The sequence below is a fragment of the Pleurodeles waltl genome, unplaced genomic scaffold (assembly GCF_031143425.1).
Source record: "Pleurodeles waltl isolate 20211129_DDA unplaced genomic scaffold, aPleWal1.hap1.20221129 scaffold_58, whole genome shotgun sequence".
Classification (NCBI taxonomy): domain Eukaryota; kingdom Metazoa; phylum Chordata; class Amphibia; order Caudata; family Salamandridae; genus Pleurodeles; species Pleurodeles waltl.
This window is the reverse complement of record NW_027150290.1, coordinates 2,448,636-2,592,814: the sequence shown is the minus strand read 5'-3', so window position 1 is coordinate 2,592,814 and position 144,179 is coordinate 2,448,636.

Below are 144,179 nucleotides of genomic sequence, written 5' to 3'. Positions count from 1 at the left end.
GTACGAGTTTGCTCGTGTGTGTCCACAGATGAGTCTGTATTCTTGCTAATGTACTTAAGTTCTTGCCAAATTTGATGCATTTCTAGGATTATTGTGTGTGTTTTTGCTTATGGCGGTATAGAACTGATAATCAACTAAAGGCCTTCATACATTCAGTGCACTTGTATTGCTTTTCCCCAGTGTGTATTCTCCAATGCATCCTTAGGTTTGAGGAGTCACTAAAACTACTTCCACTTTCACTGCAGTGGTAAGGTTATTCCTGTGTGTGTGCGCTGATGTCTTTGTACGATTGATGACGGACTAAAGCTCTTCACACGTTCACTGCACTTGAATGGTTTCTCCCCTGTGTGTGTTCACTCATGAATCCTTAATGCCGAAGGGCCACAAAAACTACTTCCACAGTCACTGCAATGGTAAGGTTAGCCTTTGTAGGATTGATGACTAACTAAAGCTCTTCACACATTCACTGCAATCATATGGTTTCTCCCCTGTGTATGTTCTCTGATGTATTCGTAGGTTTGATAACCTACTGAAGCTCTTTCCACACTCACTGCAATGGTATGGTTTTTCCCCGGTGTGCGTTCGCTGATGTTGCTGTAGGGTTGATAAGTGGCTAAATCTCTTTACACATTCACTGCAATGGTATGGTTTTTCCCCTGTGTGTGTTCGCTGATGTTTTCGTAGGTGTGATAAATGACTAAAGCTCTTCACACATTCACTGCCGTGGTAAGGATTTTCCCCTGTGTGTTCGCTGATGTATTTGGAGGTGTGATGACCGACTAAAGCTCTTTTCACATTCACTGCAATGGAATGGTTTCTCCCCTGTGTGTGTTCACTGATGATTCCTTAATGCTGAAGAGTATCTAAAACTACTCCCACATTTGCTGCAATGGAATGGTTTTTCCCCGTTGTGGGTTTGTTGGTGACATTTTAAGTTAGATATCCAACTAAAGCTCTTCGTACATTCAGTGCAATTGAATTGTTTTTCTCTGGTGTGCATTTGCTGAGGATGCTGTAGCTCTGGTAACAAACTACGGCTCTTGCTTCAGGTGTCTGATACTTCTCTCTTTGGGTTGGTGTCTCTGAGTCGGGTATATATTGTTCTACATCCCATAACTGTGCTTCCTGAATGGCCAACATGGCTGACGAAGCGCTTGTGTTATTCCACATAACCTGTATGCTGTGTGGTATTTTGCAGGTTTGCTTTGTGATTTAGCAATAAAGTACAACGGTCACCAAATACCTGTCACACTCAAAATGTGTGACAGAAATTTGGTACCCACTGACAATTGAGTCTTTAGACTGGATAATGATTTTTCACAGTTACAGGTAAAGATTCATCCTCCTTCTGGCTGGTGCCTACTGTGACACTGTTGTACTGTAGATAGCAAAACCCTCTTTCCTTTACCCTTCAGTTGTCTGGCTCCACTGCATTGTGCTTTTCTCTGGTTCCTGTGGTTTGGCCAGAAAAGGTTTACAATTCACCCAGAGCACGGAACGATGGTCTGTTTAATTTTAGAAAGCAGAGCCCTGTTGTAAACACATCATACCAATCCCATGATCGAAGCTGGCATTGGACACCTGTTTACACAGGAGGCCGTTTGTCAATGTTATTGCCTTAATGTTCTAGAGGTAATTTCTTATTCTCGTGGTGGCGACGTGCACAGCTTAGACTCGTACATTCACTGAAATGATCTTGACTGCTTCATCCAGGATCTGTCAGTTTATGTTCAGGTTCGCCTGTCTCTGACTGCACTGATGTTTTCCTGAATAATGAAGCTCAATTTTTCATTGTTTTTGCAGATTTCAAGTAGTATTTTCAATATCCATAATCATTTCATGTATTCAAGGCTTATTTTCTCTTGGATGTAAAGAGATGTAAAATTACTGAAAGCAAACACAATGGAATGTGACTACACAATGTTTAACTGGTTGTGAAAAACATCTCTTCGTTACCGTATCTGAACCTTAGCAAGGGATATTTCACCATACACAGATGTCCTGTTGATAACATCACATCTTATTTACATCAGAAAAGGAGGTGATTTACCAGTGTTCACAGAGTAATTTAGTTAAGGAAAGGGTGCTCACGGAGTACCCAGGTGCTACAGATACACCTTTAGGTAGATGCATTTGGTTAAATCCCATCCCATTTTGGGTCCAGCCATATGCAAATCAGTCTTGAAACTGCCATGGGAACAGTCCAGCCTGAACTGCCAGGTCAGGTCCTCTCTGGAGCGGAAAACAAACTAGGGTGGCATGGTGAGCAAAGAAACAATGGCTTTAACCCAGATCTGTGACGTGGGGGTGAATGTTTGACAACACAGCTGCTTATATATTTAAAGTTAAGCTCTCATAGAGCAATGGAAGAATTCTCTTTTACAAGTTGTACATGACAACAGCTCAAGCAGGTCGTACCCAGTATGCCAGTGCAGCGGCTCCATAGATTCACTTTGCTAGGATTTTAGCCGTGCTTATACAGGCTTAAAGGAACAGTGTAAAGATGAGGACACACGTAATCTTGTATTTCTTAAGTTTATTTTCTCAAGCTGGTCTACGCATCCTTTCTCAACCGTCTCCCACATCAGAATGCCTCAACCTCCAACCCCCAGGTTCCATCTCCTACATTCTACATTCCACCCCTCAACCTTCCACTATACTTAAACATACAACACACTTTCCCTCCTTAAACAAAACTAACAAAAGAAATATAAACATTAAAATACATATAACAACAGAATACAGAAAATGTATTGTAAATCAAAACATAATGTAAACACCATACTTTTTTTCCTAAACAAAGTCTTTGAGCTTTGCAGGCTGTCGTCTCGTCCTGACATAGGACTTTACACGTGACGCAACAGAATTATAATTCACAGGATGATAATTCACAACAGAATGATCATCCATAGTAACATTAACATTACTGTCACCCAACTCCATATTAGCCTCTCCTTCACAAGAACCATTCTCCATGACTTCCTGTTGTTCACAACTTGCCCCTTTTTTTATACAAACACCAGATTGCATCCCACTTCCAAACGTCACTAACGGATCAGTTCCACAATTTCCGTCATGATACTCAAAATTACCAGCACATTTTGCCAATCTGCTCACATTCCACACTTTACCATCCTGTGTAACAACACTTTTTTTGAACACTTTTACAACCTTCAAAGCCTTGCCAAACTTAGATGCACCTTTCCTCACAAAACCTGGCTCACGCACCTTTACCCAATCACCAACCGAAAAACTAGGTTCCCTCACCTTCCACTTGTCATCATATCTCTTCTTAAACTTCTCTTGTTTCCCCCTCACCCTTTCTCTAACTTCCTCCACTGAGATATCCTCCCAGTCCTTACTCAGTTTCTTCTTAAACCACCACGGACACAATTTAGACACAGGATGTCTTCCTTTCAGTAATTTGAATGGACTCACTTCCGTGGTACTTTGCGGGGTAATGCGATAATACCACAACTTCTCCCTTAATTTCTCTTTCCACATTCCCCCGAATCCTCTTGCCCAGCAAATACTATCCTTAAGAACTCGATTGAATCTCTCTACTTGACCATTCCCTTGAGGATCATACAGAGGTGTAGTAACATGTTTGATATTACTATATTTAAAAAAACTTTGCATTTCACCAGAAGTCAGTTGGACGCCATTATCCGAAATCAACACCTCCGGATATCCTTCCCTAGCAAATACCTCCTTGAAAAACTCAATAATAGCTGCAGATGTCGCCTGAGCAACCAACTTCACCTCTGGCCATTTGGAAAAATAGTCAATTAACACCAAAGCATAACGTGTATCTGTTGGAAGAGAAAAAAATGGGCCATAAACATCAAAACCTAACTTCTGCCACGGACAATTCGGCCAGGGAATAGGTTCAAGGGGAGCAGGTACTGTTCTCAGCATTTTCTCCGCATTTACACACACACAACACTCCCTCACAACCCGATCTGCCATTTTGTCTAAACCAGGCCACCAAAAACAAGTGCGTATCAATCTTTTCATAGAAGACATTCCAGGATGACCACGATGTGCCAGTTTCAAAATCACATCTCGCATACCCTTGGGTGGAATGCACTTCCCATTCTTAAACAACAACCCACTCTCTATATGCAATTCATCCCTAACTTTACCATATGGTTCTAACTCAGCAGCTATACAATTCCTTCCTGGCCAACCGTCCCTCACACATCTCTTAACCTCTTGGAAAACTAAATCCTCCTCATCACACTTCATCCACTCATCTTCATGTATACTACCAAACTCGGCAGACATGTATCCAGACACAGAAGATACTACATCCCTTTCCACAATACTCACACCTTTCCCTTCATCCTGTGGAAGACGCGACAGACAATCCGCTACAGCATTACTTCTACCCGGCACACACTCCATTTTAAAACAATACTCTTGCAACCTGGAAACAAGTCTGGCAATACGGGCAGTGGCATTCCAACCTCCACCAGGAGATAAAATACCTACTAAAGGCTTATAATCTGTCTGCAGAATGAAATTGGACCCCCAAATAAAGTCCCGAAAGTGCTCCACAACCCAAATGCATGCTAGCAATTCCTTCTCAATTACTGCATACCTTCTTTCTGCATCCGTCAATGTGCGAGAAGCAAACGTAACATTCCATTTGTCTCTCCCACATCTCTGAGATAAAACCCCACCAATCTCATACATGCTTGCATCAACAGTAACTATGCATTGTGCCCCCACACAAAAAGGTCTCAAAGTAGGCGCTTGTATTATCTCTTTCTTAATCCTCTCAAATGCATTACTCTGTTTTTCTGTCCATACATATTGGACTCCTTTTCGCGTAAGCTCCCTCAAAGGCTCCATTTTTGTAGCAAAATTCTCAATAAATTTGCTATAATACTCACACAAGCCAGTGAATGATAATAATTTTTCACGAACATCAGGAGCAGGAGCATTTACTATTGCTTCCACTAGGGATCGTTTTGGTACAACACCTTCTCCCGAAATTGTATGACCTAGGTACTCAACAGATTTCAAGAAGAATTTGCACTTCTTCTCCCTTAAAGTCAAACCATTCACACTCAACACTTTACAAACATTTTCTACATGCAGTTTGTGTTCAACTTCATCTTTTGAGTAAATTAAAACATCATCCTGAAAACACTTCACATATTTGTCCATGTCTTTAAACAAATGAAACATCGCTCTCTGGAAGACTGACGCTGCTGACGCCAATCCAAACGGCATCCTCTTAAATTGGTATAACCCTTGTGGAGTGATAAACGCCGTGAGATGTCTAGAATCCTCCGTTAATTCAATTTGGTGATACGCTGATCTCAAATCCAATGTGGAAAAAATATTTGCCCCCTCCAACATACTAATGACCTCATTTATCTTGGGTAAAGGATGGCAATTCACAATGATGTTAACATTTACAGCTCTTAGATCCACACACAGTCTCAAAGAATTGTCAGATTTTCGTGCTAAAACGATCGGAGAAACCCACTCAGAGGATTCAATCTCTTCTATCACACCCTCATTCACCATTTCTGACAAGATCTTCTTTAATTCTTCTCTGACACTAATGGGAACATTCCTAAGTTTCTGAATTACAGGTTTGGCATTAGCCTTGACTTTAATTCTGTGGCTGTAGTTGATCAATTTGCCCAATTTCCTAGTGAAAACTTGTGGAAACTTAGAAGTAATCCACTCTGTTGCCTCCCTGGACTCTATCACTAATACAGGTTCACTACACCGGGGATTCAAAATTACACCCAATTTTCCTTGGTCTCTCCATCCTAGGACATTAACCCCCTTAACTGCAACATACAATTTAATATTGGCACGTCTCTCTTTAAAAGTGATTCCAGTTTCAACAAAACCAGTCACATCAATAGTCCTCCCTTCAAAACTTTCAGCAATAATATCTGGTTCCTTCAAATCGGTCAAATCCCAAATTCCCTCAAAGACTTGCTTAAAATAATCTTGTGTAACAATTGTCCAAGGTGACCCGAGTCTGCCATTAACTCCAGCCTCCTCCCAGCGATTTGTACCTCACATCTAGGTCGTTTTATCTGTTCGCACCATATTTCATCCCCATGCTTGAGTGACAACACCATGCCCTTTTGCTCATTATCACCCTTCAGCCAATCATGACCATCTTTACCACTGCTAACACACGCCATCTTCCCTTTGTCTACATAGTTACTTTTCTTGAAATCTTTACATACCGAGCAAAATGTCCCAACCTTCCACATTTCATACATTCTTTTCCAACTGCTGGACATTGGGGCGACAATGCAAGATGGTTCACACTACCACAACGGAAACAGGATAGTTTCTCCACCCTATCTTGTCTCACCCATTTCTTACCCACACCAGTATTCTTGAAACCAGGATTACCACTCGAATTACTACCCATCATTGCACCCACCACCTCAGATTCTATATTATTAACTTTATCGACATCCTGTACAGATCTCATCCACTTCTCAGATTGCTCTAGAGCTTTCGCAGTAGAGACTACATCTTGCAATTTAGGATCCCCCATAACCCACAAATGTTCTTGGATCTTCCTGCTTTTCACATTTGATCCTGAATCATCTCATCAGTCACATCACCAAAATTGCAATGTAAAGATAATCCTCGTAGTGCTGTTAAAAACTCATCAAATGTCTCATCAGAATGCTGTGCCCTGGTATAAAACTTGAATCTATTTAATGCCAGACTTGCAGTAGGTTTGAATCTCTTCTCCAATCTCATTAGCGCTTCCTTGAAAACGTCCACTTCTCCCTCCGTATGATCTGGTAACAGTACTGGTGGTAAAGTTCTGAAAACCATCTGCCCCTCAGAGCCTAAACAATGTAATAAAATATTTTTCTTCCTATCTTGTGACATTTCGTCATCATCAATAGCTTTCATATAAGTCAAAAACTCTTCCTTCCACCTAGTCCAATGCAATGGTGGTTCTCCCTTGTTCTGTAAAAACTTTCCAGGAGGTTAAAACTGCATCTTTTCTCCCTTTTCCTTTTAATAAGTATATTTATATATAAAAAGAGGGGAGAAAAAATGAAAAAAATAAATAAATAAAAAGAAATTTATGTAAGTGACTTTAGTTGTTCATAAAGTTAATGAATATTTGTCACAAAGTTGTTCCTTTTCCACATTTTTCCTTTAAAGTCCTTCTTTAGTGACAATAATTGAAGAAACCATCCGATAGTCCTCTGTTTATGTCTAGAAGACAAAGTCCCGGCTCCGCCCAGAACAATATGCAGAGAACAGCACAGATGGCAGGAACAGCAAGAAACAGGTGTACTCCAACACAGGGCTGCGCAAACAAGTAAGGTATATTGCTAATTTAATCCTCAACACAGCAGTCTTCCACTTAAATTCAATCCGGTACGATGCGAAGATTCGCTACTGCGCGTAGAGCACAGTATGTACAACACGCTCTAGGATCCAGAAAAGGCTGTCGCGGGGCGCGTTGTTTAAATTAGGCCGCGCGACCAATAACCATTCTAAGGAGGGTGATATCAAATAGTGAAAAGGCGCTCCAATTTTCCTATCTAGAGAATTAAGTAAAATTAAGTTACGGTGCTCTGCACTGGGGTCTCACCCCCTAAACACCCCTACAGGGTTAAACTCCTTAACCAATGTTGCATAGAATGTGAAGGCACACGTAAAAGCAATCAAAGATTCAATCAAAAAGTCACAGTCACTTTATAGAGTATCTCATCAATACATATTTCAAAATCAAAATAATGGCTTAGAATATAGTATTTAGAATTCTTTATACAGTAAAGTTCTGGTCTTGTCTCCAATTGAAATCAGCTATCCAAATTTAATGTTCATCCGATGTTTGTTCCAGCTTTTTAGTTCATAGTCCTAGACGTTTTTCAATCCATCATAATTCCAAATGTATAAGTTCCACGAAATTGTTCAAATAATATGATATCAAAGTTCACTAAGAGTTCCTCTTTTGCTTGTTTCTATGTCAATCTCTCTTACTTGTTCTTATGTCCGTCAACACGTGTTTCATCCGGGGAGTACCCCTGGACTTCCTCAGGACCTCCCAAAGTATTATACTCAAGTGCAAAATGACCTAAATCAAACTCCTTTTTGTAACATTTCCATGTATAATCTAATGTCTGTATCTCACCACGATATAGCCGTATCTGTATCTGCACTTCCTTGGGCTTCAAGACGCGAGTACGCCGTCCCGTCTTTATTCGTTATGGTATCGTTATGGTTATGGCCGCGCGAGCAAACCCACAACGGCAGTTCAAACGGGCAGGCAAAGGCAGCGAAGAAGGAGGAACAGAAAGCACAAAAATAAAATAAAAAGCCCACCTTCACTGCCGTGCCTCCATATCGCGCACCCGTTCAATTCATGTGTTTCCTTCTGTTGAAATTGCGTGAAGTACTACTCCTTCACCTCCTCCGTAGTGTGCGCCTGGAGCATATCCTGTCAAACCTTTAAAAGTCCACTACTTCTTTCATTGAATCTTCCTTTTCCTCGTTGCCAAAATGTAAAGATGAGGACACACGTAATCTTGTATTTCTTAAGTTTATTTTCTCAAGCTCGTCTACGCATCCTTTCTCAACCGTCTCCCACATCAGAATGCCTCAACCTCCAACCCCCAGGTTCCATCTCCCCACATTCTACATTCCACCCCTCAACCTTCCACTATACTTAAACATACAACAAACAGCTTTCCATATTATGAAAAAAAAAAGCTTAAAATGCTGTTAGTTTGAGACATAGTTAAACCAACATTCTGGATATGATGTTTGCAGGAACGTTTAGAGAAAACTCCAACTCTTAAATAACCGTAACTTTATAACTGTTCATCCTCCCCTTGTGCTCGTAGTTTTGTAAGAAACTCCTTGCATTGGGCTTCTACATACCACACCCATCACAGGTACTGTTGTTACAGATGTAACACGATCTAACACCTAGCAGAAAAAGTATCACTACATAATAACCTTAAAAGAATGAAAAAAATATAAAAATACTTTAGAATCTGACAAATCTATATTTAAGTCAGTCTTGTGACAGAATGATTCAAGTACTCTACATTCGGTGGCATTTATATGGGTTATTGAAAATAGGAGAACCAGGACACAGCCATATTTTTAGTTTTCCTAAATAAATCTGGTATTGATTGGGTAAAATGGATGAATTAAATTACCAAAACAGGAGTGAATCTCTGATCTCAACATTACTGGCAGCACCTCTCTCTCCATCATCACGGAAGGAGAGCTGTTACCATCTCAATCAAAGACCCTCTTTTCATTCCTGAAGACAAGCAACGAGCCGCCCTTCTGAGAGCGCTCGCGCTATCGAGGCTCGACCCCTCCAATGCCACGGATTCTGCACTAGGTTAAAATGCATTCAGTGAACGCACTTCCACTACCAGGTGGTGGTGATGATGGACAGCAGCAGGGACTCAGCACTTTGTTAAAATGAATCCAGTGAATGCACTTCCACTACCAGGTGGTGGTGATGATGGTCAGGTGCAGGGACTCAGCACTTTGTTAAAATGAATCCAGTGAATGCACTTCCACTACCAGGTGGTGGTGATGATGGACAGCAGCAGGGACTCAGCACTTTGTTAAAATGAATCCAGTGAATGCACTTCCACTACCAGGTGGTGGCGATGATGGTCAGCAGCAGGGACTCAGCACTTTGTTAAAATGAATCCAGTGAATGCACTTCCACTACTAGGTGGTGGCGATGATGGTCAGGTGCAGGGACACAGCACTTTGTTAAAATGAATCCAGTGAATGCACTTCCACTACTAAGTGGTGGCGATGATGGACAGTAGCAGGGACTCAGCACTTTGTTAAAATGAATCCAGTGAATGCACTTCCACTACTAGGTGGTGGCGATGATGGTCAGCAGCAGGGACTCAGCACTTTGTTAAAATGAATCCAGTGAATGCACTTCCACTACTAGGTGGTGGCGATGATGGTCAGCAGCAGGGACTCAGCACTTTGTTAAAATGAATCCAGTGAATGCACTTCCACTACTAGGTGGTGGCAATGATGTACAGCAGCAGGGACTCAGCACTTTGTTAAAATGAATCCAGTGAATGCACTTCCACTACTAGGTGGTGGCAATGATGGTCAGCAGCAGGGACTCAGCACTTTGTGAAAACAAACTCAGTGAAAGGCTTCAGTTTCTGCCATCTCTGGCTACTGAAGATGTGTCCTTTCCTTTCTTCTGACATACATGTTTTATTAATGAGCTCCTTCCTCTACGAAAGCCTAGACTATGAGAACACTGTATATATAGCGGCTCCAGCAACACAAAAGCACATTTTAGATCATCAGAATGCTGTGGTCGATATTATTTGTGGTCTGAGAAGTCACAACGGGATCATAAAGCTTCACTATTCACTTGCGAGGCAGCACATGCTTCTAGGTCCTTGCCTTCTCCAGCAGAGTTTATAAAATGAGGGTTCTTTTTTGCTTGTAAACACAAACCTCAATATCATTTGTGTTCCTTCTCTTCTGAAGCCAGATTTCGTTTCCAGTGCCAAGGTTCCAGAAATGTATAGCAGGCAGTCGACAGTTCAGGATTCTACCTTCTAAGAGCTGGAATTCTTTACTGCTGAAGATTCAATCTTTACTTAACTGTCAAGTTTTCAGAAACCTAATGTGAACTAACATTTTCTACACCTTTTTCTCCTACCAATAATTTTGCCATCATGTACTGATTCTATCTTTTCACTGGTTAGGATTTAGTTGAATGATCTGTAAATTAAAAACTCATAAAATATATTTACATACAATTAATCTAACTGAATCACTTACATAATCAGTGGTGAGACAGCAAATCCCACAACAATCCAGCTTGATGTTGGATGCTTCTGAGGAAGTGCCACTTTGGTGAGTGCATGTACAGATGCATGTGATGATGGAATTGAGCATCACTTCTCCCGTATCAGTGCTTGGAGGGGTAACTGTTGTGCACTGCAAGCATTAACCCAGAATTACAGGTCACATTTTCCTGCTGTCACTTCTCATGCTTTTGGAAACTGGTCTCTGGCCGCTGTCACTGAATCATCAGTGCTGCACAAAATGACCAAATACCACAATCAGCTGTGAATATTCTCCAGTGTGAAATTGTTAAACTTGTTCTTCTTGCAGAGTAACTGTCTCAAAGTCAGGTGTATTTTTGGTGACAACCATAACAGGCTTCCTGCTTCAGCCAGAGTGTTGAGTTTATGGGCTTTATCACTGTCCCCAAAGTTATCAGAAAATACCCTTTTGCATCGTAGATTCTTTACTGATAATCATAAGCACATAAGAACTAGATTAATTTCCCACTGTGTGCACAGATCCCAGAAAATCTTTTTATATGTTACTTCCATGGAATAAAACTTCATCTGAAGAAATTCTTTTGTCCATGAGTCTTATACAGATATCTTTGGGATGGAGACCACCAGAGACTCCATTTGTCCTGAATGTTCTGATAAATCTTTTTAATCCATATTCATAAAACATCTTTGTTCCTCTGCACGTTTGCAGCAAAGCATGTTTTTTAAAACAAAACATGCAGGTAAAATGCAGTCTCTTTGGCCAACATTAACCACAGATAGCAAAGCTGAAAAAACAAGCCTGTCTCTTTAAGAGCCTTGGAGGCGCCCCTTCCCACAATACACTCTACTGGCAGCTGCCTTTCTGACACGTTCGTTTTTCCGGCTTATGAGAGTAGGATCCAAAGCACATCTCCGAGTCTATTTTGCCTTTCAAACCAGATATTTTCCTGTCAGGAATTCAATTTTCTAAGATTCAATCAACGTCTTTTATCACCTATTGATTTGTGAACTGATTTTTCTGAGATTCTGACTTGTTTCCCAGTCATAATGACTTCTCTTTTCTCAAAGTGGCCTTCATGTGGAAGGCAGAAGGCTGTAACTAATGCACTTAAATGTGTGTAGTTTGCTTGCCTCTCATTCTGTCCCAGAATGTGATATCTGTAAAAAGATGTCAAAAAGAAAACCAAAGGACAGAGAAGGAATAAGACTGAGAGGCATGTTACAAGATATGAGGATTGAGGAAGACAGAAAGAAAAGAATGAACTAGACAGATCAGCTCCACAATCTGCATAACATTCTCAAAAGGCACAGAGGTCGGTCACCATAGATCGATGTCAAGATCACCAACAGAGACATCAATCCCATCAGGACCGACCTGTTTGCCGCCCAGACACTGACCATATTCAATATTTAGACGACAACACCATACACCGCCGTTGATGTCAAGAGCGTAAAGATCACCCTTGGTTCAAAGTCAGACATCAGCTAAGTTACCGTCAACATCAGAAAGAACACTGTTGACATCGAAGTGTCATCACCCACCGTCGATGAGACCAATGTCAATGTTGAAAGACCACCACTCACCATCTACAGGATCACTTTCAACATAGAAGAGCTGAAAATTGTCCACCTAATGCTCTCAAGTGTCTAAGGTCTGAGCCATATCACCATCAATGGTACAATCTATATATTCTTCAGCTTCTCAAGTAACAATCTCTTCACCTGTAGGAGGCACTCCACAATACGAAAGAGATATAGGGAAGAAACAACATCTGTCTGTCTGTCTGTCCTGGATGCAGACACACTGTCTCTGGACCCAGCACCCTTGCCGTACAGCTCAATCACCCCAATAATACCATTTGAGGATCCAATACAATCTCGTCATAGACCTTTGGGCTTATCACCTACAAGAAATATGCCAAAGGCCACTTTAATGACACTGATACGCAAGTGGAAACCACCTTCTCCACAAACACCTAAAAGTACATCTCCAAGAGCCTCCCCTTCAAAAAGTTCAAGATCTCACACCTGGTCCAGATCGCCATGTACATATCTGATTTGTCTTAATACACTCGTACATCACCAGCTCAATCGCCTTCCAGTGTGTCACCAATAGATGACATTATTACCTTCCATGAGGTACAGGCCAAAGAGCAGCTAAGTTTAACATACGCCGCAAGGAACCTCAGTCATCGATATCTGTAATTTTGGAAACATTACAATCTAGAGCAGTACCCTACCCTCTCTTACAATTAGTGTCAGGACTTTTAGAAACACCAGAGGACAAGTTCTCACTCAACTCCACGCTTACTGAAGAAATACAAACCACGGCAAAAAGATCCAGAAAAACTAAAAATAGTCCCAAAGCCTGATTCAGTCATTGTCAGAGCTGTGAGACAAAAACATCCTTCATAGCCTGAATCAACTGCTGCTCCTGAGAGGGAAAGCAAGAGAATTGGTATCACTAGGAAAAAAAATGTGAGGATCAGCATCAACACATTGGAAAAACGCAAGTGTCACAACACTTCTTGGGAAAAACCTTAGAGAGATGATTAGGTGATTTGTAATTAGTGCTGCAACATACTGTAGAGCCCTGAATCCAGAGGTGCAACTCAAGTTCCCTAACCTCCCCTTTTCAATAGCCAACATAGGGACAAAAAGATCCTTTGTGTGAAACATGAAGTGGAAACTCTAAAATCTGTCGGGCTGAAAGAACACAAAACGTTCTGTAAACAGTACAGTCCAAAATAACATTGGTTTTTCCAGCAGAGAGTGCAACATCAAAAATGGCCTTAGCAACAAAAACAAGGACACATACAGCAATACCAACGTCGGTATCAAAAGAAGAAACCACCACCTCCCAGAAACTCACATTCTAGAGGGAGAAGCTCATCTGGAAATTACCAATGATCCTCTAACACCGCCACCGATAGTCCACACTCCTACTCAATTTTCTACTCCTAAAGCAACAATACCATACTCTATGGACCAAATAAATCAGTCACAATAGACCCACTACATCAACGAAACAAAGGAGTTTACTTCAGATGTTTTCTAGTCCTCAAAAATGTCCAAACAACCCAACATCATCCAGTATTAGATCTGTATTTTCTCAACAAATACATTAAAAAAGAAAACATTCAGAATGTTGCACTTCACCAATTTTGTCCACATCACAAAAGAAACCACTGGTCTGTTCTATAGACCTTGAAGATGTGTATAGTCACATTCCCACAGCAAAACACGATTGGAAATACCTGTTATTCCCCATAGGAAAAATACATATCAGTGTGTCGTCTTGGCTCTTAAGACTAAACTCTGTCCCAAGAACATTCTCAAAATGCATGACAGTCGTTGCAGCCCATCTCAGAAAAAGCAAGATTTATGTTTACCCATACATAGACGATAGGCTTTTCTCTCCAAAACACACAGCTCGTGATTTTCAATTCACAGTAAATCTCCTGCAAAAACTAGGCCTACGTATTAACCCAGAATAATTAGCTCCAAAACCAGTCTAAAGTCTAACTTAATTGGGAGTGAGGAAAGACCGAAGTAAAAAGAAAAAATTTACCCTTTGGAAGAAAAAAAATCACATCTGTTTAAAGGAATGGTTGGAGCTTGAGAAAAAAATGCTCCATATCAATCATTCACAATTGAATTTTGTTCTTCTAACCCTAAAAGCTTTCCTACCTTTTCTAAAATCAGACACAACCATGATTCAGACAGACAACCCCACTGGCATGAATTACATGAACAAGCAAGAAAAAACAAGATAAAGGCAGGCTCATGCAATGTAGCGTTGGGATCTAACCAGAGAGATCCCTCTATCAGCAAATCACATTCCAGGAAATCAGAACCTATAAGCGGATTTCCTCAGTCCACACCAGGAAAATCACAAATGGGACCTAGACAATGAAGTAATAAGAAACATCTTTTGAAATTAGGGATCACAATCGTTATATTTGATCGCCATAGCAAAATGTACTATGTTCACCAGAACACAGTGGGCAATGCCCTTTTGATCAATCGGTCAACAGCATTTGTTTATGCATTTCCTTTAATCCCACTCATCCCAACAGTGATTGTGAAACTTAGCAAATCGAATATCAAGATGATTCTAATTGCACCAGTTTGGCTGAGCCAATGGTGGTTCCTGGACCTCCCAGACATATCACTAGGATGGCACAATAGACTCTACTGCAGACCAGACCTGCTGACCAGACTCCAAGGGCAAGTCCAACAGTCAAAACTCCAATCCTTGAATTTGGCCGTCTGGCTCCTGAGGCCAGACCATATGGATACCTTAACCCACCTCAGGTTTGTATGGACATACTGAAGTATGTGAAATGCCCATTCACAAGATCTCATTATGCTCTAAAATGGAAAAGAGTTTGGGTACGGTGCCACACTAAAGGACATAACCCCATTTCATGTCAAGACAAAGTTTTGATTCCTTATCCACTTCATTGACCGAAAGCCAATTTACAAATCTCTTCCATAAAAGTGCATCCTTCTACTATAACTGCATACCGAAAATCACCACAACAAACTTCAACAAACTTCAGTCTTTAAATTACCTGTCATAAACCTTTTTCTAGGCACTTAAAAAAGTGTTCCCTCCTAGTAAAATTGCATCTCCAACTTGGGAACTAAATCTGGTACTGTCAGAATTAATGGCTCCTACTTTTGAACATATTCATAGAGCTACTTTGTAGCATCTTTAATGGAAAACTGCCTTTGAATTGCTGTTATTTCAGCTAGAAGAGTCAGTGAGTTCCATGCTTTATCTTCAATAAAACATTCATTGCATTTCAATTGAATAAGGTGGTTTTAAGAACTCTCCCTTTATTCCTGACCAAAGTTGTCTCAGAATTTCACATCAATCAGACCATTATTTTACCAACCTTCTTTCCCAACCCCTGTACTCCAGCAGAGAGGGCTCTTCATTAGATATCAGAAGGGGCCAAGGACATCAGAAATACAAATCAACTCTTTCTGGTCATATAAGACAAGAAATGGATACTTCTAAACAATCTATATCTTGTCGTATGCATATAATTATGCTACCAACATTCCAACAAACCAACTATTGCCAGGCAAACCAAAAGCTCATTAATGAATAGAACAAGCATTTGCAAAGTCAATAAGATTCACCTATGGAAAATCTATTGGCTTTGTCAATGTTTTTTTACATGTCTCACAGCAGTTGAGCTGCTGTGCAACAAGGCTTAAAATTAAAAAAAGCACTGTGAAGCAGCCAGCATTGTCCATGTCACAGCGCTTTTCTTAGCTTTAAGCGATATTGCACAGCAGCTCAAATGTTCTGCAATATGTAAAAAAAACATTGACAAAGTCATTAGAAATTGCATTGGCGAAACGTATTGTCCTGGTTTTCGAGTTTCTTCCTACAATGTGTAGAGAATTTAACAATTCCAGGGAGAAGACACTGTTGGAAATGTCCATCTTTTGCAAGGCATCCCTGGGATTTTTTCTGAACCCATTTTGGAGGCCTTAGGATTTTACTCCTTGTAACTAGTGATAAAGTGCTTATGCTCTTCCTTACAAACATGGTAAAATTGGTATATACCTAATTAGCAAATTTAAATTACTTATAAGTTCCTAGTAAATGGTACTACATATCCCCAGGGCTTGTAAATGAAATACTACTAGTGGGCAGGAGCACTCATTGTGACATTCTCTAAAGTAGGCCAATAAACCTGTCCCTGGCCCAACCCGACCATTTCAACCTGGCAAAATAAAGTTTCATAGGGCAGGGAGCATGATATGTAAAAAGTAGGACATGGGTACTTATGGCTTCCATGTCTTGGCAGCGAAACACCCCCAAAGTCGTTTTCCGCTGTGGCAAGGCTCGCCTTACCTATATTAACATCGGGTTACATTATTACATTTAATAAGTGATAACTTCAGTTTGAGAACAGCTAGAGAAATACTTCTTCCACTCATTTGAATTGTAATTTAAAATCTTCCTTAATAGTAAAATGATATTTCAACTTACTATTTTGAAAGTGGCACGTTTAGCAAGTTTTTACATTAGATGGGATTTGATTGTGTTCAGACTCATGGGGGAAGGATCAAGTATCAAAAGTGGAAAAGAAACAATAGCCCCACTGGCCACAGAATAAAGTCTGCTGGCCTCTGTGAGTCATGACCTCGCCCAACTGTTGTCCTGCACATCATGGACCCTTGGCTAGAGCCAGAGTGTACTTCTAACTGCTCAACTGAAGGTTTCACTGAATGCAGCGCACAATGCCACAGCTCCTCACAGAACTGACCACCCAGCTCCTGGTCAGCAGATTTATCGGATCTGACGCAGAGACTTGCATCGCAGAACCCTGCAGCTCCCAATCTTCAGCTCCACCGGGGCAGACGCAGAGCTTCACATAGCAGCACTATGCCACTCCCGATCGGCGCTTCACCAGACCCGGTGCGGGGTGATGCAATCTCACCTGACTGCACCACACAACCCTTTAACGGTTGCTTCAACAGGTCCAACACAGCGTCTTCGCACCAAAGGCACTAATTAAACCTGGTCCATGATCCGCCCGTGCTTCACTGCGGTCACCCTGAACTGGTGAGGGTGTCCTGTTCCTGTGCAATCAGATACCCATAATTGGTGCTTCGCGCCGTTTGATGCTATTTTTACTAAAACTGTAAAAACATAAAACCGATTCTACTGATTGGATTTTTGTTGTCATGGTGCCAGTTTATTTATTGAAATATCTTCTATTTTTCTAATTGGTTTGGGACTCTTATTCTTTTTGTGTTGTGTTTCACTTTATTACTTATAGAGTGGTACTTGAATACTTTACACGTTGCACATACGTTAAGCCTGACTGCTTAACCAGAGGGTTAATTTCAAGTTTATTTAGTGACATTTGTAGTTCACCCTGACAAGGACTGTGATTAATATTCGAACAGGGTTCTCACTCCCTTCAACCAATAATCCAGTTTCATACAGACACTTTTATAATCCTACAAATATCTCTTCTTTTCTTCACTCAGACTAGTCAGGGTTTCCATCATCTGCTTTTTATCATCTGGTATTTGAATGTTCCACATATTTGTAATTGTATATTTTTCTGTAATTCCTTCATCTCACAGTAACTGCACTTTTTTGCACCTGTGTGTGTCCACAGATGGGTTAGTATTGTTGTAATACTTACATTACTGCCAAATGTGCTGCATTTCTATAATTATTTCTGTTTGTTTAGTGATGGTGTGTGTTAGCTGCTGTGTTTGTAGGTTGGAGAATTGCACTACATTTGAATGTTTTTTTTCCTGTGTGTGATCGCTGATGTGTTTTTAACGGCTGGTAACTGACTAAAGCTCTTCACACATTCACTGCAGCTAAATGGTTTTTTCCCCTGTGTGTGTTCGCTGATGTGTTTGTAGGTTTGAGAACTGACTAAAGCGCTTCACACATTCACTACAATGATACGGTTTTTCCCCTGTGTGTGTTCTTTGATGGTTCCTTAATGTTGAGGAAAGACTAAAACTACTTGTGCATTCACTGCAATGGTATGGACTTTCGCCTGTGTGTTTGCGTTGATGTTGTTTTACGTTTGATAAAGAACTAAAGCTCAGAGCCCACATGGAAATGATAGACACAAACAAACCACACTACGAATTACGAAGCACCAAAGAATGGGTGGGAATAAAGCAGGCAAGATTATACCTTACAAATCTAGGGTGAAGGAGACTAGAGGACTCAAAATAACAGCTGGGTCGGGCATCTCAAATGCGTTCAGGAGCTATCATATGCTGTATACAGCTGAGGCCAAGCCCCTGGAACTTATACGCAACTGTCGAGCATCAACCAATTTAACATCACTCATTGTGTCACATGCAGAAGAGCCTGACTGCTCTATACAAACAGCGGAAGTCATAGCAAGTATAGCCAAGCTCCAAATAAATAAATAATGCACCAGGCTCGGATGGCTCCTCCATACGGTTATACAGAACACTTTATTGCCCTACAGCCCCAATGTTATGGTTCAGTTTCTTGAAAATTGCACTTCAAAGCAATTAACACAATAACAGCATTATTTACCCAAGGATTATCCCCGCTTGACAGACGCAGTCTCATGTTCTCCTGTCAGATGCTCTGCCTTCATGTATCATTCCTTAGGTCTAGATTCTATTCACACTGTGACTATCTGTACGTCTCCACGAGATCTGGGGCATGTAAATGCTCTCAGTTCTTTATTGCAATACCAGGCCCCGGGTTATCACAAACTATGATCATTGCTATGTCGTGAATTATTATTATTAACAGGGTTTTGTAGAGCACTTGGCTACCCAAGTCGGGCAATCCAGCACTAACAGAATTGGTCAGGAAATACACTGTTTAACTGAAGAGATACGTTTTCAGCTGCTTCCTACAACTTGATAAGTTTCCATTTCTCCTAAGATGAATGGAAAGGGAAGTTCCAAAGTTTGGACACCAAGGGGCTTATTTACAAGCCCTGTATGCCGCTGGTACATCACTTTTGGTGACGCACCAGCGGCACATAGCGCAGACCCATATCTACAAGGCCACACAAAGCCACTTTGCGTGGCTTCTCATTGCCTTGTAGATATTGTGTAAGGCATTGCAGCACAAGTTGCTGCGTTGCCTAACACTGTGTAAGGGAGGTGTACCATGGGTGGTGCCGTGGGTGTTCAGTGCACAGATACCCCTAGGGGTGACAGTGCAGCCCAATACAAAAAGGGAATTGATTGATTGATGACCCATGGGTATTGACGCATTCTGAAATTTACAAGAATCTAAACCTGGGAATGCATCAAAACTGTACTTCCCAGTGCGCAGCAGGCGCAACAAGGAGAAATAACTCTTATTTTAATTTTAATTATCCACGTTGTTTCCTCTTTTCAAGTGTACTGCACAGGGCTCTAAAAATCTACTTGACCACTCGCTATGGCGAGTCATATTTGATCAGGTCGAGCTATTTTTAGGATTTACTCGCCCCTTCTGACAAGTTGACAAAGAACAAGTGTTCTGTTCCGTCGGACAGTAGAGGTGCAATAAAATAAGCTTTTAAATCATGTTCTTGCATGTCACATCTGCTCTGTGTTCACAGACAGAGGTCAAGAGTCAGTTTGTCTTGCAATTAATTTTCTTTCTGACTGCAGAGTAGCAGGATTTTGTAAGGTGAACTGTCTGACCTGCTGTTTAGAGTGTGAAATAGCAGGCTACAGGGTGTCTGACCTGCTGTTTAGAGTGTGAAATAACAGGCTACAGGGTGCCAGGTTTTTCTTAACACACAACGTTTAAATGACTAAGACAACTGTACAAACATTTCAAAAAATATATCATTAGTTGTGAAAGGAATTTTTTTTTGTATTTCTGCATGATGAAAAAATATTGTAATAGGATTAAAACAAATCAGAATACATAAGTGTTGATGTGCAAGGGATATATTTTCTGAAACCCAATTTTCACAGATTGTTAATACAGTATATAGTTTTATCAGTAAATCTGCAAGTTAGTGGAAAGGTTTTTGGACATTTCTTGGTAATTCACTATGTGTAGATCAGTCAGTCAGTTTTTGTAGAGCGCAACTACTCACCTGTGAGGGGTTCAAAACACTAGATGACAGTATGCTACCACATCATGGTTTAGTAATATATTTTTTTAAAGTGAGTGTTTAAACAAACTGAGAAACACTCCTGCCTAGATGGTAATGCTATAAGTAAACTAAAAGCAAATCATGGATCATGTGTCCCCTATATGTGGGCTAGATTCTTGTGAAATATGAAGCAAACTCTTTAGTCTACTTAATCAAACAAAAGAGGTTTTTCTGTACTGCAGGAATGCTGAGCTCACATATTTGAAGGTGCAACCATATGTGAGAATGAAGATAAAGGCAACTCTGTAAACTATTTGCCCAGGATCACACAATTTGAGACCTGTTTATAGGTCAAGTACATTACAGTTACATCAAGTAGATTATTCAATTTACTCGACCTGCTGGTCTAGTAACATTTTTATGATTTTTCGAGGCCTGCTGCGCTGGTGCTAGGCAGCAATTTGTGCACCAGCACAGGGGAAAAGGGCAAAACTGCACTGTATCTTGTAAATATGGTGCATTTCTGTCAATGGCAATCTCCTGAATGTGGAGGGCAATATATTCACAAACATACTAGCCCAGGAGAAAAACTTGATTGAATTTGGCCGAACCTTGGTTAGATGGGTCTTTAACAGCTACACCAATCCACAAACAGTACTGAGCATACATGGAGCAATGCCACCACTAAACATACTCCGGGGCGTAAAGCAGGGCGGCCCCCTCTCTACTATCATTTTCACACCGTATGTAGAGCCGAAGGCAGACAGAGTGAGGTGCCACACTCACTATACAGGAATAAAATTTATCAGGAATAACCACAAATGTGCCCCATACGCGGACAACATCTTGGTGTTTTGAGCCACCTAACAAAAGAAATGAACCGCTTAGGCAAAGTATGAGGCTTTAGCCTTAATAGTCAACAAGCACTGGCAAAGCTAACATGTCTTTCTATGCAAGATCCATTGACTTTGTCAACATCTTTGAGCTATGTTGTACAGCAGACAGCTGCCGCACAGCACACCTAAAAGTAAGGAAAAAGTGGGTGGGGGTGGGAAGGTGCCAGGAGGTGAAGGGGGGAAACTACGCAATGCAGGGAGTGGGCAGGGGGACGGGGCAAGCAACACAACCCGGGAGCAGGAGGAACAAGGCAAACAACAACAAACAGACGCACAACGGGTCAAGCAAAAGCAACAGGCCAAACATCAACAACAGGGCGCGCAACAACAATGCAGAAGATAGGGTGAGAGGACTGGGCAAGCAGTACAAAGTGGGGGGACAGGCCAAGCAACAAAACACGGAAGGGGAGCAGGGGGCAGGTCAAACAACAGGGCAAGCAACAATCATGGGCAAGCAACAATGATGGAGCAACCAATAACAATGGGGCACGCAACAATTATGGGGCAAGCAGCCACCAAGGTAAGCAACACAATGAAGGAGGAGGGCAGGGGCAAACAACAATAACAGGGCAGGCCACAACGATGCAGCAAGCATCAATGCAGATGGGGCCCGGGCAAGCAACATAACGCTGAAGGTGAAGTGAGAGGACAGGATAGGCAACAACGCAGGAGGATCAGGGTGAACAATGAAAGTGATGGAAGGCAAATGTTTTGCCTTCATCCCACCTAGTTTTCTGAATTTGTTTTTATTGGCCTTAGGTCTCTGTGCAATTTACTATGGCTAACCAGTTCCAAACTGCTTGTGCAGTTTTGGGGATTGTACCAAAATAGCACATCTTATTTACTTATAAGTCCCAATTAAAGTGGTGCTATATGTACTCAGAGCCTGTAAATTAAATTGTACTAGTGGGTCTGTAGCACTTGTTATGCCACTCACTAAAGTAGCCCTTTAAAACATCTCTCAGGCCTACCATTGCAACTCTGAGAGATGATTTAAAGGGCTGCCAATTCAACTTGGCAAAATAACCCCTTTTCCAAGCTTAAAGTGCATTTTATATAACATCACCCCTAGGATATGGCCTAAACAGCCCATATGGCAGGTTCATTGTATTTCAGAATTTGGCATGTATGTTTAAATTTTACATGTCCAGGTAGTGGAAAACTCACAACTTTGTTTTTCACTCTTCTGAGCTTTCTTCTCCCGTAGGATAATACAGGGTTACCTTATTACATTTAATAAGTGGTACTTTTGCTTGTGAGTGGGTAGAAATGTTATCTTTGGTGTCTAAGAAGCTGTAATTTAAAATCCTCTTTAATGGCAAAGTTAGATTTTAAGTTACCATTCTGAAAATGACACGCTTAGAAACTAATTTCCATGTTCTAACCATTTGGTGTCTGCCGCTTGTTTCCTGGGTGACATGATAGCTGGCAGTTGGCTTTTGTGTGTTCCTCCCAGACGGCTACACAGTAGAGGGACTAGGAGTTGGCATGATGGGCCACCTTGAGCAGGATGGGGGAGCTGAGCAGAGTGTATTTCCCTGTAAGCATACCAGCTTACAGGGAGGAGGAGACACCGCCGGTGTGAAGACAACAGTGTGAGGTGTCTGCGGTTCCACATTTCCTGGCTTTCAGAAGACCATGCAAAGGTCCGCAGGTGCAAGCTGTGAGTCACTCTCACCTGGGGCTGCTTTCTCGACAGCGTCTGGGCTCCTGGCGGCTGCTCCTCGCTCCTCCTGCTCCAAAATAGCAATCACCCACCCAAGGGTCAGCAGCTGCCTTTCAAACCTGCTCCAGAGCTGGTCCACTTCAGGTTTTCATTCTCCTTTCCATTTCTATCACAGCTGCTTTTTCCTTGGTTTCTTCCTGACTTTCTCGATCCAGTATATTTTATATACATGAAAAGGTTTCAGGTCTTCATAAGATTGAGTCAGTGTTCCAGACTCTCCAAATAATTAATATTCAGGAGAGTATATTCCCAGGATCAGAGTATTATGAAATTACTTGCAGAGCAGAGAAAAACATCAGGGACAGAAATCATGGCAAGTGAGATGTATCCTGGAAAAGGCACCATCTTGGGAAGGGGTATGTATAAGGCTAGTTGCAACTATATCTTCAGAGAGAAGGCGGTCTTTGAACATGCATCTCACAGATGCACACACCTTGACATCCTTCTTCCTATGCAACCTTCCATGTCCCGACTGCTGCCTCTCAAACAAGGTGCTCTGCGCAACCCGCAGAACACCACTCCACGTAACCAGGGTCTGGACCACATGGGGACAGACACCTTCCTGCGCACTGAGCATAAAGACCAGAGCTGCTGCCTCACCCTGCAGTGACTGACAGCTTCCTGCGCACTGAGCATGAAGACCAGAGAGCTGCTGCCTCACCCTGCAGTGAGTGACACCTTCCTGCGCACTGAGCATGAAAACCAGAGAGCTGCTGCCTCACCCTGCAGTGAGTGACACCTTCCTGCGCACTGCCTTCCTGCGCGCTGAGCATGAAGACCAGAGAGCTGCTGCCTCACCCTGCAGTGAGTGACACCTTCCTGCGCACTGAGCATGAAAACCAGAGAGCTGCTGCCTCACCCTGCAGTGAGTGACAGCTTCCTGCACACTGAGAATGAAGACCAGAGAGCTGCTGCCTGACCCTGCAGAGAGTGACACATTCCTGAGCACTGAGCATGAAGACCAAAGCGCTGCTGCCTGACCCTGCAGTGAATGACACCTTCCTGCGCACTGAACATGAGGACCAGAGAGCTGCTGCCTCGCCCTGCAGTGAGTGACAGCTTCCTGCGCACTGAGCATGAAGACCAGAGAGCTGCTGCCTCACCCTGCAGTGAGTGACACCTTCCTGCACACTGTGCATGAAGACCAGAGAGCTGCTGCCTTGCCCCGCAGTAGCACATTCCTGCGCACTTAGCATGAAGACCAGAGAGCTGCTGCCTGACCCTGCAGTGAGTAACACATTCCTGCGCACTGAGCATGAACACCAGAGAGCTGCTGCCTCACCCTGCAGTGATTGACACCTTCCTGCGCGCTGAGCATGAAGACCAGAGAGCTGCTGCCTGACCCTTCAGTGAGTGACACCTTCCTGCGCACTGAGCATGAAGACCAGAGAGCTGCTGCCTGACCCTGCAGTGAGTGACACCTTCCTGCGCACTGAGCATGAAGACCAGAGCTGCTGCCTCACCCTGCAGTGAGTGACACCTTCCTACGCACTGAGCATGAAGACCAGAGAGCTGCTGCCTCACCCTGCAGTGAGTGACACCTTCCTGCGCACTGAGCATGAAGACCAGAGCTTCTGCCTCACCCTGCAGTGTGGAACACCTTCCTGCGCGCTGAGCATGAAGACCAGTGAGCTGCTGCCTCACCCTGCAGTGAGTGGCACCTTCCTGCGCACTGAGCATGAAGACCAGAGAGCTGCTACCTCACCCTGCAGTGAGTGACACATTCCTGCGCACTGAGCATGAAGACCAGAGAGCTGCTGCCTCACGCTGCAGTGAGTGACACCTTTCTGCGCACTGACCATGAAGACCAGAGAGCTGCTACCTCACCCTGCAGTGAGTGACACCTTCCTGCGCACTGAGCATGAAGACCAGAGAGCTGCTGCCTGACCCTGCAGTGAGTAACACCTTCCTGCACACTGAGCATGAAGACCACAGCTGCTGCCTCGCCCTGCAGTGAGTGACACCTTCCTGCGCACTGAGCATGAAGACCAGAGAGCTGCTGCCTGACCCTGCAGTGAGTGACACCTTCCTGCGCACTGAGCATGAAGACCAGAGAGCTGCTGCCTCAACCTGCAGTGAGTGTACAAGCCAGGTGCGAGCTGCCGTCTCACCACTGCACACTGCTGCCTCTGGTAACAAGTCACACACATGTGACAATGCTCTGAGCAGATGAAGCCTCAGGACTGTCCTGCCGGAAGGGACCTTTGGCGCTCCCGTCCTGTCCATTGTGGTCTGCTTAGGATTTCTGTCTGAACGTGTTCGTGGGACGTGAAAGCAGCGAGAAATGCACACGTCAGGTAGATTAGGTTTTCCAGACTCCGTACTACGTTGGTGAGTTTGTCCGTTCAATGAGGCCCATCAACTGCATACCGCCGGCTTCAGCTACTTGGAGAATATAACATACCAGCACCGATGGCTGCGCCGGCTCAGCACCCGGAGAACAGGACGCAGCCAGCCCATGAGTGAGCCGGACCCGCACACATTGTTACAGCCTCTCATCTACTATCTGCCCATCCTCTGACCAATCACCCTCCTAGACGAGACCCTCATAACAAGCAACCTGGCAAGACTCAGAGAAGACCACTGCTCATCTCTGCCCCCCTTCCTCTCCAGACCCCTCTTCCATCCACCTCTGCCAAGGTGCTCATCTGCCTCAGGAATGGGGGCGCATCGACGTCTGGAGCCGGCATTACCTACTAGGATTCTCTTTCATAACCTCAGCGTTTGCTGAGATGGACAAAAATGCCACATTGATGGAATATGTGAGGTTATAAGTAGTGCACTAGCAGGTGCAGTGTAGAGTTCATTAAACCATGACTCGCACATTTCAGTGGCTTTGAGGTTTTTAAACACTAGTTCTTGTCACAGTTCAGCACCTAGGACATTACTTTACCCGTTGGTCCTTTTTAGTGAATGTCTCAGTTTTATTTTTACGTAAGTTAGGCTCTTCCTACCATTTCCAACTATAGGCCCACTCAAAAATGATAAAGTTCACCAAAAAGGTTTGATAATATTCTGTATGTAGCATGTGTGACGCTCTTCCGGCGGGTTGACTTATGTAAAGTATGGCCTGTGGCCAGACCTTGCGCTCACTCCTCTGCAAGCCTCCAACCTGGGGGCCCAACCCGTCCCCAAGTTAAAAAAAAAGGTGTGCGTGCCCCCCCCCTCAACACAGAGGCACCCAGGGAAAAGAAAAATGTCTGTCTCCTATCGGTACCCAGGATGGGGAATCAGCAGGGCCACAGGAGTCATGGGGCACTCCCTAGGGTCCCCAACACCTACTAATGGTGAGGGGGCACCGGATGGGCACCTGCGGTACAATGATGGGGGGATGCCTGTATAAGTGCTGGCTGGAGAGTCAGTAGAGAGTGTGGGGCTTTGGGGCGCTCTCCACGGCCTCAAAGTTAAAATAAAGTGTGTGTGTCTTGGGTGGGACCGTGGCACCTCCCCCTCGAAAAAAATATTATAATTTAGGAGCAGGAGGCACCATTTTATTATTCACTACCCCAGGCAAGAAGCACACCATAATGCCCGGCAACAGCTATTGCTGGACCCTGGCAGTGCCCCATGAAGCATTGTTTGTAATGTCCTGGAGGGCTGCAGGACACAAGCAGCCCTCCTCCCCCCCCAAACTCCAGTAACATTAAGAAAAACACACAGCAAGTCTCTTGGGTCATTGAATGCACGACCCCCAGGACAGCATGCCATATTTTTAAAGGACACTAACTTGAAACTGCGTGGTCCTCAGCTGGAGTGTGGGGACCCCTTGTGGTTAGTTCTATGCCTAAACTTTGTGGCCTGAAAAATGTTTAAAAAAGGCTTAAAGACACATTCATGTTTTTTTAAATACTTTATTGAATACTCTTTGACAATCACTAAACACTGCAATGGTTGGATTTATAAAATATCCATTTCATTATAGTGACTGGTATCTTATTGAGAAAGCCAATAGGCCTGCCGCTTTATATTTTTTTGGTGTGCTGACCCTTTGACAAAGCCCGTATGTCTGCCCGACTTAAAATGACACTTTTTGTTAGTTCTGTGGCACAGTCAGCTGTGTGTGGCCGAGGATTCGGCGCCCTTGGTGCACCCCGGGGGTGAGGCCAGGGTCTGGCTAACGGTGATCGACATCTTACTCTGTAAAAATACAAAGTTGATATTTACTGCAAAACAAATAGACGTTATAGTTAGGAATTGTAATAATATCTTACTGTGCTCTGCTTTACATTAAAAAAACTATTAGAAATAATTCACTGTAAAAACCCAAGGGTTAAAGGGACATTATAGTTTAGGAAAAATTGTCAGTTAAGACATACTGCTTTATACTAAGAAAGCCACTGAAATCCACGACTTCCGTTAGCACAATTAACAATAACTTGTGCCCTAAAGGAACTGTAATCCGCCCCTTTGCCATGTTCTATGACATCATTGATAACATCACTGCAACATATGAAACGGCATCATTGACAACAATTCTGTGCCTGGCAGGGGCGCGAATCCTATAACATCCTTTTAAAAAAAATATGTTATTGCATTTTTTAAGTTGTAACAGATAAACAATTTAGGAAACAGCGGTAGAACATTTGTGCCATCAGAGGTCTTACACACTGTTGACAATAAATAATCACTTGACATCGTCGTGAGGGTTGAACGTGTTTGGGTCCAACCCAGTCGATCAAGTGTCCCAATCAGACCCTCTTCTTGAGTTGCATCTTGCGTGTCTAGGTCATAATATTCCGCCCAGGTGCCCCATATTTTCTTCATTTGCGTGTGCAGCTTCTAATCTTATATATGACCCTCTCCGCTGTCATATAAAGGTCCATGACCCTTTTCCATTCCAGCAGTGTCGGTGTCTCCGGGGCAATCCAATGCTTCGCTAAGAGGCATATTTAGACTCTGTTTGCACCGAATTAGCGTCATTTTTTTTACTCTAATTCGGTGCAAAACTAACTCCATATTTATACTTTGGTGCTAGACCCGTCTAGCACCAAGGCCCTGATTTATACTTTTTTTGCGCCGCATTAACGTCATTTTTTGACGCAAAAGTGGTGCAAACTTACGAAATATTGGCACTTATTTATACTTTTTGCTGCAAAACTGCACTAACTCAGTTTTGCACCAAAAAGTTTAGCACCGGCTTGCACCATTTCTGTGCACCAGCCGGGCACCATATTTATGGAATGGTGCAAGCCGGTGCATAGGGTAGGCTAGAGTAAAAAAGAAATGACTTTAGTCGGGTGGGGCTGGCAGTATAGAAGAAGAGGGTTTAGCACCAAAAAATGACTTTAGGCAGGTTTGAGTAAAACAAGTGACTCTAACCAGATTAGCGTCATTTTATGGTGCTAACCCTACCATGCCACATGACTCCTGCCTTAGAAAAGGCAGGAGTCACGCCCACCACCCCAATGGCCAGCACAGAGGACAAGGGTCCCCTGGGCATGGCCATTGCACCCTGTGCCATGTATGGGGGCCCATTTCAAGGCCCCATATGGCACTTTCAAAAATAAAATGCAATCTTACCTGTACTTTCCTGGGATGGGTCCCCCATCCTCCGCAGTCCCTCTGGTGTGGGTTGGGGTCCACCATGGAAATAGGCCCACAGGTCCCCTAACGCCTGCCCTGACACAGGCTTTAAAAAATGGGACAAAGCTTTCTTTTTGACCCCTCCTCCCTCCCTTGCACCATTTTTACATGGGAGTCTAAATATGGAGTTAAGGCCATACAGTCATTTTTTTGCACTGGAACGCCTACCTTGCATCTCATTAATGCAAGGTAGGTTTCCACTTCCAAAAAATGACTAACTCCATAAATTTGGCACTAAATGGGTCTAGCACCAAAGTATAAATATGGAGTTAGTTTTGCAGCGAATTAGAGTAAAAAAAAAGTGATGCTAATTCAGTGCAGAGTATAAATATGCCCCTTAGCATCAAAAAATGACGCTAATCTGGTTAGATTCATTTATTTTGACTCTAACCTGACTAACGTCCTTTTTTTTACGCTAGCCTACCCTTTGCACTGTCTTGCTCCCAAGTGAGGAAAAGAGTGGAGGAAGAGAGGCACCGTAGTCTCCCCTCCCACAGTCAATGGTACCAAACTCAACGCTAACTACCACCGGTGCAACACCCAACACTTTCAGAGGGCCCAGAGAAGACCCAAATACTCAATGTAAGGCAAGCAGGCACCTTCAAGTCAAATGGAAGCTACACTACGAGCTACCCTACTTGGTGCACAACCTGTACAGTCTGAGCAGTCTGAGACAGGCAACGCAAGGATCAAAAAGAGAGTCGGGCCTAATAGAAGTCCCTCTAAGAGCTCGGCCGTAAGAAGACCTGCCAACTATATTCAAAAGTTAAATGACCCTGGGACTGCCTTAGCCCCAGACCCATCTCCATAAGCATACTTTATGAAAGCACCTACATCAGACAGGGAACGCACCATGGGAACCCAGAAGAATCAACAAATATCAATTATATCGGATGAAGAGGCCAACCTAGTAGTACTAACCCAGGATCTACTCCTGGAACAAAATGTCCACGTCATGGCACAGCCTGAACCGCTGGGGACCTCTTTCAGCTAATGCAGCAAGCAAGGTCCACGCTGCAGCACGGCAGCTGTTTCCATGGTGACCTGTTCAACGCACACAGGCTCTACTCATCACTGCGCCTCATCCCTTCTTTCAAACCACTGCAATGGAAGGCTGTAGGCACAGTAGGGGCGCAGGTCTACTCTGAAGCAACAGATGAAGTGTCACTGGGGGGTGTCTGTACCCACTTGTTCAAACAACACATCCAGGGATCAGAGGTTAGTGGCGGTGTCTCTTCGTGGCACTGGGTGTGCTCCAGGTGTGGAAGGGCACCAATGGGCTTGCATTTGACGCACTAGCTGAGCCCATACAATGCACGGCCACGCTGCAGCCTCCATTCGGTAGGTCATGGGAGAAGGGAGAGGCTCAGGGAGGCAGTGGGCGTCGTGAAAATGGGCAACAATGGGGGAAAAAAGGAATGAACGGAGAAAGAAAGGAGGGAAAAGGGGGAGAAAGTACTCAGAAAAACAGTGGAAAGGAGGGGGAAGTGAAAACAAGGCAGAAACAATGAGAAAGCACTCAGAAAAACATTGATAACAAATCAGCTAGCAGGAGAAAGGACTCAGAAAAACGGGGGGCGAAAGCAGTGAAAATGAGACAGAAAGCAGGAGAAAACACTCAGAGCAAACAGGTGGAAAAGGAGCGAGAAAGAAGTGAAAACAAGGCAGAAAGCAGGAGGAAGCACAAAGAAAAAACTGTGGGAGAGGAGGAGAAGGCAGTGAGAACGAGGCAGCAAACAGGAGGGAGCAGTGCGGCAGCAGGACAGAGCTGGCCTCGGAACTGCTAATTTTCCACAAATAACTGTGATATCTCTGCAGTCACTCAGCCCCAGTACCCTTCCTACCGCAAAAGAAATGTGCACACTCTCATGAAGAGTGTAATGGAACAAAATAGACACCTCGCACTTGGCAGAATGGAAAAGCAACTGGCAGTCAGAAAACACCAATCGTTCTGGTGCGGACATATTCTCACACTGGCCATCGATAGCAGCAGCATTGTATCAACTGCTTCAAAGAAGATCAACCAGCTCGCATCCGGCTCTCAAGGAAAAGGAGTGCTGCATGCGACAACCCTAAAGGTGAAAGAGAGCAAAAGAACTTTGAGATAGGCCACTCGCTTCTACAAAGGAATTGGGACTGAGGAGCTTCGCCATAAAAGCGTAATAGCCAGAAAATTACACAACGGTGTGCATGGCAGTATAAAAAAACAGGAAGACTTGCAATGAGCACGTTTACAGCCTCCTAAAACAATGGCAGAAATCCATCAGCAGTCGTGCTGGCGGTTTCACCGCTGGCACCGCCTGCCAAAAGGACGCCGCCCGCCGTATTCCAAGCAATAATTCGCGCGGCGGTGTCCTGCCGGCAGTGGAAGTGCCATGACCAATCTCCTCCCACATGACCCCCTCAACGGACGAGGTAAGTGATCGGCTGACAGGGGAGGAGGGTGGGGGTGTTGTGTGTGTGCATGTGTAAGTGCATGTATGTTTGTGCGTGTGTGAGGGGGATGCGTGAATGTAGGCGTGAGTGCGTGTGTAAGTGGGTGTGCGTGCATGTAGGTGTGGAGGGGGATGTGTATGCGAGGTGAAAGGGGAGTGTATGTGATGTGAAGAGGGAGTGTATGCGATGTGAAGGGGGTGCGTGTGTATGCAGGAAGGCGGGGTGAGGAAAGTGAGTAGGGGAAGGTGGGGTGCACGGAGTGAGTACTGGAAGCGGGGGGGTGTGCCCTGGAACGGGAGGGGATTCAGCGAGGGTGCGTGTGCTGGCGACAGGAAAGGATTTTCCTGTCTCTGGCAGCGTTTCCGCCAGGGTTTTTTGTGGCGGTGTGACCGCTGTGAAAACACTGGCGGACCGCCACCTTGTAATACCGCTAGCAGTGTTACCATGACCCCCGGCTGCTCACCTCTGGCCCGGTGGTCGGACCGCTCTGGCAGTACCGAAGGCATTGTGGCAGTTTGGCAGGAGCCAAACCGCCACACTCGTAATATGGCGGTCTCCACCACCAGGCCCGCGGTGGTAAGACCACCACCACGAGTGTGGCAGTCCGAAGACCGCCATATTCATAGTGAGGGCCTATGTCTACAATTAGCACTAAGCACTGCAGTGTCTGTGCACCCTTGCTGCTTGTTTGTAAGATCCATATACACAGTTAATGGCTCCACTACTGGCAACTTTGACTTTGTCATCCCTTTCAGATGCTCAAAACTGTTATGAGCACATGCTCCGTCTGGCAGGCTCCTTTGTCATTTTCGTCCTTGCCTGCCACTCTTGACACACTAGCACCTCTGAGTGCCCTGCCAGCACATTGCACTTCAGTGTTGTTCTGCTTATTGCTGACAGCTGGAAGGGCTTCTCAGCACAAATTCGGTTTAACGGTCTGGGATCAGGCTGAATAGACACATTTTTTCTTTTATTCCTCATTGTTCTTTTAGAGCCCCTCCAAACTGTCAAATAACACTGCATAGCATTCTACTGTTCTAATGGCCAACGAATGTTGTGTTATCTGTACTCTCACATATCATGACTTTTGTAACAATTTTAACTAATTATAACAAATAAGGTATTACTTACGTCTGGCCGGTCTTGATGGTTATCAGCCTGAGAGGGAAGTTGTGCAGCATCTCAATGGGCATGCACATCAGAAATGTGAGTACAGTGTTCAAAGCCCATTGAGGCATGACTAATGGCCTCACATCTGGAACAGAACCTCCTACATGACTTCTCCCAATTTGGGTTCCGCAGCAACCACAGCACTGAGGCAGCCCTTGCAGCTATATTTGAGATCCGAGCCCTACTCGCCGGAGGAGAGACTGCGGCTCTGATTGTCCTAGACCTCTCGGCTGCCTTTGATTTGGTCTCTCACCACACACTCATCACAAGGCTACACAACATAGGCATCAAAGGAGTCACTCTCATATGGATCCCTCTCCGAAGCCACCACCAACACCAAGACCAAGTTCCACAACTGTATGAGATGTCACCAGCTGGATGAAGGACAACTGCCCAAAGTTCAATATGGAAAAGACAAAGGTACTGATTTTCTGAAACAAATGCTCCCTATAGGACACATCTTTGTGGACCTCAAAACTCAAACCTACTCCTACCCCCACATTAAGAAACTAGCTCCATTCTGGACAAGCTAACCACAACAACTCAGGTCAACTCAGTCTCCTCCTTCTGCTTCTTCTTCCTCCTCATGCTTTGTACAATATTCAAATGGCCACCACAAAGGTCAAGACACACCATCACCCAGGCTCTCATCTCCAGCCAATTGGACTACGGCAACACTCTTAATGCAAGGATCGCAGCTCACCTCCTGTGACAACAGACCTTACAGAACACTGCAGCCAGAGTATTCCTGGATCTGCATAAAAGAACCCACATCACTCATTACCAACGGCTCCCTGTACACAAAAGATACCAGTTCAAGCTCCTGATCCACACATATATTGCCCCATAGAACTCGGACAAGCCTATTTGAGCCACCAGCTGAACGTCCATGAGCCTACCTGACACTTCCACTCTGCTTACCCTTCTCTGGCCCTCACCACCAGCATCCAATGTAGCAGATGCAGAGGTCCCTCCTTCTCCTACCTAGCAGTGAAGACATGGAACAAGCTACCCTTTTATCTCCAGATCTCACCATCTCTACCAGAAAGTCCCTGAAGACCTGACTTTCTGGCTAATCAACTGGATCCTGCCAGTGCCCACATACCCTCATGGGTGATAAGAAGCACTCTGCAAGTCTGCTGATTGATTGAGGAGGACACGTGTTGCATACCTTTTATGAACCAAGCCGCAATGGGTGACTTAAACACAAAAGGTTGGTCTGCCAACTGCAAGAATGCAGAAGTGGCTGAGAGGTAACCGTAACTGTGCTGGGAGAGGAGCCCTGGTGGGCCAAAGAAAGAACAAAAAGTAGAACCTGGGAGAGAGGTGCAGACAGAGTGTCAATATGTCTGGATGATCACCACGCTATAAACTTATCCCACTGAAAGGTGTATACAGTTTTAGTGGAGGGACAACTGGCTGCCAGAATAACATCACAAGCTTCAGGAGGAAGATCGAAAGCTGTCAACTGTTGCCATTCAATCTCCACACATGAAGGTGGAGGGTGCACAGGTTTGGGTGCAGGATACTTCTCTGGTGCTGCAACAGAAGATCCTCCCAAAAAGTCAGCCTGTCTGGAGGACAGATGTTCATGCTCAAAAGTTCGGGATACCAGACTCTCCGTGCCCAGGTCTTTTAGTAATCTTGGATGACACCCACAAAATATTTTACCAATGATTGATTGGTTTCCTCCCTCAGTTCAGCTAGAAGCTCCTTCACTGCTTTGGGTTTGCCAGGCACTTGAATAGTAAAAGTTATTCCCTAGTCCATTGTCTTAGATCTGTAACGGCACAACATATCACTTTAGCAGTAAACTTTAGAGCACCAGTAACACAAACCTTATGGCGAGGGGTGCCCTCAACATAGGAGGAGACTATGGCGGTCATTCTGACCCTGGCGGTCAAAGACCGCCAGGGCGGAGGACCGCGGGAGCACCGCCGACAGGCCGGCGGTGCTCCAATGGGGATTCCGACCGCGGCGGTAAAGCCGCGGTCGGACCGGCACCACTGGCGGGCTCCCGCCAGTGTACCGCCGCCCCATTGAATCCTCCAAGGCGGCGCAGCTTGCTGCGCCGCCGAGGGGATTCCGACCCCCCCTACCGCCATCCAGATCCCGGCGGTCCGACCGCCGGGATCCGGATGGCGGTAGGGGGGGTCGCGGGGCCCCTGGGGGCCCCTGCAGTGCCCATGCCACTGGCATGGGCATTGCAGGGGCCCCCGTAAGAGGGCCCCTAAATGTATTTCACTGTCTGCTGCGCAGACAGTGAAATACGCGACGGGTGCAACTGCACCCGTCGCACAGCTTCCACTCCGCCGGCTCGATTCCGAGCCGGCTTCATCGTGGAAGCCTCTTTCCCGCTGGGCTGGCGGGCGGTCTGAAGGCGACCGCCCGCCAGCCCAGCGGGAAAGTCAGAATTACCGCCGCGGTCTTTTGACTGCGGAACGGTAACCTGACGGCGGGACTTTGGCGGGCGGCCTCCGCCGCCCGCCAAGGTCAGAATGAGGGCCTATATGTGTCACTCATGTCTACACTTCAGTCCTGTAGACCCAAACACAGAAAATGTTTGTACATACAGAGCGCTGCTTTACCTACTAATTATGAATCTTATTGCAACTTAGAACTCCTGTTGGGCTATCAAGGGCACCAAGCATGGTTTTGTGGACAACTACTTCATGTATTTCAGAAAATCAGAATGGCAACCTAAAGGAAATAAAGGGGCTTTGTGGTTTACTGTTCACCTAGTTCTCTATTGTTATTTTAGCATGTTGCCTCGATCTGTGCTGCCAGAAGGTCTTTAGAACCTATAGCTCGGACCATATTGTAACCAGGCTGTAGCTTGGTATCTTAGCCCTTGGCTGGAGGTTAGTATCTTAGCTTCTTCCCTTACTCGGGATCTGTTTCCACCTAGGTTTCAGTGTGATAATTGCAACCTAAGCAGATACATACCAAGATCAGCCCTATGTCTATGGTATTCTGTGTGCGCACCCAGTTCAAGTTTGCCATCTTAAAACTACATTGTTTCTAAGAAGCATGTGCTCTTCCCCCGTTATTTGTTTCTTTTGTTTCACTCATGGGGCTGCTTCCTTATGACTCATTCCAGTGGCCACATTTTACATGTTTTTTTCGGTTACTATTACATCCTTTTTCTTTGACTTCGCTGTGTCGTAGTTTGACTCTTGCTCTAGTCAAGACTGTTGATTTAAGGTCGACAGCACTTTTTTGTTTGTAGGCGACTATGCCTATCCTACAACAAGTCACAACTGTCGTCCCAACCCTCCCAGCTCACAAGCATTACCTCACCAAACACATGACAGTAAAAGGTGATTTGCACCAACCTTTACGATTGGACTCAATAAGACGACATCTCAGGGAGGTTGTGGTTAAACGGAGATTAGCGTTTTCTGACATGAGCAATAAGTCTCATTCACACACAGGCAATGAAGGAGATGCAGTGAAGTTTACAATAGGTTTTATTTTAAAAAAACTGCGAACTGCTATAGAGTGCATGAGCTGCAATAATTAGGATAATGAACAATGCAAGGAACAGAATGGTAAAAACGAGAGTCATGAACACAAAATCCCCACCATCTTGCAATTACATGAAGTATGAATAGTTGTGAAATAGGCCTAGTACTCTAGCATGGAAAACCTAACCCCTAACCTAGAAGAGAGCTAGGTATGATAAACCTAAACTGCCACTGCCATGTCCATGGAAAGCGCCCCCAACCCTCGTTACCTTGGAATGAGGTTTCTAGATCAGACTCCGTGAGGACATGAAGGCTGGGTCTGCATCAAAGCAACGTGTAGCATAGATAGCGTTGATGGCATCGGTAGGAATCCCTCTGATGGCCTTGTCTGTGTGAGATGTATGTATACAGATCTGGTGGGACCCCTGACGCAGGTGTGTTCTCAAACAACAGATAAGAAGGAATACTTGGATGGCAATTCTATAAACAATTCCTTGAAAAGCACATTCTGGTGACTGTCGCACATAAGTAGGAAAGTACCTAATGTGAATACCTACGTAACTTCTTCTGACACTGATAAGGACGTCTTTACGAAGTAGCACTGATAATGTGTAATATAAACATCGTCCTAACTATAAACATGGCAGCCATGTTTGAAGAAATAATTAAATAAAGGTGCTAAAACAGAGCAGCCCATGTAGGTTAAAAGTCACTAGGTGATGGGGCACAGACCTGCAAGCCTAAAGGCTAAACTGAACTCCTGATTCCTGATAAAAACTAATAGGATCCACTACAGCTTCAGATCCAGGTCTTGCTACAAGCAACAGCACCCTCCCCACACATGCCCAGCTGTGGGTGTTGAGTTGGACACTGGTGTCTGCGTGACTCCAGAGCAGCCTCACACAAGGCCTAATACCGGGTATCTGTAGGTTCCATGCTTCAAGGCCACAGATGAATGTGGCTGGATATTTTTTGTGGGGTGGCAGAGGGGGAATGGGAGAGGAGACAACCTTCACCAGTATGCTTCATGACTCCATACACTAGTACAGTTGCTTAAACCTAAAGGTTTGAAGGAAAGCCTTGTGCACTCACTGATGGCATAGGGCCCAGAGTAATCAGTCTATATTAATCCAAACAATAAGCTCAGTGAATACAAAAGTCCAAGCGACGAATGTGCGTCCAAAACAATTACTCTATTAAACTCCATAAGTTGTCTTCGGAAACATCAATGGTGCAAACTGCACTTGTAACACTTGGACTACTCTAAAAACACAGTGAAGGTACTATCTACACACTTGATTGCCTCACATCGGAGGGACTGCACAGTCGCTACTCTGAGAAAGTGAGAACCTCAGGCCTGATGGATCCTTAGATGCTGTAGATGGCCTAATTTCATTTATACATTCTTAGATAACGTAAAAGATCAGCTTTCTTTTTTTAAATGATGCTGTTTGGCAGTGCTTTGGAAAGGCTTCTGTCTTTTATGTGTTACTTGATGTTGCTGAGGAGCCGCCTTTTTTTTAAAACCTTTTTTCATACCCCGTGCAGCAACATAGCGTTTTCCTGTGTGTATTCTCTGATGTCCTAAAAGTCGTTCTTTACAATCAAAGCTCTTGCGACACTCACTGCAGTGAAAAGGCCTTCTGTGTGTGATTTGATGGTGTGCAAGGGTTCTCTTACGATTAAACCTCTTTGCACACACACTGCATTGATAAGGCTTCTCTCCTGGGTGTGCACTTTGATGCCCTGCAAGGCGTTCCTTGCGGTCAAAGCCCTTGCCACACACAGGGCAGTGATAAGGCTTCACCCTTGTGTGTATAGTGTGATGGCATACAAGGCTTTCCTTATAAGCAAACCTCATAAAACACAGACTGCACTGATAAGGCTTCTCTCCTGTATGTGTTCTGTGATGTCTCTGAAGATTTCCCTTCTGAGTAAAGCTTTTCTCACAGATATTGCAGTGAAAGGGCCTCACTCCTTTGTGAGTTATTTCATGGTGTATAAGAGTTGCCTCGTCAGCAGACCTGGTTTCCTGCTCAGGGTAGGAACACTGTCTTAGTCCTGTGTGTGTTTTTTCGTGCAGTAAAAGATGCGTCTTTCCAGTAAATGTCTTCGTACACTCAGCACACGGATACCCTCCTAGGCTGCTCTGTTTTCTTTTGGGCCCTAGAAGTGCATCATTGTTAGAACTCTCACTCTTGTGTGACCTTTGGTGTTTCTTTTCATTCATTCTGTGAGCAAAATTCTTCCTTCCAGCAGAAGCGTGCTGTATCTCTTTACCATTCAGACTTTCTCTCTGAGGCTGCGGAGTGAAAACAACACTGAAAGTTAACACGGGAAATATTTCTTGAAACAAATACACTGCTTTAATACGTGAAAGGTGGACTAATATCTAGGAAAGAAGGGGAAACCTACTACCTGTAACCAATCGTTTGCTGCTTGTCGTACTGCAGATCACATGTGGTGCACTATCCTGCCGTCACATTCTGGGCTCTGAAAAAACATGTTTAGTTCAAACATTGAGTTTCGATTTGGAGGACGACCCGTGATCCTGTAGTTGAAATGCAGAATGCTTCAGCACGCAGACTCCAACTTAAATTATTGTATGTTTTCTCTGTAAACAGACATCTGTTTACATGTGCAATATAGAAAATAAACTGCTTCGTGAAAATGAGTAACCTATATACTTTCCACCCACACAGCAAGTAGTTGGCGCATGTGACCATACAACATTACAAGTAATATTTTCCATTTGCACCATGGTGTGCAACAACTTAGAAAAATCTTTACATTTGGGGAGGAGGGAAAAAGAGGTATTTGTGTGACTAACGGTTTCAGAATAATTAGGCACATTTGGGTTTCTTTCCTTGCATAGATGCCCACCCAGAATTACTTTATGAGTGAATGCACAGAACCTCATGTTGCTGCTTTACAACTATCTACTATAGGTATGTTGCTTAGTAAATCCATTTGGCACCTTTTCTGCCCGTGGAACGAGCCTGTGGTTTCTTTTGGGGGTCTCTGCGCGAGTGTCAAACCTAGTGCCACGGTGAGCAAAAAGTGATGGATTAATTGCTTGAGTTAATCTCAGCCCTTGGTAATTACTTGGGGGGACATCCCAGTCCTTCGTTACTTTCGCACACCATACCACCTCAGTTTGAACCAAGCTATATGCAAATCGGTCCAGACCTTGCTCCAATGGGAACAGTCCTGCCAGAACTGTCAAGCCAGGTCTTCCCTGGACCGAACACAGGCAATCCAGGGCTGTTTTCACCCTTTTTAAGGGCTCATCGGCTGGGTATAGCTTGGTTCCAGTGACACAGTGTACACCTTACCCACATCTGAGCACACTTTTCCCACTTAGTGTGACATATTAAAGTTTACATAAAGTGATGAATGGAATGCTTGAATTAATCTCTTTGGTAATTAGTCGTTATTTTACACACCACGCCACCACCATCACATTCTGAATGCATTAAAATCTCAACTGGGAGCCAGAGTCCTCTAGGTGGCAATAACCCTCCTCAACCCTTCCACGAACGTTTTAACTAGAGTTTTGTCAAATGTACTCAAACATAAGTGTAGGCTGGGCCAGCTTCTTTATGTATATGTGCATATGATTTCTATGGTGCAAGCCTATCCTAAATGCTGCAGAGAACTGTACAGGGACAAGCACAGAGTTTGTTTAAAGAGGTGAGTCCTCAACTCTGTCCTAAACTGGACCAGCCCTGGGACGGTCCTGATGGATATGAGGATTTTGTTCCTGATCATTGGTCCATAGATGGAAAAGGCCTGCTAACATGTTGTTTTCTTTGTTACACTTTTACGTCTGCAGTCTATTGGAGTTCTCCGACGCATTTATTGTGTTTGAAAATAAGAGCTGGTCTTCAGGGAATGAGAATGATGAACCAGTGATTAACTTCATAAAAGGGATGACAGATAGACTGACAAAACATGAGGAAAAGGGAAAGGCTAAAAAAAGCCATTTGTAACCAGAAAAGCAAGAGTACAGACAGGGAAGAGTCTGAACCTTTGCAACACAATACGATGAATTAAGGAGAGAGGTAAAAAATGACACTGACACAAAGACAACAGGAGCTTCTGGCAGTGGAGTCCAGCTCAGAAGGTCACTCGGACTCAGGAGATTCTGCTGGTATTCCCCTAGAAGAAGAAACCCTAACTGCAACTTTCATTAGCCGAGTACAGGTACTCAGACTGGGGTGGACAGTGGAAAGTCATAAAAGAGGGAAGACACAACAAAAGTGGCACCAACAGAGGAAGAGAAGAAGGAGCAGCTGGAAGACAAAAAGAAAACTCGTCTCACAGGAAGATAAAGGTGATGAGCAAGTCGAGGCATGACCATAGGTGGGAATAAACTCTATTATCAATCTGACAATGGATGAACAGTATCTCCTGAACCTTGGCTTATATTCCTGCCCCAGTAGGCACTTTGATTACAGTCCATGTAGAATTGACCTATTTCTGTTTCTACGAGACCTAAAGCTGGTTAAGGCACATCAAATCAGGCCTAAGCCAATGAACAGGAGACTAGCGGAGCCCAAAACAGTAATGTATTCAAGTGACACTGATACTTTAAAACATCATTGGGGCAGGATAATGGAAATATATGTGCAACAGAAGAGTGGGAAGCCATGCTAGAACGGGGGGTACAGATAGATCAGGGGATCCTATGTGGCTTCAAAAGGAAACCCACATATAACTCCTCACTGCCTCTTGACAACCTGGATATCTTTAACACATTACGCAATGACAACAGCATTATTATAAAGTCCTCCGATAAGGTGGGATGTGGGATAAAATCTCTTGCCAAGCACTGTATAAGGATGGAGTAGAAAATTCTGACTTATTGTGTTTTGCACTGTTGCAACTCAACAGTTACAACAAACAATAATTTGATCATTATCTAGGATGTGATTTCACGAAATATATGTAAATAACACACGTAAGGTTTAAGCGCATGCAAACACTTGTTTTGGAATAGAACAATATCTCAAAATGAATATACACTGATGTTTAGACTTTTGCCTGCACAACAATATTTTCATATTTAAAAGTACGTATTACAGGCAATCCTCAGGAACAGCAATGGCACCTGCTTTCCCCAACTGTGCACGTTTATTCAAGGGCTGACGAGAGAAGCAGGTGGTCTGGACATCACAAAATAATGTGGGAAGAACGTAGGAAATAGCTGAAAACTTCATCCAGAGACTGACTAAACATGATCTGAACCTAACATTCACTCATGAGATCACACAGACCAAAGCCAGCATCAGGGACTACCTATCCCAGGATCCTAAGCGCTGCCCCAGATGACTAAGACAAGAAGAGCCTGAGCTATAAACAGCGCTTTCCACTGTCCTGCAGCGTTGGAGGCACCCGGACGAAACCTGGGACAAGGACAGGCCGTCCACGCCCGTCAGAGCCCAGTGGAGGCTGGGCTGAGCCACCCCTCTAACATTCACTGTCTTTTTATTACCGACTCCACCGTTTGCCTTTGTTGCTCACAATTAACTCCAGATACAACTGGGCAGTTCCGTAGTCTCTATGTGTTTTCAGCACTAGCTGGTGTCAAGGGAAACCCTAAACAACCTCCTGCACCTTGTGACCGAAAACAACAGTGCAGGGGTTCCAGTATTCTAACAGTTTTGGACTTCTGCTGTTGACGCAATAACCAACGAAATCATCTCAGTAGAAGAAGGTCTAGGCGCATCTGCTGCCATACATAACAATCGCATCACTGGCTGTAGGCCTTCACCTGCAGGGGGTGTTCCTTCCACAGGTGAGGTCTCCAGTTCACCCACAGCGGGCAATGTACATTTGGTTGAGGCCACCAGCCACCTGCAGAGAATTCTGTTCTACCATCACCACCCCTCAGCCTCTTCGGAAAAGAATGAAAGTTGCAAAAGTCGGGGCACCATAGCAATGTTGTGGTGTCACCGGATTTTGTGAGTGACATGCATGTAAATCACTTTAATGAACTGCAAAAGGCACTACAATCCAATTTTCCAGCTTGTAATGATTGGCTGGCTAAGGGAAAGTTTGCTTTGTCGATCGTGCTGAGACATTACCACCTACTCAGTCGCCTGCGTTAGGGGTTCTGTCGTCTGGTATTATTTCAACAGTACGGTCCCGGGACTTAACATCATCAGAAACAGGTGATCAGCATACCATCCCAGCTCATCTAGTTGATTAGCTCCAGTCAGAGGTTTCCCACAGTTAAAATAAAACAAAGTTATTCATTGGTTAGAGGGGCAGTTAAGAAAAAAAAATCTACATTTGTATACTTCTATTTTTATGGCACAAAAGGTAAGCTGGTTAGGCAGGCTCCCTAAAATATGGACAGGGCTGTATTGTTGTGAACTTTAATAATCCTAGTATTGCTGGCCATTTGTTGATGGAGCGCTCACATCTGTGTATGACCCATGCCACCAAGCAGTCACTACCTTTGTGTTATTTTTATAGACCAATAATTAAATCCTCTGCTCCTAAAATGCACCATCAAATACCCTTACTTACTCATGCTGGAGCTGCAGTTAGAGACCTTACTCAAGGCGTTTCTACCCAAAATAGGTTTGGCCCTTTGAGTTGGCTCAATGACAATGAATTACTTTCCCGTGGCACGCCCTCTGACGACAGCGTCACCACAGTGACAGGATTCTGGAAGCGTTTGCTTAAGGTCAACCGGTTATTCTAAATTGGAATAAGGCTGGGGTATCCCAAAATGCTAATAATGCTGGGTGGGTCTCTTTGCTGAGGAAGCACAAAGTGTTTTTCTTACATCAAACTTGGGTGGCATCGAGCTGTTTGTTACTGGAGGGTTACAAGGGTTTTGTAGTCCAGGTGACAGGTTTTGGCTCGGGTAGAGCTAAAAAGGGTCTCTTAGTTTTTATTCTCTATGTCCGACCTCCGATGCTAAGCAAATGGATACTAGTTCCCTGAATTTGCATGCTGTTTGCTTCTCATTTCGGAATTATGGAAATATCTTGCTTGTTAGTTTTATTAACGCAAACCAGTCCCTATCCCAGAAGACAATGCACTCATGCTAAGAGATTTGTTGGATAAGCATTACTGTTCTTAGGGCATTGTTTCCACAGTGCTTCTGGGTGATTTTAACACTCACCAATGTGAGCCTGGTCCCATTCAGGATGCTTGCAAGTGGTCTCCTCTCCCCAGTTGTTCACCCAGTTGCTCTCTCTGCCGATGGTGAACTTTTAAAATCTATTTTTAGCAACTTCAACCTGGTCTTGCTTGAAGATCCTATCTCATTCATGAGTCTTTCTCTGAGTGGACCCACCTTCTTCAGGAGAGGCTATTTTTCTGTAATTTATTTTATTTTTGTTTCCTTGGGATTGGCTCCTTCTTTATTGAACTTTGAGGTGTTTTGGGACTCTTGAAGCGACCATAATCCCTTAATGCTACTTTCGCCTGGGCAAATAATTCTGCACCCTTCAATCATGATTTGTGCGGGCCAGTTTCTATTAAAGATCAGGGATGGGGAATTAGCTGGGACAAAGTTACTCCCAGTCAACTCTATCAAGGATTTTTCTACTTGCTTTTACGAAGACCAGAAGATTTCAACCTCTATTACTACCATCTGCAATGAGGCAAAATCCATCATTATGACCAGTAGGACTAGTCTTCTAACTCCTAGATTGTAGGAAAGTACCATCTTGCCTGGCATGTTAACCCCATATTTCACTGTATGTATGTTGTTTTAGTCCATGTGTCACTGGGACCCGGCCAGGCAAGGCCCCAGTTCTCATAAGTATGTGCCCTGTATGTGTTCCCTGTGTGATGCCTGTCTCACTGAGGCTCTGCTAACCAGAACCTCAGTGGTTATGCTCTCTTTGCTTTCCAAATTTGTCACTAACAGGCTAGTGACTAAATTTACCAATTCACATTGGCATACAGGTACACCCATATAATTCCCTTGTATATGGCACTGAGGTACCCAGGGTATTGGGGTTCCAGGAGATCCCTATGGGCTGCAGCATTTCTTTTGCCACCCATAGGGAGCTTAGACAATTCTTACACAGGCCTGCCACTGCAGCCTGAGTGAAATAACGTCCAAGTTATTTCACAGCCATTTTTCACTGCACATCAGTCACTTATAAGTCACCTATATGTCTAACCCTCACTTGGTGAAGGTTAGGTGCCACGTTACTTAGTGTGTGGGCACGCTGGCACTAGCCAAGGTGCCCTCACATCGTTCAGGGCAAATTCCCCGAACTTTGAGAGTGCAGGGACACCATTACATGCGTGCACTATACATAGGTCACTACCTATGTATAGCGTCACAATGGTAACTCCGAACATGGCCATGTAACATGTCTAAGATCACAGAATTGTCACCCCAATACCAATCTGGTATTGGGGAGACAATTCTATGATCCCCCGGGTCTCTAGCACAGAACCCGGGTACAGCCAAACTGCCTTTCCGGGGTTTCCACTGCAGCTGCTGCTGTTGCCAACCCCTCAGACAGGATTCTGCCCTCCTGGGGTCTGGGCAGCCTCGGCCCAGGAAGGCAAAACAAAGAATTTCCTCAGAGAGGGTGTTACACCCTCTCCCTTTGGAAATAGGTGTGAAGGGCTGGGGAGGAGTAGCCATCCCCAGCCTCTGGAAATGCTTTGATGGGCACAGATGGTGCCCATCTCTGCAAAAGCCAGTCTACATCGTTTCAGGGATCCCCCAGCCCTGCTCTGGCGCGAAACTGGACAAAGGAAAGGGGAGTGACCACTCCCCTCACCAGTACCTCCCAGGGGAGGTGCCCAGAGCTCCTCCAGTGTGTCCCAGACCTCTGCCATCTTGGATTCAGAGGTGTTGGGGAAACACTGGACTACTCTGAGTGGCCAGTGCCAGCAGGTGATGTCAGAGACCCCCTCTGATAGGCTCTTACCTCTCTTGGTAGCTATTCCTCCTTTCTTGGTAGCCAAACCTCCTTTTCTGGCTATTTAGGGTCTCTCCTCTGGGGTATTCTTCAGATAACGAATGCAAGAGCTCACCAGAGTTCCTCTGCACTTCCCTCTTTGACTTCTGCCAAGGATCGACCGCTGACTGCTCCAGGATGCCTGCAAAACCGCAACAAAGTAGCAATACGACTACCAGCAACATTGTAGCGCCTAATCCTGCCGGCTTTCTTGAATGCTTCCTGGTGGTGCATGCCCTGAGGGCTGTCTGCCTTCACCCTGCACTGGAAATCCCAAAGAAATCTCCCGTGGGTTGACAGAGTCTTCCCCCTGCTAACGCAGCCACCAAACTTCTGCATCACCAGCCTCTGGGTCCCCTCTCATCTCGACGAGCGTGGTTCCTGGAACACAGGAGCTAGATGCAACTGACCCCCACAGTCCAGTGATCCTTCAGTCCAAGTTTGGTGGAGGTAAGTCCTTGCCACCCCAAGCTAGACTGCAAACCTGTGTACTGCATGATTTGCAGCTGCTCCGGCTTCTGTGCACTTCTCCAAGGATACCTTTGTGCACAGCCTAGCCTGGGTCCCCAGCACTCTGTCCTGAAGTGCTCAACCCTCCGAGTTGGACTCTGTCGTTGTGGGACCCTCCTTTGTTTCTCTGAGTCGACCGCTGTCCTCAGATCTTCCAAGTGCCTGCTCCGGTACTTATGCAGGTGCTGCCTGCTTCTGTGGGGGCTCTGAGTTGCTGAGCGCCTCCTCTGTCTCCCCCTCCAAGGGGCGACATCCTGGTCCTTCCTGATCCCCAGCAGCACCCAAAAACCTCTACTGCGACCCTTGCAGCTAGCAAGGCTTGTTTGCGGTATTTCTGCGTGGAAACACTTCTGCAACATCCAGCATGCCGTGGGACATCTTCCATCCAAAGGAGAAGTTCCTAGCCCTTTTTGTTGTTGCAGAATCTTTGGCTGCTTCCACCCGGAGGCTGCCTCTTTGCACCTTCATCCGGGGTTTCCTGGGCTCCTGCCCCCCCCTGGACATTATCGCGACTCTTGGACTTGGTCCCCTTGCCTTGCAGGTCCTCAGGTCCAGGAATCCTTCTTCAGTGCTTTGCTGGTGTTTGTGGTTCTTGCAGAATCCCCCTATCACGACTACTGTGTCCTTTTGGGGTAGTAGGGGAACAGTATTCCTACTTTTCAGGGTCTTGGGGTGGGGTATCTTGGACACCCGGACTGTTTTCTTACAGTCCCAGTGACCCTCTGTAGTGAATCCTAGTTTATTTTTTCAGGGTAACAGGAGTTAGCTTAGCCATAGGCTTGTAAACTCGTGCCCCGGTCACACAGTGACTTTTAACCTACTTAGCTTGCTCCATTTAATTATTTATTTCTATTAAGATGGCGGCCTTGTTTATAGTTAGGCCACTTATTATGAGTTCCATTATCAGTGTCCCTGCGCCAAGGCGTCAAGATCAAGTACGAAAGACAAACATACAGTAGGCATTCACACTTAGGGATTTTCCCTTTCTATACTTTCGAGGGAATTGTTGATATTAATTGCCGTCCCAAGCATGCATGTTATCTATTGTTATGAATAACACTTAAGTCAAGGGACCTTGTAGATCTGTATAAATACAACACACTTTTAAACAGATAATCAGAGGGATTCCGACCAGAGGGCATCACCACCATCGCCGATACTGATGTTGCAGTCATCTTGACGCTGACCCAATCTTCGTGTCCCTGCGGAGACTGAGATAGAGACCTCATTCCAAGGTAACGAGGGTTGGGGGCTCCTCTCATGGACACGGCTTTGGCAGATTAGGTTTAACGAACCCAGCTCTCCTTTTCTAGATAGGAGGTTAGACTTACTATAATCAGGGTATTAGGGCTTATTCCATTTTTATACATATACATATATTTCTTTCATACATTGCATAATGGTGGGGGTCTTTATAACCATGACTCTCCTCTTTACAATGTTACTGCTTGGTATATTCATTATCCTAATCATTGCAGTTCATGCAACTTATCGCAAATTGCAGTTATGTTGAATACAAACTGTTTTAACTTCACTGCATCTGTGTTTTTGCCTTTGTTTGTATGAGACATACTAAACCTGTGAGAAAAGGGTAATTCCCGTTTAACCACGACAACCCTGAGAGATCTTATTTGAGTCCATGCGTAAGCGACTGCTACAAATCACCTTTTACTATTGTGTTTCTGGTGAGGTACTGCTAGTAAACCGATAAGGTTTGGACAACAGTTACAACTAGTTGTAGGAAGAGACTTAGGGGGTCATTCTGACCCTGGCGGCCGGTGGCCGCCAGGGCCACCGACCACGGGAGCACCGCCAACAGGCTGGCGGTGCTCCAACGAGCATTCTGACCGCGGCGGTTCAGCCGCGGTCAGAAGCGGAAAGTCAGCGGTCTCCCGCCGACTTTCCGCTGCTCGTTTGAATCCTCCATGGCTGCGGAGCGCGCTCCGCAGCCATGAGGATTCTGACCCCCCCTACCGCCATCCTGTTCATGGCGGGAAAGCCGCCATGAACAGGATGGCGGTAGGGGGGGTCGCGGGGCCCCTGGGGGCCCCTGCCGTGCCCATGCCAATGGCATGGGCACGGCAGGGGCCCCCGTAAGAGGGCCGCGCAAGGTATTTCAGTGTCTGCCTTGCAGACACTGAAATACGCGACGGGTGCTACTGCACCCGTCGCACCTTCCCACTCCGCCGGCTCGATTACGAGCCGGCATCCTCGTGGGAAGGGAGTTTTTCCCTGGGCTGGCGGGCGGTCTTTTGGAGACCGCCCGCCAGCCCAGGGAAAAACTCATAATACCCTCCGCGGTCTTCTGACCGCGGAGCGGTATTATGGGGGCGGAATTCTGGCGGGCGGCGGACCTACAAACGAAAGTACTGTCATCCTGAGACCAGCAGTCTTGCTCAGAGCGAGAGTCCAAACTACGACATGGCGCCACCAACGATGGTGTTTAGGCACTAATTTACGGGTACCCTGACTATCACAGTCTCACAGACAACAGGTACCCTCAGTACCATTATACGGAGACGTCCGTGGTCTTTGGGAAAAATCCTCCTCAGCCGAACAGGAAACCCCTAATTAGGCTGTAGGTTGTTCGAGCTCGGACTTACAAAACGAAAAACTTCCCCTGTTTTGGTGTTCCGTTTCTCTAAACAAACTATGGCTAATGCCATTGATATTCCTGCAAATGCTAGACATGCACTTACACAACATTTATTATCACATGGCCTTAGAGAAGAGGGCGGGGAGGTTACTTTAATTATAGAAGCAGCTGAAGCGTACCAAACAGAAACATTTTACTGTTGGATTGCCTTTCCAGAGGCTGACCAACGGACGCACACATTTCACACCTATGAAATTGCGGACGCTCCAGTACGATATGAAGCATACCAGTATCATGAAATACCGCTCACGTATCAAGAGCATCAGAACTGGTTTGAAGGCGCCCTACCACATGTACAACGACGGGTGAGGCTGGGACCTTTAAGTAATGAAGGGCCTACATGGCCCATGTTTGCCACATATACACCTCACCCGGGCATAATGAATATGCCCATCGCAGATTTAAGAGTATTATATAATGAATTAGTGGCATTATATAGACGATTGGTTCAGTTCGTAATGCGAACATTGAACACAACACCAGCGCGTCCAGCACCACCAATTGCTGGTGGATATCAATTGGCTACAGGCATTAATCCAAAAACAGTACATACTATTATGGGTAAAGTGCCGACAGAACGAGAAAAAATACCGTTCTGGATTGCTCAAAAAACGAATCAGCTGGAAGCTGTGTTCCCCCATACGGGGCCACAGGAAAAACATAGGCTGCTCACTATGTGCTTGCCATTCGGGATGGTTCCCTCGGTAGATGAATGTGCCACTTGGGGTACAGTCTTCGCTGCTGTATATACTACCACACATGGTACCCCTACACTTGCCAATTTACCGGAAGTGTTAAAACATATACAAAATGAACATGGGGCTGCACCGGCCCTAGATCTGGGAATGAAATTAATGCGTAATTTTGACGCCGTTTCCTCAATAATACTAAGTAATATTAAAGGGGAAGCGGTGGCACTGGCAATACGCCAGCGTCTCCGAGAAACTCCAAATGGAGACCAAGAGAGACAGCTACCAAAAATAATATCAGATACCTATACCAGTATAGGACGGGATGGGCTAGGAGCCAAACCTAAAAAATTGGACGTACCAAGTACCACCCATAAGGAAGGTACAAAGCAAGCACAAGAGGGCTCTAAAAAGCGCTGGGACAAACAAAAAGATTTCAAAGATAGGAGAAATAAAAGAGCAGATTCTCCACATCCAGAATACTCCGAAAAGAGATATAGGGCCTGATTCTAACTTTGGAGGACGGTGTTAAACCGTCCCAAAAGTGGCGGATATACCACCTACCGTATTACGAGTTCCATAGGATATAATGGACTCGTAATACGGTAGGTGGTATATCCGCCACTTTTGGGACGGTTTAACACCGTCCTCCAAAGTTAGAATCAGGCCCATAATCTCAGGAATAGGGATAACATTAGAACTCCAGACAGATATACTGATTCACGTCCTTCTCGTTCCTTTCAGGACGCACCGGATAGACGTAGCGAGAGAGGGGGCCGTCAAGATCGACGTCCGGAATACGTGAAAGAAAAAAAAGACTTGCCGCAGTCTACCATTAAAAAAGAAGAAAAGACTGCTCAGCAAAAGCCACAATTTAAAAAGAAGAAAGTGGCGGCACTGACCATTAAAAATGCCAATAGTATTGAGAACACTGTTGAGGAACAAGACGTGGGCAGTGACTCTGTTGGACAGCGCAGCAGAGGTCACGATATGTCGCCAGAGTCTGAAAGATCATCTGGTTGTGACAGCAACTAGCGATTACATCGCAGTTGAAACGGCGGATGGCCGCGTACTCCCGCCCGATCGGGTTTATGATTTAACGATTCAAATTGAGGGAGACGTAGAACGTGTTATTAGTGTGATATTCTGGGATGAACTGGCTAGTGATATCTTGTTGGCCGAGAGAGATTGGCCGCCTGAACAAGTCCGCAAGCTCCTGCATGGGGAAGATGTCATTCTGCCTTCCTTCTCCAATCTTGTTCCAGACGCAGACAAACGAGCATATGCTGTTGAATGGGCTATAGCGCAGGCACCTGCACTGTACCGTAATCATGTAGGTTGGGACAAGGACTCTCCTTGTCATGTTATTCCCATACGATCTACGCCACAACCACAGCCACAATACCCTGTTAAACATGAGGCGAAAACTCCAGTGACGGAGATACTGTCACAACTTGAGTATCAGGGAGTAATAGAGCCCTGTACATCAGCAATGAATAATCCACTATTTCCCGTTGCCAAACCTGATCATTCATTTAGAATAGTGGTTGATTACAGACATTTGAATAGTCATACACGCACATATGCTATACAAAATTCACACAGCACAGCGCTGGTCAATAATATAGTGCGTAAAAAGTATAAAACTACATTGGATATATCTAATGGGTTTTTCTGCCAGAATTTAGCACATGAAAGTAGGGACCTAAGTGCATTCTCTTTTGGCTCTCAAAAACGCTTTTGTCGTTTACCCCAAGGCTATAAAAACAGTCCAGGACTTTTCTCGGCACGTGTAACTTCGATCTTGCACGAGCTTGATTCCGATGCATTATCCTATATGGATGACATTTATCTCACAGACGACACCCTTGACGTTCATCTTGCAAGGGTCGATCGGATAATATTGGGGTTTGCAGCTTTTGGTTATAAATTTAATTTTAAGAAAAGTAAGATAGCTTTTCTTAGTGTATTGTTCCTGGGATATGAGCTGTCAAACGAGGGAAAGAGCCTGGCCCCGCACTTCCTTGAAAAGTGTGCTCAACTACAGCCTCCAAATACACTTAAAAAGTTACAGTCATTACTGGGTTTCTTTAATTTTGGCAGAACATACATTCCGGATTATGCTGAACGCATAAAACCACTTTATGACTTAATTAGACCTAATTTTTCTAGCAGGCAATGGACAATTGAACACACACACATCCTTAGGGATTTACAACAAGACTTACTGGAAGCTAGACACTTATATACACGAGACAATAAAACAAATTTGGTCATTAGAATAATAGCTGGTGCCCTTGGATTTACCTATGTCACCTTTAATGAGGGTGACACGGTGCCAATAGCATACAAATCACATTTGTACTCAAATGCTGAAAAACGTTTTGCTCCTACTGAAAAAATTCTGACAGCAGTTCAGATGGCCGTCATAAAAGAGAGGACACTTGCCCAGGGGAAGCGCATTATTGTTGTCTCCCCAGTACCGGCCTTAGAGGCTGTCACTAAAGCGAGCGTTCCAAACGCTAAAGCATTACATCCACGCTGGATTCAATGGGCGACATCTCTGACCGCCTCTGATGTTGACTATGTGTTTGACCCAAGACTTCAGACGCAAGAATTTCTCCAGTATGAGCAGGAGTACCCCACTCCCATGCACATATTGCCAATAGACAGTTATGATTCCATCATATATACTGATGGCTCGGCACAACCGGCGGTAGGTACTAAACATCAATACTCGGCGGCTTGCGCAGCCGTATGTGGGGTCATGGAAGACGGAATTTTTCATCCTCATAATACCTATACGCAGACCTTAGGGGACTGCACAGCCCAGTTGGCCGAGCTTAAGTCTCTTCTTCTAGCGCTTGAACATTCAGACCCAGGAACGCAGACTTTGATCGTCTGTGATTCGTACTACTGCGTCCAGTCATACAATGAATACCTCAATTATTGGAAGCTGAACGGGTTCAGAGATTCTAAAGGGAACACCATTAAACACAGAATATTGTGGGGAAGGGTGGCTGATCTTAAAGATAGGCTGCCAAGTGTCCATGTAATTCATACATTGGGACACCAACGTGTAGGAATACATGTTGCAGGTAATACATTGGCTGATGAAGCAGCCAAAGCATCAGTAGCTACGGCTACTGTGGCTGCGGTGACTCGTTCACGTACGAGATTGGATAATGAAATACTGATTGCAGTTAAAGCCTCGGCTGCGGGAAAAACCCTTCCGAAAGGATACCCTAGGAATTATACCTATCATATCAGTGCACAGAATGTTGCTTTTGCAACGATTCCTGATGTTGGTGATCGAGTGATCCCAAATGAAGATCAAAGATTAGGACTAATTACAGCAGCACATGAGGGGGTAGCTTCTGCACATGCTGGCATACAGGCCACTATCACCATTTTACAACAACGATATTGGTGGCCTGGTCTATGCAGACGGACTAAACAGTATGTCCTTTGCTGTGACATTTGTCAGCAGAATAAAGGTTCTAATATCAAACGGCCTCGGCAGACCTCTCTTTTAGTGTCGGATAAGCCACTTCATTGTGTGTACTTGGACCATTGTGGTCCCTTACAACCTGATGGTGCATACAAATATATTTTGGTGGCTGTAGATTCCTGTTCTAGATTCCTGTGGGTATGGCCACAACGGTCGGCTGACGCTCGGACTGTTATAAAAGATTTGCTGATCTTTATCGGTACATATGCGGTTGCAGCATTCCATTCGGACCAGGGCCCTGCATTTGCCTCTAAGGCATTCAGGGACACCATGAGAACGATGGGTGTTGAACTCCATTACTCCTCACCATACCATCCCGAGGGAAATTCGGTCGTGGAGAGGCGGAATCGTGATCTAAAGCAATCCTTAACAGCCCGAGTATTAGGTACAGGCCGCAGCTGGTTGCATCACCTATATGGGGTCCAGAGAGCACTGAATAATCTGCCAAGACGGTCCTTGGGGGGTAAGTCTCCATATGAGGTTCTCTTTGGGACACCTATGTATGTTCCCGATCTTGATGCCCCTGGTGTGGTGGCAGCAGATACACCATTTGACATAAAAGAACGTCTCGCTGTTTTACAGGAGCTTCAACAATTCCGTGATGATAAATCATCTGCGAGTGCTGCCACCTTGGGAATAAGGGACTTGGCGAAAACTTCGACTGGCTGGATTCCTAAAGTGGGGGATCTGGTTTGTGAGAAGATCGCTGTGAAAAAAGAATTTGGTCCATCATACAGAGCACCTGTACAGGTCTTGGGGATAAAAGGCACCAGGACTGTCATCCTTCCGCCATTGTCTGGTTCGAAATCAAACAGATTTATCTCAATTGATGACATCAAATTACATCATGTGGCCAATTCTTCACAGTAGACCAGGAGGTTCCTTGGGTAGTTCCCGATCCCCTCTCACTACCCAACAGAACATCCATCTACATAGTAAGATGAATATCACTGATACTGACTATGCAACTATGTCAACTGCTGTTCCGGACACTTCCTCGACCGTGGGGAGGGCAGAAAATGAACTTTTATTGGTTCCAGTAACAACTTCGGTGAACAACCCGCTTCAGGATGTGGCGGTATTTTACACTAATACTTCCACAACTAATAACATTGACTATCAAGAGCCTCCACAAATGGTGGATGGGAGTTCCATGTGTCCGGTATTTGCGGAGACTTCGTCTGGCTATTTTGTGGATATTGATGATTTTTCTTCAGATTCATCCTCAGCTGAGACTGACAGACTCTTTAATTGCAGCAAATTCTATAATTGGCTTAAAAAAAACTATTTTAAATATCCCTGGAACTATCTCTGGTTCTGTTTGACATTTATTGCATTGTTTTTATGGATTGGTTTTGTGACTGTTTTCTTTTTACTAATTAATGGTCACTATATCGCTGATCGCTCCTCTGTAGAGCCCGTTGATGTAATTCTAACACCACATCGTTCATCACACAAAGTCCGACGTGATTTGTCCTCTGTCAATATTACAGCTATTCCAATTCCTGATGGGATTGTGTGGGACAAAGTTCCGTTCGATATATACGGGCCTACAGAGATAATTCAAGTACCATACGTGTTCAAAATATCAATGTCTGATGTTATTACACCTAATGTTGTCTCTGATGATTGGGATGTCCAAACGGTTGATTCAATGCTAACTGAAATGAAGGACTATTCCGCTTTTGGAAGTAATAATGTATATGATTATACGATGAATTATAGGGAAATGTTCTGCTATCACAATTGGGGACATCACTACCTGCACCGTGCAACTAGATATAGGCCTCTCTTTAACTACACACAGTGGGAACACTGTTCGACACCACAGGTGGGGAGTCCGAAGTATTACAGTGACAAATTCACATACTTTTCTGGGCATGATACAAAGAAAGCGGAATCATATTACTTTAAAGTACCTGCAGCACGAATTGGTAAATTATTGCTGACAGATACAAAATTGATTTATTCTGATCATTTTGTTTCCAGACTATCGATTGAAGGTTATGAATATTGGAAAAACACTATAGATTTGAAAAGCGTGTGGGGTACACGAGATTGGCAAATACAGGGAAGGGAGGCTTTGTTTCGAGCTTGCTTGATTCCTGTGCAAATGATTTTTTTGAATGATACTATTGAGCAGACATCATGTCTGGGGTTAGCTAAAATCAAAGATCTCAACACGCCCAATATCCCTACACCGACAAAGTTTAAAGATTGGCAGAGCTTTTTGAATATTTCAGAGGACAGTCTGGATGCACTGGTTCAGGCTGGTGCTTATAATTCTTCACTTTCCCGTTCCGGGGGATGGTTAGTGTGGCCCACCGACACTGATGAGTGTCAACGGCGGTTTTTGAACACATCCGGGGGTTTCACCATTAATAGACCAGACCCTCGATTTCTATCAGGTCAACAAACATACTGGTATAATTACAACATACAGTGTGGGTAAGCTGTGCCAGCAATGGGTGCAAACGAACACTTTAACAGCAGTTAAACAACACCTGAACACTCTTTCTGACAATATAGATTTACAGGATTTCATATTAGGTCCTAGAAAACAACGCTCAAAACGTTTTTTATATGCTATGTATAATGAAATTTGGAAGCTTTCTCAAATTGAAGCTGCTACACGTTTAAGGCAACTTGACAGGGAGAATTTAGAAAAAACATTGGCTGTTGTCGATAATGGCATGAACACGCTATCAAATAGGATTTATTCGCTGTCAAATATAGTGTCTTCTGCTATTGATATTACTCAGACTGATTTGTCCCGGTTATATCATGGACAACGACAGCTACGTTCCATCATGCAGCTAGGTTGGACATTACAGACACTGAGAAGCGGACACATTCCATGGAAATACATTAATGGAAGTGAACTATTTGCTACTTTTAATTTTTCCAAGGAACAAGAGACGATGGCTAAAAGGGAGGCGCGTTTCACCTTGCTTCAAGTAGAAAAATTAGATAAGTTGCCCTTCACTGTAGCAGAAAGTCCTTCGACTATTTAGCTCTTACACGGCATAATAACTTTACCGTTTTCGTTTCTCGAACTGCCTGAAACATCTTGCAGTGGGACGATATGAGCGGCTGGGAGATAGCTTTATTATGGAAGTGTGGGAGTTGCCCTTTGAGTATCGCTGTCTAAATGGTGAACAGGAGGTCTTTCTTAGTGGTAGTGACTGTGAGACTACTGTTCGTCATTCCATGATATGCAAGCAGGTGTCTCTCCACGGTCTTTGCAATGCGGGGGTCGCAAATTTGGCCTGTTTTCTAAAGGGTACTCCCGTCCCTTTGATTCGTTCAGTGTTTCATGTACTTTCAAATGGAAGTTATGTTCTACTGAGCGATGACAGTTGTTGCGGCTTGCGACCTGGAATTGCCTACGCGATCTCAGTCACGAAGGTCGTTACGTGTTGTGGCCATGTTCTGTTTCCCCCCACACGAGAGATACAAGTATCTGAAATATGGCCCCACATAGATACTATTAATGTGAATTATGACAAGTTGAGCAGACTAAAGGCGCTATTGTTTCAAAAACAGGTCGCCTTGACATCCGCTAAAGAGACATATGCTCTCCAGATAGCAAGATCATCAGCCGAGATACAATCCCTTTTAAATACCGATTTCCCCAAACACTTTGGAGAGTTGGTGTCCAGAATATTCAATGCTTCAAGCACTACTGGGATTGTTCATTTCTTTAAGGCTGTCGGGTCTGGTTTTGTGTCCATCTTCCAGACTGTCTTCGGAGTCATCCCATCAGCCATCCATTCTATCTTTTCCAGTGTGTTTGGTGGCTTTCCCATAATTTTGGCTTTAATTGGCAGACTATTACTGCTATTTTTTCTGATACGCGGTGGTTGTTTTTTTCCAGCAGTACAGAGCAATGGAGCCACTCCCGTCAACACCACTGTGCCGTGAACGCATGGTTCGGATCTTCGGTACACCTTTGCTGGTGGAACTGGAATATGATTGGTCATTGTCATTTCGACCTCTACTATGGTGTGTACGACCGGTGTTCCGCTGCATCTGGTGCCTCGTTGAACATCTTCCGATGGTCTGTCTTGCTGTTGCACCGACATCTCCTGTGGACCACGCACTGCTGATGTCCCCGATGAGGGTTCATACACGGTCATGCCCCTTGAGACTGAGGTTGCTCCGCGAGGCTACCTATGAGCCTTCTGCTATACGATCTAACATTGATGAGGTCGCTGCAGCGAGTGTCGATACACCGATGAATATGGCTCACTTCTGCTCTGTGGATCCGTTTGTCCATCCAGCTCTCGATTTCACTTCGGACGATGTTGATTCATTTTTTAGATCATTGAATGGTGACTTCGATGACATTCTTCAAGATCCCGCATATAGCACATAATTTGATGAATTTGATTGCCAGTTCCTGGTTCTAAAAAATGCCGATTATATTAAAAGTTTGCTACACTTGTCATGATTGATATTGACATCTCTGATTTTTTTTAACGACTTGTTCGATTTTTTTGTAATTTTTGCATTGTTTAGTTCAGTAGCAGCTTTTAGTGATTGGGTTTCTTTACCTTTATCATGCCTGTTACGGCAATGGGGAGGGTGTAGTGAATCCTAGTTTATTTTTTCAGGGTAACAGGAGTTAGCTTAGCCATAGGCTTGTAAACTCGTGCCCCCGTCACACAGTGACTTTTAACCTACTTAGCTTGCTCCATTTAATTATTTATTTCTATTAAGATGGCGGCCTTGTTTATAGTTAGGCCACTTATTATGAGTTCCATTATCAGTGTCACTGCGCCAAGGCGTCAAGATCAAGTACGAAAGACAAACATACAGTAGGCATTCACACTTAGGGATTTTCCCTCTCTATACTTTCGAGGGAATTGTTGATATTAATTGCCGTCCCAAGCATGCATGTTATCTATTGTTATGAATAACACTTAAATCAAGGGACCTTGTAGATCTGTATAAATACAACACACTTTTAAACAGATAATCAGAGGGATTCCGACCAGAGGGCATCACCACCATCGCCGATACTGATGTTGCAGTCATCTTGACGCTGACCCAATCTTCGTGTCCCTGCGGAGACTGAGATAGAGACCTCATTCCAAGGTAACGAGGGTTGGGGGCTCCTCTCCTGGACACGGCTTTGGCAGATTAGGTTTAACGAACCCAGCTCTCCTTTTCTAGATAGGAGGTTAGACTTACTATAATCAGGGTATTAGGGCTTATTCCATTTTTATACATATACATATATTTCTTTCATACATTGCATAATGGTGGGGGTCTTTATAACCATGACTCTCCTCTTTACAATGTTACTGCTTGGTATATTCATTATCCTAATCATTGCAGTTCATGCAACTTATCGCAAATTGCAGTTATGTTGAATAAAAACTGTTTTAACTTCACTGCATCTGTGTTTTTGCCTTTGTTTGTATGAGACATACTAAACCTGTGAGAAAAGGGTAATTCCCGTTTAACCACAACAACCCTAAGAGATCTTATTTGAGTCCATGCGTAATCGACTGCTACAAATCACCTTTTACTATTGTGTTTCTGGTGAGGTACTGCTAGTAAACCGATAAGGTTTGGACAACAGTTACAACTAGTTGTAGGAAGAGACTTAGGTGGTCATTCTGACCCTGGCGGTCTTTGACCGCCAGGGCGGAGGACCGCGGGAGCACCGCCGACAGGCCGGCAGTGCTCCAATGGGGATTCCGACCGCGGCGGTAAAGCCGCGGTCGGACCGGCACCACTGGCGGGCTCCCGCCAGTGTACCGCCGCCCCATTGAATCCTCCACGGCGGCGCAGCTTGCTGCACCGCCGCGGGGATTCCGACCCCCCCTACCGCCATCCAGATCCCGGCGGTCCGACCGCCGGGATCCGGATGGCGGTAGGGGGGGTCGCGGGTCCCCTGGGGGCCCCTACAGTGCCCATGCCACTGGCATGGGCATTGCAGGGGCCCCCGTAAGAGGGCCCCTACATGTATTTCACTGTCTGCTGCGCAGACAGTGAAATACGCGACGGGTGCAACTGCACCCGTCGCACAGCTTCCACTCCGCCGGCTCGATTCCGAGCCGGCTTCATCGTGGAAGCCTCTTTCCCGCTGGGCTGGCGGGCGGTCTGAAGGCGACCGCCCGCCAGCCCAGCGGGAAAGTCAGAATTACCGCGGCGGTCTTTCGACCGCGGAACGGTAATCTGATGGCGGGACTTTGGCGGGCGGCCTCCGCCGCCCGCCAAGGTCAGAATGAGGGCCTTAGTCACCTACATACGAAAGTACTGTCATCCTGAGACCAGCAGTCTTGCTCAGAGCGAGAGTCCAAACTACGACACCTCTACAAGCTTACATAGGTCTGGGGTCCATTTGTGATTCGCATTCCACTTTTGGAGTATATGGTTTGTGTTGCCCCTAGACCTATGTTCACCTATTGCATCCTATTGTAATTCTACACTGTTTGCATTACTTTTCTTAATATTACTTACCTGTTTTGGGTTTGTGTACATATAACTTGTGTATATTACTTACCTTCTAACTGAGGGTACTCACTGAGATACTTTTGGCATATTGTCATTAAAATAAAGTACCTTCATTTTTAGTAACTCTGTGTATTGTGTTTTCTTATGATATTGTGCATATGACACCAGTGGTATAGTAGGAGCTTTACATGTCTCCTAGTTCAGCCTAAGCTGCTTTGCCATAGCTACCTTCCATCAGTCTAAGCTGCTAGAAACACCTCTTCTACACTAATAAGGGATAACTGGACCTGGCACAAGGTGTAAGTAACTCTGGTACACACTATAAGCCAGGCCAGCCTCCTACACAGTGTGCCAATGAGAATTGGTAAAATTAGTCACTAGCCTGCAGTGACAATTTTAAAGCAAAGAGAGAGCATAAAAACTGAGGTTCTGGTTAGCAGAGCCTCAGTGATACAGTTAGGCACCACACAGGAAACACATATAGGCCACAAACTTATGAGCACTGGGGTCCTGGCTAGCAGGATCCCAGTGACACATATCAAACACTGACAACATAGGGTTTTCACTATGAGCACCGTACCCTGGCTAGCAGGATCCCAGTGAGACAGTAAAAACACTCTGACATATACTCACAAACAGGCCAAAAGTGGGGGTAACAAGGATAGAAAGAGGCTACCTTCCTACAAACATTTTTCAACATGGATAATTTTTGTTTAAGATGTGAATCTAAATTTCATGTAGATTCATCTAACAGTATCTTCCTAGAAGGGAAGAATGTGTTAAATGTAATTTGTTAGGGACTTTGGGTAGAATATGCAGGAATAGTACTAGGAAGAAGGCGGTCAATATGGTGGTGGTGAAGACAGACAAAGGGTTGACACCTGGCTAAATAACGTGTTGTGTGTGTGAGTGGATGGGAAAGATGTACCACTAGCCAAGGATCCTATTCAGGGCTTCAATGCTGTCTTTTAGGGGAATATTGGTAAACAAAGATGCATTATCAAGGGTAACCAGTAGCTCATGATTTGGATGCTGGCCACCTGGAGTGTATGTTGATCAGCACAGACCGTAATCCTTTCTTCAGCAATATACGCTGTTGGAAACGGTACATAGATGACATCTTTTTGATTGGGTAGGCAAAGAAGGTACAGAAGGTACACTGAAACTTTTCACTGACTGTCTCAACAATTGCCAGCCTCACTTGAAATTCACATTTAATGTCAAACCCAAACTCCGCTCGCCGAAGCCAGCTAGAAGTGAATGCCGGGAGCCCTTAATGCCCCCCGCCTCGCATGAGAATCACAACCATCACGGGCACGTCCAGACCAGGAGCACCTAAGGCTGCAATCCTGGAACATAGCAGGTGCCCAATCATTGTTGAAAACAGGCTCGCCACCAAAAGCTTGGCACAACATGGATATAATTGCACTCCAGGAAACCTGGTCCAAACAGGTCTTTCCACTATTGGGTTTCACGTCCTTTAGATAAAAAACGCAGTTAAGCACAAGCAGCATGGGAGAGCAATTGGAGGTCTAGCAGTCTACCTCTCACTAACCCTGAAAATGGACATAGAAGAACTGCCACAAGAAGACAAAGACTGGCAAGTGCTCAAACTCTGCAACTGGAAGTCCCACAGTAGGCCACCGGTGTTATTGGTTAATGCCGTACACCCGGCTCTTCCCGCAAACGAGCTGCATTAAAAAGCCTCCAGACCTACCCTGGTTGGGACATCATTTTGAGAGGAGACTTCAACTCAAATCTATTCAAGGCTCAAGAGGAAGAAGAAATACTAAGCGCCGACAATTCCTACTGGAACGTCCCGACACAGGTGTCATCGACCTTTACTCACCGTGATCAACAAGGAGCACAGTGGGTGACGTCACTGGAATACCTCAAACTATGGGTATTAAACGAGAGGCTCACTGGTGACCCCCCCCGAACCACAACTTCCAGGGCCCTAATTCACGGTCTATTTTAGACTACACCCTAGTCACGCTACCCCTGATCCCATTGGTACAGCAATTTCAAATAAAATATACCACTTCCAGTGACCATTCGTATCAAATCCTGACCCTAAGGTCCTCCTTGCCTGTTCATGAACCTGCCCTACCACAAATGGGGCCAATATAGTCAACGGGCTTGAAGAGACTACGCTGGTCATCTGCCACAATAGAAGCCTTATCTTTATCTGCAAAATTGCAGATGCTGGAGAACCTTAAAACCCACGAACACATAATGGATGCCTGGAAGGACTTCTGCGTGAAAATACTGGACCGTTATTCCCATCTCAACCCATCACGGCCAACTCGTCGAGTCACTCCAGCCCACCTCTCAAAACAAGCTCAACTCCTCAAAAAAGCTCAAAGGAAGCTTGCAAGACTTCTGAAGGCCCGCCTAGGCAACCTGCTACTCTGGGAACAACTGAAGAACTCAAAGAAAGCGTACTAAAGACAAATACGTAAAGACAAGGCCAAAGTCACGAGCTCCTTTTGACTAAAAATAACACATGCCGCTAAAGGGAAAAATCCCAGGGAATTCTGGAGTATTATCAATAATCTAAATATGAGAGGAAACTCAATTAACAACTCAAACATCCCGGAAAAGACCTGGGTGAATCACCTTAAGACAATCTTTACAGCAAAGTACAACCCCAGGGGAAACATCCCGCAACTGCCAGCAAGGACACCCGATGCAGGAAACAACTCGCTGGACGATGGGGAGACGATCAAACTCACCCAGTCATCTGATAGGACATACCGAGCGCTCCTTAAGGCCTACCGGGAAGGAGCCCAGGGCCCAAATGGCCTTCCACAAGCCATTTTTAGGGAAGAAACAGTCTTCTGGTCAGAAGTGCTAACTTCCTTAATACCTAGAAGCAAGTTTAGGAGGAGGCATCCCTGAGAGCTGGCGAGGCTCTATAATCAATCCAATCTTCAAGGGTGGCAATAGAGCCAATCGGTGGGACTACAGGTTAATAGCCCTTATTGACATTGAGGTAAAGACCTACGCCTCCCTGCTCCGTGCTGCATTAACAACATGGTCTCAAAACTATAAAATCATCCCCATCAACCAAACAGGCTTCAGGAAAGGAGTGTCAAATATCTTAATAACTTCCCTCCTGGTAGAGAAGAGTAAATGGCGGCATAGGAAACTACATCTTGGCTTCATCGATTTCAAGGCCGCCTTTGATCGAGTGAACAGACATCTGCTCTGGAGCAAGCTTATGCAATGGGGCCTTCGGGCCCCCCTTCTCAACGCTATAATTGCTCTATACTCAGACACATGGTTATGGATAAAGATGGGCGACGGCACAAGGCTTTCAAGGAAAATCTCCACCACCCTTGGCCTGAAACAAAGATGTGTACTCGCTCTCATCTGTCCAATCTATTAATGGCAGACCTAACCCCTGCTCTGGACGCGGGAAACGTTCACCCCCATCGCCTGGGAGGGTGCTCATTGACACACCTACTTTACGCGGATGATCTGGTACTGTTCACCTGCACTAAGGTCAGGCTACAAAGATCCCTAAACTTTCTTGCAGAGTATGTTCAATCCAACCAGCAGGAAATCAAGGCGTCAAAATCGAAAATAATGTGTGCAGGAGGCAAGTACACCCTCAAATAAAGGATGGCTTTAAGCAATGTGTCACTGGAGATGGTGCTGTGCTACAAATATCTTGCCGTAATTTTAGATGCCCAGGGCTCCTTCCATCAACAGAAGAAATTAATTGCGCAAAGAGTTCCAGCACTAATTTACGCTTTCGCCCTACTGGCCAAACGGCTACACGGGCCATCACTTTGTCCTCTATTAACAGTCATTTCATCCAAACTGCTTCCCACGCTAACCTATGCAAGAGTAGCAATGCACGGCCAAGGACAGCCCCTGATAGACAAAGCACAGCTCAAAGTATTCAGACAAATCTTCAAATTACCAAACCCGCCTCCCAGGCACAGCTCCGTCTTGAATTCAGACTTGTACGGCAAGACTTGGCCGCAAGAGCAGAGGAAGTTAAAACCTGGTACAAAATCAGTTGCTCTGCAGACAAACTGAACAAGGGTCTTTGGCAGTCCCTAGAATATGACCAGCACTCAGCCTACCATAAGTACCTTTGCTCCTCAATTGTCAAATTACGACTTAAAGATCTGTGGGAGGCAGCCCCGACATACAATTCTTTCTCAAAAGGGGCTTCTAAGACCATTAAAATCTTTTTGTTCACAGAAGACAAATTCAGCAATCGGGCACACACATGGATGACCACAAAACACTATGCCAAACTTGAACCGGCTGCCTATCTCTCCACAATGTTTGCACTGCACATGAAACATAATCTTATGACAATGAGACTAGGCAGCCTGCCAATCCTGGCCAATGCTCCGTCCTGGAAGAACATCACCTTGCAGCAGTGCAGACACTGTGCATGCCAAAAGAAAGATCTAATGCACACAATCTGCATCTGTCCGGGCCTGCTAGATCTCCAAAAGAGATTTCTTAAGAGGATATTCACAGACAGAGCCATCAGGACCTGCAGGGGAGCCATAGTAGCCTGCTTAAATCCGCACGACCCCCAGCTAAACTGCAAGCTTGGCAAGTTCTTGAAACACCAAAAATGAAAATGAATGTCCCAAGGACACCTTCGGTACCAAATACGGAATCCCAGGTGCGTCTTAAAGAAGAGATCTCAGGATAACAAACCACAAAAAATAAAAAAGCTTGAACTGATGAAAATTAAACATACACAATACAAAATTCATTTATATATATAATCATAGTTTCATAATCTATATAAGCAATTACTAGGACCTAATAAACCAACAATAAACACTATAATGAACATCCTAAAAATGGACCCCGGAAAGAATAGAAATACTAAAACCAAAAAATCACAATCATACTACTTCATTCATACCATGTTAAAAAATGGGTAAGGACTCAATTAAATGCATTAAGGCCAACATGGATAAAGCCACAAAGGCTGCAAAGTATAAACATGCCTGACGGGACCACTGAGTTTTCATCAGTGATAACATACACAAGTAGTAGTCCAATAATGTCGTAATATTGTGGTATAGGTAGGCCCAACAAAAGGAATCCCGAATGTCTATTATATATTTCTTAACAGTTCTACTTTCAGACTGCAAAAGTCCTTCCTAATTAGTAGAATATAATCTTTGAACTTTCCTCATGTTAAATGAATAAGTTGATTGTGGATTCCAAAGAAATATCCATGTTAGCCACAGCAAGTGTCTTGTTCGTGAAGAATAGTGCCGACGTACGTTTCAGTGACCAGCGACCTAGAAAAGGTCGCCCACCTTCCTCAGGGCACAGGCCTTTATATTTGTCTAAACAATTCCAGATAACAATTTGTTACATACATAATCCTGAAATATAGAACATAAAATAAATGTGGCTGTAATCATGAGATCTCACAAAACAGATAATAGAAAGACGAGAAACAACCGCGACACAAAAAGAAGAAAACAAAATAAAAGACAAGAGGAGAATAAGGAAGGATGAAGAAAATGGTGCCTAGGTCCAAAAGTCCTTCCAGAGAAGAAACCTTTAAGATACTTATATATCTCTGTGAGGTAAGCATGAAGCAAATAAATGTATCCAACAATGTGCTGCACACCTCAAGTATAGTGCACCCAAATACTCTCTTCCTTATGACCCCAAGTGCTCTATAAAGTAAGTACTATAGAAAAGTTACCGATATCTAGATGTGTACCACATGAGAATGGTGCCATAAGGGGAATGGGCTCACTACTAGCCAAATCTTATTTCCTCTGTGAACTGGTATCTGCAATAAATAGAACATAGTATGTAGAGTATTTATCTCCTAACGGAAATGAATATCTGCAATACCACCATGAGCTTGAGAGCTCATGCGCTGAAACGTCTCCTTCAATTGTTGTACTTCTGCATATCAGAAAACATGGACAAACTGTCCCATGTCCTACCTGCTGTATCTCACGATGGACTGGAGGATCAGCAGTCTCCTACATCTGTGGACGGGCCAACTCCGATCTCCCCGACACACTGGGCATGCGGAGAAACGTCCGATAGCGTAACCCACTCCAGAATTATACAATTGTGGGCTCAGCACGCTCTTAAAATGTGCATGGTCGTCAAAGCAACAAAAAATCTCATCAGGAGGAAGGACGCAATCCTGACTGACGAGGAACCCATAGTGCTTATGGACGCGAATACCGCGCCATGGTCCCAATAATATACATTCAATGATAGTATAACAAACACAAACAAGGGACTAGAATACCTAAAAAGGTAACTCAGAAGGAAAACGTGGGTGCCATCTTGGAATGTATATCGGAAATACATGGGTAGCCATCATTTCCTTGTATTGAGTCCTAAACCGGAACCTAACTAGCATCATCTTAGGAAAAACAGTAAAAATTCAAGAATAAAAGCTTCATATGTATACCCAAAACTAAACAGAAATAACAGAAAAATAATATGATTATTCTGAATGGATGCTCAGAGAAAAGCAAAAAATTGAATAATGTATAATCCTGGCTTACTATTGAACTCACATGGGGACACAGCATATGTAAATATATATGTGAAAATTAACCGAGGTTCTATGAGAGCCTGCTAAAGAAGTTTTTTTAGTGTTATTAAAAGGATTGAGAAAACTAACATGTAAAACTTGCATCTAAAGATGCTAGCCCCATTTTACAGGAACGTGTTCTCCCATGGAATACGTTTATTAAGACCTTTATGTACCGTATCAAAAAAGTAGATCCAAAAGACTTCCCTTTTCTTCCTATATTTCTCTTGATCCTCATATGTGAAATTAATTTTTTCTAGCATAGTCCATTGTAGTTCACTTTCATGATGTTGTTTTTCCATACAGTGATACACCAAAGGAGCCTTAAGGCATTCATTTCAATTGCTGACTTATGCTCACTGAAACACACTCTAAACTGGCGTCCCGTTTCCCCTATGTATCCTAGATGGCACGGAAATAAGATACAGTAAATGATATTACTGCTTAAACAATTTGTCAGGTTCTTTAGACTTATTGTATTGTTGTTGTATTTAAATACATCAGAGACTATGGCTTGGGCACAATCACGGCAAGAGCCACAATGGTGGTTGCCCAATACCGGTTGAGTCCCTTTAATATTCTTTTGAATGAATGTATTTTGACATTGAAGACAAGGTTGTACCAGTTTGTCTCTAAGATTAGAGTTTCTTCTGAATGCAAACATAGGTCTTGGAAGAGGAGAATCCCCATTGTTAGTATTCAAAATACTCCAACTGGTGTTGATTATTCCTTGTATTTTATTGTTTATGTTAGGTTGTCTGATGACACACACCATCTTGTTTTGTTCTTTCTGTCGTTTCTAAAGGGTTTCTAGCAAGTTTTCACGATTATAATACTTTGCCCTTTTGTAGGCATCTCCTAGTACCCTGTAGGGATACCCTCTCTGAAGAAAAATTTCTTTCATTTTGTCTGCATTCTTATCATATTCAATTAAGTTTCTGCAATTTCTTTGGATTCTGAGAAATTGACCAAAAGGGATACTTTGTCTTTGGCTCATGGGATGATAACTATTGAAATGCAGTAGCGTATTCTTGGCCGTCGGTTTAGTGTACAAAGTCACTTGCAGATGTTTGTTTTCTTCAAAGAGCAAAATATCCCAAAAAATATGAATGCTATAGTTGGAAGTAAATTTAAGATTAATGTCACAAAGGTTAAGCCATTTTATGAAGTTACTATTCTTTTCCTTCCCATATGAAAAAGATGTCATCAATATATCGTCTCCAGTTTGAGATATTCTCAAAGAAAGGGACAATTTCATTATAAATGTGTTGCCTCTCAAAAAGGCCCATATATATGTCTGCCACACTAGGAGCACAAGCGGCTCCCATGCTGACACCCTTGATCTGTTCGAATACATCACCTTCGAATTCACAAAAGTTGTTTGTTAACACTACATCCAGACAGCTCAGAATAAACTCTACTGGAGCATCATTGGTTTCTTCCATGAGTACCTGCCTAACAGCATTGTAGGCTGCTTGTTGAGGGATGTTAGTACAAAGTGCCTCAATGTCTAATGTAACTAGGAAGGCCCTATTAGGATTAAACTCTATTCCCTCAGTTCTAGTAATCATGTGTCCTGTGTCTTTTATGTAGGAAGGGAACTTGATAACCAAGGGTTTAAGAAAAAAGTCAACATATTAAGATATTGGTTCAATCGCAGATCCAATAGTAGAGACAATGGGTCTCAAAGGAGGATCCTTAGCATGTTTATGAGTTTTAGGTACTCCACAGATGGTGGGTAATCTAGGTTTGCTGGTAAGCAGATAGCCCTCTTGGGCTTTAGCTATGGCAACACTAAGGATGCGCCGGTACATATAGCTCTAATCCTAGAGCTAATGTAGGTGCTGGCATTGGTTCTTATTTTCTGATAGTGGGCTGACACTGCTAACATAGTTCTCATCTTTTGTATATTCTTCATCATCACAATGCCTCCTCCTTTGTCACAAGGTTTAACAGTGATTTCCTTATTATTCCGAAGTTCTCGTAAGGCTTTAAATTCTTCTTCTCAGAGGTTTGGAACCGGAGCAGGTATATATTTGAGTACCCTAGAGATTTTACTGTGTTGCTGAAACACGCCATGCACGCTGTTTCCCCCAGATAAACTTTTTAAAGATTTATTTATTTGCTTAACTTTTAACTTTCAACCTACATTTTATTTCTTTGTATTACAATTTTAATCTCTTCCTTTCTTTAGAATGTTTTTACCATGTAATCTGGCAAAATTGTTAGGGTTTTAATCAACTGAAACAATACACAGCCAATCAATCACATTTAATGTCGACCAATACAGGATATCCTTCTTGGATTTCCTGATCAAAAATGACAACCAACTTGTCACACTTTTCCGCAAACCAATTGAACGCAATACATTACTGCATAATAGCAGCTTCTATCATAGGGGTCTTAAAGAGGGCTTGCCCTAGGGCCAAATCCTTCGCCTACGCCAGGATTAAAAAAACGGATATGACCATATTTCCTTTACTTGGTCTGGATCCTGTTAAGGGTCATTATAAATGTGGAAATTGTGTTGCCTGTCAATATATGTCTAATGCAAAACTTTTCATACATGGTGATATTCAGGTGAATTGACGGGATCATACCAACTGTGCTTCGACATTCTTGAAATGACTAGCCTAAAAGCACTTCCCATACTATGGGAACCTATTGAGTTTTATCTTCAACTGCTAAATGTGTTCTCTATCATGGTCATTACATGCTGTACGTTTTGAGCTATACAGTCGCCGTGTTGCATTGCAGGATGCATAACATAATGATCCCCGCTGAGATATGGTTGCCTTTTGCCCAGGGTCATTCTATACTTATAAGATGCTATTTAGAACAAACGGCTGAGCCCTGGCAATGGGTTATAACTTGTGCTCACTGTGTTTATTTTTACATTCCTCTCACAGGTTCCCTTTGGTTCTCTCATGAACCCCCCACTGGTTATACTCTTTCCAGTGTTCTGGGCACCTTGTTCACAACACATGAGGCCCTATCACTGGCAAGAGATCTATACCCACATGGAAATTTGTTTTCAATCTCTCCCCCCAAACACTAGCCCACAGAAGGCTCATTAGGACCGACCACAATGAGAACATGGGGATCCTGTCCACTCCGCACTTCCGGCAATGTGATTATAAGCTATAGCTGCATGCTCGTCCCTTCTCACCATGGATATAGCTCATAGAATTTCCACAAGGAACTATCACAGCGGTTTCGCTGTGTTCGTATTCTCGAACCCAAAAATCACTATTTTCCCCAATTATATCCTGGGTCTTGTACTCCTCCAACTTTCCACCCTGTTCCATGGTTTGACTCCTCTACTCTGAGAGGTACTGAAATGACATCACTGTTAACTAATAGTTGCACCCCCCATCAATTGCCATGGAAGTAGCTCACATGGGTTTCATTAGGGTTTACCACAGCAAACATACTGGGTTTGAGTTCCAATCTGTTTTTTTGTTCAAAAATGTTTTCCTAATTGAATTTTGCTCTTTTATATATGTGGTTTCCTATTATATAAACCTCCAATAATTCCCCCTATCCCACCCCCACCATCCCTTGATGATTCAGGAGAACGAAGAGACAATCAATTTCCAGTGTCTCTAATCCTCGCGTTCTCCATCAGCTGTGGTTCATTACTGAATGCCCCCAGGAGACCACCGCTACACAGTTGCCATTGGTCCTGTTTATTTAAGAAGAAGAGCACAATATTATCCTTTTCTTTTGCATCTATAAACAGGAAAACATCTTATAAGAATTCCTCATCAAGGGAACTGCTGGTTAATCTGCACCAGTCGCCTCCTTCTACACAAACTATTCCTGTTAACTATGGGTTTTTTACTAACCCTACCCTGAATTAGGAGGAATTATGTTCCCTCTCTCATATAATTCTTTTTGGGTATTTCAGAAAACATGAAATCACCAGGCAGAAAACGGACGGACTTAGCGCCATCAATATAATTGGGTTCGCGTTTTGCCCCTGTGGGACGGGGCCCCACATTGATGAATATATGCCTAATCTAAGGTTGCCATTTTTTCCAGTTCCCAGAGGGCTATATACTGGGTTAGGGTGCGGCACTATTCAACAATCTAATCTCTATGGCGCTTCTACCGTGGAACAATCAGTACGTACCATTGTTTTGAGTATGGGTGTTATAGTTTACAACACCTGTAGCAGTATTCATCTCCTAACTTCACTTTCCCCATTAGTCCCCCAGGTCCTTGTTGTCCTGATGAGACCCTGATACCCACGCCAAAAGGTAGAAATTTCGTCAACAGCAACATGACAGATCTTTTTTGTTTGAACTTAAATAAGAGGATTTTCTTTATGTGCATTGATTTCGAATGGTGTATTAAGGCTGTCCTCTGATAAAATACACCATTGATTGAGGAAATAATAGGTGTTCTTCTTTCACTTGGGATGCACTGTCTTCACTATTATGTTTATAATGATTATGGGCAGTGTCTTATGTTTTGGTGATTATTCACAATAAAGAGATGTGTCCACCCACATCTGAGTACTGGTTGCTATACATGAAAAACCGAGATGTTCTTCAACAGGATTGATCACTGTCCTTACCCGAGTATCTTTTTCTGATTAACTCAGAGGCAGTAATTCTGCCTGAATATAAGCATTTCTTTCCCAAGTGAGTTTGACGTAAATGTGTGCTTTTCCCTTTCAGTGTAGGAGGGGCACCTATTCCTATCTTGACTGCCTCAGAATGCAAGATCACTACAGTATTATTTCACATGACCCCTTAGAAGAAGAAGGGTTGAAATGGGATCTGTGCCTTTGGATATAAAACTAGGGGGAGGTGGGGGTAGGAGAGTATAATGGCACAATAATTGATTTGTAAGTTTATTTAGAGGCAACAACGGATCTCAAATGATGGAAAGTGGTAGGAAATATGTGTGCTTCTGTAGAAGCTCCAGACATACTAGTTTGGCCTCAACAAGGATGCTTAGAGATTGCTTTAAGCCCAGGTTCCGATCAAGAGGTGTTTTGGGCGAACGATGAAATGAATGTTGGAGTAAACCTGGATAGGATATTAGAGTAGAATAAGGAACCTTTTCGTGTAGAACTTGGAAGACTGACCATTTTTTAAGATACCATTAAAATCAAGGAAGGGAGTCTGCCAGTGAGGCACAAATAGATATGTCCGCTGTTCAGCATTTAAGAACGGAGATAAAAAATGTGCTTAAGAAACTGCGTAATGAAGGAGTGATTTCCTAGTCACATAAAAAGATCAATGGACTCAGTATGTGTGAGGAGATGTAATAAGAGTAATTTGGGGTTGATGGTCATACTTTACCAAAAATAGATTTAATGATAACAACTCTTGCTAGAGCAAAAATCTACAAGGAACTTATATGTAAATTAAAAATGCCAAATAGGTATCAACCAATTCAACCATGTTTAAAGGAGTGTAGGAGGCTGGACTGGCTTGTAGTGAGTACCAAGGGGTACTTATACCTTGCACCAGGCCCAGGTATCCCTTATTAGTGTATAGGGTGTCTAGCAGCTTAGGCTGATAGATAATGGTAGCTTAGCAGAGCAGCTTAGGCTGAACTAGGAGACGAGTGAAGCTCCTACAGTACCACTAGTGTCTCTTGCACAATATCATAAGATAACACAATACACAGATATACTAAAAATAAAGGTACTTGGTGCCCATTTCTGCATAAACCAGTCTACACTGGTTCAGGGACCCCTCAGCCGTGCTCTGGCGCGAAACTGGACAAAGGAAAGGGGAGTGACCACTCCCCTGACCTGCACCTCCCCTGGGAGGTGCCCAGAGCTCCTCCAGTGTGCTCCAGACCTCTGCCATCTTGGAAACAGAGGTGCTGCTGGCACAATGGACTGCTCTGAGTGGCCAGGGCCAGCAGGTGACGTCAGAGACTCCTTCTGATAGGCTCCTTCAGGTGTTGCTAGCCTATCCTCTCTCCTAAGTAGCCAAACCCTCTTTTCCGGCTATTTAGGGTCTCTGCTTTGGGGAATTCCTTAGATAACGAATGCAAGAGCTCACATGAGTTCCTCTGCATCTCCCTCTTCACCTTCTGCCAAAGGATCGACCGCTGACTGCTCAGGACGCCTGCAAAACCGCAACAAAGTAGCAAGACGACTACTAGCAACCTTGAATCGCTTGTGCTCTCTCCTTGTAGGAAAGTACCATCTTGACTGGCATGTTACCCCCATTTTTCACTATATATATGTTGTTTTAGTTGTATGTGTCACTGGGACCCTGGTAACCCAGGGCCCCAGTGCTCATAAGTGTGCCTGAATGTGTTACCTGTGTAGTGACTAACTGTCTCACTGAGGCTCTGCTATCCAGAACCTCAGTGGTTATGCTCTCTCATTTCTTTCCAAATTGTCACTAACAGGCTAGTGACCAATTTCACCAATTCACATTGGCATACTGGAACACCCTTATAATTCCCTAGTATATGGTACTGAGGTACCCAGGGTATTGGGGTTCTAGGAGATCCCTATGGGCTGCAGCATTTCTTTTGCCACCCATAGGGAGCTCTGACAATTCTTACACAGGCCTGCCACTGCAGCCTGAGTGAAATAATGCACACATTATTTCACAGCCATTTTCACTGCACTTAAGTAACTAATAAGTCACCTATATGTCTATCCTTTACTTAGTAAAGGTTAGGTGCAAAGTTACTTAGTGTGTGGGCACCCTGGCACTAGCCAAGGTGCTCCCACATTGTTAAGGGCAAATTCCCCGGACTTTGTGAGTGCGGGGACACCATTACACGCGTGCACTACATATAGGTCACTACCTATATGTAGCTTCACCATGGTAACTCCGAATATGGCCATGTAACATGTCTATGATCATGGAATTGCCCCCTCTATGCCATCCTGGCATTGTTGGTACAATTCCATGATCCCAGTGGTCTGTAGCACAGACCCTGGTACTGCCACACTGCCCTTCCTGGGGTTTCTCTGCAGCTGCTGCTGCTGCCAACCCCTCAGACAGGCAGCTGCCCTCCTGGGGTCCAGCCAGGCCTGGCCCAGGATGGCAGAACAAAGAACTTCCTCTGAGAGAGGGTGTGACACCCTCTCCCTTTGGAAAATGGTGTGAAGGCAGGGGAGGAGTAGCCTCCCCCAGCCTCTGGAAATGCTTTGTTGGGCACAGATGTGCCCAATTCTGCATAAGCCAGTCTACACCGGTTCAGGGACCCCTTAGCCCCTGCTCTGGCGCGAAACTGGACAAAGGAAAGGGGAGTGACCACTCCCCTGACCTGCACCTCCCCTGGGAGGTGTCCAGAGCTCCTCCAGTGTGCTCCAGACCTCTGCCATCTTGGAAACAGAGGTGCTGCTGGCACACTGGACTGCTCTGAGTGGCCAGTGCCACCAGGTGACGTCAGAGACTCCTGCTGATAGGCTCCTTCAGGTGTTAGTAGCCTTTCCTCTCTCCTAGGTAGCCAAACCCTCTTTTCTGGCTATTTAGGGTCTCTGTCTCTGGGGAAACTTTAGATAACGAATGCATGAGCTCAGCCGAGTTCCTCTGCATCTCCCTCTTCACCTTCTGATAAGGAATCGACCGCTGACCGCGCTGGAAGCCTGCAAACCTGCAACATAGTAGCAAAGACGACTACTGCAACTCTGTAACGCTGATCCTGCCGCCTTCTCGACTGTTTTCCTGCTTGTGCATGCTGTGGGGGTAGTCTGCCTCCTCTCTGCACCAGAAGCTCCGAAGAAATCTCCCGTGGGTCGACGGAATCTTCCCCCTGCAACCGCAGGCACCAAAAAGCTGCATTACCGGTCCCTTGGGTCTCCTCTCACCACGACGAGCGAGGTCCCTCGAATCCAGCGACACCGTCCAAGTGACCCCCACAGTCCAGTGACTCTTCAGCCCAAGTTTGGTGGAGGTAAGTCCTTGCCTCACCTCGCTGGGCTGCATTGCTGGGAACCGCGACTTTGCAAGCTACTCCGGCCCCTGTGCACTTCCGGCGGAAATCCTTCGTGCACAGCCAAGCCTGGGTCCACGGCACTCTAACCTGTATTGCACGACTTTCTAAGTTGGTCTCCGGCGTCGTGGGACTCCTTTGTGCAACTTCGGCGAGCACCGTTTCACGCATCCTCGTAGTGCCTGTTTCTGGCACTTCTCCGGGTGCTACCTGCTTCAGTGAGGGCTCTTTGTCGTGCTCGACGTCCCCTCTCTCTGCAGGTCCAATTTGCGACCTCCTGGTCCCTCCTGGGCCCCAGCAGCGTCCAAAAACGCCAAACGCACGATTTGCGTGTAGCAAGGCTTGTTGGCGTCCATCCGGCAGGAAAACACTTCTGCACGACTCTCCAAGGCGTGGGGGATCTATCCTCTAAAGGGGAAGTCTCTAGCCCTTGTCGTTCCTGCAGTATTCACAGTTCTTCAGCCTAGTAAGAGCTTCTTTGCACCAACCGCTGGCATTTCTTGGGCATCTGCCCATCTCCGAGTTGCTTGTGACTTTTGGACTTGGTCCCCTTGTTCCACAGGTACCCTCAGTCAGGAATCCATCGTTGTTGCATTGCTGATTTGTGTTTTCCTTGCATTTTCCCTCTAACACGACTATTTTGTCCTTAGGGGAACTTTAGTGCACTTTGCACTCACTTTTCAGGGTCTTGGGGAGGGTTATTTTGCTAACTCTCACTATTTTCTAATAGTCCCAGCGACCCTCTACAAGGTCACATAGGTTTGGGGTCCATTCGTGGTTCGCATTCCACTTCTGGAGTATATGGTTTGTGTTGCCCCTATCCCTATGTTTCCCCATTGCATCCTATTGTAACTATACATTGTTTGCACTGTTTTCTAAGACTATACTGCATATTTTTGCTATTGTGTATATATATCTTGTGTATATTTCCTATCCTCTCACTGAGGGTACACTCTAAGATACTTTGGCATATTGTCATAAAAATAAAGTACCTTTATTTTTAGTATAACTGTGTATTGTGTTTTCTTATGATATTGTGCGTATGACACTAAGTGGTACTGTAGTAGCTTCACACGTCTCCTAGTTCAGCCTAAGCTGCTCTGCTAAGCTACCATTATCTATCAGCCTAAGCTGCTAGACACCCTATACACTAATAAGGGATAACTGGGCCTGGCGCAAGGTGCAAGTACCCCTTGGTACTCACTACAAGCCAGTCCAGCCTCCTACAAGTTGGTACTGATGTAGAGTCACACCATACTGATAGTGTGGTCTTACATCATAGCAAGAGTATTCCTTCTCACCATAGTAGAAGTGATGTTTCTGTTAACCAAGCTGTTAGGATGCCATCTGTTAGGAACAGGTCTCCTTCTGTCCATTCTCACCATACTTCTGTTTCAAGGAATGTCCCTCCCACCCATCCTGATTACAGAATGTTAGAAAGGGAGCTCAATAGATTGAGAGTGGAACAATCCAGGCTGAAGCTCAAGCAGCAACAGCTGGATTTAGATAGGCAATCCTTAGAAGTGGAAAAAGAAAGACAGAAATTGGGTTTAGAAACCCATGGTGGCAGCAGCAGTATTCCCCATAGTCATCCTGCAAGAGAGCATGATTCAAGGAATCTGCACAAGATAGTTCCCCCTTATAAGGAGGGGGATTGTAGGAAAGTACCATCTTGCCTGGCATATTACCCCCATTTTTTCACTGTATATATGTTGTTTTAGTTGTATGTGTCACTGGGACCCTGTTCTCCAGGGCCCCAGTGCTCATAAGTGTGCCTGAATGTGTTACCTGTGTAGTGACTAACTGTCTCACTGAGGCTCTGCTAATCAGAACCTCAGTGGTTATGCTCTCTCATTTCTTTCCAAATTGTCACTAACAGGCTAGTGACCAATTTACCAATTTATATTGGCTTACTGGAACACCCTTATAATTCCCTAGTATATGGTACTGAGGTACCCAGGGTATTGGGGTTCCAGGAGATCCCTATGGGCTGCAGCATTTCTTTTGCCACCCATAGGGAGCTCTGACAATTCTTACACAGGCCTGCCACTGCAGCCTGAGTGAAATAACGTCCACGTTATTTCACAGCCATTTTACACTGCACTTAAGTAACTTATAAGTCACCTATATGTCTAACCTTTACCTGGTAAAGGTTAGGTGCAAAGTTACTAAGTGTGAGGGCACCCTGGCACTAGCCACGGTGCCCCCACATTGTTCAGGGCCAATTCCCTGAACTTTGTGAGTGCGGGGACACCATTACACGCGTGCACTACATATAGGTCACTACCTATATGTAGCTTCACAATGGTAACTCCGAATATGGCCATGTAACATGTCTAAGATCATGGAATTGCCCCCTCTATGCCATCCTAGCATTATTGGGACAATTCCATGATCCCAGTGGTCTGTAGCACAGACCCTGGTACTGCCAAACTGCCTTTCCTGGGGTTTCACTGCAGCTGCTGCTGCTGCCAACCCCTCAGACAGGTTTATGCCCCCCTGGGGTCAAGCCAGGCTTGTCCCAGGATAGCAGAACAAAGGACTTCCTCTGAGAGAGGGTGTTACACCCTCTCCCTTTGGAAAATGGTGTGAAGTCAGGGGAGGAGTAGCCTCCCCCAGCCTCTGGAAATGCTTTCTTGGGCACAGATGTGCCCAATTCTGCATAAGCCAGTCTACACCGGTTCAGGGACCCCTTAGCCCCTGCTCTGGTGCGAAACTGGACAAAGGAAAGGGGAGTGACCACTCCCCTGACCTGCACCTCCCCTGGGAGGTGTCCAGAGCTCCTCCAGTGTGCTCCAGACCTCTGCCATCTTGGAAACAGAGGTGCTGCCAGCACACTGGACTGCTCTGAGTGGCCAGTGCCACCAGGTGACGTCAGAGACTCCTTCTGATAGGCTCCTTCAGGTGTTAGTAGCCTATCCTCTCTCCTAATTAGCCAAACCCTCTTTTCTGGCTATTTAGGGTCTCTGTCTCTGGGGAAACTTTAGATAACGAATGCAAGAGCTCATCAGAGTTCCTCTGCATCTCTCTCTTCACCTTCTGCCAAGGAATCGACTGCTGACCGCGCTGGAAGCCTGCAAAACTGCAACATAGTAGCTAAGACGACTACTGCAACTCTGTAACGCTGATCCTGCCGCCTTCTCGACTGTTTTCCTGCTTGTGCATGCTGTGGGGGTAGTCTGCCTCCTCTCTGCACCAGAAGCTCCGAAGAAATCTCCCGTGGGTCGACGGAATCTTCCCCCTGCAACCGCAGGCACCAAAAAGCTGCATTACCGGTCCCTTGGGTCTCCTCTCAGCACGACGAGCGAGGTCCCTCGAATCCAGCAACTCTGTCCAAGTGACTCCCACAGTCCAGTGACTCTTCAGTCCAAGTTTGGTGGAGATAAGTCCTTGCCTCACCTCGCTGGGCTGCATTGCTGGGAACCGCGACTTTTGCAGCTACTTCGGCCCCTGTGCACTTCCGGCGGAAATCCTTCGTGCACAGTCAAGCCTGGGTCCACGGCACTCTAACCTGCATTGCACGACTTTCTAAGTTGGTCTCCGGCGACGTGAGATTCCTTTGTGCAACTTCAGCGAGCACCGTTTCACGCATCCTCGTAGTGCCTGTTTCTGGCACTTCTCTGGGTGCTACCTGCTTCAGAGAGGGCTCCTTGTCTTGCTCGACGTCCCCTCTCTCTCCTGGTCCAATTTGCGACCTCCTGGGCCTCAGCAGCGTCCGAAAACGCTAACCGCACGATTTGCAGCTAGAAAGGCTTGTTGGCGTTCTTTCGGCGGGAAAACACTTCTGCACGACTCTCCACGGCGAGAGGGATCCGTCCACCAAAGGGGAAGTCTCTAGCCCTTTTCGTTCCTGCAGAAACCGCAGCTTCTTCTGTCCAGAAGAAGCTTCTTTGCACCCGCAGCTGGCATTTCCTGGGCATCTGCCCATCTCCGACTTGCTTGTGACTTTTGGACTTGGTCCCCTTGTTCCACAGGTACCCTAGATTGGAAATCCACAGTTGTTGCATTGTTGGTTTGTGTCTTTCCTGCATTATTCCTCTATCACGACTCTTTGTCTTTTGGGGAACTTCAGTGCACTTTGCACTCACTTTTCAGGGTCTTGGGGAGGGCTAATTTTCTAACTCTCACTATTTTCTAATAGTCCCAGGGACCCTCTACAAGGTCACATAGGTTTGGGGTCCATTCGTGGTTCACATTCCACTTTTGGAGTATATGGTTTGTGTTGCCCCTATCCCTATGTGTCTCCATTGCATCCTATTGCAACTATACATTGTTTGCACTGTTTTCTAAGACTATACTGCATATTTTTGGTATTGTGTACCTATAACTTGTGTATAATTGCTATCCTCATACTGAGGGTACTCACTGAGATACTTTGGCATATTGTCATAAAAATAAAGTACCTTTATTTTTAGTATATCTGTGTATTGTGTTTTCTTATGATATTGTGCAAGTGACACTTGTGGTACTGTAGTAGCTTCACACGTCTCCTAGTTCAGCCTAAGCTGCTCTGCTAAGCTACCATTATCTATCAGCCTAAGCTGCTAGACACCCTATACACTAATAAGGGATAACTGGGCCTGGTGCAAGGTGCAAGTACCCCTTGGTACTCACTACAAGCCAGTCCAGCCTCCTACAGGGATGACATTAACAAGTGGTTTGCTGCACTTGAGAGGGCCTGTGTTGTACAGGATGTCCTTCAAAGGCAGTGGGCTGCTATCCTATGGCTATCATTTAGTGGAAAGGGTAGGGATAGGCTCCTTACTGTGAAAGAAAGTGATGCCAATAATTTCACTGTTCTTAAGAATGCACTCCTGGATGGTTATGGCTTAACCACTGAACAGTACAGGATGAAGTTCAGAGAGACCAAAAAGGAGTCTTCACAAGACTGGGTTGATTTTGTTGACCATTCAGTGAAGGCCTTGGAGGGGTGGTTACATGGCAGTAAAGTTACTGATTATGAAAGCCTGTATAACTTGATCCTGAGAGAGCATATTCTTAATAATTGAGTGTCTGATTTGTTGCACCAGTACCTGGTGGACTCTGATCTGACCTCTCCCCAAGAATTGGGAAAGAATGCAGACAAATGCGTCAGAACAAGGGTGAACAGAAAAGTTCATACAGGGGGTGACAAAGATGGCAATAAGAAGAAGGATGGTAAGTCTTCTGACAAGGGTGGGGACAAATCTAAAAATGAGTCTTCATCAGGCCCACAAAAACACTCTGGTGGGGGTGGTGGGCCCAAATCCTCTTCCAATCAAAACAAAGAAAAGAAACCATGGTGCTATTTATGAAAAATAAAAGGCCATTGGACTACAGATCCCAGTTGTCCATAGAAAAGCATCAAGCCTCCTACCACTACAACCCCTACTGCTACACCTATTGTCCCTACTAATAGCAGTGGTGGTGGGAGCAAACCTACTAATAGCCAATCCAAGGGAGTAGCTGGGCTCACTATTGGTAACTTAGTTGGGGTTGGTCTGATTGGGGAGACCACAGAGGCTGTGTTAGTCTCTGAGGGGGCTATTGATTTAGCCACCTTGGTTGCTTGTCCCCTTAACATGGATAAGTACAAGCAACTACCCCTAATAAATGGTGTTGAGGTTCAGGCCTACAGGGACACTGGTGTCAGTGTTACAATGGTAATAGAGAAACTGGTCCACCCTGAACAACACCTACTTGGTCACCAGTACCAAGTAACCGATGCTCACAACAACACCCTTAGCCACCCCATGGCTATTGTGAATCTCAACTGGGGGGGGTTACTGGCCCAAAGAAAGTTGTGGTTGCCTCAGATTTACCTGTAGACTGTCTATTAGGGAATGATTTAGAGACAACAGCTTGGGCAGAAGTGGAGTTGGAGGCTCATGCAGCAATGCTGGGCATTCCAGGGTATATTTTTGCTTTGACCAGGGCTCAGGCCAAAAAGCAAAAAGGACAGGGTGACTTGGATCCTGGAGGAATGGACCAAGTGCTCCCTAAAGCTAGGGGTAGCAAAGGTAAATCACTACCTACTATCCCTCCCTCTACAGTGGATTCAACTTCTGATAAAGAAGAATTCCCACCCTGTGCAGAACCTACACCAGAGGAGCTGGAAGCAGACACTGCTGAGCTTTTGGGTGAAGGGGGGCCTGCCAGGGAGGAACTGAGTGTGGCACAGCAGACCTGTCCCACAATAGAGGGCCTAAGACAGCAAGCTGTCAAACAAGCTAATGGGGATGTCAGTGACTCTCACAGAGTTTACTGGGAGGACAACCTCTTGTACACTGAAGCAAGGGATCCAAAACCTGGAGCTGCCAGGAAATTGGTGATTCCTCAGTGTAGGAGGCTGGACTGGCTTGTAGTGAGTACCAAGGGGTACTTGCACCTTGTACCAGGCCCAGTTATCCCTTATTAGTGTATAGGGTGTCTAGCAGCTTAGGCTGATAGATAATGGTAGCTTAGCAAAGCAGCTCAGGCTGAACTAGGAGACGTGTGAAGCTACTACAGTACCACTTAGTGTCATATGCACAATATCATAAGAAAACACAATACACAGTTATACTAAAAATAAAGGTACTTTATTTTTATGACAATATGCCAAAGTATCTTAGAGTGTACCCTCAGTAAGAGGATAGGAAATATACACAAGATATATATACACAATAGCAAAAATATGCAGTATAGTCTTAGAAAACAGTGCAAACAATGTATACTTACAATAGGATGCAATGGGGAAACATAGGGATAGGGGCAACACAAACCATATACTCCAGAAGTGGAATGCGAACCACGAATGGACCCCAAACCTATGTGACCTTGTAGAGGGTCGCTGGGACTATTGGAAAATAGTGAGAGTTAGAAAAATAACCCTCCCCAAGACCCTGAAAAGTGAGTGCAAAGTGCACCAAAGTTCCCCTAAGGACAAAATAGTCGTGTTAGAGGGAGAATGCAAGGAAAACACAAATCAGCAATGCAACAACGATGGATTCCTGTCTGAAGGTACCTGTGGAACAAGGGGACCAAGTCCAAAAGTCACAAGCAGCTCGGAGATGGGCAGATGCCCAAGAAATGCCAGCGGTTGGTGCAAAGAAGCTCTTACTAGGCTGAAGAACTGTGAATACTGCAGGAACGACAAGGGCTAGAGACTTCCCCTTTGGAGGATGGATCCCCCACGCCTTGGAGAGTCGTGCAGAAGTGTTTTCCCGCCGGATGGACGCCAACAAGCCTTGCTACACGCAAATCGTGCGTTTGGCGTTTTTGGACGCTGCTGGGGCCCAGGAGGGACCAGGAGGTCGCAAATTGGACCTGCAGAGAGAGGGGACGTCGAGCAAGACAAGGAGCCCTCACTGAAGCAGGTAGCTCCCGGAGAAGTGCCAGAAACAGGCACTACGAGGATGCGTGAAACGGTGCTCGCCGAAGTTGCACAAAGGAGTCCCACGTCGCCGGAGACCAACTTAGAAAGTCGTGCAATGCAGGTTAGAGTGCCGTGGACCCAGGCTTGGCTGTGCACGAAGGATTTCCGCCGGAAGTGCACAGGGGCCGGAGAAGCTTGCAAAGTCGCGGTTCCCAGCAATGCAGCCCAGCGAGGTGAGGCAAGGACTTACCTCCACCAAACTTGGGCTGAAGAGTCACTGGACTGTGGGGGTCACTTGGACGGTGTCGCTGGATTCGAGGGACCTCGCTCGTCGTGCTGAGAGGAGACCCAAGGGACCGGAGATGCAGCTTTTTGGTGCCTGCGGTTGCAGGGGGAAGATTCCGTCGACCCACGGGAGATTTCTTCGGAGCTTCTGGTGCAGAGAGGAGGCAGGCTACCCCCACAGCATGCACAAGCAGGAAAACAGTCGAGAAGGCGGCAGGATCAGCGTTACAGAGTTGCAGTAGTCGTCTTTGCTACTATGTTGCAGGTTTGCAGGCTTCCAGCGCGGTCAGCGGTCGATTCCTTATCAGAAGGTGAAGAGGGAGATGCAGAGGAACTCGGCTGAGCTCATGCATTCGTTATCTAAAGTTTCCCCAGAGACAGAGACCCTAAATAGCCAGAAAAGAGGGTTTGGCTACCTAGGAGAGAGGAAAGGCTACTAACACCTGAAGGAGCCTATCACAAGGAGTCTCTGACGTCACCTGGTGGCACTGGCCACTCAGAGCAGTCCAGTGTGCCAGCAGCACCTCTGTTTCCAAGATGGCAGAGGTCTGGAGCACACTGGAGGAGCTCTGGACACCTCCCAGGGGAGGTGCAGGTCAGGGGAGTGGTCACTCCCCTTTCCTTTGTCCAGTTTCGCGCCAGAGCAGGGGCTAAGGGGTCCCTGAACCGGTGTAGACTGGCTTATGCAGAATTGGGCACCTCTGTGCCCAACAAAGCATTTCCAGAGGCTGGGGGAGGCTACTCCTCCCCTGCCTTCACACCATTTTCCAAAGGGAGAGGGTGTCACACCCTCTCTCAGAGGAAGTTCTTTGTTCTGCCATCCTGGGCCAGGCCTGGCTGGACCCCAGGAGGGCAGCTGCCTGTCTGAGGGGTTGGCAGCAGCAGCAGCTGCAGAGAAACCCCAGGAAGGGCAGTCTGGCAGTACCAGGGTCTGTGCTACAGACCACTGGGATCATGGAATTGTACCAACAATGCCAGGATGGCATAGAGGGGGCAATTCCATGATCATAGACATGTTACATGGCCATATTCGGAGTTACCATGGTGAAGCTACATATAGGTAGTGACCTATATGTAGTGCACGCGTGTAATGGTGTCCCCGCACTCACAAAGTTCAGTGAATTGGCTCTGAACAATGTGGGGGCACCTTGGCTAGTGCCAGGGTGCCCTCACACTAAGTAACTTTGCACCTAACCTTTACCAGGTAAAGGTTAGACATATAGGTGACTTATAAGTTACTTAAGTGCAGTGTAAAATGGCTGTGAAATAACGTGGACGTTATTTCACTCAGGCTGCAGTGGCAGGCCTGTGTAAGAATTGTTAGAGCTCCCTATGGGTGGCAAAAGAAATGCTGCAGCCCATAGGGATCTCCTGGAACCCCAATACCCTGGGTACCTCAGTACCATATACTAGGGGATTATAAGGGTGTTCCAGTAAGCCAATGTAAATTGGTAAAAATGGTCACTAGCCTGTCAGTGACAATTTGGAAAGAAATGAGAGAGCATAACCACTGAGGTTCTGATTAGCAGAGCCTCAGTGAGACAGTTAGTCACTACACAGGTAACACTTACAGGCACACTTATGAGCACTGGGGCCCTGGGTTACCAGGGTCCCAGTGACACATACAACTAAAACAACATATATACAGTGAAAAAATGGGGGTAACATGCCAGGCAAGATGGTACTTTCCTACACAACCCCCCCCCCAAACGAAGGACAATAAGACTAGCCATTACCTGATGAGTCTTCATTGTCTAAGTGGAAATATCTGGAGAGTCCATCTGCATTGGAGTGGCTACTCCCAGGTCTATGTTCCACTGTATAGTCCATTCCCTGTAGGGATATGGACCACCTCAACAATTTAGGATTTTCACCTTTCATTTGTTTTAGCCAAAGTAGAGGTTTGTGGTCTGTCTGAACAATGAAGTGAGTGCCAAACAGGTATGGCCTCAACTTCTTCAGAGCCCAGACCACAGCAAAGGCCTCCCTCTCAATGGCAGACCAACGCTTTTCTCTAGGGGTCAACCTTCTACTAATAAAAGCAACAGGTTGATCCTGGCCCTCAGAATTAAGTTGTGATAGGACTGCCCCTACTCCTAATTCAGATGCATCAGTTTGGACATAGAATTTTTTAGAGTAACAAGGGCTTTTCAGGACAGGTGCAGAGCACATGGCCTGCTTCAGCTCCTCAAAAGCTTTCTGACAGTTTGCTGTCCATAATACCTTTTTAGGCATTTTCTTGGATGTGAGGTCATTAAGAGGGGCTGCAATGGAGCCATAGTTCTTAATGAACCTCCTGTAATACCCAGTGAGGCCTAGGAAGGCTCTCACCTGAGTCTGAGTGGTAGGGGGAATCCAATCAATAATAGTTTGGATTTTCCCCTGAAGTGGTGCAATCTGTTCCCCACCAACAAGGTGTCCCAGATAAACCACCTTACCCTGCCCTATCTGGCACTTTGAAGCCTTGATAGTGAGGCCTGCCTTTTGCAGGGCCTCCAAAACTTTCCAAAGGTGGACCAGGTGATCATCCCAGCTGGAGCTAAAGACAGCTATACCATCCAAATATGCTGCACTGAAAGCTTCCAGCCCTTGCAGGACTGTGTTCACCAACCTCTGAAAAGTGGCAGGTGCATTTTTCAAACCAAAAGGCATTACAGTAAACTGGTAATGTCCTCCCATGGTAGAAAATGCAGTCTTAGGTTTAGCATCTTCTGACATTTTGATCTGCCAATACCCTGCAGTCAAATCAAAAGTGCTTAGATACTTGGCAGATGCCAGTGTATCTATTAGCTCATCTGCCCTGGGTATAGGGTGAGCATCTGTTTTGGTTACCAAGTTGAGACCTCTATAGTCTACACAAAACCTCATTTCCTTCTTTCCATCTTTAGAATTGGGTTTTGGTACCAGTACCACAGGAGAAGCCCATGGACTGTCAGAGTGCTCAACCACTCCTAGTTCCAACATCTTCTGAACTTCTTGCTTTATGCAGTCCCTGACATGGTCAGGCTGCCTATAGATCTTACTTTTGACAGGTAAACTGTCTCCAGTATCTATAGTGTGCTCACACCAAGAAGTGGTGCCTGGCACAATGGAGAAGAGTTCTGAAAATTGTCCTAGGAGATTTATGCAATTATCTTTCTGCTCAGCAGTAAGACAATCAGCCAAAACTACACCTTCCACAAGAGCATCTTGTTCTGTGGAAGAGAAGAGATCAGGTAGAGGATCACTGTCTTCTTCCTGTCCCTCATCTGTTGCCATGAGCAGGGTGAGATCAGCCCTGTCATAGTAGGGTTTCAGGCGGTTGACATGGAGCACCCTAAGGGGACTCCTGGCAGTGCCTAAGTCAACCAAGTAGGTGACTTCACCCTTCTTTTCAACAATTGTGTGTGGACCACTCCATTTATCTTGGAGTGCTCTTGGGGCCACAGGCTCCAAGACCCACACTTTCTGCCCTGGTTGGTACTGAACCAAAACAGCCTTCTGATCATGCCATTGCTTCTGGAGCTCTTGGCTGGCCTGAAGGTTTTTACTGGCCTTTTTCATGTACTCAGCCATCCTTGATCTGAGGCCAAGTACATAATCCACAATATCCTGCTTAGGAGCTTTTAAAGGTTGTTCCCAACCCTCCTTTACAAGTGTGAGTGGACCCCTAACAGGGTGTCCAAAAAGAAGTTCAAAGGGGCTGAAGCCCACTCCTTTCTGGGGTACCTCCCTGTAGGCAAAAAGGAGGCATGGTAGAAGGATATCCCATCTCCTGCGGAGTTTTTCAGGGAGTCCCATAATCATGCCTTTGAGAGTTTTATTAAATCTCTCCACCAGTCCATTTGTTTGTGGATGATAGGGTGTTGTGAACTTGTAAGTTACACCACACTCCTTCCACATGGCCTTTAAGTATGCAGACATGAAATTGCTTCCTCTGTCTGATACTACTTCCTTTGGGAAGCCCACCCTGGAAAATATTCCCAGGAGGGCCTTTGCCACTGCAGGAGCTGTAGTGGTCCTTAAAGGAATAGCTTCAGGATATCTTGTGGCATGGTCCACTACCACCAAGATAAACCTATTGCCTGAAGCAGTAGGAGGGTCAAGGGGGCCAACTATGTCAACCCCTACCCTTTCAAAGGGAACCCCAACCACAGGCAGTGGGATAAGGGGTGCCTTTGGAGTGCCACCTGTCTTGCCACTGGCTTGACAGGTTTCACAGGACTTACAAAAATCTTTTGTGTCCTCAGACATCCTAGGCCAATGAAACAGTGGTACCAATCTGTCCCAAGTTTTCATTTGACCCAGGTGCCCAGCTAAGGGAATGTCATGTGCCAGTGTTAGGAGGAACTTTCTGTACTCCTGAGGAATCACTAATCTCCTGGCAGCTCCAGGTTTAGGATCCCTTTGCTCAGTGTACAAGAGGTTGTCCTCCCAGTAAACTCTGTGTGAGTCACTGACATCCCCATTAGCCTGTTTGACAGCTTGCTGTCTGAGACCCTCTAATGTGGGACAGGTTTGCTGTGCCACACTCAGCTCCTCTCTGGCAGGCCCCCCTTCACCCAAAAGCTCAGCAGTGTCTGCTTCCAGCTCCTCTGGTGTAGGTTCTGCACAGGGAGGGAATTCTTCTTCCTCAGAAGTAGAATCCACTGTAGAGGGAGGGATAGTAGGAAGTGGTTTGCTTCTACTAGCCCTAGCTTTAGGGAGCACTTGGTCCATTGTTCCAGGATCCAAGCTTCCCTGTCCTTTTTGCTTTTTGGCCTGAGCCCTTGTCAAAGCAAAAATATGCCCTGGGATGCCCAGCATTGCTGCATGGGCCTCCAACTCCACATCTGACCAAGCTGATGTCTCCAAATCGTTCCCTAATAGACAGTCTACAGGTAAATCTGAAGCTACCACAACTTTCTTTGGACCAGATACCCCCCCCCAGTTGAGATTTACAACAGCCATGGGGTGGCTTTGTGTTATGTTGTGAGCATCGGTTACTTGGTACTGGTGTCCAAGTATGTGTTGTTCAGGGTGCACCAGTTTCTCAATCACCATTGTGACACTGGCACCTGTGTCCCTGTAGGCCTGGACCTCAACACCATTTATTAGGGTTAGTTGCTTGTACTTCTCCAAGTTATGGGGGCAAGCAACCAAAGTGGCTAAGTCAATAGCCCCTTCAGAGACTAAAGTAGCCTCTGTGGTCTCCCTAATCAGACCAACCCCAACTAAATTACCAAAAGTGAGCCCAGCTACTCCCTTGGATTGGCTATTAGTAGGTTTGCTCCCACCACCACTGCTATTAGTAGGGACACTAGGTGTAGCAGTAGGGGTTGTAGTGGTAGGAGCTGTGGTGCCTTTCTTTGGACAACTGGGATCTGTTGTCCAATGGCCTTTTATCTTACATAAATAGCACCATGGTTTCTTTTCCTTGTTCTGATTAGAGGAGGGTTTGGGCCCACCACCCCCACCAGAGTGTTTTTGTGGGCCTGATGAAGACTCATTTTTAGATTTGTCCCCACCCTTGTCAGAAGACTTACCATCCTTCTTTTTGTTGCCATCTTTGTCACCCCCTGTATGAACTTTTCTGTTCACTCTTGTTCTGACCCATTTGTCTGCCTTCTTTCCCAATTCTTGGGGAGAGGTCAGATCAGAGTCCACCAAGTACTGGTGCAACAAATCAGACACACAATTATTAAGAATATGCTCTCTCAGGATTAAGTTATACAGGCTGTCATAATCAGTAACTTTACTGCCATGTAACCACCCCTCCAAGGCCTTCACTGCCTGGTCAATGAAATCAACCCAGTCTTGTGAAGACTCCTTTTTGGTATCTCTGAACTTGATCCTGTACTGTTCAGTGGTTAAGCCATAACCATCCAGGAGTGCATTCTTAAGAACTTGGAAATTGTTAGCATCATTTTCTTTTACAGTAAGGAGCCTATCCCTACCTTTTCCAGTAAATGATAGCCATAGGATAGCAGCCCACTGCCTTTGAGGGACATCCTGTACAGCACAGGCCCTCTCAAGTGCAGCAAACCACTTGTTAATGTCATCCCCCTCCTTGTAAGGGGGAACTATCTTATGCAGATTCCTGGAATCATGCTCTTTTGCAGGATGACTATGGGGAATACTGCTGCTGCCACCATGGGTATCTAAACCCATTTTCTGTCTTTCCCTCTCTATTTCTAAAGACTGTCTATCCAAATCCAGCTGTTGCTTCTTGAGCTTCAGTCTGGTTTGCTCCACTCTCAATCTATTGAGCTCCCTTTCCAACAATCTGTCATCAGGGTGGGTGGGAGGGACATTTCTAGATACAGAGGTATGATGGGAATGAACAGAAGGAGACCTGTCCCTTACAGAGGGCACCCTAACAGCTTGGCTACCAGTATAATGTGAGAGCACATCATCAGTATGATGTGATTCAACCTCTGTACCAACTATGCTAGACTGTCTAGTAATGGGCAGGCTGAGAATTTTCTTTCCAGAACCTTTTCCTGGGGGAGTCCCTGGATCAGATTGAGAACCATTAGCTACTTTTTCTACAGATTGGGCACTTATGGCCTTATCCTGTACTCTAAGCATATTTATTAACAGTTCTAAGGAAGGATTCTTCCCTACACTCAAACCTCTCTCTATGCAGAGACTCCTTGCTCCTTTCCAGCTAAGGTGATCATATGCAAGTTTGGACAGTTCAACTTTTTGGCCTGTGCCAGACATTTTTTAGAGAGAGTTAAAGTGATAGACAAAGAGAAAAAAGTTTTCAGAACTTTTTGGAAAGACAGAAAAAAACTTTTTAAACTTTTAAGAACTTTTTGAAAGTTTAGAAGTACTTTTCAGCACTTAGAAAAGAGTGAAAAGAGGAAATGCAAAACTTTTTGGCTATGTGTATATACACTGACCTTGTTTTGTATATTTTTCTCTTATGAAAAGTACAATGACAAGAGTGGTAAGTAGTCTCAAGCACTTATCCCACCACTGCACAACCAATGTAGGAGGCTGGACTGGCTTGTAGTGAGTACCAAGGGGTACTTGCACCTTGTACCAGGCCCAGTTATCCCTTATTAGTGTATAGGGTGTCTAGCAGCTTAGGCTGATAGATAATGGTAGCTTAGCAAAGCAGCTCAGGCTGAACTAGGAGACGTGTGAAGCTACTACAGTACCACTTAGTGTCATATGCACAATATCATAAGAAAACACAATACACAGTTATACTAAAAATAAAGGTACTTTATTTTTATGACAATATGCCAAAGTATCTTAGAGTGTACCCTCAGTAAGAGGATAGGAAATATACACAAGATATATATACACAATAGCAAAAATATGCAGTATAGTCTTAGAAAACAGTGCAAACAATGTATACTTACAATAGGATGCAATGGGGAAACATAGGGATAGGGGCAACACAAACCATATACTCCAGAAGTGGAATGCGAACCACGAATGGACCCCAAACCTATGTGACCTTGTAGAGGGTCGCTGGGACTATTGGAAAATAGTGAGAGTTAGAAAAATAACCCTCCCCAAGACCCTGAAAAGTGAGTGCAAAGTGCACCAAAGTTCCCCTAAGGACAAAATAGTCGTGTTAGAGGGAGAATGCAAGGAAAACACAAATCAGCAATGCAACAACGATGGATTCCTGTCTGAAGGTACCTGTGGAACAAGGGGACCAAGTCCAAAAGTCACAAGCAGCTCGGAGATGGGCAGATGCCCAAGAAATGCCAGCGGTTGGTGCAAAGAAGCTCTTACTAGGCTGAAGAACTGTGAATACTGCAGGAACGACAAGGGCTAGAGACTTCCCCTTTGGAGGATGGATCCCCCACGCCTTGGAGAGTCGTGCAGAAGTGTTTTCCCGCCGGATGGACGCCAACAAGCCTTGCTACACGCAAATCGTGCGTTTGGCGTTTTTGGACGCTGCTGGGGCCCAGGAGGGACCAGGAGGTCGCAAATTGGACCTGCAGAGAGAGGGGACGTCGAGCAAGACAAGGAGCCCTCACTGAAGCAGGTAGCACCCGGAGAAGTGCCAGAAACAGGCACTACGAGGATGCGTGAAACGGTGCTCGCCGAAGTTGCACAAAGGAGTCCCACGTCGCCGGAGACCAACTTAGAAAGTCGTGCAATGCAGGTTAGAGTGCCGTGGACCCAGGCTTGGCTGTGCACGAAGGATTTCCGCCGGAAGTGCACAGGGGCCGGAGAAGCTTGCAAAGTCGCGGTTCCCAGCAATGCAGCCCAGCGAGGTGAGGCAAGGACTTACCTCCACCAAACTTGGGCTGAAGAGTCACTGGACTGTGGGGGTCACTTGGACGGTGTCGCTGGATTCGAGGGACCTCGCTCGTCGTGCTGAGAGGAGACCCAAGGGACCGGAGATGCAGCTTTTTGGTGCCTGCGGTTGCAGGGGGAAGATTCCGTCGACCCACGGGAGATTTCTTCGGAGCTTCTGGTGCAGAGAGGAGGCAGGCTACCCCCACAGCATGCACAAGCAGGAAAACAGTCGAGAAGGCGGCAGGATCAGCGTTACAGAGTTGCAGTAGTCGTCTTTGCTACTATGTTGCAGGTTTGCAGGCTTCCAGCGCGGTCAGCGGTCGATTCCTTATCAGAAGGTGAAGAGGGAGATGCAGAGGAACTCGGCTGAGCTCATGCATTCGTTATCTAAAGTTTCCCCAGAGACAGAGACCCTAAATAGCCAGAAAAGAGGGTTTGGCTACCTAGGAGAGAGGAAAGGCTACTAACACCTGAAGGAGCCTATCACAAGGAGTCTCTGACGTCACCTGGTGGCACTGGCCACTCAGAGCAGTCCAGTGTGCCAGCAGCACCTCTGTTTCCAAGATGGCAGAGGTCTGGAGCACACTGGAGGAGCTCTGGACACCTCCCAGGGGAGGTGCAGGTCAGGGGAGTGGTCACTCCCCTTTCCTTTGTCCAGTTTCGCGCCAGAGCAGGGGCTAAGGGGTCCCTGAACCGGTGTAGACTGGCTTATGCAGAATTGGGCACCTCTGTGCCCAACAAAGCATTTCCAGAGGCTGGGGGAGGCTACTCCTCCCCTGCCTTCACACCATTTTCCAAAGGGAGAGGGTGTCACACCCTCTCTCAGAGGAAGTTCTTTGTTCTGCCATCCTGGGCCAGGCCTGGCTGGACCCCAGGAGGGCAGCTGCCTGTCTGAGGGGTTGGCAGCAGCAGCAGCTGCAGAGAAACCCCAGGAAGGGCAGTCTGGCAGTACCAGGGTCTGTGCTACAGACCACTGGGATCATGGAATTGTACCAACAATGCCAGGATGGCATAGAGGGGGCAATTCCATGATCATAGACATGTTACATGGCCATATTCGGAGTTACCATGGTGAAGCTACATATAGGTAGTGACCTATATGTAGTGCACGCGTGTAATGGTGTCCCCGCACTCACAAAGTTCAGTGAATTGGCTCTGAACAATGTGGGGGCACCTTGGCTAGTGCCAGGGTGCCCTCACACTAAGTAACTTTGCACCTAACCTTTACCAGGTAAAGGTTAGACATATAGGTGACTTATAAGTTACTTAAGTGCAGTGTAAAATGGCTGTGAAATAACGTGGACGTTATTTCACTCAGGCTGCAGTGGCAGGCCTGTGTAAGAATTGTTAGAGCTCCCTATGGGTGGCAAAAGAAATGCTGCAGCCCATAGGGATCTCCTGGAACCCCAATACCCTGGGTACCTCAGTACCATATACTAGGGGATTATAAGGGTGTTCCAGTAAGCCAATGTAAATTGGTAAAAATGGTCACTAGCCTGTCAGTGACAATTTGGAAAGAAATGAGAGAGCATAACCACTGAGGTTCTGATTAGCAGAGCCTCAGTGAGACAGTTAGTCACTACACAGGTAACACTTACAGGCACACTTATGAGCACTGGGGCCCTGGGTTACCAGGGTCCCAGTGACACATACAACTAAAACAACATATATACAGTGAAAAAATGGGGGTAACATGCCAGGCAAGATGGTACTTTCCTACACTCAGGAGTACAGAAAGTTCCTCTTAACTCTTCCTCACGACATTCCCCTAGCTGGACATTTGGGGCAAGTGAAAACTTGGGACAGGCTTGTTCCCTTGTTTCATTGGCCTAGAATGTCTGAGGACACAAAAGAGTTTTGTAAGTCCTGTGAAACCTGTCAAGCCAGTGGCAAGACAGTGGGCACCCCAAAGGCACCCCTTATTCCACTGCCTGTGGTTGGGGTTCCCTTTGAAAGGGTAGGGGTTGACATAGTTGGCCCCCTCGACCCTCCTACTGCTTCAGGCAATAGGTTTATCTTGGTGGTAGTGGACCATGCCACCAGATATCCTGAAGCAATTCCTCTAACTCTAAGGACCACTACAGCTCCTGCAGTGGCAAAGGCCCTCCTGGGAATATTTTCCAGGGTGGGCTTCCCATAAGAGGTGGTATCAGACAGAGGAAGCAATTTCATGTCTGCTTACTTGAAGGCCATGTGGAAGGAGTGTGGTGTAACGTACAAGTTCACTACACCCTATCATCCACAAACAAATGGACTGGTAGAGAGATTTAACAAAACTCTCAAAGGCATGATTATGGGACTCCCTGAAAAACTCCGCAGGAGATGGGATATCCTTTTACCATGCCTTCTTTTTGCTTACAGGGAGGTACCCCAGAAAGGAGTGGGCTTCAGCCCCTTTGAACTCCTCTTTGGACACCCTGTGAGAGGTCCACTAACACTTGTTAAGGAGGGTTGGGAACAACCTTTAAAAGCTCCAAAGCAAGATATAGTGGATTATGTACTTGGCCTCAGATCAAGGATGGTTGAGTACATGAAAAAGGCCAGTAAAAACCTTCAGGCCAGCCAAGAGCTCCAGAAGCAGTGGCATGACCAGAAGGCTGTTTTGGTTCAGTACCAACCAGGGCAGAAAGTGTGGGTCTTGGAGCCTGTGGCCCCAAGAGTACTCCAAGATAAATGGAGTGGACCCCACACAATTGTTGAGAAAAAGGGTGAAGTCACCTACTTAGTTGACTTAGGAACTGCCAGGAGTCCCCTTAGGGTGCTCCATGTCAATCGCCTGAAACCCTACTATGACAGGGCTGATCTCACCCTGCTCATGGCAACTGATGAGGGACAGGAAGAAGACAGTGATCCTCTTCCTGATCTCTTCTCTTCCACAGAACAAGATGCTCTAGTGGAAGGGGTTGTACTGGCAGATTGTCTAACTGCTGAGCAGAAAGACCACTACATAAATCTCCTGGGTCAGTTTTCTGAACTCTTCTCTACTGTGCCAGGTACCACTTCTTGGTGTGAGCACACTATAGATACTGGAGACAGCTTGCCTGTCAAAAGTGAGATCTATAGGCAGCCTGACCATGTCAGAGACTGCATAAAGCAAGAGGTGCAGAAAATGTTAGAACTGGGAGTGGTTGAGCACTCTGAAAGTCCATGGGCCTCTCCTGTGGTACTTGTACCAAAACCTCATTCCAAGGATGGAAAGAAGGAAATGCGGTTTTGTGTAGACTACAGAGGTCTCAACCAGGTAACTAAAACTGACGCTCACCCTATACCCAGGGCAGATGAGCTCATAGATACACTGGCATCTGCCAAGTATCTAAGCACTTTTGATTTGACTGCAGGGTATCGGCAGATCAAATTACCAGACGATGCTAAAGCTAAAACTGCATTTTCAACCATTGGAGGCCATTACCAATTCACAGTAATGCCTTTTGGATTGAAAAATGCACCTGCCACTTTTCAGAGGTTGGTGAACACAGTCCTGCAAGGGCTGGAAGCTTTTAGTGCAGCATATCTGGATGATATAGCTGTCTTTAGCTCCAGCTGGGATGATCACCTGGTCCACCTATGGAAAGTTTTAGAGGCCCTGCAAAAGGCAGGCCTCACTGTCAAGGCTTTCAAGTGCCAGATAGGGCAGGGGAAGGTGGTTTATCTGGGACACCTGGTTGGTGGGGAACAGATTGCACCACTTCAGGGGAAAATCAAAACAATCATTGATTGGGTTCCCCCTACTACTCAGACTCAGGTGAGAGCCTTTTTAGGCCTCCCTGGGTACTATAGGAGGTTCATTAAGAACTATGGCTCCATTGCAGCCCCTCTTAATGACCTCACATCCAAGAAAATGCCTAAAAGGGTATTATGGACAGCAAACTGTCAGAAAGCTTTTGAGGAGCTGAAGCAGGCCATGTGCTCTGCACCTGTCCTGAAAAGCCCTTGTTACTCTAAAAAGTTCTATGTCCAAACTGATGCATGTGAATTAGGAGTAGGGGCAGTCCTATCACAACTTAATTCTGAGGGCCAGGATCAACCTGTTGCTTTTATTAGTAGGAGGTTGACCCCTAGAGAAAAGCGTTGGTCTGCCATTGAGAGGGAGGCCTTTGCTGTGGTCTGGGCACTGAAGAAATTGAGGCCATACCTGTTTGGCACTCACTTCATTGTTCAGACAGACCACACACCTCTACTTTGGCTAAAACAAATGAAAGGTGAAAATCATAAATTGTTGAGGTGGTCCATATCCCTACAGGGAATGGACTATACAGTGGAACATAGACCTGGGAGTACCCACTCCAATGCAAATGGACTCTCCAGATATTTCCACTTAGACAATGAAGACCCATCAGGTAATGACTAGTCTTATTGTCCTTCGTTTGGGGGGGGGGGGGGGGGGGTTTGTGTAGGAAAGTACCATCTTGCCTGGCATGTTACCCCCATTTTTCACTGTATATATATTGTTTTAGTTGTATGTGTCACTGGGACCCTGCCAGCCAGGGCCCCAGTGCTCATAAGTGTGCCTGACTGTGTTACCTGTGTTATGACTAACTGTCTCACTGAGGCTCTGCTATCCAGAACCTCAGTGGTTATGCTCTCTCATTTCTTTCCAAATTGTCACTAACAGGCTATTGACCAATTTCACCAATTCACATTGGCATACTGGAACACCCTTTTAATTCCCTAGTATATGGTACTGAGGTACCCAGGGTATTGGGGTTCCAGGAGATCCCTATGGGCTGCAGCATTTCTTTTGCCACCCATAGGGAGCTCTGACAATTCTTACACAGGCCTGCCACTGCAGCCTGAGTGAAATAATGCACACATTATTTCACAGCCATTTTTCACTGCACTTAAGTAACTTATAAGTCACCTATATGTCTAACCTTTACTTAGTAAAGGTTGGGTGCTAAGTTACTTAGTGTGAGGGCACCCTGGCACTAGCCAGAGTGCTCCCACATCGTTCAGGGCAAATTCCCCGGGCTTTGTGAGTGCGGGGACACCATTACATGCATGCACTACACATAGGTCAATACCTATGTGTAGCTTCACAATGGTAACTCCGAATATGGCCATGTAACATGTCTAAGATCATGGAATTGCCCCCTCTATGCCATCCTGGCATTGTTGGCACAATCCCATGATCCCACGGGTCTGTAGCTCAGACCCGGGTACTGCCAAACTGCCTTTTCAGGGGTTTCACTGCAGCTGCTGCTGCTGCCAACCCCTCAGACAGGTTTCTGCCCTCCTGGGGTCTAGCCAGGCTTGGCTCAGGATGGCAGAACAAAGGACTTCCTCAGAGAGAGGGTGTTACACCCTCTCCCTTTGGAAAAAGGTGTGAAGGCAGGGGAGGAGTAGCCTCCCCCAGCCTCTGGAAATGCTTTCATGGGCACAGATGGTGCCCATTTCTGCATAAGCCAGTCTACACCGGTTCAGGGGTCCCCTTAGCCCTGCTCTGGCGCGAAACTGGACAAAGGAAAGGGGAGTGACCACTCCCCTGACCTGCACCTCCCCTGGGAGGTGCCCAGAGCTCCTCCAGTGTGGTCCAGACCTCTGCCATCTTGGAAACAGAGGTGCTGCTGGCACACTGGACTGCTCTGAGTGGCCAGTGCCAGCAGGTGACGTCAGAGACTCCTTCTGATAGGCTCCTTCAGGTGTTGCTAGCCTATCCTCTCTCCTAAGTAGCCAAACCCTCTTTTCTGGCTATTTAGGGTCTCTGCTCTGGGGAATTCCTTAGATAACGAATGCAAGAGCTCATCAGAGTTCCTCTGCATCTCTCTCTTCACCTTCTGCCAAGGAATTGACTGCTGACCGCGCTGGAAGCCTGCAAAACTGCAACAAAGTAGCTAAGACGACTACTGCAACTCTGTAACGCTGATCCTGCCGCCTTCTCGACTGTTTTCCTGGTGGTGCATGCCGTGGGGGTAGTCTGCCTCCTCTCTGCACTAGAAGCTCGGAAGAAATCTCCCGTGGGTCGACGGAATCTTCCCCCTGCAACCGCAGGCACCAAATAACTGCATTACAGGTACTCTGGGTCTCCTGTCAGCACAACGAGCGAGGTCCCTTGATTCCAGCAACTCTGTCCAAGTGACTCCCACAGTCCAGTGACTCTTCAGTCCAAGTTTGGTGGAGGTAAGTCCTTGCCTCCCCACGCCAGACTGCATTGCTGGCAACCGCGTCTTTTGCAGCTACTCCGGCCTCTGTGCACTTCCAGCGGAAATCCTTTGTGCACAGCTAAGCCTGGGTCCACGGCACTCTAACCTGCATTGCACGACTTTCTAAGTTGTCCTCCAGCGGCGTGGGACTCCTTTGTGCAACTTCGGGTCAGCACCGTTTCACTCTTCTTTGAAGTGCCTGTTCCGGCACTTCTGCATGTGCTGCCTGCTTCTGAGAGGGCTCCTTGTCTTGCTCGACGCCCCCTCTGTCCCCAGACGCAATTGGCGACATCCTGGTCCCTCCTGGGCCACAGCAGCATCCAAAAACCCTAACCGCACGATTTGCAGCTAGCAAGGCTTGTTGGCGGTCTTTCTTCAGGAAAACACTTCTGCACGACTCTCCACGGCGTGGGGATCCATCCTCCAAAGGGGAAGTCTCTAGCCCCTGTCGTTCCTGCAGAATCCTCAGCTTCTACTGCCTAGTAGCAGCTTCTTTGCACCCACAGCTGGCATTTCCTGGGCATCTGCCCATCTCCGACTTGCTTGTGACTTTTGGACTTGGTCCCCTTGTTCCACAGGTACCCTCGACTGAAATCCATCGTTGTTGCATTGCTGGTTTGTGTCTTTCCTGCAGAATTCCCCTATCACGACTTCTGTGCTCTTTGGGGAACTTTAGTGCACTTTGTACTCACTTTTCAGGGTCTTGGGGTGGGCTATTTTTCTAACCCTTACTATTTTCTAATAGTCCCAGCGACCCTCTACAAGGTCACATAGGTTTGGGGTCCATTCGTGGTTCGCATTCCACTTTTGGAGTATATGGTTTGTGTTGCCCCTATCCCTATGTGTCCCCATTGCATCCTATTGTAACTATACATTGTTTGCACTGTTTTCTAAGACTATGCTGCATATTTTTGGTATTGTGTACATATATCTTGTGTATATTTGCTATCCTCATACTGAGGGTACACTCTGAGATACTTTGGCATATTGTCATAAAAATAAAGTACCTTTATTTCTAGTTTATCTGTGTATTGTGTTTTTCTTATGATATTGTGCAAGTGACACTAGTGGTACTGTAGGAGCTTCACTCGTCTCCTAGTTCAGCCTAAGCTGCTCTGCTAAGCTACCATTATCTATCAGCCTACGCTGCTAGACACCCTATACACTAATAAGGGATACCTGGACCTGGTGCAAGGTGTAAGTACCCCTTGGTACTCACTACAAGCCAGTCCAGCCTCCTACAGTGGGCACACGTTTCGGGGGACAGAGGCACCGGACAACAGGGAACCTGGGAGGACTGCTGTGCAACAGGGGGGAGGACAGGCCCAGGGAACCGACTCTCCACAAGGCACTCACCAACCTCCTGGGAGCATACCACCATTCCCAGGAGACCATGGGCCAGATACTGGCCAAGCTGCAGGAGACCCAGCGGCTCAACACCGTGAGGGAGGCAGTGGCACACCAACGGGCCCCTGACACTAGCCAAACCGAAGAACAGCCTTCCACCTCCGCCGGCGCTATTGGACAGGAGGTCCTGCACAGGACCAACAGGCCACCAGCACCACTCCCCCTGCAGAAGGAGAACCACCCTGCAAACAGTGCCTGTGATTCAGGCAGAAGCCAGAGAACATTGCCAAGACCCCCACCAGGAAATAAGTCTCTCTTGATTGTCACCCTTCTGTCCCACTCTGTCACCCTGTCCACCTTGAACTGCCATTGTTCCCCTTCCTATACCCCCTTGGACAATGCACCTGTGATACAAATAAACTGGACTCTACCCTGGACTTTCCTCCATTAGCAACCCAGCCCACTACAATACCCCCTACACTTATTATCACAGAAATAAACACCCTTGGAACAAAATCAAATATGGAGTCTGGCAATTGTTAATCAAATTTATTAGTTTCACAAACTGTAAACATTGCAATTCAAATGTACTGTAATATTTACATAGGTATGACCTGTAGTGGGCAACAGTAAACACACTAGGAGCCAGAGTGGGGCACAGAGATCTGAAAATAGAGATGCCAAAGGGTACAGTAAGTGGCCACAGAAATAGGGAAATCAGGCTGCCATGTTCAATGTCAAACACAAAACTGCAATGGAAGGTGAAGTTACAGTGTCTTACCTGTGTGTCACTGGAGGTACTGTTGAATTAGTGTCGTTATGTTGTCCATATCTTCTTCCTCTGCCTCCTCTTCATCACTGTCCACAGGCTCCACTGCTGCCACACGACCATCCCCAGGCTCATCCTCCTGCAGAAAAGGTACCTGGCGTCTCAAGGCCAGGTTGTGCAACATGCAACGATGATCTGGCACACCTTCTTGGGTGACAGTACCTGTCAGATGGAGGCACCGGAATCTGGCCTTCAGGAAGCCCAAGGTTCTCTCAATGATCCTTCTTTTTCGCCCATGTGCCTCATTGTAACGTTCCTCTGCCCTTGTCCTGGCATTCCTAACTGGGGTCAGTAGCCAGAGTCACCTGCAAATATTCAAGGGATACCTGTTAGCCACACACTCACCCTTAGGGCCAAACCCACACCCATATACCTACATCAACTGAGTGGGGACCATGGGCTCACCTATTAGCCGCCTCTGGAGTTGAGACACCAAATATGGGATGCTGCTGTTCCTCAAGATAAAGGCATCATGTACAGAGCCAGGATATTTGGCATTGACATGGGAGATGTACTGGTCCACCAAACACACCATCTGCAAGACAAATGCAATATGTGTACCATCAATGGCACCAATGATGTTGGGGATATGTCCCAGTGCATAAAAATCAGCCTTCACTGTGGCCAAATCCTCCACCTCGGGGAATATGATGTAGCTGCGCATGCATTTCAGCAGGGCAGACAACACTCTGGTCAGCACGTTTGAGAACACAGGCTGTGGCATCCCTGTTGCCATGGCCACTGTCGCTTGGAAGGAACCACTTGCCAGGAAATGGGAGCACTGACAGGACCTGCACTAGAGGGGGGATACCTGTGGGGTGGCGGATAGCAGATATCAGGTTTGGCTCCAACTGGGCACACAGTTCTTGGATTGTGGCCCTATCAAGTCTGTAGGGCAGGATAATGTGCCTGTCCTCCATTGTCGCCAGGTCCACCAGGGTCTGTACACAGGAGGATGTCTCCATCTCCTGTTCATCCTCAGTGGTTGAATTCTAGAGTGAAAAACGGTGAGCAGAAGGTCAAATTCACACATATTTCAACAGTAGCATGCAATTTTTGCTTTACAGAAACAGTATGTGAAGTCGTAAGTCAGTTGATGGGCCAATGTCTGCTGTGACGCAGTTAGGCGCCATGGCCTGTGTCCACCTGAAATGGCGGCTACCTGATCTGTGAGGAGCGACAAGTGGAAATGAGGTAATTCCGCTGACGTGGTGCGCCGTTGCGGTCGGCGGCTGCCATGCAACACCGCATTGGTTATCATTAGGGCATATGGGTTCCAGGAGCCAATGGCGATGTATGCCGGCGTTGACTGAAATGGCGGCTGCCTGACCTGTAAGAAGGGACAAGGGGAAATGAGGTAACTGCGCTGTCATTGTGCAGCGTTGCGGTAGGCGGCAGAAGACCACCGCGCAATTTAGCATTGGTTATCATTGGGCCCTATGGGTTCCAAGAGCCAATGACGATGTATTCCAGCAGTGACGGTATGCACTGCCGCGGACGTGACCGCCACTTTCTATCTGTTCACTCACTTGCTACCTGACCTTCAACAGGAGAGGACCTACACTGCAAGTGCTGCTGTGACCTGTGCCTGGAAGCGACAATGGCTCGAGTGTCTCGGGAAAATGCCCCTGCCTTCACTTCGGAGGAGTTGGAGAGACTGGTGGATGGGGTCCTACCCCAGGACCCTTTACTCTATGGTCCTCCAGACAAACAGGTTAGTACACAGTGAGCATGATGCGTGGGGCATAAATGTATGGATTGCTGTGTGTGCAAGCCCCGTGTAGGGGGGGTCTGAGGGGTCCTGAGCAGAGTGCTGCATGTATGGTGGTCAAGGGGATGGGTGTGATATGTTGGGCCATGAGTATAACAGTCCGGACGGTATGACTAATACCTATTCTGCTTTATTTTTTCTTCAGGTCAGCGTCCATCAGAAAAAGGATATTTGGTGTGCCATCGCCAAGGAGGTGCGGACCCTGGGTGTCTTTGACAGGTGGAGCACCCACTGCCGCTAACGGTGGGAGGACCATTGTCGCTGGACAAGGAATACGGCGGATGCCCAGCTGAGGCTGGCCTCCCAACGAGAAAGGGGTGCCCGTCGTATCCTGACCCCCCTGATGTTCCGCATCCTGGTGGTGGCCTATACGGAGTTGGAAGGGTGCTTGAAGGCATCGCAGCAGCCACAAGGGGGTGAGTACAGATTCAGAATCATGACTTTGTGCGCGTTAAGGAATTACCTAGGTTGGGGATGTGGGCTGTGGGTGCCCCTAGGCCAGGGCGAACATGGCAGGGTATATTTAATGATGGGCAAGCTCAGATGCACTCCAGCCCCATTAAGGTTAGTGGGCATCTACTAATGGGCAGGATCCTGTGGGTATCAGGTGTGCAGCAAATGACGTTAGCCATTGTATCCCATGGGCTGGTGACTAGCATTGTATCTGGTAGTGCATGACCTAGTGCATAGAACTGTTCCCTGTGAGTTGTGTACGCCAATGGTAGTGTTGTTGCTGGCATTGACCAAGTGTATCCTCTGTCTCTCCCTATCCTTTTTTGTTTGTCACCCTGTCCTTGTGTGCATTAGCATCATCTGGCGGAGGAGCAGAGGCACCGTCGACGAAGGGAGCTGCATCCCACATGGGACTGGAGGCCGAATCCACCAACAGTGATGGCACCAGTGGGACGGAGGGCGAGGGGAGTACCACAACGGAGACAGGAGGGGACACCACTGACAGCGACACCTCCTCCGATGGCAGCTCCCTGGCAATGGCGGACACCTGTGTGGCCACCCCAACTACAGGTACATTCGACCCCCGTAACAGCACCGCCCTCCCAGCAGCCCCTCAGCGGGTCCCGTGCCCACTCACCCAGGAGGGTGGGCATCTCCTTCGCCCCAGGCACCTCAGGCCCTGCCCCAGTCAGCCCTGCTGCCCTCAGTGAGGAGGCTATTGACCTCCTGAGATCCCTCTCTGTTGGGCAGTCAACCATACTGAAAGCTATCCAGTGTGTAGCAGGGCATTTGCAACAAACAAATGCATACCTGGAGGGCATTCACTCTGGCGTGGCGCCCCAACAGAGAGCATTCCAGGCTCTGGCCAACACACTGATGGCAGCCCTTGTCCCTTTCTCCAGCCTCCCCCCTTCAACTTCCTCGACCCAGTCCAAATCCCCTCAACCCCAGCCTATCCCAAGCACACCTTCAGACCAGCAATCACCCAAATTAACACACATAAGTGGCTCAGGCAAACACAAGCACCACACTTCATCTCACAAGCACTCATACAAGCACCATCCACATGCAGACACACCAACATCCACTGCCTCCACTGTGTCCCCCTCCTCCTCCTCGTCCACCTCCCTCCCAGTACCGTTTCCACTCACACCTGCATGCACTACATCCTCATCCACTACCTGCATCACCATCACGCCTATCACTACACGCTCGTCACTACACGCCCCTCACTGGCAGTCACCACCCCCACATCCATGCACACGTCCCCTGTGTCCTCTCCCACTGTGTCTGTGACCCCTCCTCCCAAAGTACACAAACGCAAGCACACAGATACCCAACAGCCATCCACCTCACACCAGCATCCAGCCCATGTACCTGTACCCAAGCACAGCAGACAGGCACCTCCAACAACCACTCCCAAACCTTCACCCTCTTCCCGCTAAGTATCCCTAAGAAGCTTTTCCTTGCCAACACTGACCTATTCCCTACCCCTACCCCCCCCATCGTCCTTCACCTCGGGACAGGGTGGCCAGAACCCAACCCAGCACCTCAGCCACCAAGTCCACGGCCACTGTGGTTTCTGTAGCAACTGCAGGAGTGAGAGGCTCCAAGGACTCACTCGTCAGCCCAGCCAGTGTGCCAGCACCACCTGCCAAGGCCAAGAAGGGTCTGCCACCTAGCAAGGGCAAGAAGGGGACACCAGCCAGCAAGGGCAAGAAAAAGACACCAGCTGGCAGAAGCAAGGAGTCACCGCCATCTGCCAAAGGCAGGAAGGGGCACACAACACCAGCCACGACACTACAGCCGTCCAAGGCTGCAGATGAAGGCCTGGAGGCTACCACCACCACTGCCAGCACCGCCGCCAACACCGCCACATGCACCGCTGCCAGCAGCACTGCCAGCAGCAGCAGCACCAGTGGGCAGCCGTCCGAGGCTGCAGATGAAGGCCTGGAGACTACCACCACTATTGCCAGCACCGCTACTTGCAGCGCAACCGGCATCCACTGAGCAGCCGTCACCGCCGGCGTGCAGTGTGTAGTGGTTACTACATGGGCTGCAGTGCGTCCTGGCCCCTGCAACACCTGTCGGTGTGACACACAGGTGAGAGACTGTGACCTTGCCCCATCCTGGATGAAGCACACTGGGCACCAGGCCCCCTCCAGAACCAGTGGAAGAGGGCATCCACTCACCCCCTCCTTGGCAGGATGTAGCACACTGGACACCAGGCCCCCTCTAGAACCAGTGGAAGAAGGCATCCACTCATCCCCTCCTTGGCAAGATGTAGCACACTGGGCACAAAGCCCCCTCCAGAACCAGTGGAATAAGGCATCCACTCACCCCCTCATTGGCAGGATGAAGCACACTGGGCACAAAGCCCCCTCCAGAACCAATGGAAGAAGGCATCTACTCACCCCCTCCTTGGCAGGAGGAAGAACACTGGGCACAAAGCCCCCTCCAGAACTAGTGGAGAAGCCACCCACTAGAGAGACTGTGGCTTCACACTCCCCAGGGCCAAGCAGTGGGCAACCCACCCATTAGAGAGACTGTGGCTTTGCACTCCCCAGTACCAAGCAGGACCAAGCAGTGGGCAACCCACCCACCAGAGAGACTGTGGCTTTGCACTCCCCAGGACAAAGCAGTGGGCAAATCACCCACTAGAGACACTGAGACACTGTGGCTTTGCACTCCCCAGGACCAAGCAGAGTGCATGGAGCCCCCTCCAGGCCAGTGGCGCTGTACCGGCTGAGGTACCCCATTATTCCACGTCCCCCTGGGGTGCCTGTGTGTTTTCGACCTGATGCCCCTGCAGTGTTCTCTCCGTATTAAGGCAGGAGTCAAGTGTGGCCTTGGCCTAGGTGTTTTGGCCCAGTGGGCCACGGACATTTTGGAGTGGGCATTGTCCCTCCTTTTGTATACATTGTAGATATTGTACATACTGTTTATGTATTTTAGTACGCATTTTTCTAACACTGTACTATTACACTCATTTTATTCCATTCCTTTTTGTCCTTGCGTTATTCCTGAGGGTTATGGGATGTATATGTAATGTTGCATCTGCTTGTGTGTATGGTGTTGTAGGTGGGGGGTGTTGTGTGTTGCATGTGTGTGTCACTCTCTTTTTCCTCCCCCCTACCTTGTGTGCTAGGTGCAGTACTCACCGTGGTCGTCTTCGCTGGTTTTCGTGTTCCTGGTGTATGAGAAGGTACACCAGCATAAGGAAGAAGTGCAGCTCGGGCTCCATGCCGTCGTGGTTCTTCCTTGAGTGTCGAGAGGTGAGTTATTTCCCTTCAGAGTACTGTTTCCGCCGTGCTTTTGATGACGTTGGTACCGCCCCGGAAAAGGTAGCGGATAGGTGTGCTGTAATGCAGTGGGCGATACATTGACTTCCGTCTGGCTGTTGGCAGTTACCGCTGCGGTGTTTGTTGCTACCACCGTGGCAGTAGGAGTGTTAAGGGGGCTGTCTGTGTTGGCGGTTTCCGCCGTGGTCACGATTCAATTTTTGTTACAGCCGGCATGCTGGCAGCATTACCGCCACCTTATCACCGACCGCCAGGGTTTTAATGAGGGCCTTAGTGCAACTGATTCCAGACTGTGATGGTCATTACGAGCTTGGCGGTCTTTACCACTGACCGCCGTGCTGGCAGCTGCCAAAGACCACCGTGGAAGCGGCAAACTTACCGCCATATTGTGAGTCAGAAAAATGAAACAGCCAGAAAACAGTCAGTATTCCGAAAGCGCTAGGCTGAATGACGGCAGCAAAGAGGCAGTACCACAACCGCCACGCGCTCCAAATTACGACTCACAAATCAGCACAGCAGTCTTCCAATGGTGGAAAAGCATCGGCGGGGTGAACCGGCGCATTTGCAACACAGGGAACGCTGCATGTGTGATGTCGGACTTGCAGTGAAGGTAGGCTAAATGTTGTTTATGGTTGTGTTGTCAGTGTGCCTGGGCTGAGTTTTCGGGGTGTCTGTGTCAACATCTGTTGTGTATGTATGCGTGTATATCATGCGTAATGCGAAAAATGTATTTGCATCTGTGTGTGTAAATGTGTGCAAGCGTTTCGGGTGGGAGGGACATGAATGTGTTTTGGGGGTGTCGTATGTGTGCATGGGAGCTGAAGGGGGTGTTGTGAGTGTCTCCCTCCCATACAGTGAATAGGGAGTGCCAGGGTTTCTGTGGCGGTGCGACGGTCTGCTGAATCCTAATACTGTCGGTGTTGACTTGGTTCCAACCAGCGTGGAGATGCCTAACGCCGGCGCTCGGACCACATAGGCGGTACTGGTGGTGAAGCAGCAGTCTTGCAGTCAGAACTTCTGAGGTCATAAAATGGTGGTCTTCACCACCAGATCTGCAGCGGTCCGACCGCCATCGCCGACATGGCGGTCTCAAGACCGCCAAACTCGTAATGACCCTCTGTGTGTTTCACTACTATGGTGCTAGTAGTGCACTTTGTGCTTATATATTATTCTGAGACTATTTTGACCTTTGGGGTCAGTATCTAGGTTAAAAGGCTGGATTCTCCTTTGTTAGTCTAAGTGACAGAAGTACTTTTACATCTCAATTCACTGCATCATGAATTAATATAGCCAGCTTATGATCTACCTCTAACTATAACTATCATTGAATAAAAACACACTATATATATTTATATATACTGTTTAACTATCATTGCCAATTGATGTGCTTGTGCTAGTGTTTTAGTAAATTCATAATGCATCAGATACGTATGTGTTGCTCCTCACTGAACGTCCTTTTTGATTTGTATCTAAGTAACAGCACTTGGGTTGGTTGCCAGCGAGCCAGTCCAAGACAATTGCACACATTTTTGGATCTGTTTCAGATGCTTCATGTGCATCAGAAATTTGCCATTGTGCCTGTGGACTACATGCCAAGGTGGTTGGAAGTGAGGTTTGTATGTGCTAAAGTGGGTTTTCGGTGAATTGGTACTTGATAAAGTTATACAATTTGTCTTGAGGGAGATGGAGTTTTTTTTTGTTGGTGGAACTGTTATCAGCCATAAATGTACTAGTCTTTATCACCCACAGAGTAATGGGCATGCAGAGAGGATGAACAGAGTAGTCAGTGAGTGTATCAGAGGTTCTTTGGTGACAGATATCAAAGTGAAGGACTATGCTTGGGATTATCGTAACACACAGTACTGCACCATTTAGTGCATTCAACGTAATGTACATTGGATAGTCTCAACAGGCGCCAATATGCATTAGCCATCTAAAGATGGCAAAAATATGAATCGACTCTAAAAAATGGATGTGATTTTGCAAAGCTATTGTTCACACAGACATGGTCATGGAGTCAACAATTTCTTCAGCAATCATCCTATTCTATAATTACCGAGGGAAGCAGATGTCAAATTTCCCCAGTAATTCCACATTTCTCAGAACAATCACCATTACCTTCAACCACCCCGGAGCAGAGTTACTGGTATTGCTGATATTGGTGACTTAGTGGGAGGAAAAAGTGACAGAAATGTAAAGGGAGATATACCTGCAGGCACAGCAGGGGCATTATAATGGTGCCCATTTCAGATAAAATAAATGTTAGCAAATATATGACCTAAGCCTGTATAATACAATACAACTAAACAAGCTGGACCTTCAGACCACCTTATACTGTGTACATAACCCTACAGACCACAGCACCACAGACTCTAACTAATCTTCAATCCCCCTTGAACTGATATGTTCTACATGATACAATATGATAAAACTGGCCCTCTGTGACCTGCAGGTCCACCAGTTCTACGCACATGTCCTTACAAAATACAGTAAAACAGTCAATGTTTTTGAAAACACTGTAGATGCCATGGACCTTGCCCTATCCATTCCATCACTACAGACCAAGCCTGACTTACACATCACCTTCTCCTCTACACACGGTCTTCCTCCCTCCTGAGCCATCTTTAATATGTTTAGTATGCACTAGCAAGAAAAAAGGACGCTGTCTTTTACTGTCAGTGATTAACATCTTGCTCGCATCTGCCACTTAAAGGATGAGGATAACGAAGGTGCTTGTGGTGAAATCCTAGATTCTGCCACTAATTCCTCAGAGCTCCTGAGACTGGAATGCGGACTATTATGAATGGATCAGAATTCTGATCTTTTTTTATATGCAGAGTCCCAATCCTCAGCGTACTTCTGAAGAGTATGGAAAAACTCCATTGTGGAAATAGAGGAGATACCAGGTACAGAACCACTTCAGGTGTATTCATAAATTGTGAGGGTTCACCCAAACCACGCCCCCCCCCCCCAAAGATACCACTCCACATAACTCGGATTCAGCCCCATTCAGATGTTACTAAAAATCTGGAAACATCCACTTGGGAGAATTTTTATGTTAAATTCCTTCAGAACTACACAGTTTAGTACCCACTCGTTACAAAACAAATACCTGGAATGGCTTTGAACAGCAATACATCTGATTCCATATTTCCTCTCTCTGATGGGTCTGTGGTGATAGCTCCACCCCTATCAGCAGTATTCTGTGCCAGGAATGATGAGCATACAGACAGGCCATGCGCATCAGTACACAGTTGTTGTAGGTCATACTCACAATCTGGGTTTTCAGGGTGCATTGGTTTTGTCTTGCAGCTCTGATGTTGTTCATGTGCAGAGAGCACCTGCTGCAGGCATGCGTTGTGCTCTAGACTCTGGTCCTCTTCAAATGCTGGATGTATGCAGTGGTTTTGATGTGGACCCTCACGATCAAACCACAACAGATCTTGTTCATCTGGTTCCTTATCATCTAGGAGCACTGGCTGTCTGCAGTTGTTTTGCTGTGGCCCATGTTCTTCGTGAATTGATGGCTGCATGAAGAAGTTCTGTTGTGGGTCCCAACTGTCTGCATGCAATAGTTCCTTCTGCAAGTGTTCCTCTGGTTTGTGTTCATCTGGGATCACTAGTTGTATGTACTGGTCCTGCTGTGGTTCCTGTTCATCATCAGTCACTGGCAGAAGACCGAAGCTGGGCTCACCTGGGATGACTGGAATATCGGGAGGACAGCTGGAGACAGTACAGTTCTGCTGTGGTTCACGGCCACACGGAGACAATGGTTTGAGGAGCTGACTCTGCTGTTGTTCACACCCATATGGGGGTGTAGGCTGAAGGTATTGGTTCTGTTCCCTTGCCCTGACTGAAAGAGGGACCAGAGGGGACCTACTGGAAGAATATTCTCCAACCGTCACCGGACTGACCACCTCCAAAGACACACTACCATTGTCAAGGTGATATTGAACCTGTGCTATCCAGATTTGCTCCATAAGCCCAGCGACCCTAGACGGTACATCCTCTAGGGTATTCTGCAAGTTATCCAATTTGACATCCAACTTCTCTAGCATAGATAAAAGGATCACATTGGGCAGGTTCCCGGATAGCGGCTCCAGCTGATGGTTCCTCTTTGCATGATTTTGGGATCTTGAAGCTGACACATTATGGACAGGAGAAGATGGAAGTGTGGCTCTTACGGGTTCAGGCGAACATGGTACTTTTCTTTTTTTTCCTGGAGTCGGTCTTCTCCCCATTCTGATATTCAAGCGCCTGTGAAAGGAAGAAGAGAGAACAGAAAAACACATCATCACAGGATAATTAAGTCACAATACTCCATCCTGTCTTGCCAAACCCCTGTGTTCTCAGTTTCAGCTTTAAGGAAACATATGATTCATTATTTTTAATGCTATATGCCGCCCTTTTCAGATTACTAAAATCTAAATGTAAGAAAATGCATCCTTTTGCATGTTCACCACCACTTTTGGAACTGATGCTGCTTTTTTTTTTTACTTTAAGAGTTCACTGAGGCCTGCTAACCATACCTCAGTGCCCCTATACAAAAGTATGTTTATTTGGCTATCCCCAATTGGCAAGCAATGCCTTACTTTCAAGTCCCTAATATATGGTACCCAGGGCATGAAAGGCAGAGTGTCCACACAGGACCGCAGCACTGTTTGTGCCAGACTGCGTGCACAAATCGTGAAAGACACTTCGGGGTGCCACTGTATACTTAAAAGGGCAGTGTCAGACTCTTCAAAAGCAGGGCTACATGGTCAAATGGCAGGGAGCAATATATTTGTGAATGAGGCATATGTTTTTACATGTTTTTCCAGCAACTCTTCCACATTTAGTTTTAATGGGGAAAATTAGAAGCCCCATTGGCTAACACAGGGTTAAACGGTTTACCCTTAAACACGTCTAATTCCAGAACGGGACCACCTAACCAGGTCAAGTAAGGCCTCACATTAATGGTGAAGTTAAATCCGATCTGATGATCAGATCAGATTTAATGTCACTATTAATTTTATGCAACTTTTAGAAAGTAGCTACCTTGCACTCCAGCTAGTATAGTGGCCTCAGAACGACTACTTATACTCAGACAGGGTTTCTGGCTGCCTAGGGAGATGTGTGAATGACTCCCTGACCTGGGAACAAAGGCATTAGCCATGGAGCGAGGTGTGACCTCCTCCCCAGGAAGGGTGCACAGGGTGCTAGCACTAAAGTTGAGCTTCAGGTGAAGCCGCCTTTGAAGGATCGGTGAAAAACAACACTCCTGAACAGTATGCCTTTTGTTCCTGCAGACATTTAGGAGACAGGGCCAAGAGGGGGAGACCATGGTTAGAACCGGATTTGAAATGGGCATGTAGCCCACTGGTAGGCACACCCCGGGGGTGGGTACCCTGCTCCTCAAAACCAAGGAAAGGTCATGCTATTTTGGAAGGGGCAAGAAGGGTACTTCTGGGATAACATGGTGCCACCCATCACAGAAACTGCGTCAACAGAGAGGAGGGGACCCAACACCCCATTGGCCAGTGACCGTGTTTTCCTCTAAAGGCATGTTTCTGAGATAAAATGGGCACCCCTGGGATCCTTACCCTTAGTTCACCACTAGAAAAGAAGAGAGGAGAGAAGAAAGCTTATCCTGTTTGCTTTTGATTGTGCAAATAGAGGCTGCACCATTGAAAGGACTGCATCTGCTGCACTTTTGGGCTAGTGAGCTGGGATCCTGCCTGTGGCTCCTGACCTCGGAGAAACTTGATTTCCAAACTTCACCAACTCCAAGGATCAGGTGGTTGGCCCCCTTGAACCCACATGAGGGACACAAAAATGGAAAGGACCCAAAGAGACAAATTTGTAGCCGCAGTGGAAGTTTGCCTGCTACCTGTCACCGGACGCACCAACAAAGGAATCAGAGATAGAACAAAGACTGCCAGACCCAGGAGAGCTATCAGTGACCAGATTCGTTGGACTACAAGGGGACAAGCTCCCACCAAAGGTTTTGCCTCCAACTGCGGTGTATTGCCCCAGTAGTACAGCAGCACCTGTGCAACTACTGCAAAAGAAAGGACTTCGAGGGATGTTGACCAGGTTTGCCCCACATCACCCATGGACTGAAGAACCACAGAGACACCCCCATTGACCGCACCACAGATGGAGCATCCCCGTGAGCATCTTTGACTGTATCTAGCAACAGGAATACTCCATTGTTTCCTACGGCGGTCGTGTTCAAAGTTAGAAACTTGCTTTAAAAATTGCCCTGGTGGGCAGCAAACTGTGCAAAGTATCATTTCTGGCCCTCTGGTGCTTGTTCCTGTCAGATTTGGTCACCCAAACTGGGCCAGAACACTCTAAGTTTTCCAGACCTCCCAAACGTTTTCATACTTTTTGTTTGCCAATGCTTGTTTGCGGTTGCACTTTAAAGTATTTAAACCTTCTAAAGTCTCTAACTCCAGAACCTTCTGGACGATTTTAATGATCAATACTCTAAAAATTAATAAAAATACACTCTATTGTTACAAATTGTTGCTGTGTCTATTGGTGTGTGTAGGAAAGTACCATCTTGCCTGACATGTTACCCACATATTTCACTGTATATATGTTGTTTTAGTGTACGTGTCACTAGGACCCTGCCAGCCAGGGCCCCAGTGCTCATAAGTGTGCCCTGTATGTGTTCTCTGTGTGATGACTGTCTCACTGAGGCTCTGCTAACCAGAACCTCAGTGGTTATGCTCTCTCTGCTTTCCAAAGTGTCACTAACAGGCTAGTGACCAATTTCACCAATTCACATTGGCATACTGGAACACCCTTATAATCCCCTAGTATATGGTACTGAGGTACCCAGGGTATTGGGGTTCCAGGAGATCCCTATGGGCTGCAGCATTTCTTTTGCCACCCATAGGGAGCTCTGACAATTCTTACACAGGCCTGCCACTGCAGCCTGAGTGAAATAACGTCCACGTTATTTCACAGCCATTTACCACTGCACTTAAGTAACTTATAAGTCACCTATATGTCTAACCTTCACCTGGTGAAGGTTGGGTGCAAAGTTACTTAGTGTGTGGGCACCCTGGCCCCCACATCGTTCAGGGCAAATTCCCCGGACTTTGTGAGTGCGGGGACACCATTACACGCGTGCACTGTACATAGGTCACTACCTATGTACAGCGTCACAATGGTAACTCCAACATGGCCATGTAACATGTCTAAGATCATGGAATTGTCACCCCAATGCCATTCTGGCATTGGGGAGACAATTCCATGATCCCCTGAGTCTCTAGCACAGACCCGGGTACTGCCAAACTACCTTTCCCGGGGTTTCACTGCAGCTGCTGCTGCTGCCAACCCCTCAGACAGGTTTCTGCCCTCCTGGGGTCCAGCCATGCCTGGCCCAGGAAGGCAGAACAAACGACTTCCTCAGAGAGAGGGTGTTACACCCTCTCCCTTTGGAAAAAGGTGTCAGGGCTGGGGAGGGGTAGCCTCCCCCAGCCTCTGGAAATGCTTTGATGGGCACAGATGGTGCCCATCTCTGCATAAGCCAGTCAACACCGGTTCAGGGTTCCCCCAGCCCTGCTCTGGCACGAAACTGGACAAAGGAAAGGGGAGTGACCACTCCCTTGACCTGCACCTCCCAGGGGAGGTGCCCAGAGCTCCTCCAGTGTGCTCCAGACCTCTGCCATCTTGGAAACAGAGGTGCTGCTGGCACACTGGACTGCTCTGATTGGCCAGTGCCAGCAGGTGACGTCAGAGACTCCTTCTGATAGGCTCTTACCTGTGTTGCTAGCCTATCCTACTTCCTAAGTAGCCAAACCTCCTTTTCTGGCTATTTAGGGTCTCTGCTTTGGGGAATTCTTTAGATAACGAATGCAAGAGCTCATCAGAGTTCCTCTGCATCTCTCTCTTCACCTTCTGCCAAAGGATCGACCGCTGACTGCTCAGGACGCCTGCAAAACCCCAACAAAGTAGCAAAGACGACTACTGCAACCTTGTATCGCTGATCCTGCCGCCTTCTCGACTGTTTACTGGTGGTACATGCTCTGGGGGTAGCCTGCCTCCTCGCTGCACTAGGAGCTCTGAAGAAATCTCCCGTGGGACGACGGAATCCTCCCCCTGCAAACCGCAGGCAACAAAAGACTGCATCACCGGTCCTCTGGGTCCCCTCTCAGCACGACGAGCGTGGTCCCTGGAACTCAGCAACTCTGTCCAAGTGACTGCCACAGTCCAGTGACTCTTCAGTTCAAGTTTGGTGGAGGTAAGTCCTTGCCTCCCCACGCTAGACTGCATTGCTGGGTACCGCGTGATTTGCAGCTGCTCCGGCTCCTGTGCACTCTTCCAGGATTTCTTTTGTGCACAGTCAAGCCTGGGTCTCCGACACTCTAACCTGCAGTGCACAACCTCCTAAGTTGTCCTCCGGCGTCGTGGGACTCCCTTTTGTGTCTTCGGTGAGCTCCGGTTCACTCCTCTTCCAAGTACCTGTTCCGGTACTTCTACGGGTGCTGCCTGCTTCTGTGAGGGCTCCCTGACTTGCTGGACTCCCCCTCTGTCTCCTCGTCCAAGTGGCGACATCCTGGTCCCTCCTGGGCCACAGCAGCATCCAAAAACCCTAACTTCGACCCTTGCAGCTACCAAGGCTTGTTTGCGGTCTTTCTGCGTGGGAACACCTCTGCAAGCTTCTACACGACGTGGGACACCCATCCTCCAAAGGGGAAGTTTCTAGCCCTCTTCGTTCTTGCAGAATCCACAGCTTCTACCATCCGGTGGCAGCTCCTTTGCACCCTCAGCTGGCATTTCCTGGGCATCTGCCCATTCTCGACTTTGTCACGACTCTTGGACTTGGTCCCCTTGTTCCACAGGTACTCTCGTCCGGAAAACCACTTTGGTTGCTTTGCTGGTGTTGTTCTTCCTTGCAGAATTCCCCTATCACGACTTCTGTGCTCTCTGGGGAATATAGGTGCACTTCACACCTACTTTTCAGGGTCTTGGGGTGGGCTATTTTTCTAACCCTCACTGTTTTCTTACAGCCCAAGCTACCCTCTACAAGCTCACATAGGTTTGGGGTCCCTTCGTGATTCGCATTCCACTTTTGGAGTATATGGTTTGTGTTGCCCCTATACCTATGTGCTCCTATTGCAATCTACTGTAACTTTACACTGCTTGCATTACTTCCTTTTGCTATTACTGCATATTTTTGGTATTGTGTACATATATCTTGTGTATATTTGGCATCCTCATACTGAGGGTACTCACTGAGATACTTTTGGCATATTGTCATAAAAATAAAGTACCTTTATTTTTAGTATATCTGTGTATTGTGTTTTCTTATGATATTGTGCATATGACACCAGTGGTATAGTAGGAGCTTTGCATGTCTCCTAGTTCAGCCTAAGCTGCTCTGCTATAGCTACCTTCTATCAGCCTAAGCTGCTAGAAACACCTCTTCTACACTAATAAGGGATAACTAGACCTGGTACAGAGTGTAAGTACCCCTTGGTACCCACTACAAGCCAGGCCAGCCTCCTACAGTGTGTGATTGTCTTATTTCGCTATATAACGTGTGGTTAAATGCTCTACACTTTGTTTACTGTGCCTTACTGCTCCCTGCCAAAGCTGCCCAGGGTTGAACTAGAGGTGAAGTAAACAATACTGTTCTTTCCCAAAGCTCCCTGGGAGTGTACTTCACAATACGGCTACCTAGCCCTATTATATAGTACAAGCAGATCCTCACACTGAATTAATGCTCTACACTATTTGTAAGCAGAACTCACTGTAACAGTCCCGTTTACCCCCCACCAACCTCCCACCCCAGATCTAGGAGCTCTCTCAGCAATAGTTCAACTACTAGCTTAACACTGGTCACTACAACAAAATAACTAGCACATCTCAAGAGCTGGGAAGGATCCACGCTCCTCAAGTTCAGGCTGGAGGATCCACCCTACTTGAGGTCAGGCTGAAGAAATTCACCCTACTCAAGTTCAGACTGGAGCATCGACCCTACTTGAGGTCAGACTGGAGTCATCCACCCTACTCGAGGTCAGGCTGGAGGCATCCAGTAGAGGGATGTCTAGCAGCTTAAGCTGATAGAAAAGGTAGCTTAGCAGAGCAGCTTAGGCTGAACTAGGAGACGAGTGAAGCTCCTACAGTACCACTAGTGTCACTTGCACAATATCATATGAAAACACAATACACAGATAGACTAAAAATAAAGGTACTTTATTTTTATGACAATATGCCAAAAGCATCTCAGTGAGTACCCTCAGTATGAGGATAGCAAATATACACAAGATATATGTACACAATACCAAAATATGCAGTAATAGCAATAGAAAACAGTGCAAACAATGTATAGTCACAATAGAATGCAATGGGGGCACATAGGGATAGGGGCAACACAAACCATATACTCTAGAAGTGGAATGCGAACCACGAATGGCCCCCAAACCTATGTGACCTTGTAGAGGATCGCTGGGACTGTAAGGAAACAGTGAGGGTTAGAAAAATAGCCCACCCCAAGACCCTGAAAAGTGGGTGCAAAGTGCACCTAAGTTCCCCAGAGGGCACAGAAGTTGTGATAGGGGAATTCTGCAAGGAAGACCAACACCAGCAATGCAACAACGATGGATTTCCTGACGAGAGTACCTGTGGAACAAGGGGACCAAGTCCAAGAGTCACGATCAAGTCGGGAGTGGGCAGATGCCCAGGAAATGCCAGCTGTGGGTGCAAAGAAGCTGCCACCGGATGGTAGAAGCTGTGGATTCTGCAAGAACGACAAGGGCTAGAAACTTCCCCTTTGGAGGATGGATGTCCCACGTCGTGAAGAGTCGTGCAGAGGTGTTTCCGTGCAGAAAGACCGCAAACAAGCCTTGCTAGCTGCAAGGGTCACGGTTAGGGTTTTTGGATGCTGCTGTGGCCCAGGAGGGACCAGGATGTCGCCAATTGCGTGAGGAGACAGAGGGGGCGACCAGCAAGACAAAGAGCCCACTCAGAAGCAAGCAGCACCCGCAGGAGTGCCGGAACAGGCACTGCGAAGTGGAGTGAACCGGAGCTCACCCCAAGTTGCACAAGAGGGTCCCACAAAGCCGGAGGACAACTCAGGAGGTCGTGCAATGCAGGTTAGAGTGCCGGGGACCCAGGCTTGGCTGTGCACAAAGGAAATCCTGGAAGAGTGAACAGGAGCCGGAGTAGCTGCAAAACACGCGGTTCCCGCAACAGCTGGATTTAGATAGACAATCCTTAGAAGTAGAGAAGGAAAGACAGAAATTGGGTTTTGAAACCCATGGTGGCAGCAGCAGTATTCCCCATAGTCATCCTGTAAAAGAGCATGATTCCAGGAATCTGCATAAGATAGTTCCCCCTTATAAGGAGGGGGATGACATTAACAAGTGGTTTGCTGCACTTGAGAGGGCCTGTGTTGTACAAGATGTCCCTCAAAGGCAGTGGGCTGCTATCCTATGGCTATCATTTAGTGGAAAAGGTAGGGATAGGCTCCTTACTGTGAAAGAAAGTGATGCCAATAATTTCCAAGTTCTTAAGAATGCACTCCTGGATGGTTATGGCTTAACCACTGAACAATACAGGATAAAGTTCAGAGAGACCAAAAAGGAGTCTTCACAAGACTGGGTTGATTTCATTGACCATTCAGTGAAGGCCTTGGAGGGGTGGTTAAATGGCAGTAAGGTTACTGACTTTGAAAGCCTGTATAACTTGATCCTGAGAGAGCATATTCTTAATAATTGTGTGTCTGATTTGTTGCACCAGTACTTGGTGGACTCTGATCTGACCTCTCCCCAAGAATTGGGAAAGAAGGCAGACAAATGGGTCAGAACAAGAGTGAACAGAAAAGTTCATACAGGGGGTGACAAAGATGGCAACAAAAAGAAGGATGGTAAGTCTTCAGACAAGGGTGGGGACAAATCTAAAAATGAGTCTTCATCAGGCCCACAAAAACACTCTGGTGGGGGTGGTGGGTCCAAATCCTCTTTTAATCAGAACAAGGAAAAGAAACCATGGTGCTATTTTTGTAAAATAAAAGGCCATTGGGCAACAGATTCCAGTTGTCCCAAGAAAAGCACCAAGCCTCCTACCACTACAACCCCTACTGCTACACCTAGTGTCCCTACTAATAGCAGTGGTGGTGGGAGCAAACCTACTAATAGCCAATCCAAGGGAGTAGCTGGGCTCACTTTTGGTAATTTAGTTGGGGTTGGCCTTGTTAGGGAGGCCACAGAGGCTGTGTTAGTCTCTGAGGGGGCTATTGATTTAGCCACCTTAGCTGCTTGTCCCCTTAATATGGATAAGTACAGGCAGCTACCCCTAATAAATGGTGTTGAGGTTCAGGCCTACAGGGACACTGGTGCCAGTGTGACTATGGTCATAGAGAAACTGGTCCACCCTGAACAACACCTACATGGTCACCAGTACCAAGTAACCGATGCTCACAACAACACACTTAGCCACCCCATGGCTGTTGTTAATCTCAACTGGGGGGGGGTTACTGGTGCAAAGAAAGTTGTGGTAGCCACAGATTTACCTGTAGACTGTCTACTAGGAAATGATTTGGAGACATCAGCTTGGTCAGATGTGGAGTTGGAGGCCCATGCAGCAATGCTGCGCATCCCAGGGCATATTTTTGCTTTAACCAGGGCTCAGGCCAAAAATCAAAAAGGACAGGGAAGCTTGGATCCTGGAACAATGGCCCAAGTGCTCCCTAAAGCTAGGGCTAGTAGAAGCAAACCACTTCCTACTATCCCTCACTCTACAGTGGATTCAACTTCAGAGGAAGAAGAATTCCCTCCCTGTGCAGAACCTACACCAGAGGAGCTGGAAGCAGATACTGCTGAGCTTTTGGGTGAAGGGGGGCCTGCCAGAGAGGAGCTGAGTGTGGCACAGCAAACCTGTCCCACATTAGAGGGTCTAAGACAGCAAGCTGTCAAACAGGCTAATGGGGATGTCAGTGACTCTCACAGAGTTTACTGGGAGGACAACCTCTTGTACACTGAGGCAAGGGATCCTAAACCTGGAGCTGCCAGGAGATTGGTGATTCCTCAGGAGTACAGAAAGTTCCTCCTAACTCTAGCACACGACATTCCCCTAGCTGGGCATCTAGGACAAATGAAAACTTGGGACAGGCTTGTTCCCCTGTTTCATTGGCCTAGAATGTCTGAGGACACAAAGGAATTTTGTAAGTCCTGTGAAACCTGTCAAGCCAGTGGCAAGACAGGTGGCACTCCAAAGGCACCCCTTATTCCACTGCCTGTGGTTGGGGTTCCCTTTGAAAGGGTAGGGGTTGACATAGTTGGCCCCCTTGACCCTCCTACTGCTTCAGGCAATAGATTCATCTTGGTGGTAGTGGACCATGCCACAAGATATCCTGAAGCTATTCCTTTAAGGACCACTACAGCTCCTGCAGTGGCAAAGGCCCTCCTGGGAATATTTTCCAGGGTGGGCTTCCCAAAGGAAGTAGTATCAGACAGGGGAAGCAATTTCATGTCTGCATACTTAAAGGCCATGTGGAAGGAGTGTGGTGTAACGTATAAGTTCACAACACCCTATCATCCACAAACAAATGGACTGGTGGAGAGATTTAACAAAACTCTCAAAGGCATGATTATGGGTCTCCCTGAAAAACTCCGCAGGAGATGGGATATCCTTCTACCGTGCCTCCTTTTTGCCTACAGGGAGGTACCCCAGAAAGGAGTGGGCTTCAGCCCCTTTGAACTTCTTTTTGGACACCCTGTTAGGGGTCCACTAACACTTGTGAAGGAGGGTTGGGAACAACCTTTAAAAGCTCCTAAGCAGGATATTGTGGACTATGTACTTGGCCTCAGATCAAGGATGGCTGAGTGTATGAAAAAGGCCAGTAAAAACCTTCAGGCCAGCCAAGACCTCCAGAAGCAATGGCATGATCAGAAGGCTGTTTTGGTTCATTACCAACCAGGGCAGAAAGTGTGGGTCTTGGAGCCTGTGGCCCCAAGAGCACTCAAAGATAAATGGAGTGGACCCCACACAATTGTTGAAAAAAAGGGTGAAGTCACCTATTTAGTTGACTTAGGCACTGCAAGGAGTCCCCTTAGGGTACTCCATGTAAACCGCCTGAAACCCTACTATGACAGGGCTGATCTTACCCTGCTCATGGCAACTGATGAGGGACAGGAAGAAGACAGTGATCCTCTACCTGATCTCTTCTCTTCCACAGAACAAGATGCTCTTGTGGAAGGTGTAGTTTTGGCTGATTGTCTTACTGCTGAGCAGAAAGATAATTGCATAAATCTCCTAGATCAATTCTCTGAACTCTTCTCTACTGTGCCAGGTACCACTTCTTGGTGTGAGCACACTATAGATACTGGAGACAGTTTACCTGTCAAAAGTAAGATCTATAGGCAGCCTGACCATGTCAGGGACTGCATAAAGCAAGAAGTCCAGAAAATGTTAGAACTAGGAGTGGTTGAGCACTCTGAAAGTCCATGGGCTTCTCCTGTGGTACTTGTACCAAAACCCCATTCCAAAGATGGAAAGAAGGAAATGCGGTTTTGTGTAGACTATAGAGGTCTCAACCTTGTAACCAAAACTGATGCTCACCCTATACCCAGGGCAGATGAGCTCATAGATACACTGGCATCTGCCAAGTATCTAAGCACTTTTGACTTGACTGCAGGGTATTGGCAGATCAAATTGTCAGAAGATGCTAAACCAAAGACTGCATTTTAAACCATTGGAGGACATTACCAGTTCACTGTAATGCCTTTTGGTTTGAAGAATGCACCTGCCACTTTTCAGAGGTTGGTGAACACAGTCCTGCAAGGGCTGGAAGCTTTCAGTGCAGCATATCTGGACGATATAGCTGTCTTTAGCTCCAGCTGGGATGAGCACCTGGTCCACCTATGGAAAGTTTTGGAGGCCCTGCAAAAGGCAGGCCTCACAATCAAGGCTTCAAAGTGCCAGATAGGGCAGGGTAAGGTGGTTTATCTGGGACACCTTGTTGGTGGGGAACAGATTGCACCACTTCAGGGGAAAATCCAAACAATTATTGATTGGGTTCCCCCTACTACACAGACTCAGGTGAGAGCCTTCCTAGGCCTCACTGGGTATTACAGGAGGTTCATTAAGAACTATGGCTCCATTGCAGCCCCTCTTAATGATCTCACTTCCAAGAAAATGCCTAAAAAGGTATTATGGACAGCAAACTGTCAGAAAGCTTTTGAGGAGCTGAAGCAGGCCATGTGCTCTGCACCTGTCCTGAAAAGCCCTTGTTACTCTAAAAAATTCTATGTCCAGACTGATGCATCTGAATTAGGAGTAGGGGCAGTCCTATCACAACTTAATTCTGAGGGCCAGGATCAACCTGTTGCTTTTATTAGTAGGAGGTTGACCCCTAGAGAAAAGCGTTGGTCTGCCATAGAGAGGGAGGCCTTTGCTGTGGTCTGGGCTCTGAAGAAGTTGAGGCCATACCTGTTTGGCACTCACTTCATTGTTCAAACAGACCACAAACCTCTACTTTGGCTAAAACAAATGAAAAGTGAAAATCCTAAATTGTTGAGGTGGTCCATATCCCTACAGGGAATGGACTATACAGTGGAACATAGACCTGGGAGTAGCCACTCCAATGCAGATGGACTCTCCAGATATTTCCACTTAGACAATGAAGACTCATCAGGTCATGGCTAGTCTTATTGTCCTTCGTTTGGGGGGGGGGGGTTGTGTAGGAAAGTACCATCTTGCCTGGCATGTTACCCCCATTTTTCACTGTATATATGTTGTTTTAGTTGTATGTGTCACTGGGACCCTGTTCTCCAGGGCCCCAGTGCTCATAAGTGTGCCTGAATGTGTTACCTGTGTAGTGACTAACTGTCTCACTGAGGCTCTGCTAATCAGAACCTCAGTGGTTATGCTCTCTCATTTCTTTCAAATTGTCACTAACAGGCTAGTGACCAATTTTACCAATTTACATTGGCTTACTGGAACACCCTTATAATTCCCTAGTATATGGTACTGAGGTACCCAGGGTATTGGGGTTCCAGGAGATCCCCATGGGCTGCAGCATTTCTTTTGCCACCCATAGGGAGCTCTGACAATTCTTACACAGGCCTGCCACTGCAGCCTGAGTGAAATAACGTCCACGTTATTTCACAGCCATTTTACACTGCACTTAAGTAACTTATAAGTCACCTATATGTCTAACCTTTACCTGGTAAAGGTTAGGTGCAAAGTTACTTAGTGTGAGGGCACCCTGGCACTAGCCAAGGTGCCCCCACATTGTTAAGGGCCAATTCCCTGAACTTTGTGAGTGTGGGGACACCATTACACGCGTGCACTACATATAGGTCACTACCTATATGTAGCTTCACAATGGTAACTCCGAATATGGCCATGTAACATGTCTAAGATCATGGAATTGCCCCCTCTATGCCATCCTGGCATTATTGGTACAATTCCATGATCCCAGTGGTCTGTAGCACAGACCCTGGTACTGCCAAACTGCCTTTCCTGGGGTTTCACTGCAGCTACTGCTGCTGCCAACCCCTCAGACAGGTTTCTGCCCCCCTGGGGTCAAGCCAGGATGGCAGAACAAAGGACTTCCTCTGAGAGAGGGTGTTACACCCTCTCCCTTTGGAAAATGGTGTGAAGGCAGGGGAGGAGTAGCCTCCCCCAGCCTCTGGAAATGCTTTCTTGGGCACAGATGTGCCCAATTCTGCATAAGCCAGTCTACACCGGTTCAGGGACCCCTTAGCCCCTGCTCTGGCGCGAAACTGGACAAAGGAAAGGGGAGTGACCACTCCCCTGACCTGCACCTCCCCTGGGAGGTGTCCAGAGCTCCTCCAGTGTGCTCCAGACCTCTGCCATCTTGGAAACAGAGGTGCTGCCAGCACACTGGACTGCTCTGAGTGGCCAGTGCCACCAGGTGACGTCAGAGACTCCTTCTGATAGGCTCCTTCAGGTGTTAGTAGCCTATCCTCTCTCCTAAGTAGCCAAACCCTCTTTTCTGGCTATTTAGGGTCTCTGTCTCTGGGGAAACTTTAGATAACGAATGCAAGAGCTCATCAGAGTTCCTCTGCATCCCTCTCTTCACCTTCTGATAAGGAATCGACTGCTGACCGCGCTGGAAGCCTGCAAAACTGCAACAAAGTAGCTAAGACGACTACTGCAACTCTGTAACGCTGATCCTGCCGCCTTCTCGACTGTTTTCCTGCTTGTGCATGCTGTGGGGGTAGTCTGCCTCCTCTCTGCACCAGAAGCTCAGAAGAAATCTCCCGTGGGTCGACGGAATCTTCCCCCTGCAACCGCAGGCACCAAAAAGCTGCATTACCGGTCCCTTGGGTCTCCTCTCAACACGACGAGCGAGGTCCCTCGAATCCAGCAACTCTGTCCAAGTGACCCCCACAGTCCAGTGACTCTTCAGTCCAAGTTTGGTGGAGGTAAGTCCTTGCCTCACCTCGCTGGGCTGCATTGCTGGGAACCGCGACTTTTGCAGCTATTCCGGCCCCTGTGCACTTCCGGCGGAAATCCTTTGTGCACAGCCAAGCCTGGGTCCACGGCACTCTAACCTGCATTGCACGACTTTCTAAGTTGGTCTCCGGCAACATGGGACTCCTTTGTGCAACTTCGGCGAGCACCGTTTCACGCATCCTCGTAGTGCCTGTTTCTGGCACTTCTCTGGGTGCTACCTGCTTCAGAGAGGGCTCCTTGTCTTGCGCGACGTCCCCTCTCTCTCCTGGTCCAATTTGCGACCTCCTGGTCCCTCCTGGGCCTCAGCAGCGTCCAAAAACGCTAACTGCACGATTTACAGCTAGCAAGGCTTGTGGGCGTTCTTTCGGCGGGAAAACACTTCTGCGCGACTCTCCACGGCAAGAGGGATCCGTCCACCAAAGGGGAAGTCTCTAGCCCTTTTCGTTCTTGCAGAAACCACAGCTTCTTCTGTCCAGTAGAAGCTTCTTTGCACCCACAGCTGGCATTTCCTGGGCATATGCCCATCTCCGACTTGCTTGTGACTTTTGGACTTGGTCCCCTTGTTCCACAGCTACCCTAGATTGGAAATCCACAGTTGTTGCATTGTTGGTTTGTGTCTTTCCTGCATTATTCCTCTATCACGACTTCTTTGTCTTTTGGGGAACTTTAGTGCACTTTGCACTCACTTTTCAGGGTCTTGGGGAGGGCTAATTTTCTAACTCTCACTATTTTCTAATAGTCCCAGCGACCCTCTACAAGGTCACATAGGTTTGGGGTCCATTCGTGGTTCACATTCCACTTTTGGAGTATATGGTTTGTGTTGCCCCTATCCCTATGTGTTCCCATTGCATCCTATTGTAACTATACATTGTTTGCACTGTTTTCTAAGACTATACTGCATATTTTTGGTATTGTGTACATATAACTTGTGTATAATTGCTATCCTCATACTGAGGGTACTCACTGAGATACTTTGGCATATTGTCATAAAAATAAAGTACCTTTATTTTTAGTATATCTGTGTATTGTGTTTTCTTATGATATTGTGCAAGTGACACTTGTGGTACTGTAGGAGCTTCACACGTCTCCTAGTTCAGCCTAAGCTGCTCTGCTAAGCTACCATTATCTATCAGCCTAAGCTGCTAGACACCCTATACACTAATAAGGGATAACTGGGCCTGGTGCAAGGTGCAAGTACCCCTTGGTACTCACTACAAGCCAGTCCAGCCTCCTACAGTGACCATACTAGCATGTGAATTACAGGGCATTTCTCAAATAGACGTCTTTTTTTACACACTCTCTTATATTTGGAAGGAAAAAATGTAGAGAAAGACAAGGGGCAATAACACTTGTTTTGCTATTCTATGTTCCTCCAAGTCTCCCGATAAAAATGATACCTCACTTGTGTGGTTAGGCCTAGCGCCCGCGACAGGAAATGCCCCAAAACGCAACGTGGACACATCACATTTTTTGAAAGAAAACAGAGGTGTTTTTTGCAAAGTGCCTACCTGTAGATTTTGGCGCCTAGCTCAGCCGGCACCTAGGGAAACCTACCAAACCTGTGCATTTCTGAAACCTAGAGACCTAGGGGAATCCAAGATGGGGTGACTTGTGGGGCTCTGACCATGTTCTGTTACCCAGAATCCTCTGCAAACCTCAAAATGTGGCCACAAAAACACATTTTCCTCAGATTTCGGTGACAGAAAGTTCTGGAATCTGAGAGGAGCCACAAATGTCCTTCCACCCAGCGTTCCCCCAAGTCTCCTGATAAAAATGGTACCTCACTTGTGTGGGTAGGCCTAGCGCCCACGAAAGGAAATGGCCCAAAACACAACATGGACACATCAAATTTTTTCACAGAAAACAGTGCCTACCTGTGGATTTTGGCCTCTAGCTCAGCCGGCACCTGGGGAAACCTAGCAAACCAGCACATTTCTGAAAACTAGACACCTAGGGGAATCCAAGATGGGGTGACTTGTGGGACTCTGACCAGGTTCTGTTACCCAGAATCCTTTGCAAACCTCAAAATTTGGCCAAAAAAACACTTTTTCCTCTCATTTCGGTGACAGAAAGTTCTGGAATCTGAGAGGAGTCACAAATGTCCTTCCACTCAGCGTTCCCCCAAGTCTCCCGATAAAAATGGTACCTCACTTGTGTGGGTGGGCCTAGCGCCCACGAAAGGAAAGGGCCCAAAACACAACGCGGACACATCATATTTTTTCACAGAAAACAGAGGTGTTTTTTGCAAAGTGCCTACCTGTGGATTTTGGCCTCTAGCTCGGCCGGCCCCAGGGGGGGCAGAAATGGCCTAAAATAAATTTGCCCCCCCCCAACCCTGGGTCGCTCCCCTTGCGTGACGACGCAAAAAAAAAGATGCCTAGTGGTTTCTGCCTCCCTTGGGGGCAGATTGACCTAAAATCTGCCAATCTGCCCCCAAAGTGGGCAGAAATGGCCTAAATACAATTTACCCCTCCAGGGGAGCGACCCTTGCCTAAGGGGTCGCTCCCCATCGCTAAAAAAACAAACAGACAAAAAAAAAAATGTGCCCTGGCGCCTAGAGGTTTCTGCCCCCCCTGGGGGCAGATCGGCCTAATAACAATAGGCTGATCTGCCCCCAGGTGGGGCAGAAATGGCCCAAAATAAATTTACCCCTCCGCCCCCCGGGGAGCGACCCTTGCCTACAAGGTCGCTCCCCTTGCGTGACGGCGCAAAAAAAAGATCCCTGGTGCCTAGTGGTTTCTGCCCCCCTTGGGGGCAGATTGACCTAAAATCGGCCGATCTGCCCCCAAAGCGGGCAGAAATGGCCTAAATACAATTTGCCCCTCCAGGGGAGCGACCCTTGCCTAAGGGGTCGCTCCCCATCTCTAAAAAAATAAACAAAAAAAAATTGCCCTGGCGCCTAGAGGTTTCTGCCCCCCCTGGGGGCAGATCGGCCTAATAACAATAGGCCGATCTGCCCCTAGGGGGGACAGAAATGGCCTAAAATAAATTCCCCCCCCCCCCACCGCCCCTGGGGAGCGACCCTTGCCTACAAGGTCGCTCCCCTTGCGTGACGGCGCAAAAAAAAGATCCCTGGTGCCCAGTGGTTTCTGCCCCCCTTGGGGGCAGATTGACCTAAAATCGGCCGATCTGCCCCCAAAGCGGGCAGAAATGGCCTAAATACAATTTGCCCCTCCGGGGGAGCGAGCCTTGCCTAAGGGGTCGCTCCCCATCTGTAAAACAACAATAACAAAAAAAATCCCCGGTGCCTAGTGGTTTCTGCCCCCCTTGGGGGCAGATCGGCCTAATTAAAATAGACTGATCTGCCCCCATGGGGGGCAGAAATGGCCTAAAATAAATTTGCCCCCCAGGGGAACGACCCTTGCCTAATGGGTCGCTCCCCTTGCGTGAAAACAAAAACAAAAAAAAAATCCCTGGTGTCTAGTGGTTTCTGCCCCCCTTGGGGGCAGATTGGCCTCATAAAAATAGGCCAATCTGCCCCCAAGGGGGGCAGAAATGGCCTAAATATAATTTGCCCCCTATGGGAGCGACCCTTGCCTAAGGGGTCGCTTCCCACACCTAAAACAAAAAACAAAACAAAAACAAAAGTATCCCTGGTGCCTAGAGGTTTCCCCCCAGGGGGGGCAGAAAAGGCCTTTAAAAAAAATGCCCCCCCTGGGAGCGACCCTTGCCCAAGGGGTCGCTCCCTTATGCCAGTTTAAAAAAAAAGAAAACATCCCTGGTGTCTAGTGGGTGTTTCAAAAGCCGTATTGCAAGCAATCCGGCTTTTGAAACGCTTGGAGGGACTGCTGAGCATTTCTCTTTCGATCGCGCATGGGTGACGCTCCTGTGATTGTCAGCGAGCGCCTGCGCGCAGACGTCACAGGGGGGGTGGGGGTATCGGGGTGGAAGGGGAAGGGATTCCCTTTTCAGCCCTGGCCTGGGGAGTGTGGGGGGCGGCCCTCAGGGGGGCGCTAGCGCTTCCCCCGAGGGCCGGTCGCTGCCATGGACGTAACTATTACGTCCGTGGCGGGGAAGGGGTTAAGATTGGCAATATTATATCTGTGGGACAGGATAAAATCACTTTGTGGACAGCAAATAACAATAGACGAGGGGATTGTCTGTGTTTTGTCTCCCATGTTGTGTATTTTTATTGTGTATATATTTTTATTGTGTCTAACTAGATATTTTTAAAGAGATTTTTATTGTGCTATGTAATTATTATAGAAATGTATTTTATGTTATTTTTTTATTAAACTTCCTTTTTTTGAATTTCCTTTAACAAAGACAAGTGTATTATTGAATGGGTTTGTGTTTTGAGTGTTAACCAATTTATAGGGGTTGCCCCGAGGGGTTCTTCTTTTGTCTACTCCTTGTCCCCTCCATTAGGGTTGCATGGGTGGTGGTGCCTGTTGGGGGACATAGAAATGTATGTTACATATGCATGAGGGCTTGAATTGTACTGAACTGTGCAATTGTGTGCTAGTGTGCCTTTCAGTGGCCTTCCAGGGTGCCTTTGTGAGGTGGGCATTGCATTTAGTGGCAGTGGTGGGGTTTCATTGTGTTGGGGGTTATTATTCCATTGTTGGTACGTGCAGGGGTGGGTGGCTGTGCACAGCGGGAGTGATGTAGGCCTGGTAGTGAGCTGTGGGTGATACAGGGTGGTGGATGTGGTGGGTAATGGCTGGGTGGGGTGTGGGTCTAGGTGGGTCTGGGTGGGGTGGGGTGGTGCATGCATTACAGGTATGGTGTATATGGGGTAACTGTAGATGACTTACCTGAGTCCATTCCTCAAGTGAGTCTCTCTGGGTGCAGGATGGCGAGTACCTTCTCCTCCCAGTCTGTGTAGTCGGGTGGTGTTGGTGGCGGTCCTCCTCCAGTCTTCTGCACTGCGATGTGGTGCCTGGATGCCATGGCCCAGACCTTCGCCCGCAGGTCGTTCCATCTCTTGCGGATGTCGTCCTTGGTGCGCAGATGGTGTCCCACTGCATTCACCCTGTTCACAATTGTCTGCCACAGCTCCATTTTCCAGGCGATGGGTGTGTGCTGCACCTCGGACCCGAATATTTGTGGCTCCACTTTAAGGATCTCGTCCACCATGGTCCTTAGCTCCCTTTCGGTGAAGTGTGGATTTTTGGGGGGGACATGGTGAGGGTGGTGGATGGCGTCGGGACTGGAAACGGGGTTTGGGTGCTCCTGTGTGGGTCGCTATGCGTGTCCTGTCTGCTGCTGTTCTCTGTCTGGCTCTGGTGCTCTCCGTCTTCTGGTCCTGGTTTCGTTGCAAGGGATTGTGGGGTGTGTCTGGGGGTGTTTTATGATGTTATGGATGTGTGTCAGGTGTGTGGGTGCTAAGCCTAGCAAATGTGTGCACTGGTTGCTGTTGGGCCCACTTGCCGTCCATGGCGGTCGCAGCCGCCAATGGTCGTTCGGCCTCCACTGTCCGCCAAGGTGATTTGTGCATCATTATTTGGAGGACGGGATGTGGGTGTGCTTGGCGGTGGCGGGGTGGTACGGGATTCCTGCCGACAGGGTCCTAGCGGGGAGTGGTGGTCTGGGAATTTTTGGCAGGGATGGGATTTTCCGATCATTATATGGTGGGTTTCCATTCGCCGCCGCCGGCGGGATACTGTTCACTGCCGCCATGGCGGTCGGCGGTCTTTCCCGCCATGTTCATAATGACCACCAAAGACTTTCTAAAAGGCATTTCCGACTCCATCCCTCCATACTTCACTATCCATAGTTACACCCTCCTCTTCAGGAACACAAGTAATATTCTCCATCTTTTACCATGTCAGACCAGGGGAAATTCAACATGGATCTGACTCTTAACAACATACATACACACATGTGAACAATATAGAGCCCCTCTTCCTTATACTATAAATATACAAGAGTAGACAATATAGAGCCCCTGTCCTTTATACTATAAATATCCAAGTGTAGACAATATAGAGCCCTACTACCTTTATACTGTAAATATCCAAGTGTAGACAATATAGAGCCCTGCTACCTTTATACTATAAATACACGTGTAAACAATATAGAGCCTTGCTACCTTTGAACCGGTGTAGACTGGCTTATGCAGAAATGGCCACAAATGAGCCCATGAAAGCATTTCCAGAGGCTGGGGGAGGCTACTCCTCCCCTGCCTTCACACCATTTTCCAAAGGGAGAGGGTGTAACACCCTCTCTCAGAGGAAGTCCTTTGTTCTGCCATCCTGGGACAAGCCTGGCTTGACCCCAGGAGGGCAGAAACCTGTCTGAGGGGTTGGCAGCAGCAGCAGCTGCAGTGAAACCCCTGAAAAGGCAGTTTGGCAGTACCAGGGTCTGAGCTACAGACCCGTGGGATCATGGGATTGAACCAACAATGCCAGGATGGTATAGAGGGGGCAATTCCATGATCTTAGACATGTTACATGGCCATATTCGGAGTTACCATTGTGAAGCTACACATAGGTAGTGACCTATGTGTAGTGCACGCATGTAATGGTGTCCCCGCACTCACAAAGTCCGGGGAATTGGCCCTGAACAATGTGGGGGCACCTTGGCTAGTGCCAGGGTGCCCTCACACTAAGTAACTTTGCACCTAACCTTTACCAGGTAAAGGTTAGACATATAGGTGACTTATAAGTTACATAAGTGCAGTGAAAATGGCTGTGAAATAATGTGTGCATTATTTCACTCAGGCTGCAGTGGCAGGCCTGTGTAAGAATTGTCAGAGCTCCCTATGGGTGGCAAAAGAAATGCTGCAGCCCATAGGGATCTCCTGGAACCCCAATACCCTGGGTACCTCAGTACCATATACTAGGGAATTATAAGGGTGTTCCAGTAAGCCAATGTAAATTGGTTAAATTGGTCACTAGCCTGTGACAATTTGAAAGAAATGAGAGAGCATAACCACTGAGGTTCTGGATAGCAGAGCCTCAGTGAGACAGTTAGTCACTACACAGGTAACACAGTCAGGCACACCTATGAGCACTGGGGCCCTGGCTGGCAGGGTCCCAGTGACACATGCAACTAAAACAACATATATACAGTGAAAAATGGGGGTAACATGCCAGGCAAGATGGTACTTTCCTACACAACCCCTCCCCCCAAACAAAGGACAATAAGACTAATCATTACCAGATGGGTCTTCATTGTCTAAGTGGAAATATCTATACAGTCCATCTGCATTGGAGTGGGTACTCCCAGGTCTATGTTCCACTGTATAGTCCATTCCCTGTAGGGATATGGACCACCTCAACAATTTAGGATTTTCACCTTTCATTTGTTTTAGCCAAAGTAGAGGTTTGTGGTCTGTCTGAACAATGAAGTGAGTGCCAAACAGGTATGGCCTCAACTTCTTCAGTGCCCAGACCACAGCAAAGGCCTCCCTCTCAATGGCAGACCAACACTTTTCTCTAGGGGTCAACCTCCTACTAATAAAAGCAACAGGTTGATCCTGGCCCTCAGAATTAAGTTGTGATAGGACTGCCCCTACTCCTAATTCAGATGCATCAGTCTGGACATAGAATTTTTTAGAGTAACAAGGGATTTTCAGGACAGGTGCAGAGCACATGGCCTGCTTCAGCTCCTCAAAAGCTTTCTGACAGTTTGCTGTCCATAATACCTTTTTAGGCATTTTCTTGGATGTGAGGTCATTAAGAGGGGCTGCAATGGAGCCATAGTTCTTAAGGAACCTCCTGTAATACCCAGTGAGGCCTAGGAAGGCTCTCACCTGAGTCTGAGTAGTAGGGGGAACCCAATCAATAATTGTTTGGATTTTCCCCTGAAGTGGTGCAATCTGTTCCCCACCAACAAGGTGTCCCAGATAAACCACCTTTCCCTGCCCTATCTAGCACTTTGAAGCCTTGATAGTGAGGCCTGCCTTTTGCAGGGCCTCTAAAACTTTCCATAGGTGGACCAGGTGATCATCCCAACTGGAGCTAAAGACAGCTATATCGTCCAAATATGCTGCACTAAAAGCTTCCAGCCCTTGCAGGACTGTGTTCACCAACCTTTGAAAAGTGGCAGGTGCATTTTTCAATTCAAAAGGCATTACTGTAAATTGGTAATGTCCTCCAATGGTTGAAAATGCAGTTTTAGCTTTAGCATCTTCTGATAATTTGATCTGCCAATACCCTGCAGTCAAATCAAAAGTGCTTAGATACTTGGCAGATGCCAGTGTATCTATGAGCTCATCTGCCCTGGGTATAGTGTGAGCGTCAGTTTTGGTTACCTGGTTGAGACCTCTGTAATCTACACAAAACCGCATTTCCTTCTTTCCGTCTTTGGAATGGGGTTTTGGTACAAGTACCACAGGAGAAGCCCATGGACTTTCAGAATGCTCAACCACTCCTAGTTCTAACATTTTCGGCACCTCTTGCTTTATGCAGTCTCTGACATGGTCAGGCTGCCTATAGATCTTACTTTTGACAGGCAAGCTGTCTCCAGTATCTATAGTGTGCTCACACCAAGAAGTGGTACCTGGCACAGTAGAGAAGAGCTCAGAGAACTGATCTAGGAGATTTATGCAGTGGTCTTTCTGCTCAGCAGTAAGACAATCTGCAAGTACAACACCTTCCACTAGAGCATCTTGTTCTGTGGAAGAGAAGAGATCAGGTAGAGGATCACTATCTTCTTCCTGTCCCTCATCAGTTGCCATGAGCAGGGTGAGATCAGCCCTGTCATAGTAGGGTTTCAGGCGATTGACATGGAGCACCCTAAGGGGACTCCTGGCAGTGCCTAAGTCAACTAAGTAGGTGACTTCACCCTTTTTCTCAACAATTGTGTGGGGACCACTCCATTTATCTTGGAGTGCTCTTGGGGCCACAGGCTCCAAGACCCACACTTTCTGTCCTGGTTGGTACTGAACCAAAACAGCCTTCTGGTCATGCCATTGCTTCTGGAGCTCTTGGCTGGCCTGAAGGTTTTTACTGGCCTTTTTCATTTACTCAGCCATCCTTGATCTGAGGCCAAGTACATAATCCACAGTATCTTGTTTCGGAGCTTTTAAAGGTTGTTCCCAACCCTCCTTGACAAGTTCAAAGGGGCTGAAGCCCACTCCTTTCTGGGGTACCTCCCTGTAGGCAAAAAGGAGGCATGGTAGTAGGATATCCCATCTTCTGCCGAGTTTTTCAGGGAGACCCATAATCATGCCTTTGAGAGCTTTATTAAATCTCTCCACTAGTCCATTTGTTTGTGGATGATAGGGTGTAGTGAACTTGTACGTTACACCACACTCCTTCCACATGGCCTTCAAGTAAGCAGACATGAAATTGATTCCTCTGTCTGATACCACCTCTTTTGGGAAGCCCACCCTGGAAAATATTCCCAGGAGGGCCTTTGCCACTGCAGGAGCTGTAGTGGTCCTAAGAGGAATTGCTTCAGGGTATCTTGTGGCATGGTCCACTACCACCAAGATAAACCTATTGCCTGAAGCAGTAGGAGGGTCAAGGGGGCCAACTATGTCAACCCCTACCCTTTCAAAGGGAACCCCAACCACAGGCAGTGGAATAAGGGGTGCCTTTGGGGTGCCACCTGTCTTGCCACTGGCTTGACAGGTTTCACAGGACTTACAAAATTCTTTTGTGTCCTCAGACATCCTAGGCCAATGAAACAATGGAACCAATCTGTCCCAAGTTTTCATTTGACCCAGGTGTCCAGCTAGGGGAATGTCATGTGCCAGTGTTAGGAGGAACTTTATGTACTCCTGAGGAATCACTAATCTCCTGGCAGCTCCAGGTTTAGGATCCCTATGCTCAGTGTACAAGAGGTTGTCCTCCCAGTAAACTCTGTGAGAGTCACTGACATCCCCATTAGCCTGTTTGACAGCTTGCTGTCTGAGACCCTCTAATGTGGGACAGGTTTGCTGTGCCACACTCAGCTCCTCTCTGGCAGGCCCCCCTTCACCCAAAAGCTCAGCAGTGTCTGCTTCCAGCTCCTCTGGTGTAGGTTCTGCACAGGGAGGGAATTCTTCTTCCTCAGAAGTAGAATCCACTGTAGAGGGAGGGATAGTAGGAAGTGGTTTGCTTCTACTAGCCCTAGCTTTAGGGAGCACTTGGTCCATTGTTCCAGGATCCAAGTTTCCCTGTCCTTTTTGCTTTTTGGCCTGAGCCCTTGTCAAAGCAAAAATATGCCCTGGGATGCCCAGCATTGCTGCATGGGCCTCCAACTCCACATCTGTCCAAGCTGATGTCTCCAAATCATTTCCTAGTAGACAGTCTACAGGTAAATCTGTGGCTACCACAACTTTCTTTGGACCAGTAACCCCCCCCCAGTTGAGATTTACAACAGCCATGGGGTGGCTAAGTGTGTTGTTGTGAGCATCGGTTACTTGGTACTGGTGACCAAGTAGGTGTTGTTCAGGGTGGACCAGTTTCTCTATGACCATAGTCACACTGGCACCAGTGTCCCTGTAGGCCTGAACCTCAACACCATTTATTAGGGGTAGTTGCTTGTACTTATCCATATTAAGGGGACAAGCAACTAAGGTGGCTAAATCAATAGCCCCCTCAGAGACTAACACAGCCTCTGTGGCCTCCCTAACAAGGCCAACCCCAACTAAATTACCAAAAGTGAGCCCAGCTACTCCCTTGGATTGGCTATTAGTAGGTTTGCTCCCACCACCACTGCTATTAGTAGGGACACTAGGGGTAGCAGTAGGGGTTGTAGTGGTAGGAGCATTGGTGCCTTTCTTTGGACAACTGGGATCTGTTGTCCAATGGCCTTTTATTTTACATAAATAGCACCATGGTTTCTTTTCCTTGTTCTGATTAAAAGAGGATTTGGACCCACCACCCCCACCAGAGTGTTTTTGTGGGCCTGATGAAGACTCATTTTTAGATTTGTCCCCACCCTTGTCTGAAGACTTACCATCCTTCTTTTTGTTGCCATCTTTGTCACCCCCTGTATGAACTTTTCTGTTCACTCTTGTTCTGACCCATTTGTCTGCCTTCTTTCCCAATTCTTGGGGAGAGGTCAGATCAGAGTCCACCAAGTACTGGTGCAACAAATCAGACACACAATTATTAAGAATATGCTCTCTCAGGATTAAGTTATACAGGCTGTCATAATCAGTAACTTTACTGCCATGTAACCACCCCTCCAAGGCCTTCACTGAATGGTCAATGAAATCAACCCAGTCTTGTGAAGACTCCTTTTTGGTCTCTCTGAACTTTATCCTGTACTGTTCAGTGGTTAAGCCATAACCATCCAGGAGTGCATTCTTAAGAACTTGGAAATTATTAGCATCATTTTCTTTCACAGTAAGGAGCCTATCCCTACCTTTTCCACTAAATGATAGCCATAGGATAGCAGCCCACTGCCTGGCTGGACCCCAGGAGGGCAGGAACCTGTCTGAGGGGTTGGCAGCAGCAGCAGCTGCAGTGAAACCCCGGGAAAGGTAGTTTGGCAGGACCCGGGTCTGTGCTAGAGATTCGGGGGATCATGGAATTGTCTCCCCAATGCCAGAATGGCAGAGACAGTTAGTCATCACACAGGGAACACATACAGGGCACACTTATGAGCACTGGGGCCCTGGCTGGCAGGGTCCCAGTGACACATACACTAAAACAACATATATACAGTGAAATATGGGGGTAACATGCCAGGCAAGATGGTACTTTCCTACACAGCCCCCCCCCCCAAACAAAGGACAATAAGAATAGCCGTGACCTGATGAGTCTTCATTGTCTAAGTGGAAATATCTGGAGAGTCCATCTGCATTGGAGTTGGTACTCCCAGGTCTATGTTCCACTGTATAGTCCATTCCCTGTAGAGATATGGACCACCTCAACAATTTAGGGTTTTCACCCTTCATTTGTTTTAGCCAAAGTAGAGGTTTGTGGTCTGTCTGAACAATGAAGTGAGTGCCTAACAGGTATGGCCTCAATTTCTTCAGTGCCCAGACCCTCTCTATGGCAGACCAACGCTTTTCTCTAGGGGTCAAACTCCTGATGATAAAAGCAACAGGTTGATCTTGGCCCTCAGAATTGAGTTGTGATAAGACTACCCCTACCCCTAATTCAGATGCATCAGTTTGAACAATGAATTTCTTGGAGTAACATGGGCTTTTTAGGACAAGTGCAGTGCACATGACCTGTTTCAGCTCCTCAAAAGCTTTCTGACAGCTAGCTGTCCACAACACCTTATTAGGCATTTTCTTGGAAGTGAGGTCATTAAGTAGGGCTGCTATGGAGCCATAGTTCTTGATGAACCTCCTGTAATACCCAGTGAGGCATAGGAAGGCTCTCACCTGGGTCTGTGTTGTAGGGGGAACCCAATCTATGATAGTTTGGATTTTCCCCTGAAGTGGTGCAATCTGTTCTCCCCCTACCAGGTGTCCCAGATAAACCACTTTCCCCTGCCCTATCTGGCACTTTGAAGCCTTGATAGTGAGGCCTGCCTTTTGCAGGGCCTCCAAAACTTTCCACAGGTGGACCAGGTGATCATCCCAGGTGGAGCTAAAGACAGCTATATCATCTAGATAAGCTGCACTAAAAGCCTCCAACCCTTGCAGGACTGTATTCACCAACCTCTGAAAAGTGGCAGATGCATTTTTCAAACCAAAGGGCATTACTGTGAATTGGTAGTGCCCTTCAATAGTCGAAAATGCAGTTTTTGCTTTAGCATCCTCTGATAACTTGATCAGCCAATACCCTGCAGTCAAATCAAAGGTGCTTAGATACTTGGCAGATGCCAGTGTATCTATGAGCTCATCTGCCCTGGGTATAGGGTGAGCATCAGTTTTAGTTACCTGGTTGAGACCTCTGTAATCTACACAAAACTTCATCTCTCTTTTCCCATCTTTAGAGTGAGGCTTTGGTAGAAGCACCACAGGAGAGGCCCATGGGCTTTCAGAATGTTCAACCACTCCCAGCTCAAGCATTTTCTGAACCTCTTGTTTTATGCAGTCCCTGACATGGTCAGGCTGCCTATAGATCTTACTTTTGACAGGCATGCTGTCTCCAGTATCTATAGTGTGCTCACACCAAGAAGTGGTGCCTGGCACAGTAGAAAAGAGTTCAGAAAACTGACCCAGGAGATTTATGCAGTTGTCTTTCTGCTCAGCAGTAAGACAGTCTGCCAAAACTACACCTTCCACTAGAGCATCTTGTTATGTGGAAGAGAAGAGATCAGGGAGAGGGTCACTCTCTTCTTCCTATCCTTCATCTGTTGCCATGAGCAGGGTGAGATCAGCCCTGTCATAGTAGGGTTTTAGGCGATTGACATGGAACACCCTAAGGGGACTCCTGGCAGTGCCCAGGTCAACCAAGTAGGTGACCTCTCCCTTCTTTTCAACAATGAGATGGGGTCCACTCCATTTGTCTTGGAGTGCTCTTGGGGCCACAGGCTTCAATACTCACACCTTCTGTCCTGGTTGGTACTGAATCAGAACAGCCTTCTGGTCATGCCATTGCTTTTGGAGCTCTTGGCTGGCCTGAAGTTTTTTACTGGCCTTTTTCATGTACTCAGCCATTCTGGATCTTAGGCCGAGTACATAGTCCACTATGTCTTGCTTAGGAGCTTTTAAAGGTTGTTCCCAACCCTCCTTCACAAGTGTTAGGGGACCTCTTACAGGGTGTCCAAATAGGAGTTCAAAGGGGCTGAAGCCCACTCCTTTCTGGGGTACCTCCCTGTAAGCAAAAAGGAGGCAAGGTAACAGGACATCCCATCTCCTCCTGAGTTTTTCAGGGAGTCCCATTATCATTCCTTTGAGAGTTTTATTAAACCTCTCTACCAGTCCATTTGTTTGTGGATGATAAGGTGTGGTGAATTTGTATGTTACACCACATTCCTTCCACATGGCCTTCAAGTATGCAGACATAAAGTTGCTACCCCTGTCTGATACCACCTCTTTTGGGAAGCCAACTCTGGAAAAGATTCCCAGGAGGGCTTTTGCCACTGCAGGAGCTGTAGTGGTCCTTAGAGGAATTGCTTCAGGATATCTTGTGGCATGGTCCACTACTACCAAGATAAACCTATTGCCTGAAGCAGTAGGAGGGTCAAGGGGGCCAACTATGTCAACCTCTACCCTTTCAAAGGGAACCCCAACCACAGGCAGTGGAATAAGGGGAGCCTTTGGTGTGCCACCAGTCTTGCCACTGGCTTGGCAGGTCACATAGGACTTACAAAAGTCTTTTGTGTCCTCTGACATCCTAGGCCAATGAAACAGGGGGACAAGTCTTTCCCATGTTTTAATTTGACCCAAATGTCCAGCCAAGGGAATGCCGTGTGCCAGAGTTAGGAGAAACTCTCTGTACTGCAGGGGAATGACCAATCTCCTGGCTGCTCCAGGTTTTGGGTCCCTTGCCTCTGTGTAGAAGAGGTTGTCCTCCCAGTAAACTCTATGTGAGTCACTGACATCCCCATTTTGCTGTTTGACAGCTTGCTGTCTTAGACCCTCTAATGTGGGACAGGTTTGCTGTGCCACACTCAGCTCCTCCCTGGCAGGCCCCCCTCCACCCAAAAGCTCAGCAGTGTCTGCTGCCAGCTCCTCTGGTGAAGGTTCTGCACAGGGGGGAAATTCTTCTTCCTCAGAAGTAGAATCATCTGTAGAGGGAGGGATAGTGGGTAGGGATTTACCCTTACTAACCCTAGCTTTAGGGAGCACTTGGTCCATTGTTCCAGGATCCAAGTCACCCTGTCCTTTTTGCTTTTTGGCCTGAGCCCTTGTCAAAGCAAACATATGCCCAGGAATGCCCAGCATTGCTGCATGAGCCTCCAACTCCACTTCTGCCCAAGCTGATGTCTCTAAATCGTTCCCTAGCAGACAGTCTACAGGTAAATCTGAGGCAACCACAACTTTCTTTGGACCAGTAACCCCCCCCCACAGTTGAGATTCACAACAGCCATGGGGTGGCTAAGAGTGTTGTTATGAGCGTCTGTCACTTGGTACTGGTGACCAAGTAGGTGTTGTTCACGGTGTACCAGTTTCTCTATTACCATGGTAACACTGGCACCTGTGTCCCTGTAGGCCTGAACCTCAACACCATTTATTAGGGGAAGTTGCTTGTACTTATCCATATTAAGGGGACAAGCAACCAAGGTGGCCAAATCAATGGCACCTTCAGAGACTAGCACAGCCTCTGTGGTCTCCCTAACAAGACCAACCCCAACTAAATTACCAAAAGTGAGCCCAGCTACTCCCTTGGATTGGCTATTAGTAGGTTTGCTCCCACCACCACTGCTATTACTAGGGGCACTAGAGGTTTCAGTAGGGGTTGTGGTAGTGGGAGGCTTGGTGCTTTTCTTTGGACAACTGGCATCAGTTGTCCAATGGCCTTTTACTTTACATAAATAGCACCATGGTTTCTTTACTTGATTAGAAGAAGAGTTGGACCCCCCCCCGACAGGGTGTTTTTGTGGGCCTGATGAAGAATCATTTTTAGATTTGTCCCCACCTTTGTCTGAAGACTTACCATCCTTCTTCTTGCCATCCTTGTCACCCCCCCCCCATATGAACTTTTCTGTTCACTCTTGTTCTGACCCATTTGTCTGCCTTCTTTCCCAATTCGTGGGGAGAGGTCATATCTGAGTCCACTAGATATTGGTGTAACAAATCAGACACACAGTTATTCAGAATATGCTCTCTCAGGATTAGGTTATACAGGCTTTCACAGTCAGAAACTTTACTGCCATGTAACCACCCCTCCAAGGCCTTCACTGAATAGTCAATAAAGTCTACCCAGTCTTGTGAGGACTCTTTTCTGGTTTCTCTGAACTTAATCCTGAATTGTTCAGTGGTTAAGCCACATCCATCCAAGAGTGCATTCTTCAAAACTGTAAAATTATTGGCATCACTTTCCTTTACAGTAAGGAGCCTATCCCTACCCTTTCCACTGAAAGATAGCCATAGGATAGCAGCCCACTGCCTTTGAAGGACCCCCTGTACCATACAGGCCCTCTCAAGTGCAGCAAACCACTTGTTAATGTCATCCCCCTCCTTGTAAGGAGGAACTATCTTATGCAAATTCCTAGAATCATGTTCTCTCACAGGATTGGTATCTGGAATACTGCTGCTGCCACCATGGGGTCCAAACCCCAACCTCTGTCTCTGTTTTTCTAAGTCTAAGGATTCCCTGTCTTGAGCCAGCTGTTGCTGTTTAAGCTTCAGGCTGGACTCTTCCACTCTAAACTTATTGAGTTCCCTTTCTAACATCTTGTCATCAGGGTGGGTGGGTTGGGAATGTCTTGACACAGAAGAATGATGTGAATGAACAGAGGGAGACCTGTCCGTAACAGGTGGCACCCTAACAACCTGGCCTCCAGGAACAAAAGCATCCCTACTGTGATGGGAGCTTCCATTACTACCAGCTATGCTAGGTGGTCTGCTAAGGGGCAGGTTAGGAAGGGCACCCTCTAACACTCTTACTGGGGGCTCCCCTGAGTCAGAGTGTGAGCTATCTCCTAACTTCTCAATTGAAGTGCCAGCTAAGGCCTTATCATTTTCAATAAGCATGTTAGACAATAATTCTCTAGAGGGGTTCTTTCCTACCACTAAACCTCTATCAATGCAGAGACTCTTTAGGCCCTTAAAGTTAATGTGGTCATAAGCTGAGCTGGCCAAATTAAGAGGAGTTCCTACATCAGACATGATAAAAAAGGTTTAGGGACAGACAAAAGAGAGAAAAAGTTTCAGGACTTTTTAAGGAAACAGAAAAAAAACTTTTTCAACTTTTTAGAAACTTTTTGAAAGTTTAGGAGTACTTTTCAGCACTTAACAGATAGTGTAAGAGAAGAAAAGCAAAATGTTTTGGTTAGGTGTACATGCACTGAACTTGTTTTGTATATTATTCTCTTATGAAAAGTACACAATGACAAAGTGGTAAGTAGGTGCGAGTACTTATCCCACCGCTGCACAACCAATGTAGGAGGCTGGCCTGGCTTGTAGTGGGTACCAAGGGGTACTTACACTCTGTGCCAGGTCCAGTTATCCCTTATTAGTGTAAAAGAGGTGTTTCTAGCAGCTTAGGCTGATAGAAGGTAGCTATAGCAGAGCAGCTTAGGCTGAGCTAGGAGACATGCAAAGCTCCTACTATACCACTGGTGTCATATGCACAATATCATAAGAAAACACAATACACAGATATACTAAAAATAAAGGTACTTTATTTTTATGACAATATGCCAAAAGTATCTCAGTGAGTACCCTCAGTATGAGGATGCCAAATATACACAAGATATATGTACACAATACCAAAAATATGCAGTAATAGCAAAAGGAAGTAATGCAAGCAATGTAAAGTTACAGTCGATTGCAATAGGAGCACATAGGTATAGGGGCAACACAAACCATATATTCCAAAAGTGGAATGTGAACCATGAATGGACCCCAAACCTATGTGAGCTTCTAGAGGGTCACTGGGACTGTAAGAAAACAGTGAGGGTTAGAGAAATAGCCCACCCCAAGACCCTGAAAAGTAGGTGTAAAGTGCACCTATATTCCCCAGAGAGCACAGAAGTCGTGATAGGGGAATTCTGCAAGGAAGACCAACACCAGCAATGCAACCAAAGTGGATTTCCGGACCTGAGTACCTGTGAAACAAGGGGACCAAGTCCAAGAGTCGCAACAATGTCGAGAGAGGGCAGATGCCCAGGAAATGCCAGCTGAGGGTGCAAAGAAGCTGCCACCGGATGGTAGAAGCTGTGGATTCTGCAAGAACAAAGAGGACTAGGTGTGAGAAGGTAGCCTCTTTCTAGCCTTGTTACCCCCACTTTTGGCCTGTTTGTGAGTGTATGTCAGGGTGTTTGTCACTGTTTTCACTGTCTCACTGGGATCCTGATAGCCAGGCCTCAGTGCTCATAGTGAAAACACCATGTTTTCAGTATGGTTGTTATGTGTCACTGGGATCCTGCTAGTCAGGACCCCAGTGCTCATAGGTTTGTGGCCTATATGTATGTGTCACTGGGACCCTGTCACACAGGGCCCCAGTGCTCATAGGTGTGCATGTATATGTTCCCTGTGTGGTGCCTAACTGTCTCACTGAGGCTCTGCTAACCAGAACCTCAGTGGTTATGCTCTCTCATTACTTTCAAATTGTCACTAACAGGCTAGTGACCATTTTTACCAATTTACATTGGCTTACTGGAACACCCTTATAATTCCCTAGTATATGGTACTGAGGTACCCAGGGTATTGGGGTTCCAGGAGATCCCTATGGGCTGCAGCATTTCTTTTGCCACCCATAGGGAGCTCTGACAATTCTTACACAGGCCTGCCACTGCAGCCTGAGTGAAATAACGTCCACGTTATTTCACAGCCATTTTACACTGCACTTAAGTAACTTATAAGTCACCTATATGTCTAACCTTTACCTGGTAAAGGTTAGGTGCAAAGTTACTTAGTGTGAGGGCACCCTGGCACTAGCCAAGGTGCCCCCACATTGTTCAGAGCCAATTCACTGAACTTTGTGAGTGCGGGGACACCATTACACGCGTGCACTACATATAGGTCACTACCTATATGTAGCTTCACCATGGTAACTCCGAATATGGCCATGTAACATGTCTATGATCATGGAATTGCCCCCTCTATGCCATCCTGGCATTATTGGTACAATTCCATGATCCCAGTGGTCTGTAGCACAGACCCTGGTACTGCCAGACTGCCCTTCCTGGGGTTTCTCTGCAGCTGCTGCTGCTGCCAACCCCTCAGACAGGCATCTGCCCTCCTGGGGTCCAGCCAGGCCTGGCCCAGGATGGCAGAACAAAGAACTTCCTCTGAGAGAGGGTGTGACACCCTCTCCCTTTGGAAAATGGTGTGAAGGCAGGGGAGGAGTAGCCTCCCCCAGCCTCTGGAAATGCTTTGTTGGGCACAGAGGTGCCCAATTCTGCATAAGCCAGTCTACACCGGTTCAGGGACCCCTTAGCCCCTGCTCTGGCGCGAAACTGGACAAAGGAAAGGGGAGTGACCACTCCCCTGACCTGCACCTCCCCTGGGAGGTGTCCAGAGCTCCTCCAGTGTGCTCCAGACCTCTGCCATCTTGGAAACAGAGGTGCTGCTGGCACACTGGACTGCTCTGAGTGGCCAGTGCCACCAGGTGACGTCAGAGACTCCTTGTGATAGGCTCCTTCAGGTGTTAGTAGCCTTTCCTCTCTCCTAGGTAGCCAAACCCTCTTTTCTGGCTATTTAGGGTCTCTGTCTCTGGGGAAACTTTAGATAACGAATGCATGAGCTCAGCCGAGTTCCTCTGCATCTCCCTCTTCACCTTCTGATAAGGAATCGACCGCTGACCGCGCTGGAAGCCTGCAAACCTGCAACATAGTAGCAAAGACGACTACTGCAACTCTGTAACGCTGATCCTGCCGCCTTCTCGACTGTTTTCCTGCTTGTGCATGCTGTGGGGGTAGTCTGCCTCCTCTCTGCACCAGAAGCTCCGAAGAAATCTCCCGTGGGTCGACGGAATCTTCCCCCTGCAACCGCAGGCACCAAAAAGCTGCATCTCCGGTCCCTTGGGTCTCCTCTCAGCACGACGAGCGAGGTCCCTCGAATCCAGCGACACCGTCCAAGTGACCCCCACAGTCCAGTGACTCCTCAGCCCGAGTTTGGTGGAGGTAAGTCCTTGCCTCACCTCGCTGGGCTGCATTGCTGGGAACCGCGACTTTGCAAGCTTCTCCGGCCCCTGTGCACTTCCGGCGGAAATCCTTCGTGCACAGCCAAGCCTGGGTCCACGGCACTCTAACCTGCATTGCACGACTTTCTAAGTTGGTCTCCGGCGACGTGGGACTCCTTTGTGCAACTTCGGCGAGCACCGTTTCACGCATCCTCGTAGTGCCTGTTTCTGGCACTTCTCCGGGTGCTACCTGCTTCAGTGAGGGCTCCTTGTCTTGCTCGACGTCCCCTCTCTCTGCAGGTCCAATTTGCGACCTCCTGGTCCCTCCTGGGCCCCAGCAGCGTCCAAAAACGCCAAACGCACGATTTGCGTGTAGCAAGGCTTGTTGGCGTCCATCCGGCGGGAAAACACTTCTGCACGACTCTCCAAGGCGTGGGGGATCCATCCTCCAAAGGGGAAGTCTCTAGCCCTTGTCGTTCCTGCAGTATTCACAGTTCTTCAGCCTAGTAAGAGCTTCTTTGCACCAACCGCTGGCATTTCTTGGGCATCTGCCCATCTCCGAGCTGCTTGTGACTTTTGGACTTGGTCCCCTTGTTCCACAGGTACCTTCAGACAGGAATCCATCGTTGTTGCATTGCTGATTTGTGTTTTCCTTGCATTCTCCCTCTAACACGACTATTTTGTCCTTAGGGGAACTTTGGTGCACTTTGCACTCACTTTTCAGGGTCTTGGGGTGGGTTATTTTGCTAACTCTCACTATTTTCTAATAGTCCCAGCGACCCTCTACAAGGTCACATAGGTTTGGGGTCCATTCGTGGTTCGCATTCCACTTCTGGAGTATATGGTTTGTGTTGCCCCTATCCCTATGTTTCCCCATTGCATCCTATTGTAACTATACATTGTTTGCACTGTTTTCTAAGACTATACTGCATATTTTTGCTATTGTGTATATATATCTTGTGTATATTTCCTATCCTCTCACTGAGGGTACACTCTAAGATACTTTGGCATATTGTCATAAAAATAAAGTACCTTTATTTTTAGTATAACTGTGTATTGTGTTTTCTTATGATATTGTGCATATGACACTAGGTGGTACTGTAGTAGCTTCACACGTCTCCTAGTTCAGCCTGAGCTGCTTTGCTAAGCTACCATTATCTATCAGCCTAAGCTGCTAGACACCCTATACACTAATAAGGGATAACTGGGCCTGGTGCAAGGTGCAAGTACCCCTTGGTACTCACTACAAGCCAGTCCAGCCTCCTACATTGGTGGCAGCGGAGGGATAAGTGCTTGAGACTACTTACCACTCTTGTCATTGTACTTTTCATAAGAGAAAAATATACAAAACAAGGTCAGTGTATATACACATAGCCAAAAAGTTTTGCATTTCCTCTTTTCACTCTTTTCTAAGTGCTGAAAAGTACTACTAAACTTTCAAAAAGTTCTTAAAAGTTTAAAAAGTTTTTTTCTGTCTTTCCAAAAAGTTCTGAAAACTTTTTTCTCTTTTGTCTATCACTTTAACTCTCTCTAAAAATGTCTGGCACAGGCCAAAAAGTTGAACTGTCCAAACTTGCATATGATCACCTTAGCTGGAAAGGAGCAAGGAGTCTCTGCATAGAGAGAGGTTTGAGTGTAGGGAAGAATCCTTCCTTAGAACTGTTAATAAATATGCTTAGAGTACAGGATAAGGCCATAAGTGCCCAATCTGTAGAAAAAGTAGCTAATGGTTCTCAATCTGATCCAGGGACTCCCCCAGGAAAAGGTTCTGGAAAGAAAATTCTCAGCCTGCCCATTACTAGACAGTCTAGCATAGTTGGTACAGAGGTTGAATCACATCATACTGATGATGTGCTCTCACATTATACTGGTAGCCAAGCTGTTAGGGTGCCCTCTGTAAGGGACAGGTCTCCTTCTGTTCATTCCCATCATACCTCTGTATCTAGAAATGTCCCTCCCACCCACCCTGATGACAGATTGTTGGAAAGGGAGCTCAATAGATTGAGAGTGGAGCAAACCAGACTGAAGCTCAAGAAGCAACAGCTGGATTTGGATAGACAGTCTTTAGAAATAGAGAGGGAAAGACAGAAAATGGGTTTAGATACCCATGGTGGCAGCAGCAGTATTCCCCATAGTCATCCTGCAAAAGAGCATGATTCCAGGAATCTGCATAAGATAGTTCCCCCTTACAAGGAGGGGGATGACATTAACAAGTGGTTTGCTGCACTTGAGAGGGCCTGTGCTGTACAGGATGTCCCTCAAAGGCAGTGGGCTGCTATCCTATGGCTATCATTTACTGGAAAAGGTAGGGATAGGCTCCTTACTGTAAAAGAAAATGATGCTAACAATTTCCAAGTTCTTAAGAATGCACTCCTGGATGGTTATGGCTTAACCACTGAACAGTACAGGATCAAGTTCAGAGATACCAAAAAGGAGTCTTCACAAGACTGGGTTGATTTCATTGACCAGGCAGTGAAGGCCTTGGAGGGGTGGTTACATGGCAGTAAAGTTACTGATTATGACAGCCTGTATAACTTGATCCTGAGAGAGCATATTCTTAATAATTGTGTGTCTGATTTGTTGCACCAGTACTTGGTGGACTCTGATCTGACCTCTCCCCAAGAATTGGGAAAGAAGGCAGACAAATGGGTCAGAACAAGAGTGAACAGAAAAGTTCATACAGGGGGTGACAAAGATGGCAATAAGAAGAAAGATGGTGAAAAATCTCAAGATAAGCATGGGGATAAGGGTAAAACCAAAGATCCCACTTCAAATCTTAAACACTCTTCAGAGGGTGGGGATAAAACAAAGTCTTCCTCTTCTTCCCAACCTGCACACATTAAAAAGCCTTGGTGCTTTGTGTGTAAAAACAGAGGCCATAGGCCAGGGGATAAGTCCTGTCCAGGTAAACCCCCTGAGCCTACCACCACTAATACATCAAGCTCTAGTGCCCCTAGCAGTAGTGGTACTAGTGGTGGGACTGCTGGCAACAGTCAAGCAAAGGGTGTAGTTGGGTTCACTTATGGGTCCATAGTGGAAACTGATGTAATCAGTCCCAAGACAGTTTCTGTCACACCTAGTGGCACTGGCCTTGCCACACTGGCTGCTTGTCCCCTTACAATGGATAAGTACAGGCAGACAGTTGCAATAAATGGTGTTGAGGCCTTGGCCTACAGGGACACAGGTGCCAGTTTCACTTTGGTGACTGAAAACCTAGTGCCTCCTGAACAACACATCATTGGACAACAGTATAAGATTATTGATGTCCATAACTCCACTAAGTTTCTTCCCTTAGCTATAATTCAGTTTAGTTGGGGTGGAGTTACTGGGCCTAAGCAGGTGGTGGTATCACCTAGCTTACCTGTAGACTGTCTCTTAGGTAATGACCTAGAGGCCTCAGGTTGGGCTGATGTAGAGTTTTATGCCCATGCAGCCATGCTGGGCATCCCTGAGGAATTGTTCCCTCTCATTTCTACTGAAATGAAAAAGCAAAGGAGAGAAGGCCTGAAAACTCAGGATCCCTCTCCATCAACAGGTAAAAAGGGTATCACAGTATCCCCTAACCACCCTACCATTCAGGATACTATTCCTGTGGTGGGAGAAACCTCTCCTGGGGTGGCACCTGTTCCAAGGGAATCATCAGCTGGCAAAGCTAGACTCCCTGAGGTGGAAGTACCTCTCTGTGGGATAACTAACATTGGTGAGAAAAACAGCACCATTTTAGTTAACATGGAGCATCCCTCCAACCCTCCCAGAGAAACTTTAGTGCAGAAACCCTGCACTACCTCACAACACTTAGGACAGCATCCCTGCCCTAGTGTGGAGCTCATAGGACAGCATCCCTGCCCTGCTCCAACTCAAGAGAAACAGCATCCCTGTTCTCTCTTCCAGCCAGATGGACAAAGTTTTTGCCCAGCTATGGCTTTTCTGAGACAGCATCCCTGTCTGGCATTTCCATCACTACAAATAGGTTCAGTGGACAATTCCCACTGCTCTAAACTAAAACTTACTGATAGAAACTCTGAAAATACATCTTCACATTGTTGCTTAGCTAAAAAACTTCAAACAGGGTGGTTTACATCCCCACAGGGAAGTAACCATATAGTGGATGATAAAGGGAGTAACCAGTCTATTGCAGAGCTACTCTCTACTTATCACCACTTAGACAATAAAGTCTCAACTGGCCAAGGTTAGCCTTATTGTCCTTCGTTTGGGGGGGGGTTGTGTGAGAAGGTAGCCTCTTTCTAGCCTTGTTACCCCCACTTTTGGCCTGTTTGTGAGTGTATGTCAGGGTGTTTGTCACTGTTTTCACTGTCTCACTGGGATCCTGATAGCCAGGCCTCAGTGCTCATAGTGAAAACACCATGTTTTCAGTATGGTTGTTATGTGTCACTGGGATCCTGCTAGTCAGGACCCCAGTGCTCATAGGTTTGTGGCCTATATGTATGTGTCACTGGGACCCTGTCACACAGGGCCCCAGTGCTCATAGGTGTGCATGTATATGTTCCCTGTGTGGTGCCTAACTGTCTCACTGAGGCTCTGCTAACCAGAACCTCAGTGGTTATGCTCTCTCATTACTTTCAAA